At 37.0% G+C, this 144,179-nt stretch overlaps 4 protein-coding genes and 1 long non-coding RNA gene across 7 annotated transcripts; 4 read left to right on the forward strand and 1 right to left on the reverse strand.

Annotated features, from left to right (window-relative positions):
• Positions 1-1,567: 1,567 nt before the first annotated feature.
• Positions 1,568-5,575, reverse strand: LOC133876642 (uncharacterized). The gene is made up of 3 exons (XR_009901606.1): positions 5,163-5,575; positions 3,391-3,484; positions 1,568-1,832 (listed from the first exon to the last, which is right to left on the reverse strand). It is a non-coding gene; the product is annotated as an uncharacterized LOC133876642 (long non-coding RNA).
• Positions 5,576-15,051: 9,476 nt separating this feature from the next.
• On the forward strand, positions 15,052-35,728 carry LOC133877217 (protein ENHANCED DISEASE RESISTANCE 2). Its single transcript, XM_062315470.1, has 21 exons — positions 15,052-15,544; positions 17,155-17,229; positions 17,311-17,364; positions 17,456-17,521; positions 17,599-17,660; positions 21,656-21,786; positions 21,860-21,906; positions 21,982-22,079; positions 24,089-24,184; positions 24,327-24,391; positions 24,487-24,558; positions 24,987-25,133; positions 25,230-25,540; positions 25,662-25,725; positions 26,243-26,418; positions 26,924-27,025; positions 27,142-27,192; positions 27,279-27,422; positions 33,164-33,259; positions 34,360-34,461; positions 35,349-35,728. Exons 1-21 carry the CDS (start codon positions 15,392-15,394, stop codon positions 35,439-35,441), a joined length of 2,205 nt encoding a protein of 734 aa, XP_062171454.1. The 5' UTR covers positions 15,052-15,391; the 3' UTR covers positions 35,442-35,728.
• A 15,499-nt stretch (positions 35,729-51,227) lies between these two features.
• LOC133876805 (zinc finger BED domain-containing protein RICESLEEPER 2-like) lies at positions 51,228-53,275 on the forward strand. Its single transcript, XM_062315052.1, has 3 exons — positions 51,228-52,188; positions 52,314-52,714; positions 52,883-53,275. The coding sequence occupies exons 1-3, from the start codon at positions 51,228-51,230 to the stop codon at positions 53,273-53,275; spliced, it is 1,755 nt and encodes a 584-aa protein (XP_062171036.1).
• A 21,847-nt stretch (positions 53,276-75,122) lies between these two features.
• Positions 75,123-104,200, forward strand: LOC133878528 (protein-tyrosine sulfotransferase). Of its 2 annotated transcripts, none has more exons than XM_062317088.1 (13): positions 75,123-75,502; positions 76,043-76,113; positions 76,564-76,741; positions 76,841-76,912; positions 77,579-77,867; positions 80,171-80,311; positions 80,662-80,766; positions 80,878-81,025; positions 98,001-98,050; positions 98,147-98,215; positions 98,298-98,417; positions 102,849-102,979; positions 103,814-104,200. In XM_062317088.1, exons 2-13 carry the CDS (start codon positions 76,056-76,058, stop codon positions 103,875-103,877), a joined length of 1,425 nt encoding a protein of 474 aa, XP_062173072.1. In that variant the 5' UTR covers positions 75,123-75,502; positions 76,043-76,055; the 3' UTR covers positions 103,878-104,200. The 2 variants fall into 2 exon arrangements, with proteins under 2 accessions (XP_062173072.1, XP_062173071.1); XM_062317087.1 differs by having other exon boundaries at positions 75,124-75,502; positions 102,849-102,983.
• A 3,521-nt stretch (positions 104,201-107,721) lies between these two features.
• LOC133878201 (GATA transcription factor 11) lies at positions 107,722-112,004 on the forward strand. 2 transcript variants are annotated; one of them, XM_062316723.1, is made up of 3 exons: positions 107,722-108,050; positions 108,928-109,189; positions 111,020-112,004. In XM_062316723.1, exons 2-3 carry the CDS (start codon positions 108,944-108,946, stop codon positions 111,704-111,706), a joined length of 933 nt encoding a protein of 310 aa, XP_062172707.1. In that variant the 5' UTR covers positions 107,722-108,050; positions 108,928-108,943; the 3' UTR covers positions 111,707-112,004. The 2 variants fall into 2 exon arrangements, with proteins under 2 accessions (XP_062172707.1, XP_062172706.1); XM_062316722.1 differs by having other exon boundaries at positions 108,932-109,189.
• The last annotated feature ends 32,175 nt before the right edge of the window (positions 112,005-144,179 follow it).

A 144,179-nucleotide genomic window follows, 5' to 3' on the forward strand; every position in this document is an offset into this window, starting at 1 on the left:
ATGCCTAAGAAAGACGGGTTGTACCGCATCTTAGTGGTTAGGTGGACGGTCCGTGCCAACTGAAGATGGATTATATTTATTCTTTAGAGGTAATTTCTTGACTACTCAAGTGAGACGAGCCCCATATCATGCATAGTATGAATTTTCCTTGTTAATTTATGATTGACCATTGTTATGCGATGAGTGATAAAATCAATCCCATATTCTTTATCTCATCCCTACTCTTCTCTTTACATTTATGTCTTTTTACTTTTATATTTATTTTTAGAAAAATCAAATCAAACATCTTTTAATTAAATTATATTTAATCTTGAAAAGGTTGATAGCAATACCCTTGCAGTCCTTGAGGTTCGACACCCTCTCTATAACTTTATCCTACAATGATTTGTTCTATTGCGAGTGGTTAATTTTATTATTGATAAATTTTGGTAAACAAAAGACCACATCAATTTTTGGAATATATCAATAATAAAAGTAATCACTCGCAATAAAACGAATTATTGTAGGATAAGGCTATAGAGAGGGTGTCGAACCTCAAAGACAGAAAGGGCATTGCTATCAACACTTTCAAGATTAAATATAACTTAATTAAAAAATGTTTGATTTGATTTTTCTAAAAATAAATATAAAAGTAAAAAGACATAAATGTAAAGAGAAGAGTAGGGATGAGATAAAGAATAGGGGATTGATTTCACCACTCATCGCATAACAATGGTCAATCATAAATTAATAAGGAAAATTCATACTATGCATGATATAGGGCTCGTCTCACTTGAGTAGTCAAGAAATTACCTCTAAAGAATAAGTATAATCCATCTTCGGTTGGCACGGACCGTCCACCTAACCACTAAGATGTGGTACGACCCGTCTTCCCTAGACATGGATTAGCTACGTCTTTAATAGGATACATACAATTAATGAAAAAGTATAACACATTTTCGGTTAGTACGAATTGTCTACCTAAATTACACTAAACTAGGGTGTAGTACAATCCGTCTTCCCTAGGCATGGCCTATCTAACCATCTTGATCATATGTCAATTAAAACCGTTGTATAACAATCATTCACATAATCACAGAAAATATGAATGAATGAGTTCAATAAATATAAAAGACTTTCTAAGACAAGATAAGAAATTCATAATGATTGAATATAAACATTAAGATCAATTCTCATAGTTATACAACCATCATGCATATAGAAAATACCAAATTAAAATACAATTAAACCATTGTTACTTGGAAAGGGCTACATCAACACTCTAGTATGAATTTAGCCGCTCATCGTGGTGCTGAGATGACATCTTGCCATGTTCTTCTCTTCTTCAACTTGTTAAGCCTCCAAGAAGAATTTACTGTCTAAAACTAAGCACAAGCACAAGCACCATTTCTCTTGAAGTTTATGTGTGACGACCCATTTTTTTTTTTTTATTGAAAACATATAATGAGTCATCACAGTGGCACGACTACATGTCGCTCAGCCAACATACGGTACACATTCCATAATATGTACCTGATAATCAGAGTTACATCTACGCAGCGGGTAACACGTAATAATATTATCAACATAGCGGAAGGTACATCTATAGACAACAGTTAATCACAACAAAAGAGTTATTAATATGTCTATCTGTTTAAGGCTTTTACATAGCTATTAAATACATACTAAAAAAACTGGCTCATGAATACAAGTGTCACAGGCGACACGAGCCATAAACAAAGTCTATCAAAAGGCGTACAACACATGGTCCAACCATTATAACTGTCGCGTCGAGCGTTGGTCATAACGTCCCAAGTACTATGCTATGATGTCATTCATTAGATCCACTGAACCTGCAGTCAAAGCATCAGAGTTTGTACGGTTGCAGGTTTAACCACATCCATACAGGTGAAAGTATGAGTTCACCACCTCAGTAGTATAAGACTCACTAATTATACAATATACACAAACATATTTGCATGCAGGGTTCAACAACGTTATTCACAAATCATTTAATTCACACAACAACATATTATCAAGTACAAGTCACGCTGTTCATCACACATTATATTATCACAGTTTCAACTAACAATATTTCACGCATACCATAAACATTATTCCACACATCTCGCCAGTGCTAGCACTTCAATGCTAGGCTTACCGTCAATACCGCCCGTAAAGCTACAACCCGCAGGGCACACATCTCACGTGAATTAGCACTTCAATGCTAGGCTTACCACATATCTCACTAGTGCTAGCACTTCAATGCTAGGCTTACCATCAACACCGCCCGAAATGCTACGATCCGTAGGGCACACATCTCACGTGAACTAGCACTTCAATGCTAGACTTACCACATATCTCACTAGTGCTAGCACTTCAATGCTAGGCTTACCACACATCTCAGCCAAGAGCTGCTACCCTCTGGCCTACCACTCATCTCAGCCAAAAGCTGCTACACTATGGCCTACCACTGTGCCAGATACTACAACACTGGACTTACCATCTATCAACTACCGAGTTCTCATAATACCAAAGCATCTATACTATATACATATCATCACATTTGTATTCCCAAACCTTTTTCTTTCATCACATACCACATTCATTTTTATCAACAATTCCATAACCATCAATACATTCCAATTTCAACGACATCTATTTATCATCACAATTCTTAATCCAAATATATCACAACTCATTCACATATATTTTTACTAACACTTCCATAACTATAAATACATTCCAATTTCAACTACATCTATCTATCATCACAATTCTCAATCCAAATATATCATAACCCATTCACATATATTTCTACCAACACTTCCATAACTATAAATACATTACAATTTCAACATCCATTTATCCATACAATTACAAACCAATATATCCCATCTCAATCGTAAACAATTTTCTCAATAAATTCCATAATCATAAACAATCAAGATTCCTCAACATCCATTTATCCATACAATTTACAATCCAATATATCCCAACTCAATCACAAACAATTTTATCAACAATTTCCATAATCATAAACATCCAAGATTCATCAACATCCATTTATCAATACAATTTACAATTCATTATATCCCAACTCAATCACAAACAATTTTATCAACAATTTCCATAATCATAAACATCCAAGATTCATCAACATCCATTTATCAATACAATTTACAATTCATTATATCCCAACTCAATCACAAACAATTTTACAAACAAATTCCATAGTCATAAATACAACCAAACACTATCAATATCAACTTATCATCACAATTCCCACTTCAATAACTCACAATTCAATTCATATATTTTCACCAACAAATTCTATAATCATAAATGCAACCAAACACAACAATATGTAAGTCTAAGTTCCTAGGGTTCCTCAGTGAGTAGAATACTCACCTTGGCTGCATTGAACCCATGACTTGAATATCCCCACGTTCTAGTTACCTTGAATTCACCGTCGGAGGACAATTGAAGTCTCCACCCTACGTGCCTACAAACACTTATGATATTAGACTAAGCTATTAAACTTTATACTTTATGACACATAAACTACCCGCGTGCTCACACGTCGCATTATACGCTTCTAACTCTAACCAGGTACCTTAAGCAATTATGAGGTATACCATTGGTTCTAGGTTTATACTCTACCTTGTTTATTAATTATATGGCGTATTTACTATTTTTATTAACTTACTTCATTATTAGCTATTAAACTTTATAATTTGTTTATTCACTAATGCTAAGTGTATTCGATCCATATGCATATATATATATAAGGCTTGTTGAGCTAAACATAGCCTCCTAACGCACTTAAGTATTTCATATTACCTAGGTAAACACATTAATCATCTAATTACATTTACCAAATGACTCCGGACCCAATTACTTATTTCCTTCACTCATACATGTGTAATATATTTATTGGATTAAGATTATTTGGATGATTTACAATTCTTGTTCTTCTAATCTTAGCCACTACATTCAACACTTTTACTCTTATTAGTCTCTAACCCTCCAAGTAGTTTAGATTTAAGACTTTAATCTCATCTAACATACTAATTTTATGACTCTTATGTTAAACTAGATTATAAACACATATTGAATATATATTCACTTACTAAAGCTTATACATAGACTTCAAAGCTAGACGTTATGCTTAGACTCTAGGTTTAATTCATGCTTTGCTATTTCACTTAACACTCCTAAACAACATATAAATTGTACATCTACCATTCAATAATTTAGTTAAACCTAGGCATCCACGAGGAAGTCATAAAGTCTCCAAACCCTTCCAACAATCACGGCTCATGGACATAACCAAGTGATCCTACTAATACTCTAAACCACATAACCATGTTCACAAGTCAATACAAACCTATAAACAAGTCCCTACTAAAATTAAAGCCTCCAAAACATACTAAAAACATTCAAATAACTTCATTCCACTTAAATCTTTCTCCAATCAACAATTACCAACCTATCTATAAATATCATAAATCAATTTCTCTATTAGTCATGAAATCACTATCAAACCAACATTAACCACTATCCTAAACAAACAATCATTAACCATATATTATTAAAATACCAATCCAAATCATACTTGCAATCCATTGAAATACTTATCATAATTTCAACAATCATCAAAACAGAAAATTCATATCAAAGCCCCCATTCACAACCAAATTCCACTTACAAGATTCAAGGAAACCTCATCAAATCGGCCGTCAACAAAATCCAGAATTTCATCCAAAAATCACTAACCAAATCTTATTCCCAACACTAAATCCAATTCTGGAAATCAGCAACCAGAACATGAAAATAAATTCAAGCTTCAACAACCCACTGATTTGGCCAAGACCCAATTCCAAATCAATAGATCTACAACAACCAGAAAATACACCATTTAACATACCCAAAAAACCAAGGGGAAGACCCATTCGGCCATGCCCTAATAATCACCATAAACCCTAGATTTTTCTTTTAAACAAAACCTAAATCAATCTCCATTTCGTTTAGCATTAACCCTAAAATATAAACACAAACAATAATCCACGATAACCCAAGAATTTCAACTTAGGTCAACCCCAAAGAAACCCACTCAATTTCAACAGAAACTTGAGAAAATATAAATGAAAATCGACGTCAAGAGAGAAGAGAAATCTTACCTTGGAATTTCTGCAATTCGGCCTCTCCAAGTTTTCTACAAAAAAAATCTCTCACTCTCAGTAGTACTCTCACTCGGGCTCCATCTCTGCGTGATGAACAGCAAAGAAGAGAAGGAGGGAAAAGGAAGAGAAGAAAGGAAATGGAGAGGAAGGGGGTCGGGTTGTTGCTGTTTGGGCGACCAAAGGAGAGAAAAGGAGAAGAAGAGAAAGAAAAGGAGAAGCGCTGCTGTGGTGCAGCGACAGAGAAGGGAGGAGGAGGAAAAAGAAGGAAAAGGAAAAGAGAAGGGAGAGGCAGCATGAGACTACTGCGGGCGTGAAGAAGAAATGGAGAGAGGTAGGGTGCTGTGCGGGGAAGGAGAAGAGAGGAAGGAAGGAGAAAGAAGAGAAGAAGAGAAGGGGAAGGGGCTGTCGACCGAAACTGAGGGAGAAAGAGGGGAAAGAAGAGAAAAGAGGAAGGAGGAGAGAAGGCTGGGACACGTGTCCCATTTTGGGTGATTGAGTGGGGATAATGTTATCTCCTCTAAGCTAACTGAGTGTTGACACATGGCAAGGGGAGTCTCTCTTATATTTTAAAACCCCAACTTTTATTAAATTACTGGAAGACCCCATTTTATTAACAATCCTATCATTTAATAATTAACAGTTGACCCCATATTTAATTTAATTACTCTCCACCCACACACTTAATTAATTGCTCATGAAAACCCGTTATCATTATTTTATCTTAAACTTACTGTATTACATAATATAAATACTATCACTCAAAATATAATTATTATTCTCATCTATTTATAAATATAATTTATTAATTGCTAAATGGCCTATTTATTTTCTTGGTCTTTACATTATGGGTCTATTTAGAGAGACTAGGAAAGGCCTAGAAGCTCTTGGAATTTCATAAAAATCGTCTCTTGAGTCTTCTTATCCAAGTAGGAGATTGAAACTTCAATCCAAGTAGGAAAATGATTCCAAATTCGTCCAGAATTGCGGTCTTTTATTATGGTGCGATTTTGGCATAGTAAACTTCAAAATTATGGAAAAGCTATTTCTGACATATTTATTTGATTTTTTATTAGTTTTCCAATGCCAACATTTCATTATAATCCGATATCTGAGTCAAAAGTTATGATCAAAACACTGGGACATGTGCAGAATCCAAATTTGAATCCAATCCGATTTTGACTCTTAGTAGAGAAATTTCAATTTCATCCTTCACTTGATTTGATTAAACTTAACCACATCATATAGGTCTTCTATTATAATTGGTTAAGCTTACCAATATCTTCTACATCTTCTCAAAGTGTACTTTAAGCCCCAAAATCAATGGAATTAATTAATTGCATCTTTATTTAAAACCTGAAAACAATAAAATAACACAAAATTAAACAAATAACAATGTTAAGGAATTAACATATGCAAGTTAAGGGACTTGAATGTGCAACATTCGACGCTTATCAGGTTTTAATTTCTTTTTCAACTTGTAACTCCTTTTTTTTTTTTTTTTTTTTTGAAGAAAAGTTTCAATAGTTAGAATATAAATTTAAATGATTAAATTTATTTACTTATTATTAATTTAAAATTTTCAAATAAGTAATAATTTAACATCAATAGTCATGATATAAAAATAAACAAAAAGGCACTTTTTTTATAAAAAAAAAAAAAAAAAAAAAAAAAAAAAAAAAAAAACTTCTATTTTGATTTTCTTCTTTCATCTTGGGATGGGAAAACTACGTGAAGTGCAATGTTTTTTTTTTTTTCACAAGTTTTTTTATTTGAAAACTATACAATTTCCATTTCGCATGCATGTACAATCAAAGTACATGCATGCATGATGCATCAATCATTACCATCCTCTACCACTATTGGTTTTTCTAGAAGTATTCAAATGGCCCAAGGTGACAAAAGGGTCTTATTAATATTTTTAAAATAAAATAAAATAATAAAAGGAGAAAGAAAGCCCAACTAAGCATAATCAATTATTAAAGCAACTCGTCAGAGTAGTTTGCTATAAAATAAGATAAAATGAACTTAGAAATTTGAGCGGTGAGGGCCAGTAGGCCACTGCCATTTTTGTTGCTTTACAAAAAGACTTTGGTTTGTTTCATATTGCTCTTTAATTGGGTTTGCTTTTTTTACTTTTTAACCAAAAAAGAAATAAATTTTTTTTTTTTTAAAAAAAAAAAAAAACAATTGTAAACATAAAATATTGGCAAAACATCTAAATCTATTTTCATTATATCAAAACACTTTTTATTTGAAACAGTAAATTAAAAACTACATGCAAAGTGGCAACCACAAACATAATAAAGGAAAATATTAATAACATAGGGCCTGGCAATAAAGACGCATGTAGACCAATCAAGACGCTTGTTAAATATGCATGTAGACCAATCAAGACGCTTGCTAGGGGGGAATTGCCGAAAATAGAACACAAACAGGAAAGAAAGAAAGGGCAACAAGGGGGGGACTTGCCGACTTGGTTCTTCTTTTAAGAATTTGATATGTTTTCAGAGAAAAAAAATTACTACACATCTTTTTGTACAAAAATGAATGATAAAAATAAATTCGAGTACATAATTTGAACTCTCTTGTAATTTTTAGAGACATGCTATATACATTTTCCTATGGTTCTTTTTCTATCTTGATCCTACCATTTTTTAAATCACTATTGAATTATGCACGTGTGCAACACATGAATTCCACAAATCTAATAGTAATTTTAAAAATGTATGAGAATGTGAAAAACATCGTAAAAGGAAAAAAAAAAAAAAAAAAAAAAAAAAAAAAAAAAAAGCATTTCTCTAATTTTTAAAAGTCACTTCAATTAAGGGTTTCTCATTGAGCTTTGCTATATGCATTGGCTAATGGAAGAAAAATGTCCTTTTTTCCTTCTTTCTTTGTTATGGTTGTACGTTTTTTATGACTCTAAAAACACAAGTTGAATAGAAAGTAGGGGGTATTGAATCATTGATGGCATGCTCCACTACACCAATACCCATTAATTAATGCACATTTTCAAGTTTTTGTGTTATCATATATATATATATATATGAATCGAATTAAGATTGGCAATTTTTGACACGACCCGCGAACCCGGCACGAACACAACACAAAAATATAGGATTTGGGTTTGGGCTAATCGGATTCGGGTCATAATCTGGTCAACCCGATTGCGACCCAATTAAATTTTTTTTTCAACCCACCAACCCGTTTATGACACGTTTACGACCCGTTTATGACCCAATAACCCATTTATGGCATTTTTTATTTTTTATTTATTTAAAAAAAAAAATCGGGTTGACCCGTTCCAACCCGATTATTAATCGGGTTGTATTCGGGTTGCTAATCGGGTTGTACGTCAACCCGCCAACCTGACGGGTCGACACGAACCCAAATTGCCAAGCCTAAATCGAACCCCTATCTTCCAACTTAAGTTCATATTTTGTAATTCCAGATAAAAATTCAATGCTTAATGTATAATGAGTGCTTCAAATATCCAAAATACCTCATCATCTCACCTATATTAATGTCCAACATGCACGGTTTATTGCAAAACTACTTGGATTAAATCTGCAATTTAAGAAGATAATTAACATATATATGTTACAAGGTCAACAACACCCTTTTCCATAGTTTAGAGATATATATTAATTTCCTAGTTAAGAATGGGATATCTTATAGCCTCCTTCATCTTAGGTTTGTAATAATACTAATGAGATTTGACTGACCAATGATCATTAGAATCCCTTAACTGAGGGCAACTCTCTCTCTCTCTCTCTCTCTCTCTCTCTCTCTCTCTCTCTCTCTCTCTCTCTCTATATATATATATATATATATATATATATATATATAGCACGTGAATTTAATTCTCATTTGCACGTTTACCATTGGTCCATTTGGTATCTACACACGTAATAATAATAAGTCTCCACATCATTTTATACAAAAATTTCCTTAAAAACTTGTTTATTAGAATTGCATTGCCCATATAGATTGTATTGTAATATAGTAGCATAATTCTATAAGTTAAAAAAGGAAGGAGATTAATTGGAGCGAAAATTATTCAAAACTGACTTTTAATTGACCAAATCATTGGGTTTTTTAATGCACACAACAACGATGAACAATGATAAGTTATCATTACCTATGATTATATATATGTAAACCATGTGTGATTCCAATTCTTAAGTTATTTTTCAACATAGAGTATATTACATATATCATTTTTTATTCTTCCCTTAAAAAAAAATAAAAATGTGTCACTTACATTTTACCCATTGTGATTCGGATAGAGTTTGAAATTCTAATCCATGGTTTAAAAACATAATTTACCCACGTACATGATAAGTTCACGTTCCTTAGAGCATTCCTAGTAGCCTCATCAAAATAGCTTTTTAGCTATTTTAGTGAGTCAATTTAATAAAAACACTAAAAAATTACTCCCAACAACCTCACCACTTTAACCAAAAAGTTTTTGTGAGTGAAAATACTCACCAATTTTGATGTGTAATATTCATTCACCAATTTTGTTTCTCATTTCTTTCTCACATGATCTGCACACTTTTTTTCCGTTTTTCTCTCATTTTCTTCTCCCATCTTTCTCACACGATGATGTCCTTATTTTATGGACATGAAGGTTTCTTTGTCCCTGACATAAACTTTGTGGTTCTTTCATTTATCTTTTCTTTCTCTCTTTCTTGAATTTGGTTAAGAAGCAAATGAAAACTTTTATGAATTTCTTATTAATGATCTAATCTCAGATGAAGGTGTATGGTAGTTTGTTGTATTAAAAAAATTAAATAGAAAAAAAATAAAGAAATCTGAATATATATATATATATATATAATTTAAATGGAATAATATTATTTAATGAATTTCTTTCTTTCTTTATTTCTTTATTGAATTTGGTTGAAAAGTAAATGAAAACTTCTGTGAATTTCTCAGCAATAATCTAATCTCAAGATGAAGGTGTATGGTTGCTTGTTGTATAAAAAAATTAAATAGAGAAAGAATAAAGAAATATATATAGAGAAAGAATATATATATGGAATGGTGATAGCGAATAGTTAAAATGGTGAGGCTGCTGGAAGAATTTTAAAAAAGTGACTCATCAGGATAGAGAAAAATAATAACGAAATTTTTTTTTCCAAAAGCTAGGCTTATAGGAAGAGATAAATTTAATAATTTAATCAATGCTTTAACACCATTCTTCACGTGTGGTCTCAAACTCTCTTTGAATAAGTGAGGTTCAACACATGTAATATTTAGTTGAAATTACACATGTAATATTTAGTTGAAATTTGAGGTAAATGAAAGAGATAGGATTCGAACTCAGGATCTCTGTTCTAATATCATGTTAAATTACCACTTATATATCCCAAAATCTAAAGCTGATAGGAAGTGATGAATTTAATCATTTAATCAATACTTTAACAAAATTCAACGGAAGATACAAGTACTTAAGAGGACTAGTAGTAACTTTCCTAAATTTCATTCCCTTCCCTAGATGTAGGAAAAACTCCTAAAAATTTCTTGAATCTGATTCTATTGTTGTTCTCTAAACTAAGAAAACACCAAGGGAACCAAAAGTTGTTTCCTTAACATTATTTTAATATAATTTTTTTTTCCTCTTTCATTCTTCTAGCATTAATTTGAAACAATATTTAAATGATTTATCCTTCCTCTCTCTTTCTCATATCATTTAATTTAACAAATATTTAAATGGTATAAGAAAAGAATAAGGAAAACTATTGTGAAATGCATTTAAATATAAAAGCAAAAAGTGGTTTAGTTCTTCAAATTAAAGAATAGTTTAAGAGAAGCTGTTGTTAGTGCTCTTAGTATCTGTCTCTCACAAACATATATAATTCACCCCTGACCCTTCAGTCTTATGTCATATTCCTCATTCCTAGGGTTCGGCCTACGCCACTGCAATAAAGGGTCGCTTTAATCCCATAGAAGGAATCCGCTATAGCAATAAAAGTGTCACTATGAATAAATTTATGAGATGTGATATACATATATTTTTTTACAACTCTTTTTTAAATTAATTATTTGATCTGTACTACTCTTTTTATATATATATATATATGAAAAAAGAAGTAAAAGAACCGTTTCTCTAAATTTATTGTTAACCAATTCTGTACTGTTTCAGATGAAGGTATCTCCTTAGATATCATTTGAAAATTTAGACAACAACCGCACCGGTCAAAAGAGATGTCATGGATGTTTTATGTAAATTCTTACTTTACCATAATGCTCTCCCGTATGCGCTAATCAAAACTTGAAAAGTTTATTACATAATTTTAGAAAATTATTGGCCCAAGGTAAAAGTATGTTTGCACTCAACAGAGAAAAGGTCCCATGAGTAGTCTCATATCAATTTGTTTAGTATTTTTCCTTCTTATTAGTTTCACAAAAGTTACCAAAATAAAATTACACTGCAGAAATTTAGATTGAGCTAGCAATACTAAAATTCAAATATACCATTAGAGATTTGAAAATATTCGATTTTTTTGTTTTTTTTGTTTTTTAATTTGAGATGTTAGGATTTGGATCAAATTAAAGAGGAAAAGAATATCATATACGACACTGATGGCTCCCACTCCTTCTCCTTCTACCGGACTTCTGCTGTTCTTGTTGTTTGTGTGTTTATTTATTTGTTTTATTGAGCTTATTTGTTGTATCCCTCTCCCCCCATTTACCCATATTTTTGTGTTTTGGTCTTTGTGACTCAATACACTTGTGATATCATATTTATTGGTGACCCTGACTTGTGGCATCAGTGCCTCGAGCCAATGGGTCCGCATCTTCGGAAGCATCATCCCACGTACTTTCATTCATAGTTTTAAATTTGGGTTGTCCAAACCCTTCTGTTTTTGTTCTTTTTAAATTTTCATTGTAATAGTTTCTGATGTACTTATATAAAAAGAAAAAAAAAATTGTAAAAAACATTGATATGATTGATGCTTTCCATTAAATGTACAAGTTATTCAACCTGGGCGACATAAATTTATGGATTTGTGCCGACAATCTTAGAAATATTGTTTAAAACATTGACAAAAGTGATGTGATTGTTGGGATCATATATAGGAGTACTGGACTCTTTAGGAGTTTAATGGTCCGTTTGGATATGGAATATTTCAAATATGAATAATATTTTGAATCTGATTACGAATTTTAAGGCAATGAAAGTGTTTGAATGTTGAATATAATTTAGATTCTTTTTGAATATGTGTTTGGGTGTTGAATTTTTGAGATTTGAAACAAATGTTTTATAATGGTAGAAAGTGATTGAATTGTATGAAAAGTTGTGTATAATAATTAATATGGTAAAAAATAATAAAACTAATAATAATAAAAATAACAAAAAAAATTAAAAACTAAAATTTTAGTTTTATTTTTTAAAAAAATAATAAAAAAAAAAAATATAGTGTTTTGTGGCAGCCACCCCTTGGGGAGGGGGGTGGCTTGCGAGCTACCCCCAGAGGTGGCCAGCGCCACCTCTAGGGTGGCTCGTAGGCCACCCCGGCCCCTGGGGGTGGCCGAGCGCCACCCCCCCACCCCCTAGGGGTGGCTTTTAGGCCACCTCGAAATCCATTAGGGGTGGCCTTCAGGCTACTAAGGTTAGCCGCGCGGCCACCCTCGGCCCCAAGGGTGGCCCAAAAGCCACCCCTAGTGCTCAAGGGGTGGCGTGCGGCCAACCCTAGCCACTGGGGGTAGCCGTGCAGCTACCCCCAGCTCCAGCTTAGGGGTGGCTTTCAGGCCACCCTTGGATCCATTTGGGGTGCCTCGAAAGCCACCCCTAGGGCTTAGGGGGTGGTGTGCGGCCACCTGTAAGGCTTAGGGGTGGCTTTCAGGCCACCCTGAAATCTACACGAGGTGACTCAAAAGTCAAAAGCCACTCCCGGGGGTCGCAAGGTGGCGCGCGGCCACCCCATTTTTCTTGACAAAAAAATATTTTTTTTTTAGTTTTATTTATTTGCTTTTGATTTCTGCCAGCTCGAAATTCACGCGTCAATTTCAACACCTCGAAATTCAAACTACATTTAAACTATATTCAAGATGACAACCAGGTTTTATTTAGTTTGGTTTGGGTTTTCGGATTTTTGAATAAAAACCCGGTTCGAATATTGAATAATATTTGAACCAAACGCATCATAATAGTAGCTAGCGTTGGGGCATTTGAAATTCGGTAGTGGCCAGGTTGCACGACAAAGGTGCGAGGAAGAGAAATAAAAGAAACAGTATATGAAAAATAAATAAATAAATAAATGGAAGAATAGGAGGCATTTGAAAATGAGATTAAGATCTAATAAAATTGTCTGTTCATATTGTTTCCAATTTGGGTTGATAATTGGCGAAGGGCCTTGTGGGCCTACCTACCCCAAGCAGGTATTAGGTAGCTCGAGACCTATTCAGGAAGGTAAGCCCCATAAGAATTGCATGCTCGGAAAGGTGGGAGAACGACATAAAATGGTTTACACAAAAAAGAAGCATAAACTATTTTAAGCCTAATGAAGGTTATTTTTTTATGTCAACTGAAAACATTTTCAGGTTGATTAATATTTTACATCACGCCAAACACTTAAAAATAAAAAGAATATTTTCCGAAAAATATTTTAAGCCTAAACATACTACCTTAATTTTTTAGGTTTTATTTTTTAAATTTTTTCCAAGATCAATTCAAGTTATTTGCTTGTATTCCTAGCATGCAGTATATTTTCATTTTGAGACTATTGTTAAGGAGCCCACCACTATTTCGGTTTTATGATCGTCCATTTTCTCTTCCTTCTGAGTCAGGAGTGTAAATTATCATCATTTGTAACATTTTTCTTATTCAATTGGATAAAAAAAAATAAAAGAAAAGAAGAAGAAGAGTAATTAGGATAAGACTTCGATAATTTAAGCTAGGAATTTTTCTTATTTAAGAAGCACATCATCATTAGATGTTTATAAAAACATCAAAAATAATAATAATATTGAAGGAAAATTTCACTTTTCTTTCTGGGGTCTTTACATTTGCAATGTTGACATCAAATTATCAAAAATTGTAGTATGGGTGTTTAATGTTTCAGCCCATTTCAATCCTCCCTTCCATTAGGAATTTTTGTTTACCGCTAATGGAATGAACAAAAATAACAAAACTATCTTGTTTATTAAAAAAAAAACAGCCAAAGAAAAAACAAATGCCCTGCACTGACCCATGGCCACACTGTGGGTCAATGGGTCTAGTCGCTAGAGGACCACGACATGGCTGTGGATCTGGCCGCCCTTTTCTTTATATTTTTTTTTTATACTTTTTTGAATTTTTTTAAATTTTTAATTTTTAAATTAAGGGTAAATTTATATTTTTATAAAATATAAGCCACATTTTACTTTATTTACTTATAAGTAAGTCACATCTTACTTGTTAATGAGTTAACTAAAAATCCTACCAGCAGAGGTGGAATGGAAAGGAGTTAAAACATTAATCACCGACATTACAATTTTGATAATTTAGTATTAAACATTATAAAAGGTATAACAATTTGAGGGGTAAATAAAGTTTTTTTAAAATTAAATGGACTAATTAACATCATAATCCTTCTACATTGAATATAGTCTATGGCTCTATGCCGACTATTGCTGTTTATAGGCCATCTTCAACACCACAGATTCCATATTTTTCTTTCTTTAATAAGAGTTTGTATTTATGCTAGATGCTTATCAAATTGGAAGCTAACCATCAACTTTATTTTCTTTACATTCAGATTCCCATATCTGGAAAAGAAAAGAAAAGAAATAAATAAGCTCCTAACCCTTTTTTTTTTTTTTTTTTTTCACAACAAGGACAATAAAGTCATTTGACCTTGTATTGTGGACTGGCAATCTTTGTCTCATCTATACACCAATTCAGTTGCTTCACCAGAGAGAAACAGGAAGGGAATGACAGAGAGGGAGAGAGAGTTTTACCTGCAATTCCAAAGAGGTGCCATTCCCTATGAAACTGTAACAGTTCCCTAAACTGTTACGGAATTTAACAAGAAATATGAAAATGGAACCCAATGATTCTCTGAATCCCATAGCTGGATTCAGAGAGTCACCGTCTCATGCCCTTCTCCATTTCTTGAATTTAATTTCATTGGAAATCGTTTTGCATGGATTTGGACTTCTAAGAACAAAAAGGAATTTAAAGAAAAATCTGGAAATTGAAGAAGCGGGTTTCTTTAGAATTGGGATTCTCTGAGATGGGTACGTCCCAAAGTGAGGGAAGAATGGAGGGGTGGCTTTATCTCATACGCTCCAATAGGATTGGGCTTCTGTACTCCCGCAAGCGATACTTCTTTCTCGAATTTCACCATCTCAAAAGCTTCAAATCAGCTCCTATTTCGAACAACAAGGTCCATGCACATGCTTTTCTCCTTCTTTTTTCTTCTCCTTTCGTTTCCAGTTCTTTTGCTTCTGGGTTTGATGTTAATGTTGCTGAACGTGTACAATTGCTGTATTATGTGTTTTATTTGGTGGGGTTTAGGCGTGTGATTGTTATGATTACCGGTTGGTTGATGATGAATAACATTGATTGAATGGTAGGATATGAAATGAATAAGAGTTTTTTATGGTTGGGTATTTTGATCGAATATTGTTCATGGCTCTATCTGTATTTGAGATGTTGATTTTGCTCTTCAGCCTCATTCTAGCTTTCCACGGATTTCAACTCTATTACGTCTGACCTTAAATGGTTACATGGAAATATATTGATACATCCACTTCTTGTTTCTAATTCACTTGATTTGCAGTAAGCTACTTCCTACTTCCAGTTGAAATTTTAGTGACAATTATCTTAGCATGAATGTGATTTGAATATATTTTTTATGCCGAAAACTTCATTGTTGCATTATGTGGAATCAGTGGACTTAATTCAGCTTGTTTGCGATTAAAACACTGGTTTCACCTTTGTTTTTCTTGGGTTTTTTTCCCTTTAAATCTGCACCTGCACAATTGAATATTATTCCCTGTTGTTTGATGATATGATAGACGAGTGTTTGGAATTTGGAGCTGTTTTTATTACTCCCTCCTTCTTACTAGATGATGTGTTTTTTCTTTTTGGGCTTCCTAAAATAAGCATTTATCCATTTAAGTTCCCATATTACCCTCAAATTCAAGCCCACATTTTTCAAATCTAAGCTAACTAAAAAAAAAAAAAAAAAACCCAGCTTTCTTGGCCCATCTAAGGGTATTTCAGGACTACAATCATTAAAATGCATGCCATTTGAAAGTTTTCACTATTGTAGCATGGAGAGAGTATTGTTTATTTTCTATTGGGAAAGAACCTAAAAAGTTTCTCATTAAATAAAAAATAAAATATAAAAGTGGAGGAAGAAACCTTGCCTTCAACAAATGATCACTGTTACCCAAACCAAGCTCTATAGAAGCTACTTATGTCACTGGATTTGCCTCTTCTTCTTTTTTCTTTTCTTTTTATTTTTATTTTTTATTTTTTATTTTTTTTAAAACTTTTAACTTTCCATTAACATCCTTATAAAACAAAGGGCTTAATGATTTTAAAGAAGCTTTTATTAATATTTAGCTGTTTGAGTTCTACTTTTACAAATCCATGCATATTATCGGTTTTTTAAACATCTTATTCGAGGTCCCCCCCTATGTGTTGTTATTTGGTGCGTATCTTGCTGTTGGGAAATATGATCAAAAGTGTATTTGCTTATTTAGTCCATAAATATGTACCAATCAACTATGGACGCAAACTGAAAAGGGGTTGTTATTTTGGTTTCTCTACATTTTTGGCCCCAAGGGGAGGGGGAATGGGAGTTTCGAACTAGTGACCTCCGCTTCATGAGGCGTGGTCTCCAACCGTTTGAGCTACAGTCTACATTTTGAAATGGGAATGTCATCTTATATCTCTCCTTTCTTTTTGTTTGACCTACTTTATAATGTTATCTAGCAGAAGAACTAAAAGAAAAAAGTCTTGATTTCATTTATTTATTTTTCTCAGGATCCTGTTATAAGTGCTATTATAGATTCCTGCATTCGGGTCATGGACAATGGGAGGGAGAGCATTCATAGAAAAGTACGAATGTTATGCAGTGTTTTTGCTTTGGTGGTGATTTATCTTTTAGCTTATATTCTCTGATTAGCATGTGGCTTGCAGGTATTCTTCATATTCACACTTTATAATACTTCAAATCACAATGATCAACTAAAGGTCTGGTAATTATTTATCATAAAAAATGTCGTAACTTTTTTGTTAAAACTGTGGTTTTTATCTGTAATTTCCAAGATTCTAAATATCATAGTTGGGAGCAAGAAGTCCTGAAGAAGCAGCAAGATGGATTCATTCCTTTCAGGAAGTAGCTTTAAAGGTTATGAGCTGCTCAGTTTTTCAAATCTACTGTAGAACTGATACCCTTAAGAGACTCATGCTAATGCACATTTGGAGGGGGGTCCTGGCATGAGAGATGATCTTGTGGGTTGTTTCAAGAGCAAATGGCAGTCCTTTAGGTATAAAGCATAATTTATTACTTTTGTGTTGTCTTGTCCATCTAATCTTGTAATTTTGCATGCCTAATCATAATGGAGATAAACTTTGAAACTTCTTGGAAAAGTTAGTGCCTATAAGTTATGGCTTGGTGTTAAAGACGTCAACAATTGCACCATTTTGCTGGATTTATCTTTATGTCCTTTGTCTGATATCTTTATATTTATTTCTCCTAGCTTCATCTTTGCTCAAAAGCTTAATGCCTCAAAGGCTGATCTTAAGAGGTGGAACGAGCAAGAGTTTGGTAAAGTGGAGGTTCTTAAACAAGCTTGGATGGAAGAGTTGAGTGATCTTGACAGATTAGATAAAAAAACATGGTTTAGCTCCAGAAGAGAAGGTGAGGAAATGTTTGGTTATTAGATATCTGGAAAATACTATTCTTCAGGTTCTTTGGCTTAAAGAGGGTGATAAATGCACTAAATTTTTTTCATCAGGTAGCCAACTCGAATAGGACGTTCAATGCCATCGAGTCTCTCTGTCAACGGCTTTGTTTCTTCTGATCAGCCGGTTATTAGGGATTATGCTGCTCAATTCTACGAGACCTTATTTGTTGAACCGTATAGTTGACGGCCGAGGTTGGATGCCCTTGCTTTCGACTCTCTAGATGCGGTGGAGGCCTCTTCGTTAGAGCTTCCTTTTGAGGCGAGGGAGGTTTTAGAGGTGGTTTAAGGCATGAACAGAGATAAGGCTCCAGGTCCTGATGAGTTCTCTATTGCATTCTTCGAAGACTGTTGGGATGTGATCAAGGTTGATATCATGGGGGTTTTCCAAGACTTTCATGCTCATAGCAAGTTTGTCAAAAGCCTTAATGCCACTTTTATTGCTCTAATTCCGAAGAAGTCTGGGGCTTTGGATCTTAAAGATTTTCGGCCTACTAGTCTTGTAAGTGGAGTTTACAAGATCATTGCTAAAGTTCTCGCGAATAGATTGAGAAGGGTTGTGGTGAAGATTGTATTTAAACCTTAGAATGCTGTTGTAAAAGGTAGGCAAATCCTTGATTCAGTTCTTATAGCAAATGAGTGTTTGGATAGTCATCTCAATTCCGATAAACCAGGGTTACTCTGCAAGTTGGATATTGAGAATGCTTATGATCATGTTAACTGGGATTTCTTATTATATATGTTGAGAAGATGTGGTTTTGGGGAGAAATTGTGTTCTTGGAAAGCGCATTGCATTTCATCGGTGCGCTTATTTGTTTTGGTGAATGGCCCTCTGTCTGGTTTCTTTAATAGCTCTCGCAAGCTAAGACAAGGTGATCCTCTGTCTCCTCTTCTATTTGTCATTGTTATGGAGGCTCTTAAGTAAGTTGTTCACTGCTACTGTCCATAGAGGTCTTCTTTTAGGCTTCTCAGTGGGTCTAGATGCTCTGAGGTGGTTAACATTTCTCATCTGTTGTTTGCAGACAATATTTTGGTTTTTTGTGGGCTAATCTTAACCATCTTCGCTATCTTCGTGTGTTGTTCTTGTGCTTTGAAGCTGTCTCAGGTTTGAAAATTAACTTGGCTAAGTCTGTTTTGGTTCCTATAGGTTGTGTGGATAATGTGGATGGTTTGGCTGGCATCTTGGGCTATGGGGTTTCCTCGTTACCTTTAAAGTACCTTGGTTATCCGTTGGGGCCCTCTTTTAAGGCCAAGTCTATTTGGGATGGTGTTGTTGGAAAGATTGAGAGGCTGTTGGCTAGTTGGAAGCGGATGTATCTGTCCAAGGGTGGTAGGGTTGCCCTTATAAAGAGCATTCTTTCCAATCTTCCTTCGTACTTCTTGTCTCTCTTCCCTATTCCTGCTACTGTGGCAAATCGTATTGAGAAGTTCCATCAAGATTTCTTATAGGGAGGTTTAGGTGAAGAGTGCAAATATCACTTGGTTAGTTGGTCCAAGGTTTGCTCCCCTATTTCTGAAGGAGGCTTGGGCATTTGGAACTTGAGGATCTTCAACATGGCTCTATTAGGGAAGTGGTTGTAGTGTTATGTGCATGAGAGAGAAGCTTGGTGGAAAGTTATTGTGGATGCTAAGTACGGTGGTGCGTGGACGGGTGGTGCTCCTTAGATCCTCCTGGGGCTTTGGAAGTATATAAGTAAGGGGTGGAGTTTGTTTTGTAGTCATACCAGCTTTATTTTTGGTCATGGGTCCAGGATTAGATTTTGGCATGATGTGTGGTGTGGAGAGATGACCCTCAAGAAAGCTTTCTCGGTTTTATATGACATTGCTCGTAATAAGGATGCACTTGTTGCAGCTCACATGGTTTCAGAGAGTGGCTCCCTTCAGGGGGACGTCAGCTTTATTCAAACGGCCCACGACTGGGAGGTAGACGTCTTGGCTTCCTTCTTCACCTTGTTGTATTCCATTAGAGTGAGAAGTGAAGGGGACGACAAGCTTTGGTGGACTCTTTCTAACAAAGGGAAGTTTGTGGTTAGTTCTTTCTTTAAGGTCCTTGCATGCAAAGAGGAAGATCCTTTCCCTTAGAGAAGTATTTGGCGGACTAAGGTTCTGATGAGAATCAACAAGCACCATTAAAGGATCCATTACATGTTTTAGTTGGGCCTATTACTAGAGCAAGATCCAAGAAGATCAAATAAACACTTAATGGGCTGATTCAAGAGATTTGGGGTGATTATAAAACGGAGCATTCCAAACTTGGCCCAAAGGAAGATGAAGACGTAATAAATTTAATCCAAGCTATTGATGGACATAATTTCCATAGCAATGGCGTGGATTAATGACTGATTATGGCTTGAGTGGGCGTGGAATTAGAAGGAGAAAGTGGCTGATTACTTTCTGTTTCAGACCAATTAATTGGCTGATTGACTTTCCAATTCCATACTATTATTTGACTGATTGACATGCTAATTCCATATCGATTAATTGGCTGATTGACTTGCCTATTTCATACCAATTAATTGGCTGATTGACTTACCTATTATTAGTGCTAAATTCTAGGCTCTTATGTTTTTAGTTCCTTTTTTTTTTTTTTTTTTTTTTTTTTTTTTTTATCTATTTTCTTATTTTCGAAATACGTTAGTTTCCTTTTTCTTATAGTGGGCATGTAGGGCTAAAAATGTTATAAATAGCCTGAACTCATTGTAATAAAGTATCTTTGAATGGAAATAAAAGAAAATGTGAGGTTTGTTTCCTATATTGGTTCTTCAAAGAACTTGTGAACTTATCAAGGATTCTTCCTTGTGGCGTTCAAATTTTATACATTCGGTTTGTGATTCAATTATAAACGTTGGGTTGGGTTTTTCTATCAAAAATTTGAATTTTAGCTTTCTTGGGGCAAACATTACAACATTGTTTGTTAGGTCTCAAACCGTGTCGGTTCAGGTTTGCATCAGGTTCCCTTGAAAGTGACTTTTTGTGCTTGGTTGGTGGCGCTAGGGAAGATTCTTACCTTGGATAATCTTAGAAAAAGGCATGTCATTGTGATTGATAGGTGTTGTATGTGCAAAATAAATGGGGAGACTATGGACCACCTTCTTCTCCATTGTGAGGTTGCTCGTGTCTTATGAAATGCCATCTTTAGCCACTTCAGTTTGTCCTGGGTTATGCCTCTTCGGGTGGTAGATTTATTCGCTTGTTGGTGGACGGGTGGTCACTCTCGAAGTGCTGTTTTGTGGAAGACGGTTCCTTCTTGCCTTTTGTGGTGCTTGTTGAGAGAACGAAATGATAGAAACTTCGAGGACAAAAAAAGGACGTTTGAGGAGCTCATAAATTTTTATTTTTATTTTTTGTTCACTTGGACTGTTGATCTGCTGCGTCCCTAGCTCCCTTAGTGATTAGCTTTTATGATTTTCTTGTTCTTTTCTTCTCCGTCTTAGACACTCCTCTTGTATACTCTTTGTGTACTTGACTGTACTTTGCATTTTTTTGATGATATTTCGCTTATCAAAAAAAAAATATATATATATATATTTCCCTTAATTAATTGTTTTTGGTACCTAGAAAGTTTTTCATGCACACAGATTCAGTGGTTCTAGCAGGATAAATCATTCTAATTCTATTGACTGGACTCTTTGTTCTTCCACACAAATGGATCCTGTAACTTCTGATGTTATTGCTCCTTCATCTTGGACGATATTTGGTTGTCAAAATGGTAAGAATAGAATTTACAATATGCTGTTGTAGTCAGCTGAAGTTGCATGTTTAATTCATAGGTATTTATGCAGGTCTGCGGCTATTTAAAGAAGCTAAAGATAGGGATTACCATGTGAAGGTTGGTGGATTTTCCATTCAGCGCTTATTAGATACAAAATACATTTCGTTGTTAACATTTTTCTTTCTGCAGCAGTGGGATGATCATCCTACTATAATGGCTGTGGGTGTGGTGGATGGAACTTCAGAAGCCATTTTTCAGGCGCTTATGTCTCTTGGTCCCTCAAGATCTAAGTAAGTAAACATCCCGTGTCTTCTTATATTGCAGCCTCATATCTGTTTACAATTCGTGTTTGCTCAAAGCTTATAAAGCCCACAACCTAAGCATATCTTGGCAATGTGGGACTCTTAACAATATGCACTGTCCTATTCAATTGCATATACATAATGATACATCTAGTGAAAATCCATATTAAAACATGTTATACATCATTATCATGAAATTCATGCTCATATGCTGGGAACCTTTGCCCAGAGTTGTTCGTTCATTGTGCAACATACCTGGGAAACCTTTGCTTAATTGGTTTTCGTAACATACCTGGGAAACCTTTGCCCAAATGGTTTTCGTAACATTCCTAGGAAACCTTTGCCCAATGGGTTTTCATATCGTTTCATTTTCATGTGTAACATACTCATGAGGAATTTGCTCGTACAATCGTGAGAGTAACCTTTATCACAATTGCGGAACTATCAATCTTACTATGATAGTGTTCGTAGTATGTTTCATTTCATGTTTATGCATCATGCTTTGTGCCATAAAATCTGTGTTCATATTTTCGTGTTCATACATTGTTCAACATCATATTCCTTTTAACGCTATTTGCAAACATATCATAAACTCATAGAAATCATCAAAAGTATCATATAAACACATATTTTCACAACATATCATCGGCTCGACTTAAAGAACCATAGTCTGTTCTTTGAAAACATTTAGAATTTTTAAAGCATTAGAACATTGTATCGTCCACAATAAGCAATATACTTGCAATAATCTGCTTAACCCAAGCTTGTGAAGGATTCCCTCATGCAAGCCTTGCAATGTACCACTGCATTTCACATTACCATTACACATTAGGACCTAACCCAATACACTTTCTCACTCTAAACACCCCCATAGGTGCATAAGTATCACAAGTGCCCGCACCCATGGCAACCCATAAAATTCTAGGGTTCCATTTGACATAATATTAACTAATAACAGCAACCCAAAGAGAAATTCTAGTTTTAGACACCAAAAACTCAAATCTCAATACTTAGAGAAAATCTCGGTTTTAGTTCATACCTTGAACAATCGAAGTTTGGCTCAAGAAACTTCAACATAGCTTAAAACCTCCAAATAGACAATGATCCCTAAAGAAATACAAGGATTAAGCATTACATTTAGCAATGTAGCTCAGATTGAGGAAAAACTAGGATTTATGACTTTACCTTGAAACGATCGGTCAAAACGGAGTAGGATAAAGCGGAACAGACGCTTCTTGCAAGCGTTTGGATTTTGGAAGACTTTCTACTATTCATCACAACTGATAGTTCAAACGGAAGACTTCTCGTTCGGACGCCAGTCTAAAAATCAGACTTTCCTTAAAACTTTTTAAGTGTTTTGCTTGGTTATTAATTCCACTACCATACTTACTTAATTCAGTGCTTTAATTACTTCTTGGGTGTTACAATGCCTACTAGCAAAGACCATCAGAGAGAGCTCATCAGCTCACACTATATTGGCAGATTATATAAATTAGACATTATAATGTCAATCCTTGGACTTAATTGAGTAATGCTACGTACTACATTCTCATACCACCCTCATTCCACTAGACTGGTGTGGCAATGCTCATCAATCATTGGATCAGCTCTTGTTAAAAATAAATAAAAATATAAAAATCCAAGGGCTGGTGGACGCTACCACATCAACCCAGTGGGATAAGAGTATAGTATTTAGAATTACTCGACTTAAATTGGGTCCATTAAATCCCAAAATCTGGAACATTGTTTTGTCCCTGATAATTCTTAATGCATTAACTTTGTGTGGTTCATTTATTTTGGCAAACCAGCATACTTAATTGAAGGTAAATATGTCTAAACTTTGGCTGTCAGGTGCCTTTGCAGACATCATTTGGGATGGTTTTCCACTATTATGCAGTTAATTAATATTATTTAGTTCTGCAGATATTCTTTTATTCAACATATCATATGTCAGGCTTGTTCTTTACTAAACTTTAACTTTGCAAATTTACTTGCAGATGGGACTTCTGCTTCTACAAGGGCAGTTTGGTTGAGCACCTTGATGGTCATACTGATATTATCCAGAAGCAGTTATATAGCGATTGGTTACCATGGTTAGATCATGATCTTTGATGTTAATGAGATATGTTTCATGGAAAGTTTAATTTATCAAAAAATGTTTCATGGAAAGTTTAAGAGTCTGGTATCTTTTCTTTTTGGTGGTAGTTTCTGTTATTGACATATCATACGATGCAGGGGAATGAAACGAAGAGATCTATTATTACGACGTTATTGGAGAAGGGAGGATGACGGAACATATGGTAGTGATGTTTTGGAGGACATATGTAAATACGATGATATCAACTGATCTAGTTGAATCAGAAGAATAATCTTCCTTTGGTTTTTCCTGTAACAGTTATTCTCTACCATTCCATGTTTCACAAGAAGTGTCCACCTCAGAAAGGCTACATCCGCGCCTGCCTTAAAAGTAATGTATGCTTAAAAATTAGTCATAACAAAATTCCTAGACCACAGGATATTATTGTGATTTAGTTATCATCATCATCATCATCGTACAATTCCTATAATTTTGGTGTACTTTTTCACCCCTTTTCTCCTTCTAATAAGATTGAATTACTTATTAAAAAAAAAACTCGTATAATTTTGCGGCATGTATTATGAGTTTTAGATTGTACCTTTACCATTGCTTTACTCATGTCTTCACCCTTGGCCCAATTATGCAACTCATGAGTAACTATAGCGGGTTCAGAAAAAAATAAAAAAATAAAAAATAAAAATTTGCACTTTTGGATCTGGTAGTCATTATGAGGTCCTAATCTTCACTGCTGTGATTGCATTGTTCAAAAGTTACCAATGGAAAGAATTGGGGGGATGACAGTTTGCATCCTCTTACAGGTGGAGGATATGTTATATTGCCTGTGAACCGAGGGAAACAGTCAGTTGTCAAGCACATGCTTGCTATTGATTGGAAATTTTGGAAATCTTATCTACAACCTTCTTCGGCTCGATCTATAACCATCCATATGCTTGGGAGAGTTGCTGGTAGCTTTCAGCTAGATGGAACTTCTTATGTGTGTTTTATATCTATGATTATTTCATATAATATGATATTCTTGATACTTTTCCTTTTATATGCAGCATTACGAGAGATGTTTAGAGCAAAACTAGGAAATTATACTTCTCCTGATTTCTCATCTGGAGAGTTGATAAGAAACATTAGGTTGAATCAGACAGAAGGTGCTAGCACAGTTGATTTTCGAATATTGACAGGGGATGGGAGGACCAAGGAAAATATCACTAAGGAAATGGAGAAAACACCTTCAGAACATGGAAGCCTTGTTAGCTTGACTGATGCTGCTGATGAATTTTTTGATGTTCCAGAACCATCATATTATGATCAATCTGAAAATAGCCTGAATCCCGATTTTGGTTCGGATATGTACTCTCAGGTACAATATGATATTTGGTATTCATTTTTAACTAAATTTCTGCTTTAAGACATGATGTTAAAATTTGTATGCATTGGTGTTTTGGCTTTCTCACTTTGCTCCTATGAAATTTGGATCACAGGATATATGTCAACCGAAATTATCAACTGCTACTGGTTTTGTGAAGAGATTGCATGATCTTGCAGGTGATTCAATGTGAAGAGATTGCATGATCAATGACGTCATCCTTAGCCGGTTCGGTCTGTATTGGGTGATGCCTTCTCGGGTGATAGACTTATTTGCATGTTGGTGGTCGGGGGGATGGTCCCGTAGTGCGGTCGTGTGGAAGATGGCTCCTTGTTGTCTTATGTGGTGCTTGTGGACGGAACGCAACGATAGACAGTTTGAGGACAAAGAAAGAACCATAGAGGAGCTCATTTCCTTTTTTCTTCATTCTTTGTACTCCTGGACGGCTGCGTATTTAGCACCTCTAGAGATTAGTTATAACGATTTCCTTGTATTGCTTTCTTCTTCTTCTTCTTAATTGTCTCTCTTGTTACCCCCTGTATACTTGATTGCGCTTTGCGTTTTTTCTAATAAAATTCTCTTCTTACTTATCAAAAAAACATATGAGTTGTTTGCATATTATTTCTTCTTCCCTCAAGTAGTTCTGTGTTTTTTTCCTTGTATGATTTGATGATGGCTGGAGATGACTTACTGCAGTTCAGAAGAAGGGCTATATGGACTTGCAAGAGATGGTAAGAGAAGACTGTATAACATGCTGCGATGGAACAACTCTTCCCAAAGATCCAACTTGTCCATTAGCTTGCAGTTGGACAGCAGCAGATCCTAGCACTTTCCTAATTCGTGGAGAGAATTATCTGGAAGACCATAAGAAGGTAACCATAACAAAATTTAGTAACGATGAACCTAAACTAAATCTCTAGGAAACTTTTGATTATATGTTTGCTAAGATGTTCATCATGCTTACCGATTAAAGAGGCGGCGAATTGGCTTGCAATCATGCAGGAATTGCATCATTCTGGAATGCTAATTTGCATGTCTTTGGTGATGAAAACTAATTTATGTTTATGGATTGTTAGAATTTCTTCCATTTGCTTTTTGTGTAGCATGTTTTAAGTACCAACCATTCGTATGATTTCTTCTCTGCTTGTCCCATCAAAGATATGTTAAGTTAATAGTTCTCAGAATCATTAATAGTGACAGCTAGACCATGAATTTTAGTTGCTACACTGCTAGAGTTCTTAATCCTTTGTACTCCACTAAAATAGTTTTGATTTTGTTGCCCTTGAACATCTCCAAAGCTTCAATTCAGGATAGAATTAATGACTCCGTTGGTGATTCTTATTTAATTTTTCTAATGTTTCGTTGTTTACTTTCTAGGTTAAGGCAAACAGCACCCTCATGCAAATGGTTGCTGCAGATTGGCTAAAATCTGACAAGCGAGAAGATGATCTTGGAGGCCGTCCTGGGAGCATTGTTCAGGTTCATACTATTTCTTCTTAGTTTAGATTTGATGCCCATCTATCACATGTTAAATTAAATGCATTTGCACGATTATCTTTGTGATAATAATATTTTATAAAGGCTTTGTTGTGCAGAAATATGCAGCACAGGGTGGGCCAGAGTTCTTCTTCATTGTAAACATACAGGTCGATTCAGTCTTTTGTTTGTGCTTATATTATTCTTTTTTCTGTTCTTGTGGATCAACAATAATCAAATTATTTACTGTGACCAGGTCCCAGGCTCAACAAAATATAGCCTAGCTCTATATTATATAATGAATACTCCTGTGGCAGATGCACCCTTGCTAGAGAGTTTCATCAAGGGGGATGATGCATATAGAAATTCGAGGTTTAAGCTCGTACCATATATATCTAAGGTTAGTATAGTCCCATGGGATTAGAAACTACAGAATCAGTGTATAAGAGGATTAATCTTTTTCCCCATTTTGTTTTGTTGAAGAATTCAGAAAAGCAAGTTTTATGTTTAAGACCACTTAGGCAGCGTGCATTTCTCACTGGTGTTTTTACTCATAATAGTGTATGATATGAAATTAATTTTTATTTTTGATCAATCTCTCCCCCAACCTACCCCCATTTTTCTGGAAAAATATTCCTGCTAAATTGTAATATCTTCTCTTTTTACTTCTAGGCTTTTACGTTTGCGTGATTGCTACATAAATTAGGAACCAAGAGCTATAGGTTAAACTATGTTCTTTTCCTTCTGTGTGCATACAGTTTTATATCTTTGAAGTTTAAATTATTGCTTTATTTGTTGAATCACATAGATCCTCTTAGTTCCCAGATATATCTCCTGGGATCTGGGTTATCAGTACTGTATGTTGCCCATAGCAATTTGGGAACTGAGATTCTACCATTCTGCTCTCATGCATAAAGTTGTTGTACATGTTCAATGTTCTCAATTTATTTTTTAGTATTTACTTGTCTAAAACTGAATAGCCTCTCGGACCTGCTGTGAAAATTATTATTTTTATATGCCCCAGTATTCTTCTGTTTGTTAGCGTGAAGTGACCTCATTAGCTACTCTATGTTAAGGATACAACCCTAGCCGCCGAACCCTCTACAGAAACCCTAGCCGCTACTACAGCTCACAAACAAACCCTAGAGCCGTTAGGAAGATTTCCTAAATTAGACAACCAATTATCTCCTCCATATCTCTCATTAACTCCACCTTAGCCAACGGCTATATTGCCTATGAGGACATGATATTCATTCCTTATTTAAACTCTTGTAATTATAGAATAGAATTACTACTGTATAATATGCCATATATACATGGCAGCCTGTAACTCTATATATACTGCATCAATATCAATAAACAACCATTCAGCGCCTAAAGCTTTTATCCTAATCTCATATTTAGTTTACATGGTATCAGAGCCTACCAATAGCCAACGCTTTCCCATGGCCAACACAAACACTGCTGAAACCAATTTCTTGCCCAATATTACTCAACTCGGCAGCATCAAACTGGAAGGTCCTAACTACCTAGGCTGGGTTGCTCAGTTTCAACCTACCCTATGTGGTTATGATCTCCAAGGCCTACTCGATGGAACCGATCCCTGTCCGCCCAGAACCGTTGCCAATACCACTGGTGATGCTCAGATTCCGAACCCAGCCTATGTTACATGGCTGAGACGAGACCAACAGCTCCTGAGTCTCATCATATGCTCTTTAGCACCTTCTCTTGTGCCCTCGATGTACGGTTTGAACACATCGAGGCTTGCATGGACCTCTCTGTCCACACGGTTTGCTGGTCAATCTAAATCACGCATCTCCCATCTCAAGCGTCAGTTGCAAAGCTTGCAGCAGGGGACTAAGTCATGCACCAAATATCTCAATCAAGCCAAGTCATGGGCTGATGAACTTTCCGCTGTCGGTAAACCCGTCGACGATGATGACCTTATTTCCTACATTATTAACGGTATCAACCCTACTTTTAACCCTTTTGTTACTGCTTTCTCCCTACGTGATCGAGAAACCACATTCCATGATTTTCAATCCGAGTTGCTAAGCCATGAAATACTACTCCAGAATCAACAACAAGCCTTAACCCTTGAAACTGGATCCTTTGCACTCCATGCACACCGCTCCAAACCATCCTACAGCAACAATCCGAGCCTCAGAAAACCTCAATTTCCCAAACCATCTGGTCAATATCGTCACCCTTCACCCCATAATCGTTTCTCCCATCCTCCATTCTCTCCTCGACACAATCCTCCTTTTTCCCCCAGATATCAACCCCCTTCTCCTTCACCTCGTCCTACTACTGAGAATCCTATTCCCACATCCTCTTCCTCTCCACGCCAATACTCACCCTGCCAGATATGCGGAAAAACAAGCCACCGTGCGTTGGACTGCTACCATCGCATGGATTATGCATACCAAGGGCGCCATCCCCCGATGCAGCTCGCTGCCATGACAGCACAAGCCAATGAAGAATTTGTCACTCAAGACTGGCTAGCCGACTCTGGAGCCAACACGCACGTCACTGCAGAATCCTCCAATCTCACCAATGCTCAACCCTTTGATGGATCCAATACTGTTGGTGTAGGAAATGGCGCAGGTTTGCATATTCAAAACATTGGTTCTTCCTTAGTTAATTCCCCTACATCTACTTCCCACAATTTTCTCCTTAAAAATATCTTGCACTGCCCTACTGCTTCAGCCAACTTACTATCTATTAATAAATTTTGCAAAGATAATAAATGTTGGTTTGCTCTTACTGATGTTGACTTTACTGTGAAGGACAACTTGACAGGAACAATTCTACTCCACGGTCCCAATGAAAATGGGCTCTACCCCATTCCTTTGAATCATCACTCCTCCAATAAATGCAGTGGGTTCACTGCCTTCCTTGGTGTCAAAACCAATGACATGGTTTGGCACCAACGGTTGGGCCATCCCTCTACTTCAGTTTTTCAGTATCTCCTTCGTCATCATCACCTTCCTCTCCTTGGTCCAGTCAGTCCTCCCTCAGTGTGCGAGTCATGCCAACTTGGCAAGTCCAAGCAGTTACCTTATTCAGCAGCCACCAGGGGGTCTACTCAGCCTTTAGAAGTCATTCACTCGGATGTTTGGACCTCCCCAGTTCCTTCTTTAAGTGGATGCAAGTTTTACGTCATTTTTGTTGATGAATTCAGTCGTTTTTCTTGGTTGTACCCCTTACTTAATAAAAGTGATGTTCTTACTTGTTTTATCAAATTCAAATTGCTTGTTGAAAATTTATTTGACACCAAAATTAAGTATTTTCAATCCGATAATGGTGGAGAATACACCTCCACTGCCTTCAAACAATTTCTAAGTAACAATGGCATTTTTCATCGCCTCACATGCCCCCACACATCCCAACAGAATGGCGTTGCCGAGAGAAAGCACCGCCACATCGTCGAAACTGGTTTAACTCTCCTTGCACAGTCCGGTCTCCCTGCCAAGTACTGGGTCGACTCTTTCCTCACTTCAGTCTTCCTTATTAACAGACTACCCACCACAGTCCTTCAAAACTAGTCTCCCTTCTCTACTCTTTTCAAGAAGGAACCCGATTACACTCTTCTCCGAAGCTTTGGATGCCTATGTTATCCACTTCTTCGCCCGTATGCCTCCCACAAACTCACTTATCGAAGCAAACCTTGCATCTTCCTTGGCTATGGAGCCAACCAACGCGGCTACCGCTGCCTTGAACCCCAATCCCAAAAAGTATATCTCTCCCGCAACGTTGTGTTCGATGAGTCAAAATTCCCCTCTAAGAGTTCTGCTCTCCCATCCGGTTCCTGCACAATCACTACACCTCCAGCGACTCCGATCCTCTTTCAACCTGCCCAGCTATCCACTCACCTGCCCTCAACTCCTTCCTCACAACCTCCCATTTCCCCCTCCACTCTTTCCCAAACCCTTGCCTCCACTCCATCATCCCCCATCGCTCCCCCTATCCCTCCTTCCCTACCCGCCTCTTCCAACTCTCTTTCCCCTCTTCAATCCAGCCCTGCCTCCATTCCCTCCCCTAACCCTGCTCCCCTACTCGTTCCCAGTAACCGCCCCGTCACTCGTTCCCTTACTGGCTCCTCCAAACCCAGATCATTCCCTGGCTTCACCTCCTTCCTCAGCAGACACCCCTTCGTTACACTCACATCTGTTATTCTTCCACCCGCACCATCTTCATATAAGCAGGCAGCCTCTAAACCCGAATGGGTTACTGCTATGACTACTGAATTTCAAGCTCTCTTATACAATGACACTTGGTCCTTATGTCCTCGTCCTTTGCACCAAAATGTTGTTCGCAACAAATGGGTGTTTAAAATTAAACAGAATCCGGATGGCACTGTCGAACGCTACAAAGCTCGCCTCGTCGCCAAAGGCTTTGACCAACTTTGCGGTATTGATTACCATGACACCTTCAGTCCCGTCATTAAACCCGCCACCATTCGCCTACTATTAGTCTTAGCCATTACATTCAACTGGACACTCAAACAGCTCGATGTCTCCAACGCCTTCCTCCACGGATTACTTGATGAAGATGTGTACATGGAGCAACCACAAGGTTTTGTGGACCCTGCCTTCCCCCATCATGTGTGCAAATTGCGCAAGGCTTTATATGGCCTTAAACAGGCTCCTCGGGCCTGGTTCACCCGTCTCTCTCAAACTTTACTCGATCTTGGCTTCTCTAGCTCACAAGTGGATCCCTCCCTATTTTTATATCACTCTAACAGTTCTCACATTTTCCTTTTAGTGTATGTGGATGATATTATTGTTACAGGTAACAATCCGATCACCATTCAGTCCATCATCACCAAACTCAAAGCTACCTTTGCTATCAAAGATCTCGGCTCACTCTCCTACTTCCTTGGAATCCAGACTACCCGCGACTCCACTGGGTTACACCTACGGCAAACCAAATACATCCAGGACGTTCTCCTCCGTGCCAGCATGCTTGACTCCAAGCCTTATCGCACCCCCTGCACATCCGGCTCCAAAATGTCCAAGTTTGATGGAGACGCCCTTCCCAATCCTTCTGAATATCGCCAAATCGTTGGAGCTCTCCAATATGCCACTCTCACTCGTCCAGACATCGCCTACTCTGTCAACCAGCTGTGCCAGCATATGCACAGCCCCACATCCACTCACTGGACTGCTGCTAAAAGGGTGCTTCGGTACCTCAAAGGCACAATTGATTTCGGCCTTCACTACACCCCAGGCTCCCTTCAACTCACCGGATTTTGTGACTCTGACTGGGCTGGCAACCCTGACGACCGCCGCTCCACCACTGGCTTTGGCATCTTCCTCGGCTCCAATCTCATCTCATGGTCCGCTAAAAAGCAACACATCGTCTCACGATCCAGCACAGAGGCCGAATACCGTGCAATGGCCCTTGCCACCTCAGACCTTTACTGGCTCTGTATGCTATTCCGAGAACTGCAGGTCTCACTTCCGTCTCCACCAACACTTTGGTGTGACAATTCCGGAGCACTATCCTTAGCCTCCAACCCGGTTTCCCACGCCCGCACCAAACATATTGAAGTTGACATCCATTTCATCCGGGAAAAAGTAACCAACCGAGACATCCAACTTCGGTACATCTCCACCCTTAACCAAGTAGCTGACATCTTCACCAAAGGCCTCAATGCTGATCGGTTCTGCTGCTTGCGTGCCAAACTTCCGGTCGTTCCTCCCATCAGTTTGCGGGGGGGTGTTAAGGATACAACCCTAGCCGCCGAACCCTCTACAAAAACCCTAGCCGCTACTACAGCTCACAAACAAACCCTAGAGCCGTTAGGAAGATTTCCTAAATTAGACAACCAATTATCTCCTCCATATCTCTCATTAACTCCACCTTAGCCAACGGCTATATTGCCTATGAGGACATGATATTCATTCCTTATTTAAACTCTTGTAATTATAGAATAGAATTACTACTGTATAATATGCCATATATACATGGCAGCCTGTAACTCTATATATACTGCATCAATATCAATAAACAACCATTCAGCGCCTAAAGCTTTTACCCTAATCTCATATTTAGTTTACACTCTATGCCATATGAACCTCATTTATCATCAATGTATAGTGCATGGGTTTTGGGAGTTAACATTGCTTTTCACAGGGTTCATGGATAGTTAAGCAGTGTGTAGGAAAGAAAGCATGCCTGATTGGTCAAGCCCTTGAAATTAATTATTTCCACGGGGAGAACTATTTGGAGGTAAGTTTTTTAGAATTGTTGTTCCTGTAATTTCTGTGCTTTGTCCTCCTGTAAGAGAGAGAGAGAGAGATAGCTATGAACTATCCTTGTATTCCTGCAAGTAGCCCAAACTTTGATCACTTTTGCACTCTTTGGATGGGAGCATCTGTGTCTGTTGTAGATGGACATAGAAAGGGGTTTGGCTTGCGATTTTGTAAGTGCCTCAAAGCATTCCTAGTAGCCTCACCAAATTTTACTCACCAAAGTAGTTAAAAACCACTTTTCTCTATTTTGGTGAGCGACTTTTTTAAAATTCTCCCAACAGCCTCATCATTTTAACTATTCACTATCATTATTCCATTTAAATAATTCTTTTTCAGATTTCTTTATTCTATCTCTATTTAATCTTTTTATACAACAAGCTACCATACATCTTCATCTTGAGATTAGATCATTGCTAAGAAATTCACAAAAGTTTTCATTTGCTTCTCAATCAAATTCAAGAAAGAACGAAAGAAAAGATAAATGAAAGAACCACAAAGTTTATGTCAGCGACAAAGAAACTTTCATGTCCATGAAATAAGGACATCATCGTGTGAGAGAGATGGGAGATGAGAGAAGAAAATGAGAGAGAAAAAAAAGAAAAAAGTGTGTTGTGATCATGTGAGAGAGAAAGGAGAAACAAAATTGGTGAGAGAGTTGATGAGTGAATATTACTCATCAAAATTAGTGAGTATTTTCACTCACCAAAACTTTTTGGTTAAAGTGGTGAGGCTGCTAAGAGTGGTTTTTTAGTGTTTTCATCAAATTGGCTCACCAAAATAGCTATTTTGATAAAGCTAATAGGAATGCTCTCACTGCCAATCCACATCTGTTGAGTGTCAATTTTCTTAAAAGCATAAGATATGTGAACAAGATTGTTCCTGCTATTAATTGAAAGTTCATATTAACTCCTCTGTGCCTTGGTGTGATTAACTGAGATCTGGTGATAGAACAGAGTAGAGAGGACCATGCCAAAGACAGAGATATCCATTCAACATTTGAACAATAACATTAAACTTGTGCGATGTGGGTTGTCATCTTATAGCATATGCTAATTCTGGAAATGACAATCATTTCAGCTTGGGATCGATATTGGGTCATCAACAGTTGCAAGGGGTGTGGTCAGTCTTGTTCTTGGGTATCTTAACAATCTGGTTATTGAGATGGCATTTTTGGTACAGGTAAAACTAAACCAACTTTTTTCTCATAGGCTCAACTATAATTCAGTCCCTTCAAGTCTTTTTTACATTGAATGTGATATTTCTGTTACATCTGTTAATGCGGCTCCATTAAATGTCACGTGGGACTCTGTACGATGACTGAAATGGTGTCCTATTGAAGGTCATTATCTTGTTCATCAATAGGGTAAAGTGTCCATGGCTATGAGATGGACATGGGCACCCAAAAGACAGTTTTTTGAGATTAAATTCATTTTTAGCAATCTGATACCCTTGGTTGATGAGGGTGGTGGTAACTGCAGAATGAATGGCTGATTTTAAAATTCTTTAATTCAACCACTGGATCGATACCCCCAAAAAAAATTCTTATAGTTTCAAAATCAAACCTTTGCACAAGAACAATGGCAACAAGCTCACTTTTCCATTTTTGTTTTATTTTCTTCGTGATTGTCCACTACTTTATCCAGTTCTACTTCCTCTCATGCTCCTCGTCTTGCTTTATTTCTTTTTTAATATCTATCTTGTTACTCTTCTTGCATCCTCCTCTCAATATTCTTTTTTACTTGTTTTTATTCTATTCTCGTTTTTCTTATGAATCTTCATCTATTTTCTTCCTGCTTCTGCACTGCCAATATGGTGCCTTTTTATTGTCTGTTTGGTGGTCATGTCAAGCCTCTGTGGCCTTTACCAATGGATGCAACAGAAGGACTACATTGAATATAGTATGGAACTATAGTGTTGAAATTGTTCAAATAGAGGAACTAAATTGTAGTTCAGCCTTTTCATTTGTATATACTGCAAGCTCCCTGATTAGGTCTTAGGTTCAGAGCAGTCAACTTGATGATCATATTCTTCATTCTAATGCCTAAATGTCATTTTGTCCTGCACAGGCCAACACATCAGAGGAGCTTCCTGAGTATCTTCTTGGAACCTGCCGTCTAAACCATCTTGATGCCTCCAAAGCAGTATTACTGAAACCATGATTATCTCCCAATACGTCCTAAAAACCCACCAAGATGTTGAGGTTAGAGGGTTGAACATGAAACTTAGATATTGGAAATTCAGGATGTTTGTGCTCTGCAAAGTTACCTCCAGCAATCATTCTTTGACTCAAACCAAATTGAAATTAGCAGCAGGTTCTTTTGCTGTAAATATCATTAAAATTGATAAGCAAAGTTTGTAGCTAAGATGGCATTTCTTGTTAGTGCCGATTCTTTGATTAGATTTATGATTGGTGTACGTAAAAGCATATCGTCTTTTGTTTTGTTCACTTTGGTCTCTTTGCCACTAGCATTAAACTCATTGAAATAAAAAGTGCTGTTCTTTCACAATGCACTTGCAAACTGTTTAGGGAATTATATTCATTGTAATACGGAAGTATCTAAAAAAAAAAAAAAAATTATATACATATATTTGAAATTAAGAATATGAGCCATGTGAAAAAAGGATGGTAATTTCAGTTGAGATGTGTCTCACATGCATGGTCCTATGCCAAATGAACGAAAAAAAAAGTATGGGATGTAGACATCAAATTTATTGAAAAAAAAAAAAGAAAAAAAAGAAAGAAAAGAGATATCAATTATATTGCTCACAGTTGATTTGATATGGTGATTTATCAAACACCTCCTAAAAGATAAGAGTGTAGTAAGATTGATGAGAGAGAGCCCCGTCACCCTCAGACCTCTCCATAAAAAAATTAGGTTGAGTAGCATTTCTGATTTAGGTGATACGACGTGGGAAGGCTCCACTTTGCTTTTTCTTTTTTCTTTTTGTTGTGAAGATTAATGAAACAATAAATACTGGAATTTAATTAACAAGAAGCCCGACATTGGACAATGTGCATAAGTGAAAGGGACACTGGTGCCGCACTAGAAGAATAAAAAACAGTCCTCGACACCCACTGTCTGGAAAACACATTCTTCAATGCACCATTTACCATTGCCAAGGAAGCACATCACATGCCCACAAAATGGAAACATTAAGAAATTGTCTAAATGGATTCTTGTGCTGAGCTGACCCAAGTTACAAGTTCCACAATCTTTAGCAAATTGTCAAATCAACTGCCACAATGTCTAAATGGATAAGAATAGCAAAATAAATTATGCTCCAAATTCTCTTCGCCATGGATATCTTTAAAATACTACACCTTGATAAATTGAGAGCAGAGGATAGCTATAATCTTTGTTTGAGCTAATAAATTTCTGTACTTGTATACTCATATGTCCCTCCATCTTATCAGGGGAAAGTGGGAAATAAATTCCTACATCTTTGTCTCACGGGCGCCTCAATGAGGTAGACAATTAAGGTTGGACATAAAAAAAAAAAATTCAAATTGAGTTTGAACAACTTTTTTCAATTTATTCTATAAGACTGTTATATGATTTTTGAGCATGTGATTCTTACATACTAATTAAAAAATCATATGTTTCTCATATGATAAAAGACACGTGATTGTTTTCTAGGCTGAGTTAGAGGAAATTTCTCCGACATATTTACTCAAACCCAGTTTAGAGGAAATTTTTGTATCCTAAAAAAGTAATATTAAAAGCTCTTTAAAAAGTAAATTTTCTTTTAAAAAAATTGAATTAAAATGTCGAGTAATGCTACATATTAATTGATGTGGCTCTTAAAATCACCATTGAATTTATGATAGATCATTATTGAATTTTGATCCAACAGTAATTTTAAGAGCCACATCAATTTTGCGGGGACAAAAGGAGGATAAAGGGATGATACGTAGCATTACTCTAAAATGTCTATCTTCTCCGTTTCAAGTAAAATAGAAATCATCCATTTCATGGGAATAGGATACTCTCTATTTTAAGTGTGTTCACGCAGTTAAACGTACATCCATACTCCGATCGAGAATACCTGTAAAAGAGAAGATGAAAGTAAGTTCGAAGACTTGTTGAGTGTATCGACAAGGAATGTCTTTCGATGCTTAAGTCAATGAAAGTTTCTTGGAGAGAAAGAAAGGAAAGAACACACGAATTTCAGTATAGTGTGTATGAGAGTATACTTATAATGGCTCCCCTTCTTTCTTTCTTTTTTTAAATTTTATGTTGAGCAACCTCTCTCGCATAACTACCTCACTAGGTGTGATTCCTCATTTGGTGTTTCTAGCTATGTGTGGCGTCCCGGCTTTGCCATGTAGTAAGATTTCCTACAACACGTTGTCTGCCAGATGAATACACCTTTCACCCTAGCATGATGCAACTGTCACTCAGACTCCTGCCAAGAATGTAGGGGACAGTTATGGTGATGTGGTAAGGCAGTGATTCCCTGCTAGTGATAAACTAAATAACCACAATAGGCCCACCCAATCAGCCTTTACATGGAAAATAATCATGACATAGCTCATCGTCAGATCACACAATCATCCTCACAAGGAATCTGACTCAAAATCTTCTCTGCATGGGAACCATACGCCTTCATCAAATCACCAAATGGCTATTAAAGTGACCAAGGAATATCATACACCATTGACACAAATGTTTTCATGTTGGACAAGAAGCATCCCCCATAAAAAGGGGCACACCTCTTAGGTACACCACTCTCTCCATTCAGTTTTCTCTCAAATAACCTTTTATTGACTTAAGCTTTGGAGGTTACGCGTCGGCTCCCCTCGACCCGGCATCACCCCAGTAACTTTTCATTTGTTTTGCAAGAGCCCCATCATTGGTCGACTGTCCACAAATTTGCTCATGAATGTGCACAACGACCAATGCAATGGGAGAATACAAAAAAAAAAAAAAAAAAATTGAATGATGAGAGTAACTTTGTTGTTTACGGATTGGACCCCCAAAACCAAAGAGCTCTCTTGTAAAGACTTGTCACAGGTCAATATCAGTCGCTTAACAAAGAGGAAGAAGTTTACTTCTTGTATAGGAGAAGATAGCACGTTGGCCACTCAAACCTGGTACGCACTGTTTAGTCCTGACTCCCTTTGGTGCGATGACTTCATAAAGTAAAGAGACATTTTTAAAGCCCAACTTTCAAGAGCTTAGAAGATGGAGAACACCTATTGAACACCCCGATAAGCGCCCAGCGGAGGAGCTCTCTCAACTAAGAGTACTCATAGTAGTTTCTCTTTGATTTTTCCTAAATTTAGGAAATAAAACTACTTTTTGCTTCTCTATCCAAATGCACTTTGTAACACCCAAGAAGATAATTAGAAGGTTTATATTGTTGATATGACTTAAACAGCAATTAGAAGTATTAACATAGAAATTTTACTTAAAACGTTTGTCGAAAAACCCAATTTTTCAGCTGAGGAGCTCTCTCAACTAAGAGCACTCACAACGGCTTCTCTTTGACTTTTTCTAAATTTAGGGAAGATAACTACTTTTTATTTCTTTATCCAAATACACATTGTAACGCCTAAGAAAATAATTAGAAGGTTTATTATAGTTGATATGAAATAAACAGCCTGCAATTATAAGCAATAACATAGGAATTTTACTTAAATGTTTTTTTAGAAAAATCCAATTTTTCAATGTTTTGTTCGAATTGGGAGGATTCTCCTTCGAACGGGACTCTAAAGGAATAGAAAAAGTGCTCCAACAAGTCTCATTGCAAGTTTGTCCCATTTCCGTTTAAACCACCACAAACAATATGTCTTGTTCCATTCCCGTTTCATTTACGTTCGGACGGGCATCAAACAGGATATCTCGTTCCATTCCCATTCATTTCCGTTCAATTGGGCATCAAACAGAAGGTCTTGGTCCATTCTTGTCCGAATGGGCGACAGACCGATGTCACGATTCATCTTGTTTTGAGGCCGTTCAAGCAGGTAACTAATCTGTTCAAATGGGGATCGCTAGAAATGATTATGGCCCCGTTTGAAAATTCCTCACCCCTTCCCTCCCCTTAGGAATTTTTTTTGAATGATTGGAAAATAGGATTGATGTGATATAAAGTTGAAATAATTTATATGGAAAAGTGAAAAAAATTTGTATTGTAGTGAGTTTTTTATTTAAAAAGTGTTGATGTGATATAAAAAGTGAAAAAAAAAATTAAAAATGTTTTGAAGTTGATGTTTTTTGGGAGAAGTGAAAATAGGAGAAGGGGAGGGGAAAGTGAATTTCAAACAGGGCCTATATATCAGCTTAATCATGAATTTTCAACCGTTTCCCCTCATTTTTCTCAAGACCTCTCTCTCTTTCTTCACATTTTCTCTCATCTCTCTCTAAGGCTTGAACCCAAATGCTTGTGAATTGAATCATAGGTTGTTCTTGAGCTAAATCCAACCTTGGGAATGCAATCCTTGGTTTTAAAACTCCATTTTCACCTATCAAATTAAGGTAAAATCATAAACCCTAGTTTTTCCTCAAGTTGAGCTACATTGCTAAATGTGATGCTTAGTTCTTCAATTTCTTTAGGGTTATTGTCTATTGGGAAGTTCTAAGCTACAGGCAGGAGTTTCGTGAGTCAAAACTTCAATTATTCAAGGTAAGAACTAAACCCTAATTTTTCTAAGTTATGCAAAGTTGGTGTTCTTTTTTTTAGTGTTAACTTTAAAGCTTTGCTACGAGTTAAATTTTGTTAGCTAAAATGTGTCAAATGGAACCCCATATTTCTATGGGTTGCTATGAGAAGTTGACACTTGAGATAATTAAGTACATATGGGGTGTTTAGAGTTAGAAAGTGTTATGGGTTGAGTCTTAATATGTAATTGCAATGTGAAATACAGTGATGCATTGCAAAGCTTGTGTAGGAAAATCCTTCACAATCTCAAGTTAAGCGGATTATTGTAAATATATTGCTTACTGAGAATGATACTACATTTTTTTAAGATTTTAATTTTTTAAATGTTTTGAAAGTATATTACTTATTGAGCAAAGATACTATATTTTAACGTTTTAATGTTTTAAATGTTTTGTAAATATTTTACTTACTGAGGAAAAATAACAGTTTTTAAATGTTTTCAAAGAACATGCTATGTATTCTTTTAATCAAGCCGATGTTATGTTGTAATGATATGTGTTTTATGAGATACTTTCGATATTTTCAATGAGTTTATGATATGTTTACAAACAATGTTAAAAGAATATGTTGTTGAATGATTCATGAACATGAAAATATGAACACAAAGATTCTATTGCACGAAGCATCAAGGACGGAGGGAGGGGAGGGGTTGGCAAGGGCCATGCCTCCCCTCCCCCCCCCCCCCACCCCCCCAATTTCTTAAAAAAAAATTATAAGGTTTGAAAAAAAAAACAAATTTAAAAAATATATATATATAAGGTAAAAAAATAAATTTAGCCTACTAGCCCCTACCAAAAACAATTTTTGGCCACTAGCCCCTGCCCATAAGAGCTTCTGGCTCTGTCGTCACAAAGCATGATGTATAAGCATAAAATGAAACAAAATATGAACACTATCATGGCAAAGTTGATGTTTCCATAGTTGTGATGGATGTTACTCTAATGATTGTATGAGCAAGCCCCTCATGAGTATGTTACGAATGAAACGACAACTCAGGCAAAGGTTTCTCAATGCATGATAATGAAAAGTAGACTAGGGCAAAGGTTTCGAAGGTATGATGACGCAAATGAACGAACAACTTTGGGCAAAGGTTCCCAGCATATGTTACGCACGATGATGTAAACGAACAAACAACGAAGCATGTATTGCATGATGTTGTTGTATGTAATATTTCATTATGGATTTCCTGCTAGATGTATCAATATGTATATGCGACTGAATGGAACAATTCATATGTATGCGGTTACAGCTGGATTGCATATGATGTTTTGATGATGTTCTTGCTTAGATAGGCCCAATGCATATGTATGTGTTCTCCAAAGATTGTAGAATACATGTATATGCATGTAGCTAAGTCATGATATTTGATGATATTTCTTGCTTATATACACCTATATTGTAATTTTGTTATTATATATGTATATGAGTATAGCTGGGTTATATGTTGTACACATGGATATGTATTAGATGAGTTTGTATGTGTATGTTCCCAAGCGGGAGATTATGTTGTATATATACACTTACAACTGAATAATATGTGATTGTGGATTTAAGTGTACGAGTATATATTAATAACAAAATTACCACTCGCAATAGTACAAATCTTTGTAGGATAGGCCTATGTGAGGGTGTCAAACCTCAAGGACTGTAGGTTTTGGTTGTTAAGTTATCAAGATTAATTCTACTCTAATTCATAAAAGACGATTGATTTTCTTTTGCAAGTGAAACTAAATAAAATTGTAAAAGTAAGATAAGATGGATAAGATATGGGGGATTGACTTCACTACTAACCCCATAATGATGGTAAACCGTAGTTAACATGAGAATTTCACTTACATGAACGATATGACTCGTGTGTGTTTGTCAAACACCTAACAATGTCATTAAGAAAACACTTTTAATAAGAAATAAGAATAACTCATCTTCGGTAGGCACGGATTGTCTACTTAACTACTAAGATGCGGTACGATCCGTCTTCCTTAGGTATAAAGTATAAAATCCCTTAATTAGCATACACGCAATCAATGGATAAATATAACTCCTATTTCGGCATGAATTGTCTACCTAAATTAAACTAAACTACGATGTAGAATAATTCATCTTTCCTAGGCATGACCTATCAAACCCTATTGATTTGTGTCCATTAAAATCGTTGTAAAACCATCATCTGTATAATCACAGAAAATACGAATGTTAAGTTCAATAAAGATGAACAACTTTCTAAGACAAGATAATTTGTGTCCATTAAAATCGTTGTAAAACCATCATCTGTATAATCACAGAAAATACGAATGTTAAGTTCAATAAAGATGAACAACTTTCTAAGACAAGATAATAGGTTTATCAAAATTGAATATAAACATTAAAACATAATCTCAAGGTTAAATAACCATCATTTATATGCATAAAATTTCCAAAGTAAAACATGACTACACCATCATTACTTGGAAAGAATTATATCAATACCCTATGAATGAGTTAGTCCCTATGGAATTGCTGGAAATAGTCTTTTGTCAGAGAGAAATCCATCCCAAGAAGCTATTAGAACTTTTCTGCACTCGTTTCTAAAATCTAGCACTAATTTGCTATTTAATTCTACTAGGCAATGTCATCCCTTTGATTTGGACGAGTATGTGGTGTATTTATAGTGTATAAATGAAACTTTGCACAATTTCTTGTCGTCTAGAACATCTAATCCAAGTAGGAGTCGTAAAACTTTTTCCTTTTCTGGTTTTCGTCTTACTATCTGTTCTGCCGCCACGAATGCGCTTGAACCCTCTTTTGGTACGCTTGAGCCCTTTGCCTTGCAGAATGCTAGTACTTAACCACAAATAAAATCCTCTACTTTTCATATTACACCTAATAAAAGTTAGAGCCTAAAACAAATTTCTTAATAATAAAATCAAAGCCTCTAACTAGTTTTTATCAACCATAATATCTGTGTGCCTCCTTAAATTTCTCCAAAATTATTACTTAATCAATTAAATATTATAATTTAGTCTAAATCTCAAAATTAGAACTGTTTTACTCATGAATTAAAATTCGGGGTGCTACATCATCCCCTCCTTATTGGAATTTGTCATCGAAATTTAAGTCTAAGTAAATATGTATGACTATAACTTAAAATATTCAATCGCAAATTAAAGCATTCTTACCTATCATTTTCTGACATCTTGGCTTCTCAAACCATCAAAATAGATATGGATACCTATTTTTCATTTCTTCCTCAAGCTCTCATGACACTTTATTTGTGTCATGATTCTCCTATAATATCTTGACTAACAAAATAGTTCTTGTCCTCAGTCGCTGCTCCTTGTGATCAAAGACTTGTATTTCTTCTTACAATAGGTTCGAATGAATTTGTAAAGGTTTGGAGGAATTGTTAGGCCTCCTCCATGGTCTACTCAACATACAGAAACTGTTAGGCAAGTTAAAAAACATGTCAAAGTCCTTCCATGACTAGACCTTCCTTCTCTCAATACTTTCAAAATTGTCAAAACAAATGCCTCAGAAATAGGATATGGAGGTATCCTTAAACAAAGAATTTCTAATTCAAAAGAACAATTAGTCCACTATCATTCTGGCATATGGAATACTGCACAACAAAATTATAGTACTATCAAAAAAGAAATTTTAACTATTGTATTATGCATTCATAAATTTCAAGATGATCTTTTAAATCAAGAATTTCTTGTCCGTGTTGATTGCAAAAGTGCAAAAGATGTTTTACAAAAAGATGTTAAAAATATTGCTTCTAAGCAAATATTTGCCAGATAGCAAGCAATTTAAAGCTCTTTCGATTTCAAAATTGAATATATAAAAGGAGAATCAAATAGTATCCCTGATTTCTTAATCTTGTGAATTTCTACAGGGAAAATGAGTAAGCCAGACAGATCAAAAATTCAGAATCCTAATGATTATGCTATGAATAAGCAATTATCTCCGACTAATCCTTCTTTCACTTCTCCTTCCATGAATATTGTCCCAACCCATAATAAATTCACTGTCTTAGGAAATTTTCTTCCCTTACCATCTAAATTAGCCATTTTTGCTCAAACAACATCATCTTCTTCAAAAGGTCATTCCTCTTCAAAATCAGATAGCATAAGTTCTCCTTCTCCTGCACCAACAATACCTACTTTTGCCCAACCATCCCAAGTATTGCATAAATACAAATTAGTCCAACCAAAGTTGTTTCCTATAGAACTTGAGTATCAGCATATGAAAAATGCCAGAGAATTAGTAACAAAAGTGTTCCCACCAGAATGAGATTTTATGCCAGAAGAGCAAAATAAATCTCAAAAATTTTATGAATTTATCCTAGTTGACTCTGGATCAGTTATTTTATCTCATACTCCTTGAAAATTTGACCCAGAGCATAAAAGAATTGTTTTTTTTTCTAAATGTACAATTAAAAATATTCTTTCTCCAGCCTAGTGGAATTATAGCCCTTGACAAGGCAAAAAATTTTCACAACCCTTTGATCCCCAAACTTATAATTATTTTGATTATCAAAAAGCTTGGTATAATACCTTCTACCTCCAGAATAATCGTTAACAACATTCCTGGTTTTTTACCTTTGACAAAATTCATCCAATCCAATCATTACCATTATGATTTGAACAGTGGTGGAAGCTCTTCGGAGCTGAAACTGGTATTTTACCACCTCCTCTTTGCAACAAATTTCTAGATTATTCAAAGACTCATCCTTCTCCTTCTCCTTTCAATAAATTTCCCCATGAACTTTATTTTTTCCTTCATTTTAGTATTCCTTGGATAATATCTTGGGATTATAATTTCTTTTCCCCATAAGATAGTGTGTATACTCCCCAGTCTCCTGATGATAATATTAGATATATTGTTCGCACTATCGTAGTCAAATGGTGGGATAGATATACCTATGATGATATCATTACAAAAGTTAGTAAATTATGTACAAATCAATTCCTAGCCTCAAATCAGTTTCTTTTAAAGAAAAGCATCAATCAGGCTAAATTAGCCTCCTCCAGTTCAAAGCAAGAATTCAGAAAACATTTGTTAGAAATCCCGTCTCAATTATCGGATGATGAAGAAGAAGATGAATCAATACTACCAAGGTATTCTCAGGATCCTTATGTAGATATAGAATTGTGAAGCATGCATGAAAGAGTATGATAAGATGAAAGTGGAGAATAAAAGGAATCATGAAGAATCATGATATTGAACAAATGGAGAATCCCACTACCACAAAAAGACGAGAGAACCTGATGAATTATTCATGCCGACACAGAAGACAAAAATAATGGCCTGACAATATTATCAGTATTCAAGAATTATTGCTGCAACTACTATTCAAGTCTTAGAATCAGTCAAAAAATCATGCCAACTTGAACTGTTCAAAAGACATGCGGAATCTTTTCTATTGTTCATGAACTATTGATATTTGTATTTTATCTCTTTCTTTAGCCTATATAAGGCTAGCTTGATGTATGAGGAAGGCAGAGTCAATTCCACAGAGCAATCTTAGATCAAACTTGAGAGTAAAAAGCTTCTAACCTTTCTACTAGCCGTGTAAAATCCATGAAATTTCATTTCCTTGTAATATTCAGTTTTCTTGCATCCAATTCTTGAATCTTGTAACTATTTCCGCTTTACTTCAATAAATTCAAGTAAGAATGTTTATCTGTTCATCTCGATTTTCACTATATGATTCTCCTTTATTATATGTTGAATTAGAAGTATATTTATGTGTTTATCCTTCAAGAATTTTTACTCATGTTTTCGAATTATTTTATTATTAATTTAATTTCAGATTTGTTATTTTATTTTTGCACTACATTCCCGCAAGGCGGATTACCGCCTGATTACCTTACCACCTCATTCCATTATTATTTTGCACTGCATTTGTAACGACCCAAGGAAAAACGCTAGTCACATCTGCACTATCACCCTAAAAGGACTAGTCAATTTGGAGCTTTTCTTAGAATCCCTTTTAAAGTCTAGTTTCACCTAGTAACTAGGCAATGTGGGACTTAGCACCCATAAGTATCTTTATAAATCACTCACTCTATATGAGCTATTCATCTCATCCCAATATGGGATTGGAGTGTTACAGCATTAATTCTCTTTATTATTTTCCTGTCATTCTCTTTATTATCGCCTGGGTTGGTTTTTTGTATCAAAGCCTCGCGTCTTATAGAGAGGGTTCAGTGTCTGCAATAATACTCCAAGTTCTAGGTAGTCAGTCCGAATTGCTAGCGTTGGTGAGCGTGAGTCCGTTGGTCAGCCGGTTGTTGCCAAAGAGAGTGTTAGGGTGGTTCCGGTAGTGGTCCAGTTAGAGTTTGAACCTGATTATTGAAAACTTAGAGTCTTAAAGCAAACAATGAGTTCAATCTTTGGGAACTCTTCCTCTAGATCTCATATGCCTTCTTTTTCTGATAATAGTGACAATGTCATAAATAATGAAGAAATTAGTATTATGAATCAAGAACTAAATCTTCAAGAATGGAATTTACATTTGGTCCCTACAAGAAATATTTATAAACAATCAACTTTTTCAAATTTATATTTTCTTTCAGATTATACCATTAAAACAGTTGAAAGAACATTTTCTTTAAATAAAGAATATGAAACTATTAAATTATTTTCAAAAGATAATATTAAAAAGCATAAGCAAAAATATTCTTTTATACATATAGGACTTGTCCAAGTAGCCGTTAAACCTTTAACAAGACAAGGACTAAATAATAGCGTCTTATTATGTTTAAGAGATGGTAGACATTTAAATTTTAGAGATTCATTGTTAGGATCAATAGAATTATCTTTATATGAAAGCCCTATATATTTTAATTGTCATCCAAATTTTTCATTATCTTTATTTGACCCTACTCTTCTACATGCCTTAGAATTAAATATTAAAACTCATAGTTATAATATGATGAAAGGATCACAACTTTTAAATATTGTTTATAAAATTTATTATAAACTTATGAAAACAACATTAGAACCTCAGACATCATTAGAAAGCCCAAAAGGACAAACTTTATTATTACAATGTAACACACAAAATTCTACAATATGTACACCAAAACAAATTTGTTAGGATGATTTAGTCTTATCGAATATGTGGACTTTAGAAAATTTAGTTCCCTTACCAAAAGTAGAGAATAATGTAATAGATTTGGATTATGTTACCCAAACAAAAGATGGTACTATAGGATTAAATTTCCAATCTTATAGAAAATCATGCTCAAGAGCTTCTACTTCATATAATGAAATAATAAATAAGCATGTTTCCCTTCCTAGATATACAATGAAATAATAAATAAGCCTGTTTTTCTTCCTAGATATAGTTTAAGTCAATTAGAAACTAATCTACAAGGAATTAATAAGGGAAAATTTATAGATACTCATTTTTATTCTGTAGCCTCAGTAACCAGCATTAGTGAAATGAATAATCCTCTTAATAATTATAATGAGATAAATAATCCAAATTCTCCAACTCAATCCCAGTTGGAAGATCCACAAATCATGATGATAACTCGAGAATATAAAATAAATAAAGAAAAATTATGAGAAGATTTTGTCTCCTAAATATGAGCATAAGAGAACATAGTTTTTTAATACATTTTCACAAATAGAACAAAATCATATAAGAACTAAATGGTATAATCAAATGAATGAAATGAGAACAGATATATATTTCTTCCCTTAGTTTGAACATAATTATAAACAAATTAACACTAGAGAGATTAATACTATCAGTAGAGCTAAAAATTGCTGGATAAAATTACAAACTAATGAAATTATTCATGAAGAATACCTTCCTTATGAATCTATAACCCTTACACACAGGGGATCACAATCAGTTGCTTCTCCTCTTATAAAACCAATTCTTAGTGATGATAATAAAAATGTGGATAATATTATACAATAGAATAATTTTACAAATACATATATTAAAGTTCTTGGTGAAAAATTAGAAAGAATTGAAAACCAGATAAATCCATTAACGATTAAAAATCAAGAAAAATAAATTGAAAGACCTTTGTTTATATGGTATAAATAAAGGTACGAAAAGAACAGATCATCAAGTAGCAAGTAGTTTAGTAACAGGTTTTACAGGACAATTAAAAGGATGGTGGGATAATACTTTAACAGAAGAACAAATATCATATTTAAAAACAGTTTATAAAACTGATATTGCTGGAAATGTTATAGCAAATGAGCATAATCAACCTGTAGAAGATGCAGTTAATACTTTAATATTTGCAATTACAAAACATTTCGTAGAAGATTCCACAATATATAGAGAAAATATTTATGATGGTTTAGAACATTTAAAATGCCCTACTTTAACAGATTTTAAGTGGTATAAGGATGTCTTTCTTTCAAGAGTATTATTAGTTAGAATGGATAATAGAGCCCCTTATTGGAAAGAAAAATTTATAGGCGGATTACCCAAATATTTTGTCCATAAAGTTAGAGAAAAATTAAATAATGATGGACATAATGATTATACAAGTCTTACATATGGAGAAATTATTAATGCAATAAAACATATAGGATTAAATCTGTGTAATGATTTAAAACTAACACACCAACGAAAAAAATGATATGAAATATGCCAAACAAGAATTAGGATCTTTTTGTGAACAATATGATTTTCCCCCTTTAATAGCATCATCCACTAAGCATAAACATAAAAAATATCGTAACAAGAAAATAAAATCATATAAACCATATAAGAAATATTATAGATCAAAAAACTCTAAAAATTTTCTACCTTGCCAAGGGCTATAATTCCACTGGACTGGTGAAAGAACATTTTTAATGTTAGTGATACTAGCCTAGCTATCACACGTATCACCAAGGTAATTCCCAAAGATCATGCAAAAAAGCATGCAGCCTCTCAACATGACACCTATGCTGCAAATCATGCACACTCAGCCAAAGACACCTATGCAATCACCGCAAATCATGTTGTAGAATCCAATGCCACTAATGCTGGGATCATCACAGATCATGCCACATATCCTGCATACTCAGAAAAAGGAATATATATAGCCATTCAATGTGATCTTCCAACGACAACAAGAAAGGCCAATTACCATCACTCTTCAATACTGAAAAAGGCAAGACCTGCAGCACCTCTCAAGGAAAGATCTCTGCTTAATTTGTCAAGTATCCCCTAAGGAAACTATGCCTGTTGTATTAGTAATTACACCCCATAATCCGATCTCCTATAATCACGTGTAATTGAGAATCCTACATTCTGTGGAATTGCCTTGAAGTCTAGCATATTCTATATATATATGTCATGCCTGTAACGTTGTAAATCATCGAGAAATAAAACTCTTTTAGCACTTCTCTCAATTCTTGCATGGTATCAAAGCCTCTATAGGCCCTCGCCTCATTTTTGATCTCCAGCCTTCCACTACCTCAAATGGCCTCATCATCCAGTACCCTCTCTATCACTCTCCAACTACCCAATTTCCCTCAAGGTTCTCTCAAACTTGAGGATACCACCACCTATCTTTTATGGCTTTCTACATTTGTGCTAGGGGTGTGCAGATTAACCGATTACCGCCTACCGACCGCCTACCGAACCGAAATTGACCGCCTACCGACTTAACCGACAAAATTTGGTTCGGTAGTCGGAAGAGAATTTTTTTACCGAAAACTGGTCGGTTCGGTAGGCTGTCGGTTAAGCGGTTAACCGACTTTCCGACCCGACCCGAACCGATTTTTGACCGAATTTTGACCGACCGGTTAACCGACCACCTAAGCCGAAACGACGTCGTTTTAATGATAAAGAAACGACGTCGTACTTGTTTCAATTCATTTTTTAAAAAAAAATATTCAAAATGGCATCGTTTTGTTACAAATGAAACGACGCCGTTTTGGGCTGACTATATAGTCATCGCATTCTTTCTTCATCAGACCTCTTCACTCTTCAGTTTCGTGAACCACTGAACCTTGAGGCCTTGACGGCTTGACCTAAGTCACCTAACCTAGTAACCTTCACGGCGTCGACGCCTGAGTCCTGACGGCTTTCGGGCTTTGGCTTGAGTCTTGACCTATCCCAATTCGACAATTCCTGGTCCCGGATCCCCTGATTCCCCTCTCCACTCTCCAGTCAGTCTAGTGACTCCAGTGAATGAGAATTCAATGATTCAAGCATTCAGCGGTTCAGCCATTCCATCTCCATTTGGTGACTTTGGTCATTTGGATTTGGGCCATTTGGCATTTTCTTTGCTACCGCCTGCCGAGTGCCGGCTGCTGCGGGCCTGCGGTGCCTCCCCGAGTCCCCACGACCCCACCTGGCCACCTATGAGTCGGTGACCTGCCCAGTTCCGAGTCGCCGACTGCTCAGTGCAGCAATGCTCAGTGTCGTCGTGCCAGTCTGCTGACTGCCCTCTTCTCCCCAACGGGCCCAGCTCTCTCTCCGGTAGCTCTCTCTCTCTTCTCTTAGTCTTAAATCTTAATTTTTTTTGATGTATCATAATCATACTATCATTTTTAATTGTTTTTGATGTATCATTTTTAATTTTTTTTTAAACAGCCAGTCGGCCATTGCAGAGCAAGTTGCCAAGTTAGGAACTGAAGTACTGAACATTGAACAAGATTACAAGAATAATTTTTTAGGTATAGTATTTCTTAAAACTTTTAGGATCTATGTCCAACTCGTTTTAGGCTTTTAGCAAATTAAAATTCACAATCAATGATTCAATGTATGAATCAATGAATGTAAACTCAAAAATATTCTAACCCTGGGATATATCAAAATGTATGAATGTACTACACATTTTATTTTAACAGTATCTGTATGTTCTATTTAGTTCAAAACTAATGAATTTTGCTTATTTTGTTATTAACTGGGTTATTTATTTTCAATTTTTGGAACCTTTTACTTTATATTAAATTTGACAAAAAATAAAAAATAAAACCAAAAGGCATCAGCCGCATCACTATGAAGTATGAACACCGGACACCAATTAGGCAATTATCTAAGAAATGACATTTATGATTTATTTTAGCTATAAATAGTTCCTTGTATTAATCACATTTTCAAATTCAACTATCTTCACAGTTCACATAGATAGCCTCTAAGAAATTTTAGATGTGATCCTTTCAATAAAAAATTGTATACATATGTAATTTGTTGATGTGATCCTTTCAATAAGAAATTTTGATAAGCCTCTAAGTTCTCTTAACAATCTTTGGAATGCTTTTGAGATTTTCATGGTAGTATGAAAAGTTTGATCATTATTTTTTTTTTTTTTCATAATTCAGATGGTCAGATGGATGCACCTACACCTACACCTACACCTATGGTTATTGGTACCTCTACACCTACACCTACACCTGCACCTGCATCATCAGTAGCTGCAGCTTGTTATCCGTCTCCTCCTATTGATAGTTCAATAGGTATTGAAGAAAGCATTGATGTTGAAAGTGATTCTGAAGAGTTGGAGGCGGATACACAAGGGATTAGATGTGCTGGTCGTGGTGGACGACCACCACTCCCTAAGAACAAAAGAAAAAGAAATGTTAGGAAAACATCCATAGCGTGGCAACATTTTACTAAGGATCTAGAAAGTCCTGCAGATAAACCTGTGGCACGTTGTAATTATTGTAGGGCTAAGTATAAATGTCACGGAAAGAGCAATGGCACCTCTAACATGTTGTACCATGTCAAAGCATGCCAACAGTACAAAGCATTATTAGCTAATCAAGATGTATCTCAATCTAAGTTCACTTTTGAGTCTGTGCCAAGTGAGGGTGATGGTGGTACTAGTAGTTATAAGAACCTAATGATTGCGAAGTACTCTGAAAAAATCATTAGGGAGACGCTTTGTGAGATGATTATTGTGGATGAAATGCCTTTTTCAACTGTGGATAAGATGGGGTTTAAGAAATTGTTCAAGGTTCTTGAGCCGCGATTTAGGCTTCCTTCTCGCTATACATTGATGAGGGATTGTATCAAGTTGTATATGCGGACTAAGGAAACAATGAAGACCAAGTTTTTGAAAACTAGTCAAAGGGTTTGTTTGACCACTGACACATGGACTTCGATTCAAAATATGAATTACATGTGCATCACTGGACATTTCATTGATCCTAGTTGGAAATATCAAAAAAGAATATTGGCATTTCGCCAAGTGTCGGATCACAAGGGGTTAACGATTGCGAAAGAATTGGAGCAGTGTTTGGAGGAATGGGGGATTCCAGGGTTATTGACAATATCACTTGACAATGCAAGTGCAATGATACTGCGGTTGATTGTTTTAAAAAGCGAATTATGGCCAATAATGAAGTTATTTGTCGCAATGAGTTTATTCATGTAAGGTGTTGTGCACATATTATCAATTTAATTGTGCATGAAGGATTGAAAGATGTAGATGATTCAATCATAAACATCCGAAATATGGTGAAATATGTAAAGGGATCCCCTCAAAGATTGGCCATCTTCAAATCTTTTGCAGAAAGGAAGACAGTTGGGTATCATGCTTCATTGGTTCTTGATGTTCCAACTCGATGGAACTCCACTTATATGATGTTGGATGTGGCAGAAAAGTATGAAAGTGCATTTGAACTAATGTTAGATGAAGAGGTTAGTTTTGGGAACTACTTGTGTGAGGATGGTGGAGGGAGAAGGGGGTTGGGGGTTCCAGTTGATGAAGATTGGAAAAATGTTAGAAACTTTGCTAAATTTTTGCAAGTGTTTTATGAGGTGACAATTGAGATATCGGGTTCCTCATACTCGACTTCTAACAATTATTTCAATGTACTCCAAAATGTTTATAATGCTTTGATTGAGTATTGTGAGAGTGATGATGATTTGTTGAGTTTTATGGCGATTAGGATGAAAATAAAATACAACAAGTATTGAGAAGACTTTGAGAAAATTAACCCCTTGTTGTTTGTTGCTGATGTGCTTGATCCGCGTTACAAGATAATTATTTTAGAATGTTGGTTCAGAAGTAATGTAGGTGAAGAAAAAGCAAAGAGGATTATCACCAAATTGAAGAATACATTGGAGCAGTTGTATAATCACTATGCTAAGAATGTAACGAACGTTGGAGGAAGTGGGGACAAGTCAAATGAAGAGCAGAGTTGCGGAAATTCAGCCTCAGTGGGTGCGGGTACTTCTACTACTTCTAGAAGTAAAAAAAATGCTTTAACAGACTTCCATTCATTTCAGGCATCCAAAAATTTGGCATTGTGTCGGACAGAGATAGAAAGATATTTTGCGGAAGATGTTGAGCCACCAAGTAAAAGTTTTGATGCTTTGACGTGGTGGAAGATAAATTCATCAAAGTTTCCGGTTCTAGCTGATGTTGGATGAGATGTCTTGGCAATTTCGATCACCACTGTTGCTTCCGAGTCTGCATTTAGCACTGGGGGTCGCGTCATAGATCCTTTTCGGAGTTCTTTAACTCCGAAAACAGTGGAGGCTCTTATATGTACTCAGAATTGGTTGAGATCTTCTTGTGTCAGTGAGAATGATGAGTTACATCTTCCTTCTTTTGAAGATGAAGATAGCTATAAGCTTGACTCGGGTAATATTTGTTAATCATATTTGTTCATTGTTCCAATTATTCGATTGAATTGATTTTTACTAATTCTTTTAAAATTTTCTTGTGGTAGAAATTATGTCTGACTCCATTACATTTGACAATGAGGCTTGAAGGATGATGTACTTTGTCACGTTGAAAGTAAGTGGTATGTTTTTTCATCTTATTATTTTCTTGACATTTACTTGTTTGTGATCTAATGGTCTCTTACTCTTTTTTATTGATCACTATATAGTCTATATTTATAACTTGTGTTTTTTGATTTGTTTGATCATTGAAGGATCAAGGAAGCAAATTGAAAGTCATCACATGTTTGTTGGATGAAGTTTTTATTTCTCTTCTCTTTTGGAGTTTTTGTTGGAGACTCAGAGTTGTAATTTCTAGCTTGTTACTATTAAATTATGGTTTTGTAACTTTTGTTTGAAATTCTAGAGCTTTTGGAACTGATAATGTTTAGGAAACTTGATAACTGATAAGTTTATACTTATTATTGTGAGTTAGTATTGAGATAGAGATAGAAGATATTCTTTTTGTTTGATGTGTGCTATGATGAATCCTGAATTTGATATTCTGATTTACCAGAATATGCAAAGGATTTCTGAGCAAATGGATGCAGATTGTCTTTCATCAGTTTCAATGTTACATGCATTTTTAATTTTTTTTCTTGCATTTTTTAGGATGATACAATCATACAGATATTACTATTTTTTTCCTGCTGCTTTTTTTTCCTTGCTTTTTTAGTCTTTAGAACATATGTTTTCCTACTTTTTTTTTTTCTTGCTTTTTCAATTTTTTTCCCTGCAGGGTGCAGACATGCAACTATTATTCAACTAATTCAAGTATTATTGTATTAATGTATTATTGAAGAAAAGTGGAGTAATTTTGTAATTTATTATGAATGTTAGAATCTATGATTGTGGATTTGTGGACTGTTGTTTGCACTCAGCAGTCAGCACTGACTCACTGAGTGAGTCAGAGTGTCTGAGTGCATAAGTGAATGAGAATCAACTAAATCAGGTGATAAGTGCTGAGTCAGAGTGCATAATGTGCGTACAGTGCATTTGAGTCATTTGAGTATAGTGCATTTAACATTTTGCAATTTGGACTTTGGAGTTTTGCACAAAGCAGTGAGACTATGAAAGCACAATTGCAATTTGCACATAATGCACATTTCAGTCATTCAGTGTTTCACATTTGACATTTGCAGTCACTGTGGACCCGTGGTCCATGAATTGAGAAATGAGAATTCACTGAATTGGATTTTTCATTTTTAATTTTTTATGTAATTATGTTATGTTTTCCAATTTTCACTGCCACTGGAGCAGGAGTACAGTGAGTACTGGACCACTTTTCCAGTATTTTCTGTTTTTATGTATTATCGTTTTTTTTTTTAAAAAAAAAAAAAAAATTATGTAAAAAACTAAAAAGGACTCAAGGTTGACAAGGTAGTAGATACAAGAAATGAAGAAAATAATAGCCCAGACCCCAGTGGCCCTGCTGAGTGCTGGCTATCGGCTGGGCAGGCAGGGGCCGCAGGGCAGCCTGGGCCAGTGGGCCTGCTGCCAATTTGCCAAATGGCCCAAATCCTAAAAAATAAACAAATAAAGCAATAAAGCATAAACTATAAAGGCCTTAAAATTATTTTGAATCTTTTTGACCCATTAAAAAATGAGGCCCAAAAGGCCCATTTTAATTTTTTAAGGATTAATTTTAACTAAAACCGATTAACCGACCGCCTTAACCGATAGTTAACCGACTCCTTAACCGACGGCCTACCGACCGCGTTAATCGCTTTAACTGCTTTAACCGATAACTTCGAAATAAATCCTTGTCTGTTAAATTTCAGCGAATTAACCGACTTAACCGACCATGTCGGTTAACCGAACCGACTTAACCGACTTAACCGCCTTCCGAACCGCTGCACAGCCCTAATTTGTGCCTATACTGAAAGCCCATGAAGTCCCGGGTATTGTAGATGGTTCTAAGACATGCCCAGAGCAATGCCTCACCAATGAGAATGGTGAAAAGCTACCTAATCTCAAGTTCTCCATTTGGAACAAAAAGGACCAGTATCTACTCAGTTGGATCAACATGTCCCTCATGTCCCTCTCTCCATCTGTGCTTTCCACTGTTTATGGATTGCACACCTCAAGGCAGGTATGGTCTGCCTTGTCAACTAGATTTGCTTCACAATCCAGGTCTCGTGTCTCCCATTTGAAGAGACAACTTCAAGTTCTCCAACAAGGATCCAAATCCTGCACTGAATATCTCAACCTTGCCAAGTCCATTGCTGATCAACTGGCTGCAGTTGGTAAACCTGCAGATGATGAGGATCTAATATCCTTCATAATGAGTGGCCTCAACCCCTCATTCAACTCCTTTATCACCTCCTATTCTGTCACTACCCGAGACCACTCACCTACCTTTGCAAACTTTCAAGATGATGTCTTGAACCATGAAATGCTGTTAAAACAGCAATCTACTGTCTCTGCTGATACTACCAGCAACTTTACCTTCCATGCGCAACGCCAAGTATCCAATCCATCCAATTTCAACCGCAGGCCCTACCAGAAAAATCGATCTGGGTCTCCATTCCAAAAGCACACTGGCAGTCCTTCTTATGGCTCCAAACCTGTTGGTCCCCGGTCTCCCTCATCTGGACCTCAGCCCAACCTCAGCAACAGAACCCCTTGCCAAATCTGTGGCAAGACAAGTCATCAGGCCCTAGACTACTGAGTTTTATTTCTCGATGATTTACAACATTACATGCATGACATATATATACAGAATATGCTAGACTTCAAGGCAATTCCACAGAATGTGGGATTGTCAATTACACGTGATTATAGGAGATCGGATTATGAGGTGTAATTACTAATACAGCAGGCATAGTTTCCTTAAGGGATACTTGACAAATTAAGCAGAGATCTTTCCTTGAGAGGTGATGCAGGCCTTGCCTTTTTCAGTATTAAAGAGTGATGGTAATTGGCCTTTCTTGTTGTCGTTGGAAGATCACATTGAATGGTTGTATATTTTTCTTTTTCTGAGTATGCAGGATATGTGGCATGATCTGTGATGATCCCAACATTAGTGGCATTGGATTCTACAACATGATTTGCGGTGATTGCATAGGTGTCTTTGGCTAAGTGTGCATGATTTGCAGCATAGGTGTCATGTTGAGAGGCTGCATGCTTTTCTGCATGATCTTTGGGAATTACCTTGGTTATACGTGTGATAGCTAGGCTAGTATCACTAACATCCCCCCGCAAGCTAATGGGAGGAGGCTCAATCATTACCTTGGATTTTAGGAAATGAAACCGAGCAGTGGATAGACCTTTAGTAAAAATGTTAGCAATCGACTCAAGAGTTCTCAACTCTCATGTCCAATGGAACTTGGACTCTCTGTCCCCGACCTACTCACCATCACACCATCCGCAATAAGTGGGTGTACAAAATTAAAAGGAAGGTTGATAGGACACTTGATAGATTCAAGGCTTGGTTAGTAGCTAATGGCTTTGAGCAGCAAAGTGGTGTTGACTATACTGATACCTTCAACCCAGTTATCAAACCCTCCACCATTCGGATTGTGTTGGCTTTAGCAGTCCAATTTCGGTAGCCCCTCAAACAGCTAGATGTCTCCAATGCATTCCTCCATGGTTCTCTACAAGATGAAGTTTATATGGAACAACCCCAAGGGTTTAAGGATGCTACTTATCTAGATTATGTTCTCAAACATCACAAGGTTATTTATGGCCTAAAGCAAGCTGCAAGGGCCTAGTTTCAATGCCTCTCCACATCTCTCTTCGAGCTTGGTTTCACTGCATCCTTGGTTGACACCTCTTTGTTTACTTATCATCATAATTCTGGCCAGATTTTTCTTCTTATCTATGTAGATGATATTCTCATCACAGGTTCCAACATCTCAGTTATCAACTCCCTCATTCACCAACTCCAGCGACAGTTTCCACTCAAGGACCTGGGCAGCCTTACATTTTTCTTGGGCATTCAAGCTACCCGCACCTAGGGGTGTAAACGAGCCGATCCTGAACGGGTATTTCCTGTCCGGGATCGGCTCGTTTAAGTTATAGTCGAGCTCGAGCTCGAGCTCGACACGAGTTGGAAAATTCTGTGCGAGACCGGCTCGTGTAGAAAAAATGTTGTCCGAGCTCGAGCTCAAGCTCGACCATTTTGGTTGATCTCGTCCTCGAGTACTCGGCTCGAGCTCGGCCCATTTCATAATTCGAAATTATTGACTTTAGCATAAAAAAATAAAAAATTAAATCACGAATTTCACATAGTGTGCAAATTACACTATCAGGAATCCAGGATTTTGCATTAAGCAATTCACATAGTGTGCAAATTGCACTATCACTAATCCAGGATTTTGCATTAAGCAATTGCCAATGAATATAAAATCGAATTACACAATTACATAACTAAAGAAATAAAATAAAATTACTTTTAAACAAATACAATTAGAAATATAAGAAATTACAATTCTGAATTACAAATTTTCGACTACAAAAATAAAATAATATTACATTTAAACAAATACAAACAGAAATATAAGAAATTATAATTACAAGTGTAATTTGATAGGTATAATAATAATAATGTTTAATTCCTTTGTATGCTCTCCAATAAAACCTGTTGCAACACACTTAAAAAAAAATTAAGTTAATTTTAACTCCCTTGCATTACACAACTTCTATATACTTGGTAAAAATGTCAAGGGAGGTTAAATAATAACACAAATTAATGTGCATAAATCATTAACTAAAAAATTATACTTACCTTAAATCTGCTCCCAAATAAAATATGTAAACTGCAACACACTAAAAAAAAAAGTTAGATTAAATTTAACTCCCTTACATTACTTACACAACTTCTATGTGCTTAGTAAAAATGTCAAGGGAGGTTAAATAATAACACAAATTAATGTGCATAAATCATTAAATAATAAATTATACATTACCTTAAATCTGCTCCCAAATAAAATATGTAAACTGCAACACACTAAAAAAAGTTAGATTAAATTTAACTCCCTTGCATTACTTACACAAGTCCTATATACTTGTTAAAATGCCAAGAGAGGTTAAATATATCACAAGTTAATGTGCATAAATCATTAAATAGTAAATCACACATTACCTTCGGTCTTCATGTTTTGATGAAAATAATATTATACAAGATCTTCAACAAAATAACATAGTCCAACTATCCCACATAGTCCTCAAACCAAAAATATAGTTATATAACTTATATCACAACACTTCCAAAAAAATAAAAAGAGGCGAAGAACACTAACAATCAAATTGTCTCTGGCAAAGTTATCTCCACTTCCCTTTCATTTTCCCCATCATTTTGATCCTCCTAAGATAAAAAATAAAAAAATAAAAAAAATAAAAAAAAAAAATTTAAAAATTTAAAAATATAAGTAATTAGTATTTAGTGCAATATAAAAGTAAAATTAAATTAACAAACACTATTAAAATATATAAAAATAAAATAAAAACATACCCCACACTTCTTTTTAAGCCCATATACTGATCTGACCCAATCAGCCCCACATAACAACTTCTGAACTGTCTCAGTTGATAATGATGCTCGATGTGGATCAATAACCCTTCCTCCGGCACTAAATGTAGACTCTGAAGTTACAGTTGTGATCGGTGTTGACAAAATATCTTTGGCCACTTTAGACAAAACATTATACTTAAGAGCATTCGCTTTCCACCAATCCAAGGCATTAAATTCAATGTTCTTGTTAGGTATGTATATACACCCTCCTCAAGATACATTTCTAATTCTGATTTCATAGGTTGAAGCACCGTTTCAGCACTTTTGAGAAAAGACTCCAACATTTCCACACCACCCTCCTCATCATCAACTGCATAGATTGAACGATTACTTGAAGAGCTTTCTTGAACTTTGCTTGCAAGATCCTGTTCCTTGAGATTTAAATTATGTTCATGAAGATACACATCATATATCTCTTTCAAAAAAATTTTGAACATATTCAATATTCTTCGTAGCTTCAGCCTCTTGATAAATCTTTGGAAAACAGAAACGTATGAACACCAACTTAAACCTTGGATCCAAAATTGCTGCAATTGCCATCAATAAATTGCACTCGCTCCAATATTTATCAAACTTGGCTTTCATTCGACGTGCCATAGATCTAATGTAGTCATTTTCATCATCACATTTCTTAATTAGAACCTCTTTCATTCGCCAAATTTCAGAAAGGAATAAATTTGATGTTGGATAATCACTACCAGATATAATCTTGGTTACTCGATTAAAGACTCCCAAAAGTTCATAGACAGATTTAACTTTATCCCAATCTTCATGTGATGGCACCCAAGTAAATTGACGATCGTTGAATCCATACATAGAAAATACATCCTTAAACTCATATGTAGCTGACAACATCAAATATGTACTGTTCCAACGAGTAGGTACGTCCAAAAATAACTTCTTGGATGACAAATGCAAGTTCTTTGCAGTTTCAGTAAATTGCTTTAATCTTCCCTTTGATGCTACCAAGAATTTTATTCCACCCCTCACACAATCAACAATATCTCCAATCTCGCCAAGACCATCCTAAACCATCAAATTAGTTATGTGTGCACAACAACGCACATGAAACAACTTGCCCCCAACTACAAGCGATTTTCTCATATTAAAAACATCTCTCAAGTGCCTCAATGCTACATCATTTGCCTTGGCATTGTCTACAATTATTGAACAAGCTTTACTCTCAATACCCCAGTCTCTAAAACATTTATGAAGTGCATCAGCAATAAGAAGTCCAGAGTGTGGAGGCGGAATATTACAAAAGTTCAACACACGCCTATTTAACCGTCAGTCAGAATCTATAAAATGACATGTCACAACCATATAAGAAACCTTTTGACAAGAAGTCCATATGTTAGTTGTGATGTTAACTTTGGGGACCCGATTCAATAAAGCTTTCAACTTCTTCTTCTCAAAATCATAAGTGGCAAAACAAAGACTCTTAGCAATAGCTCGAGAAATTTTTTTCCAGTGCGGGGTACAAGCTTTCATAAACTTATTAAACAACACATGCTCCACCATTCTAAAAGGATATTCATGATACAAGATCATATGAGCTAATAGTTCTCTCACCTTACTTTCATCAAACTGAAAATTTGAAATGATGCCCACATCACCAGACTCATTACTCTGAACTGACAAAACCTTTTGCTTCTTCTTTGAACCTACGTACTTCAAACACGACTCCAAGTGTCTACCTAAGGTAGATGTACAACTTAATTTTGATATGGTGAATTTACCCTTACACCATTTACATTGATTTTTTTTTACACCACCAAACTCAACTTGCTCAAAATGATTCCATACAATAGAAGTCTTCCTCCTAGGCTTTCTCTTATATACATTCTTTTCATTTGGATCCTCATTAATAGGAGTATCTTGAACCAACTCAATGGTTGCATCAACAGTAGCCTTATCACTAATTTCAAGTGAATCCTCATTCTCATACTCTTCAATTGGCTCAAGTTCATGCGAATCACTCTCCATGCCTTTTAATTTTTAAATTCTATATTAAATATTGTTGTGAAAAAAGAAAAAACAAGTGTTCAAAACTTAAGAGTAGAATTCATTGTTTTTTGTTAATTGCTAAAATAAAGAAATTCAAATCTATACAATTTTTCATATTTAAGTTTCATTAATAGTTTTTAAGGATATTTTTGCCTAATTATTTTATTTTGTTAATTTTTTTTTTTAATTTTTCATTTTCTTTTTTAATTTCCAAGGAATTTCAATTTTTTCATATTCAAGTTTTGTTATTAAAGGACTGTATAACTTCTAGAATTATAGTTTTATATCCCTATTTTTAAAAAAAACAGATTGTTCATTTTTTACAAATTGCCAAGGAATTTCAAATTTTTTCATATTCAAGTTTTGTAATTAAAAAACTATCTTAACTTTTAGGATTATAGTTTCTGCCCTATTCTTTTTTTTAAAAAAAAAAAAAAACAGATTGTTCATTTTCTTTTTTAATTGCCAAGGAATTTCAATTTTTTTCATATTCAAGTTTGATTATTAAAAAATTGTGAATTATAGTTTTTTGCCCCTATTTTTTTAAAAAACATATTGTTCATTTTTTACAAATTGATAGGAATTTCAAATTTTTTCATATTCAAGTTTTGTAATTAAAAAACTGTCTTAACTTTTAGGATTATAGTTTCTGCCCTATTCTTTTTTTTAAAAAAAAAAAAAAAAAACAGATTGTTCATTTTCTTTTTTAATTGCCAAGGAATTTCAATTTTTTTCATATTCAAGTTTAGTTATTAAAAACCTGTGAATTATAGTTTTCTGCCCCTATTTTTTAAAAAAACAGATTGTTCATTTTTTACAAATTGCTAGGAATTTCAAATTTTTTTCATATTCAAGTTTTGTAATTAAAAAACTGTCTTAACTTTTAGGATTATAGTTTCTGCCCTATTCTGTTAAAAAAAAAAAAAAAAAAAACCAGATTGTTCATTTTCTTTTTTAATTGCCAAGGAATTTCAATTTTTTTCATATTCAAATTTGGTTATTAAAAAACTGTAAATTATAGTTTCCTGCCCCTATTTTTTTAAAAAATAGATTGTTCATTTTTTACAAATTGCCAAGGAATTTCAAATTTTTTTCATATTCAAGTTTTGTAATTAAAAAACTGTCTTAACTTTTAGGATTATAGTTTCTGCCCTATTCTTTTTTTTTCTTTTTTTTTTTAAAAAAAAAAAAGAAAAAAAAAAAGAAGATTGTTCATTTTCTTTTTTAATTGCCAAGGAATTTCAATTTTTTTCATATTCAAGTTTGGTTATTAAAAACCTGTGAATTATAGTTTTCTGCCCCTATTTTTTAAAAAAACAGATTGATCATTTTTTACAAATTGCTAAGGAATTTCAAATTTTTTCATATTCAAGTTGTAATTAAAAAACTATCCTAACTTTTAGGATTATAGTTTCTGCCCTATTCTTTTAAAAAAAAAAAAAAAAAAAAAAATAGATTGTTCATTTTCTTTTTTAATTGCCAAGGAATTTCAATTTTTTTCATATTCAAGTTTGGTTATTAAAAAACTGTGAATTATAGTTTTCTGCCCCTATTTTTTTAAAAAACAGATTGTTCATTTTTTACAAATTGCTAAGGAATTTCAAATTTTTTTCATATTCAAGTTTTGTAATTCAAAAACTGTCTTAACTTTTAGGATTATAGTTTTTGCCCTATTCTTTTTTTTAAAAAAAAAAAAAAAAAAAAAAAAAAAAAAAAAAACAGATTGTTCATTTTTTATAAAAAAAAAAACTATCTAACATAGAGCATACATTTCTAAATTCAGAAATAAAACAAAACTCAGCATTATATAATCAGAAAATTCAGAACATACATTTCTAAATTCTAAACAATGTGAAAATTTTATAAGCATTATGAATAGTTTCCAAACAGAGCATACATTACATAATCACAACAGAATTTGTAAAACATAACAGATTGTTCATAGAAGAATTTGCTAATTATAAATTTATAATCATTAATCATAACAAAAAAATAATAATAATGTAAAGAAAAAAAAAAAAAAAGTGAAACCTGAGTTGTTATAACTTGCAAAATCAATGAGGACCTGAGACTGAGGTAGTAGTCTAGTAGAGGAGAACGGACGTCACTGACTCTTGAACAACAATATGGAATATCAACATTAACATTAGAAATTTGGAACTTAAAAATATTGCAAGATTAGCTACTAAGTGAAAGAAAAAAAAAATTGAAATTCGGAACATGAAAATGAAATGATGAAAGAGAAGTAGAGAACAGATGTTTGATACTTAACTAATTGAGATTTGATTCTTGATTCTTGAGTTCTGAGGAGTTGAGCGGCTAAGTCTTTTGACTCTCTTGCTCTCAAATTTATAATTGAAATTTTAGAGCAAGAGCATCACAAGATTCACACACAACTCACGTAAAGTCCAGTACTTGACTACTACCACTTCAGTCAGATCAAGAGTATTCTTGGTCGCTGGACTTGCTGCCATCGATACGTGTAAGAAGAATAGAAAAAATTCACAAAAGTTGGGATTTGGCTGCGCAGCGGAAAGATGGAACATAAGAAGATTTAGATAGATCGGTTTCTTTTGTTTCGATTTCGACTACAAATGTAAAGAAACTCTTAACAGATTTCAAAACTAAATCCTGTTGAAAGATCGAAGCCATTCGATCAAAAATTAAAAATAAATCAAAGGCTAAAAAATGAAGAAGAAGAACTGGATAGACGAAGGTAGTTGAGAGAGAAAACTTCGCATTAAAAACAAAGCATTAATTGTGTTCTGAACCATCAACAGCACAATAAATTCTTTGCAAGTTGCCTGCATGACTGACAGAGTGAGAATTTAAAAATACAAACTAAATTTGATGTCAAAGGAATGAAAAGATGAAAGGAATTTTCAAACAAATGAACGGTTTGATTAGAATTTGTCTTCTAATTTTTTGAACAATCAACGGCTTTGAACTTCATTTGGTCAGAGAAACTGAGGAACGAGGAAGACACTGTAGTTCTCAAGGACGAAAAAAATCGGGTGGCCGGGGGGTTTTTTTTTCAAAAAACAAAAATAACGTCCATGTTTCAAAATCAAAATTTTAAATTTCAATTTTTTTATTTTTATTTTTTATCTATAATTAATAATTAAACAAAAAAAATTGTTTGGAAAATTATTCCCTACCCCCGTATACAAATAAAACCGGATCCACTTCTAATCCTAACCGTTGAGTATTATAATCAATTTCAAGATCAAAACTGAAGTCGTTGGATCTCATATAATGAGAGTTAACACGTGATAATCGTAACACCAAATAATTTCTCAGAGTAATAGTTGAGTATAGCTGTAACCCATTGTTTCAAAATGAACGGCTCAGATTCAAAGGATGATTTGGCTTGGACGATCGGACGACCAGGAAAATCTCGAAGATTGAAGTGTTACGCGGGTCACTGCGTGTGTCTCGAGCCCTCGGCAACTGGAGCGTCAACACGTCAGTCGTCAGGCGTCAAGTCCAATTTTTTTTTTTTTTTTTTAAATAAAAAAAAATTGTATGCACATGCTTACAAATAAAATCGGATCTAATTCTAATCCTAACCGTTTATTAATATAATCATTTTCAAGATCAAAATCTAAGTCGTTGGATCTTATCTAATGAGAAGTAACACGTGATATTTGCAATACCATATAATTTCTCGGAGTAAATAGTTGAGTATAGCTGTAACCCATTATCTCAAAATGAACGGCTCAGATTCACGCATGATTTGGTTTGGATGATCGGACGATCTAGAAAAATCACTAAGATTGAAGCAATACACGTGTCGGCGTCTCACGATCTTGGCCTCAGCACTGCAGCTTCGTCACTCCTCCGGCGTCAGGTCAGGCGCGTCAGGTGAGGTGCGTTAGGTGATTATAACCTAGTTCCTAGTGGACTGTAGACTGTAGTGGTCATTAGGGAACTGTTATCATTTGGTGAAAATTGGCTATGCATGGGTAGACCTTCATACTACAGTTTTGTTATTATAAACGGTCACGATGCAGTGTAGGCGTGTAGCTGAGTCAGTGTGTTGAAATCAGTTTTGATGATTAAATTTAAGTTGTTGGATCAGATGAATTACCATGTTATTCGTGTGTGAGAAACACTGTATAAATTGTTATATAATTCGTAATTTGGTGCGATAAAGCCACATAGCTTTAACACACAATGTAAAAACGCTTCGTTTCATGTCTATCAAATATGTACAAAACGAATGTTTCAATTTACCCATTTATTTTTTTGTTTTTTTTTTTAAAAAAAAAAAAAAGCATCCTACTTTCACTGGCACATCACACACTGCCTTTTGGCCGTTTTTTAAAAAAATAAAATTATTTTCTAAATTTTCATTAAGAGTAATTTTTTTTATTTTTTCGCAAATGGAAAACATTGAAACTCCGGTAATAATTTGAGGAGACATTGCACAAATTAAAAATAATGGTTATAATTTAAAAATCGTATATAATATAAAGTACTACTCAAGAATTCCACAATATATTAATTTAATTGTATAGTTTATTCCTCAAGTAAAATAGATGAAATGACAATAAAAGCTTTTCCATATAAAGTTAGAATAAAAAAATAAATTTAAGGAAAAACAACTTTTGTCTGTAATTTAATTTTTATTTATATATTAGTGAATAGTGATTGATAACAATTTTATAAAAATGGCATCGTATGGAGAATAGGAAAACATAAAAATTCATAAAATAAAAATTCTATTATTCTGCAAATATTGACGAATTATAAAATAAGATAATTAATATATATGAAAAATTCAAACTAGACAATACCACTAATGAATTATGAATATATATATATTATCTAATATGTTGTGAAATGATGCATTTGGCACGAATGACAAAAGCTTGTGAAGCAATAAAAATAACAAGCTCAATTAATCTTGACTCTTTAGGGTAACCGGGTAGCCGGGTAGGTGCTACTATGGTATGTTGGTAACGCCTATAATGTCGGAATCGGAAATTCATGCTTGAGGAGGTTGAAATGAAACATGAATTTTTCAAGATCTTTTATAAATTATAATTATAAGATTACAATACTTACATGTGATGTGGATTTACTCAATACTTACATACTTAATAAGTTAATATAGATAGATATAAATCATATACATGATAATGATGTTTTCATATAATCTAAGCACTATCATATGATCTCGAATAAAAAAGCATTATCGTTTTATTTTTGGCATTAAAAAAAAAAAAAAATTAACAGTCAATATAAAAACTAACTAACTTATATTAAGTTAAAACATTAACAATGTCTTACAATGATAATTATTATATTATCATATAGTCCTATATGATAATACTAATTAGATCATATCTAACAACTAACGGTTATATAGCACAATGTTAAATCATATGATCTAAATTATAATGATAATTTATAACTTGTGAATTGTGATTACAAGTTATGAATTATCATTATAATTAATATATAAGTAATTCCAATCCTAATAACTTAATTTGGGATTGTATGAATCACATTATTATTATATATGAATAATATCATTAAGTTTCATAAGTGTCATTATATCATATGAATAATGTGAATTCATAATTACGTACGTATGTAATCTATATACATAGTCATTGACTCGTTGCATCTAAATATTACTAATAATTATTAAATACTTAAAATCATAAATCATACTTATTAAGTGTATGAGTGTATCTAACTAAGTATCTAAATACTAAACCATTATATTAGTATGAATTTGTATACTATAGTCTATATCATATATGACACTATATAGCTATAATTATATATGTTACTAATATAGTAATATGTATATATATTTATGATTATAAATTATGAATCATATCATATCACTTGATTTATGAGATTATCTATGAATCTATAATAAGTAATTAAGTATGATTTTTATAAATTTACGAGTAATAAATCATAATTATCAAATTTATCATAATTCATAATTACCTACTAATAATACTAATATTATATGATCATATGATCTAAGTATTATCATATGATAGTATATTTAACATATTAACATGATCTAACAACCCGTATGTAATGATTATTAAATATTTAATGATAATACTCATAGCATATAGTAAAGTAATTGCATATTTTATATTTACATAAATTAAATGTCATATGGTAGTATGGTACAATGTTATATTATTATATGATCATATAATCCTATAAATTATAATCTTATTATATTACATGAATAATTTGATTAAGTATCTGGATTGTCATTATATCATATGACTAACAATTAATTATTGATATTATTCATTTTTACTATTTTATATAAATATGACCAATTAATATATATTGACCAATAACTATTGTTATTTGTTACTTAATTTATGCTTACATAATACACATAGTATATTATTCATTATATATATATACGACTATACGAGTCGAGCCTTAATAAACGAGTCGATCCTTATACGAGCGGGTTCACAAGCTTTAGTCGGGTCGAGTCGAGTTTAAACAAGTTTGCATCGTTTAATAATTGAGTTTGATTTTCGTGTTCACGAGTAGCTCACTTAATAATCGATTCGAGCACGAGTTGAGTTTATTCGAGCCGATCTCGAGTAAGCTCACGAGTAGTTCAGCTCGTTTACACCCCTACCCGCACCTCTACTGAACTTCACCTCAGTCAGACCAAATGCATCACTGATCTCCTGCACCGTGTCAAGATGCTTGGTGCTAAACCTGCCTCATCCCCGTGTCCTGCTGGTACCAAATTGTCTGCCCATGATGGTGACACCCTCTCTGATCCCACTGAGTACCGAAGTGTTGTGGGGGCATTGATGTATTGTACTCTTACCAGGCCTGAAATCTCCTTCTCAGTCAATCAACTATGCCAACACATGCATAGTCCCACTACCACTCATTAGACTGCTGCCAAAAGGGTCCTCCGCTACCTCAAAGGGACCCTTGATCATGGCCTAACCTACATTGTTGGTTCCAGACAACTTTAAGCCTTTTGTGACTCGGATTGGGTAGGCTGCCCTGATGATAGAAGGTCCACTTCTGGATTTGTTGTTTACCTAGGTAACTGTTTGGTCTCTTGGAGTGCTAAAAAGCAACCGGTGGTCTCCAGATCTTCCACTAAATCAGAATACTAAGCCCTGTCCATTACCACTTGTGAACTATTCTGGTTGCGTATGCTCTTTAAGGAGCTTGGTGTCCCTCTTCCTGTTGTTCCCGTGATCTGGTGTGACAACATTAATGCATTAGCACTTGCATCTAACCCTGTTTTTCACGCCCGAACTAAGCACATTGAGGTCGACTACCATTTTGTGCAAGAAAAGGTTGTCAATGGAGATATCCTCATCAAGTTCATCTCTACCAATGATCAGATTGTTGACATTTTTACTAAAGGTCTATCCACCGCTCGGTTTCATTTCCTAAAATCCAAGCTAATGATTGAGCCTCCTCTGATTAGCTTGCGGGGGGATGTTAGTGATACTAGCCTAGCTATCACACGTATCACCAAGGTAATTCCCAAAGATCATGCAGAAAAGCATGCTGCCTCTCAACATGACACCTATGCTGCAAATCATGCACACTCAGCCAAAGACACCTATGCAATCACCGCAAATCATGCTGTAGAATCCAATGCCACTAATGCTAGGATCATCACAAATCATGCCACATATCCTGCATACTCAGAAAAAGGAAAATATACAGCCATTCAATGTGATCTTCCAACGACAACAAGAAAGGCCAATTACCATCACTCTTCAATACTAAAAAAAGGCAAGACCTACAGCACCTCTCAAGGAAAGATCTCTGCTTAATTTGTCAAGTATCCCCTAAGGAAACTATGCCTGTTGTATTAGTAATTACACCCCATAATCCGATCTCTTATAATCACGTGTAACTGACAATCCCACATTCTGTGGAATTGCCTTGAAGGCTAGCATATTCTGTATATATATGTCATGCCTGTAATGTTGTAAATCATCGAGAAATAAAACTCTTTTAGCACTTCTCTCAATTCTTGCATTTAATTGTATATTTAGAAAAAAGCAATTCTTTTATGCTCTGGGTCAAATTTACAAGGAGTATGAGATAAAATTACTGATCCATAGTCAACTAGGATAAATTCATAAAAATTTTGAGATTTATTTTGCTCTTCTAGCATAAAATCCCATCCTGGAGGGAACACTTTTGTTACTAATTCTCTGACATTTTTCATATCCTGATACTCATGTTCTATAGGAAATAAATTTGGTTGGACTGATTTGTACTTATGCAATACTTGTGATGGTTGGGAAAAAGTAGGTATTGCTAGTCCAGGAGAAGGAGAACTTATGCTGTCTAATTTTGAAGAGGAATGATCCTTTGAGGAAGATGATGTTGTTTGAGCAAAAGTGGCTAATTTAGATGGTAAGGGAAGAAAATTTCCTAAGATAGTGAATTTATTCTGGGTTGGGACAATATTCATGAAATGAGAAGTGAAAGAATGATTAGTCTAAGATGATTGCTTATTCATGGCATAATCACCAGGATTCTGAATTTTTGATTTGTCTGGCTTACTCATTTTCCCTGTAGAAATTAACAGGTTAATAAATCAGGGACATTATTTGATTTCTTTTTATTATTCAATTTTGAAATCAAAAGAGCTTAAAATTGCTTGCCATCAGGCAAAATATTTGCTTAGAAGCAATATTTTTCACATCTTTTGTACTTTTGCAATCAACATGGACAAAAAATTCTTGATTTAAAAGATCATCTTGAAATTTATAAATGCATAATACAATAGCTAAAATTTCTTTTTTGATTGTATTATAATTTTGTTGTGTAGTATTCCATATGCCAGATTGATAGTGGACTAATTGTTCTTTAGAATTAGAAATTATTTGTTTAAAGAAACCTCAATATCCTATTTCTGAGGCATCTGTTTCGACAATTTTGAAAGTATTAGGAGAAGGAAGGCCTAAACATGGAAGGACTTTGACATGTTTTTAACTTGCCCAACAATTTCTGTATGTTGAGTAGACCAATGAGAAGGATTCTTTTGCAATCGCTGATAAAAAGGTTTACAAATGATTCTAAGATTTTCATAATAATCAGACATATAATTTAAGCTTCCTAAAAATCTTTGTAACTGATTTTTGTCTTTTATTTCATCAGGAAACTTATCTGCAAATTGTAAAGACCTATTTATGGGAGTAATGGTATTTTGAACAATATTGTGGTCAAGGAAACGAATATTATTTTGAAATAGAATAATTTTAGTGGGTGAAACTACTAATCCATTATTTTTTATGATTTGGACAAAGGTGTGTAGATGTTTTCAATGTTGTTCGATAGATTTGGAAAAAATTAAAACATCATCTATGTAAACAATAGATAAATCAGTAAAAGGAGTGAAAATATCATTTATAATATTGTGAAATTCACTGGGAGCATTTTTTAATCCAAATGGCATTACATTCCATTCATAATGTCCGAAAGGAACTGTAAAAGCAGTTTTATATCTGTCATTTTCATCTATTTGAATTTGCCAAAATCCACTTTTCATATCAAATTTCAAAAATATAGTAGCATCATATAATCTTGAAAGTAAATTTTTTTTATTAGGAATTGGGTATCTTATCCATTTTAAAGCTTCATATAATAGTTTATAATTTATGACTAATCTAGGGGCTGCTCTTTCTAATTCAGCATTTTTCTGAACATAGAAGGCTGAACAACTCCAATGTGATTTGCTTTTCCTTATTAGTCATTTTTGTAGTAAATCTTGGATTTCTTTTTTGCAATATTCTAATAATTCTTGATTCATTTGAATAGGCCTAGCTTTTGTCGATATTGTTTTTTCATTAAAATTTGATTCATAAGGTAATTGGACAACATGATTTTTTCTATAAGACTGGAAATTTAATCCTATAGTACCATCTTTTGTTTGGGTAACATAATCCAAATCTGTTACATTATTCTCTACTTTTGGTAAGGGAACTAAATTTTCTAAAGTCCATTTATTCAGTAAGACTATATATATATATATATATATATATTAAAAATTAACTTTTAACTTACAATTTTACCTTTTAAATATAATGTTAACCCTCTCTATTTTCTTTTTTAAACTAAGCTACTAACTTTAATTAACTAGCAATTTATTTAATCTCTTCTAAATTTATTTGATCCAAATATTAGACTAAATGCTACTTCAAATTTTATCATTTTTACTTTCATTATTTATCATTTTATTTTATTTTATTACCAACCAAACTATCATTTTATATTGGTACTATTAGCATTATTATTTTTATCACTTGCAACATAAAATAACTCCCTTAGTCACAAATAAAATCCTCTACTTTTTATACTACACTTAACAAAAGTTAGAGCCTAAAACAAATTTCTTTAATAAAATCAAAACCTCTAACTAAATTTTATCAACCATAATTCCTTTTCATAATATCTACGTGCCTCCTTAATTTTTTTCAAAATTATTACTTATCAATAAAATATTATAATTTAGTCTAAATCTCAAAATTAAAGCTTTTTTAGTCATGAATTAAAATTCAAGGCGCTACATTCTGTAGCACTCAAAAAACTTGAAACTCTTAAATTCATTTATAGAAACCAATGAAAATGTTAAGGAAACAATATCATTAAGCTTTTATAATTGTTTGGAAAAACTTCACTTATAACCTTTGATTTTTCATCACTTTTGTTAAAAGCTACACAAACTTTAAAAAGTGTCAATTTAGGATATCTATCTTTCAATTTTTATTTTTTATTTTTCAATTTCAACCATTTGTTAGAATTTTTCATTAAATCTTATCAAAATTCCCTACATACCCCTTTGTTTATATTTTTTGAAAAATTTATAAAAATTTCAAACATTCAGGTATAAGTATTTTTACAAATTCCATTAAATTCTGACCAATACATAAATCCTACCAATTGTTTTTTTTTTTTATTTCCTAAAAAAAAAAAAGGAGGGGTATTTTGAGAATTTTGATAGGATTTAAGTGAAAATTTTAATGGAGGGTTGAAATTGAAAAAATTTGAAAGATAGATACCCTAAATTGACACTTTTTAAAGTTTGGGTACTCTTTTCTAAAAAGTGATAAAAGATCAGGGGTTATAAATGAAGTTCTCTCTAATTGTTTTCAAGATATCCTTAAAATTTAGAAATTTTCTCATAAAATTTTAACCATTTAAAAGTCTAGATTAACTTTTTAAACTTAAAACTTTGATTAAAACAAAACTAAGTCTAATAGAAGATTGAGTCAAACTGAAGCTTATATTTGAATTTTCTACCTTGTGGTATAATTTTGGAAAATGTTCACTTTTTGACTTTTCTAGCATATATATGTGACTAGGAATGTACAAGTATGGCGGTTATTAACCACAAATAATCGCCAATAACCGCTAAAAGGATAACCAAAAAAGGGAAAAGAATCGCAACCGGATAATTAGGTAACCCGATTTCGGTTATCGATTATAGTGTTTTAGGAAACAGGTTAATAATTGGATAACTGGTTTATATATATATATATATATATTGGCTGGACTACCATCGGACTGTGATTCTCTATTCACGTCAGTTACTACCAAGTTGGACTCCATCTCCATAGATGATCTATATGGTATCTCTTAACCAATGAATTATGCTTAGTACAACAAGCTGCATCTTTGAACCTCGCTCTTCCCATGGAAAATTTTGATCCAACACTCAATAGCGCTCAAAACCTCAACCAAATAATTTTTCTAGAGGCACGGGGCATGGTTGTGGAGCACTGCTCCTAATTATTTTAGCAATAATGTATGAAAACAGTTACCTAGTTAATAATCGGATAATTGGTAATTGGTATAACAACAACCGGTCTATTGGTTGCGGTTATTTAAATGGAAATAACAGAATATTCCAGTTGAGGTTATGAGTAAATAACTGCAATTGCAACTAGTTGTACATCCTTATATGTGACTATTTATCCACTAAAATGACACTTTTTTACTGTCCAATTATTTTTAAATTTGGGGTTGACAAATACGAACTCAATTTAGTAAATAAATAGTTGTCACTAAAAAGCGGTGTCTTAGATATTCTAACTTTCAATCTTATGGATGATTTAAAACATTCTTGTAAAAAAAAAAACCTTAAAGACTTGCTCTCCATTTTTTTTTTTTGGAAAAAAAAAACCTTTTCTCAACTTGCTCTCCACGCTAGTCGGCTGTTCTTGAGGAGGAGGGACAATTCTTTGGTTTTGCACTCTTCCTACTCCCCTCCGCCCCCTTCCACATGAAGCTCTCACCAATGAGTTTTTCTCTTCTTAGAAAAAGAAGCTCCACTTTCCTTCTAGAGCTTTCTGCCTATTTGAAGGAATTCTTCCATTCCTCCTAAAATCGTAGTCTCATCATCTTGACCATTGCTTTGTCACCTTCTTTGATCTGTTGCACCACTCACCTTTTCCACCGCACCGCCCCTCTGCTTCTTTGGCTCCTATGCCCCTTGTTGTCGCCCTCTACGCCTATCCCTAGCCCTCACGTCCTCACCGGTGCTGCTTTTCTTAGGGTTTTTTTTAATGTTTTTTTATTTTTATTTTTTTCCTGTTGTTTTCTTATAGTTTTAGGGCTTATGTTGCCCGAATAATTTTACATGTACATTAAGGCCTCGTTTGGTTTGCGGAATAGATCCCTGGAATGTAATGACTATTCCTATGGAATAGTCATTCTTTTGTTTAGTATGGGTTTATTCCTTGGAATAGGTATTCTCATTGGAATACCTATTCCTTTACGAAGAGGAATACCTATTCCTCTAAAAAATGAGAGGAATAATCATTCCTTAGGGTAAATGCAATATTTTTCAGAAAAAACATTTATTTTATATTTTATTATTTTTTTTAAAAAAAAAACCAAAAAACCAAACCTTTCATATGGAGCCGGGGGTGGTCGCACCACCCCTGGAACACCTCGCGGTGGACCCCGGAGGCGTTCCGGGGGTGGTGTGACCACCCCCATCGCTTTTGGGTGTGACCTGTGCCATCCCCGATTCTCATTGGAGGTGGCCGGGTTGGCTTCGGGGGTGGCCTACCACTCCGAGGGTGGTTGCGGCCACCTCCGACTCTTGGTGGGCGGCCGACCACCCCAATGGGTGGTCGGCCACCCATGGGTTTTCTTCTATTTTTTTTTTTGTTTTTTGTTTTTTTTTTAATAATTTGATTTTCTTTTTAATTTTTTTTTTTAAAAAATATGGGTTTTTTTTAGTAATTGTGATTGAATTCTAATTAAAATATGTGTTCTTACCAAACTAAGGATTATGAATAGCCTTCCATTTTGCTACCTTTTGTTCTTAGGAATAACTATTCATTTTTTTAATGGAATGGCCATTTCGCAAACTAAACGAGGCCTAAGTGTCTATCAAGTGTCCATAAAAAAAATGAGGTGACTTTTAAAATTACCATTGAGCGTGTAATTTTGATCAAATGATGATTTTAAAAACCACCTCATTTTTTGATGGACACTTAATATACGCTTAAAATTACTTATGTCGTCCATGCCACCACCTATGTTGCTCTCCAAATCTGGTTGCGGCTCATTATACAGTTTCTTCGGACCCCGTGTTAGTGTCTTTATTGGTGGCTTCGATCTGACCTCCACTAGTGTCTTCCTTTTTGCTGTGATTCTCTTTGTACTTTGTTGTTGCGGTCTTTATTTTTTTTTCTTTATTTTTTAATTTTTTTAATTTTTTTTTTTGTTTTAAAAAAAAATTTGTGGGGGGTTTGTGAAGGGTTAACCGGTTAAGAGACCTTTGGAGGAAGACTCTCATGGGCCTATTGGTTGTGCCGTTTTTGGTATGTCCTATCAAACCACTTTTTCTAGTGCCCCATTTTCATTTTTATTTTTTACTATTAATTTAATTTAATTTATTTGTTATTTTATTTTTATTGGTAACAAGAATTTTTAGCCCGCTTCCTTATGCAATTTTTTTTTTTTTGACGATCCGTTCTGATTTGGTTGTTTTGGAATTTATTGTTCGCCCAACCATTTATTGTTATTTGTAAATAGCTTTCGATGTACTCGTGAAAAAAAAAAAAAAACAACATTCTCGTAGCATCACCACTGCGCCTTCTCCAGCGTACTTTTGCGTTCTTGAAATCTCCTCTGATTACGTGCAGTTAATGCCATATCTTCACAGAAAGTGGAAACTCCCGGCCCTATAAAACCCAATGTTCCCGAGACAGAAGGGCCAGAAAATCAAGGCAAGTGTCGTTTGGCTGGCGAGAAAATGAAGCTTGGCAAACTTTTGTAAGAGGATCTCCGGAAGGTTCGACAAGGTCGGGGGTGGGGCGGTGCAGGTTGGGCCCCATTGATTGCGAGGGCTGTCCGGTGGAGCCCCAACAGAGTTCGGCACGAGGTCCCGAAAATCGGTGCAGGTTGGCCCAATCGAATTCTGTTCCCTTTTTCGTTGTTGGTGATTAATGCTTGTCGATGTTCCTCCGGTCGAGATGTTTGGATTTCGGCTCTGTTCTTGTCGTTTGGTTCTGTTAGGGTTTTGTTTGTGGACTTCTTTAGTAATCGGAGCTTCGCTTTTCCTATTTCCGGTTCATTAATTCGAAAATTTCTGGTCAGTGTTGTTCAAAGAGTTTTCTAGAGGGAAAATGAAATTTTTTGGGTGTAATTAGCTAACTGGAGCTTCTTTGAACGATAAAATTGGAAGATTTCTTTCTGCATTAGCCGTAGAATCGTAACCGTAATTTGATAATATGATTATGATGTGCTTGTGTATAAAAATGGAATAAGCCCGAATAAGGACTGGATTATAGGCATTTTTTTTGTTGCTTTTAAGCTTTAATTCCTACGTTACTGTTTTTAAGGTTTCTCTTCATGCAAACTTTATTTATAAGTGCAAGCGTTTTATTCTTTTAATATTTGTTCTAATTATGCAATTGTGGCTTTACTTTTTTGGCTGGCAGTGATTAGAATTGGATGAGGTGGATGGATCCTACTCTAAAATTCTCGATGTTACTGATGCTTCTGGGCTTGAGTACGTATCCCCAGAATTCTGTTCCCATGGTCCTCCTCTTTTATCTTTTGCTTCTTATTTCATTCTTTGGTTGGAACTGGTTAATTCTTCTTATTCTATTTAGAAGTGCTGTTGTTTTTCTTTTCTTTTATCTTTTTTGGGTTTCTTTCCTTACCAATTTTTTGCATCCCAGGCTCATCAAGTTGTGATTTCTTTTGTAATACGTTTAGAGTTTTAGTGTTTATATCAGTAATTTAGGTGGGTCTAGTTTGAAGATGAAGTTTATGCACAAGTGAGCCCAATTTGGTTGTAAAATATGGGATCGTTGCTATCTATAGATTTTTGTTTTTAGCTTTCTGTATATATGTTACTCTTTAATAGATTACTAGAGCCGTTTTTTTTCTTCCTAGTTTTACTTTCCACATGGCTATCACTGCTCTGCTGGTTTTTAACTGGTTTTTCTTGGTCCAGTTTCAATACTAGTGAATGCCTCTCATTTGAAGAGTGATTTTGGGTATTGTGAAAGAGTTGTAAAAAAGTGGGCGTTTTCTTCCCTTGATCAAGAAGTCAAAGAAGACAGACACACACTGCAGGATTTAATGTTTTTCCTCCATGTCCCCAGAACAGGAGGCCGGACATATTTCCATTGGTAATTCCATAAAGGCATAGTACAGTCACCTAAAGGTTGATCACTAGCTTTTTGACAAGCACATTAATTTCTGCTTCTGGATATATTTTATACCTGCAGCTTCTTGAAAAAGTTGTACTCTAGATCTCTGGAATGCCCGCGTTCTTACGATAAGCTGCGGTTTGATCCGAGGTACCATCTTTCTTTCTTTTTTATTCTAATCAAACCTGGGCTGTTATTGTGTATCAACCTTCTCTTAATCTGAGCATTTACCTTTTCCAATCATTTTGTACTTTTTATAGCAATAGTTGCTATTAATTCTTTGCTGTGGTTGAGGATTAACAGGCTAGAATGGTTTGTAGAATTATAGAGTTTTAGTAGTGGAGGAAGCTTCTTTCTATTTACAACAACTTATACAAAGGTGGTGGGGGCTCCATGTTGGGAGAAATGGAAGGTTTTATGACTTTAGTATTATCCCTCGACTATTTGACCACCAAGTTATTTTTTCTAGTATAATCATCTATATTCATTGGGAACGAACTATTTTGAAGAAGAGGAGTATTTGCAGGCATGAAAGTGTCTTCAGGCATTAACCGTAAACATAAATATTTTCTGATTATAATTTCCAACATATGTTGATTTGAACAGGGTTTTTTGTAAGCTACCCGGTGGAGTCTTTAAATATATTGCTCAAGTGCTTCCACTAGGTCAACATGTTATCTTCATGTTAATTATTGGTGCATGAAAACAAATAAGCTTGACAGAAGCAACTTAAATAGTTATTCTGTATAACTATAATCTTCTGTTATCACCTAACTATTTTGCTTACAAATTGGTTTTACTTTGTATCTTGTGAAGCAAGCCAAAATGCAAGTTGTTGGTTACTCATGATGACTATAGCATGATGTCCAAACTTCCCAGTCAAAGGACTTCTGTGGTGACAATACTTAGGAATCCAGTTGACCGTGTTTTCAGTACTTACGAATTTTCAGTTGAGGTGGCAGCAAGATTTTTGGTGCATCCTAATTTAACCTCTGCAACGAAAATGGCTGGGCGCTTGCGGGCTAAGATTCGTGGAGTTAGTACACTAGATATTTGGCCATGGAAGTATTTGGTTCCGTGGATGAGAGAAGACCTCTTTGCTCGGGTGCGTTCTTATTTCTTTTTAATATATATATTTCCTTGTTAAACTACTGCAGGATTTTCTCTTAATTTCATTTTACTTTTCAAGATAACATTCTTTATTGCCATTTGTTATCCTCTTTATTTCTTAAACTTAAGTGACAAGAATGCAAAGATCAAACTTCATTGAATCTTATGGTTTTATAAGGAGGAGTTGTCATAAAAAATATGTATTCATTTCCTTTTTACTTCTCTAAATCTATTTCACAATAGTCTAGCATAATTGGGGCTAAATCGCCATATGCATTATAGCATTTTCAGCTAGTAAATAGTCTAGCTCTACTTCTAGAGATATTTTGGCCTAGCTGTGAATGGGAGGTAGTCTGATTGAATACCTTTTTATGGAGTATATAGTCTACATAAGTTCTTGGTGCCTTAGAGCCCATGTCTCATTGAAGGCTTTTTAAATTTGTTTGTCCTTTTGTAATAGATAGTGGAAGCCAATGTTGTTGCTTCAAAAGAATATTGTTAACACTTTCCTTGGAAGAAGCACACATTAATTTACTTGCGGCAATAATGATTTAGTGCATGGGCTTGGTGTTGTGGGTTTTTGCGGGTTAGCTTTGGTTGTTTCTGTGTATTTAGGGGTGCCTTACGCTTTCTTTAATAAAGTTTTCTTACTTATTAAAATTAAAAAATTTGGTGCATATGAGTTTGTGTTGTGAGTAATAGGTTTTAAAGGGCAAGCTCTTTTGATGGGGGAGTTGAGCAGTTGGAATGCTGTTTACCATGCTATGTGAGCCAAAGTGATATATTTAATTAGGGGTCTGGGAAAAACTTGACCTGATCCTACTCCAATGAACCAAAAGAGTACCCAAACCAAATGGACCAGTTGTGTCGGCCCAACTTGACCTTCCGACCTGCCTTCTAGCCCTTGAGTTGGGGGTTAAGGGGGTTGGTTTGGCTCGGAATTGAAATACTTGTTACCGACCCCTGTCGGGTGGGAGGCCCTAAATTTTAGGGGTGGGCGTCGGTTCGGTAGGTGATTAAGTCGGTTAAGTCAACTTTGTCGGTAGAGTCGGTAGGCGGTAGTCTGATAATTTGCCCACAAAACGTTCGGTAGGCAGTTAAGTCGGTTAAGTCGATAAAGTCGGTTCGGTTAAGTCGATAAAGTCAGTTTGGTTAAGTCGGTTAAGTCAACTTTGTCGGTAGAGTCGGTAGGCAGTCGATGTTGGTTCAGTTGTAGTTCGGTAAGCGGTCGGTAGGTGGTAGTCGGATAATTTGCCCACCCCTACTAAATTTTCAACCTGTACCCTACCCTCATTTAATGGCCTCTTATGTAGATAACCATATAAATTTCTAGAAGTGTTATCAAAGTAAGACAATGTTTGTCTCCAAATATGTGAATGTATTATCCCAAAACAATAGTAAATCCATAAGAGTAATGTTAGATTCTACATTTTTATCCCACAACATTAGTAATTATGATGCCAGAGGTTTTGGTCTAGCTGGGACAAGGCAAAGCAGCCTAATGTGATGTATTAGTCTCTGGGTTTTGTGGGCTGGTTTTGTAGGGGGTTCTTGGTTTCCTTTTGTTTGGGTTTTTCGGGTGTTTTTCCCCTTCCCCTCTCTTTCCTGTTTTGGTGTCTTTTTGTATACTTCCTGTATACTTAGGGGCGCCTTTATGCTTTTTATAAAATTCTCTACTTATTAAAAAAAAAGTATTTCACAATGCTGGCGTGGCAGTACCAACTAACTTTTGATATATATATATATATATAATGATCGGTTCAATGGTTGGTTGGTACTGCCACATCGACATTATGAGATACTTCTGGGATAAAAATGTAGAATCTAGCATTAGCATTACTCAATCCATAATACCTTGCTTATGTATGAATATTCATGAAAAATTGAAATTGCAAAGGGAAAAACTTTGTCTAGTAGTCTCCCTTGTATGCTGATTTTTAATTTGACATTAAACTGTGGTAAGTTACTTTGCCATTGAAATCAGAAAGTACTCCACGTTGATCCTCTCTCTCCCTATCTATTTATCTATCCCCGCAATGACTCTCTCTTGCTAAATCTGTTGATTGGACCTGTGAACATTGTGTGCTGTGATCCAAGATGGTCAGAAGTGTTTTGTTTTCCTCTTTGAACAGCATAGTTATCAATTTGTTTATTATCGTACAATGCTCGAATGGCTGTAGTCTTTTTGTTTTCTTTTTTGATAAAGTAAAAAAAAAAAAAAAATACTACAGGCATTTGAGTATTGTAATGGTTCTTCTGGTTACATATGTATCATGTGTTTTTACTCTTTTTGTATAGAGAGATGCTAGAAGACAAAGGCACTCAGATGATGTTAAGAGCAATGATTCCTATGACATGGAGGATATGGTTATGCCATTACATGAATACATTAACAACCCTATTGCTCATGATATCCTTCACAATGGGGCCACATTCCAGGTAGTCTTTGCACTTATAAGCAACATGGAGCTCCTCTTTGTGTGTGTGTGTGTCTATATATATATATATGTATAAAAATTAGGTTTGAACTTATTAAAAAAAAAGAAGAAAGAGGTTTGAAGATGAAAGGGAGGGATAGTGCGTTTTCTTGTGTGGCTCGATTGTGTGTGAAAAAGAAATATATATATATATATATATTTGAAGTGATTCCAACCAATAGATGTGGACTTCCTGGAATTAGTCAAGTACACAGTAGGTCCCTTGTGTCTATAAATCACCAAATTTTTGAAATTTGTTTGCTCTATATATCTCTAACTTTAATATATCTGGCTGACTGTTTTAATTCACAGGTTGCAGGATTGACAAACAACTCTTATCTAGCGGAATCACATGAGGTCCGCCATTGTGTACAACAGTATAAGATTCTTGGTGAACATGTGCTTCAAGTTGCGAAGGTGAGATGAGTAGCTTTGCAAAGTTGTGAATAATATAGTCATAATATTGTTTCTCTGATAGTTTTCTTCCTTATGGTTGCATATCATGGTAGATGCTTGTAAATCTTGCAGAAGAGGTTGGGCGATATGTTATATGTTGGTCTCACTGAGGAACACAAAGAATCTGCAACAATGTTTGCAAATGTGGTTGGTGCGCAGGTGATTTCCCAGCGGAGAGCATCAAACATGAGTATGGGTAGTGTAACTCACGACAAACCAGGTTAGTTTGGTGGCAAATCTTTTTTTTCTTTTTCCTTTTCTCTTAGTAGTAAATTCAAATAGTCAAATTGGAGCAAATAAAGTTTTTTAGTGGAGTATGATAAAGGTCTAATTTGCGTCTCGCTGAAGATGTTGGTATTATGAAAGTTTGTAGCTTCTTTGATCATAAGAACCTCTTTGTCCTGTGCTGCTTCCCGAGGAAATGATCCATTCTTCTGTGCATATTCATTAATCGAAGTTACAATAGGAAGCTGGTATTAAAATTTTGAAAAGTTCGATTTCTTAGTTGTCTTGGATGCATTTCTTTTAGTGGTTTTGCTTTCCTTTGCTTTCCTTGTCTTATTTAATATGAGAAATGCAAGATACTACAATTATATCTAACATTCATCCAACAAGGCTAACGTGGAACTCCCAACTAATCATTAGATTAATCACTGTTAAATAAAAAAAAGTTCCAAATGGTTGATTTGGAGTGCCACGTCAACATTTTCGGACAATTGTAGGATAACATATAGTATCTAGCATTACTCATTTAATGTAGTTACTTATTCTAATAATTGGAGTATATGCATCAAGGATATGAAGGGGTGTTTTTTTTTTTTTTTTTTTTATTTTTTTATTTTTTACATAAAATAAAGAAGTATTCATTAAGTATTGATCAAGTGTACAAGAGGATGGACAAGCTAAAAGTGTAGTAGGATAGAAGATAAAAATTGAGGCTTCTAAAGTTTAAGAAAACTCTCTTAGTTATAGCGCTCACATACATCTTTGAAATTCTTGTTTTGCATCCCATAAGAAATCGCACTGAAGCCTCTCCATGCGGTTTGCAATACCCGCAGGGAGAGGGAATAGGGATAGGAAATAAGTAGGTAAGTTGGAAAGTGTGCTCTTTTTAAGGGTAACCCTTTTCTTTTTTTGATAAGTAAGGAAATTTTATTAAAAAAGCGTAAGGCACCCCCGAGTACACAGGTAGTATATACAGGAACAACATAGCTAACCCACAAAAGAACTCAAGAAAACCCATAAGGACCCACAACACCCGAAGCCCATGAAAACCCAAATACAATAGAAGCCCCCATCAAATGCCTAAACCTGCTCTGAAAGCACCCCAACCCAATAAACCCCCAAAACCCACACGAAAACCCGAACAACCCTCCCAAAAAAACCCACAAACCCAAGTGAAACACCCAAAAACCTGAGCCGACTGAAGCTGAAATACAAGCAAACCCAAAATACAGAGGAAAAACCAGAGCTATATGAATAAATAAATAAAAACTGCAGAGGTGGTGGCGCCACGAGTGTAGGAGTGCTGTTGAAAACGCTGGAGAAGATGCGGAAACAGTTGGAGAAGCCACCAGTGAGGTGCGCACGTGAAAAGGCCCCAAACACCGTAGATCTAACCCCCAAACTTCAGACACGCCCTCAGCCACTCACGCCGGAAAGGTGCGTGGTGTCCACCCGCAGCTGTGTCGACGACGGAGAAGAGGAGAGGCCCCCTGTGAGGCATGTGCACGGAGAGGACTCAAATGCCGTAGATCTACAACCCAAGATGCAAAAGAACCAAAACAGCCACGCAACACTGGTGCGGCGGCCACCCACTGAAGTGACGTTGACGGTTAAGCAAGCCGGTGAGGGACCCAGAAGTGGATCTACTCCCAACCACCGTAGCTCTACACCCAAGAAGAAGAAAAAGACCCAAAACAGAAAGTCCAAAAAGGAGGAGAAAGAACACTAGAGGATTCAAAGAGGAAGGGAATTGGAAGTGGAGGGAGGGAGGAGAGCCTCACCTCCTTCCTCACTAGGCGTTCTCAGAAAAGAGACCCAAGGGTTTTTTTTTCTTTTTCTTTTTTGAGAGGGAGACGAGAGTTAGAAGAGGGGTGGGTATCTTTATAAGGGTAACCCTACCACCCTTAGACACATAATGCTGGTCCAAGGTATGCTCTCTAATCTCTAAGGAAGGCTAGGTGTTCGAAAATGGCTTTGACACTATGTGCATGAGAGAGAGGCATGGTGAAAAGTTGTGGTGGACTCTAAATTTGGCAACTCGTGGGGTGGGTGGTGTTCTAATGAGCCTCCGGGATTGTATGGGGTGGGGATATGGAAGAACATTAGGAGGGGTTGGGGGATGTTTTCAAGTCATTATAGGTTTGAGGTGGGAGATGGCAACAATGTTAGATTTTGGCATGAACTGTGTGGTGTGGGTACAAGGCCTTAAAGGAAGCCTTTCCAGATTTATATGGTATTACTTGTGTAAAGGATGCATCAGTAGCAGTTGATTGATGCTCCTTATGTGGCTTCATCTGGATTGAGAGATGGGATACTTCAGATTTTTCTATGTGGAAGCTAAATCATTTGAGATTCATTCCAAGATTGGTCTTGGTGGTGTACGGCTAGCAGAGGAACTTTTAGAGCGGTGGTCTTGGGAAGGCTAAGCGTAGGTTGGTTGAGGACTTCGATGGAGGCGTTGCTAAAAGGAGGAGATTTGAGCGAGTTTTGTTGGACCTATCGAGTGGGCAATACGGTGTCTATTTTGCAGTGAGAAGGCAATAATCATGGAAGAATTTTGGAGTTATTGAAATATGGAGGTGGAGGGCGGCATAGTTTCATGATTGTATCGGAGGGGAGAGAAGGAAGTGGATGGGCTAATTGCCTAACTCAGATGAGGCATTTAGAGAAGTATTATGAGAAGAAAGATGCTAGGGGGAACAAAAATGGGGAGAAGCAAGGAGTTCTTACGGTGGTGCTGCAGACGGTTGACTAGGGAGGGAGGTCGTATGCGGCGGTGCTGGTAGGGAAGGGGCAACCTTAGGATAGAGCATCGTCAAACAAGGGTAATATGGGCTTTTCCAAAAATCAATCAGAGCTGAATAGAGAAATTCTTGGAAGGAGGGATACAAGTTTACCGCTGGGGATCACACAGGTAAAGGTGGAGAGGATATTTTGATGAAGCCTGTTTTGGAAGGAGATTTAAAGTTGCAACCGTTGAAGAATATGTTGATTTTGGCTAAAAAGGAATCTAAGAGGTGGCTAGGTTTGTTGGAAATGGGCTGTGTGCAAAATGGGGCCGCAGAGATAGAAGGCCTAGTAGAAAACAATTTAAAGGAGAAGAAAGGCAAAGAAGTGGTTTTGTCTAAAGAGGAAGAAGACTTAGTGATGGGCTGATAGGAGTGTGGGTTTCTAAAGAATAAGAAAGTGGGCTTGAAGGGGGAAATAGGAAAGAAGCATTTTAAAGCCCAACCATCAAATGAAAGAAGCGTTGATCTGGTGACTAATATTGTCTCGGTGTGCAGTCGTTGGGTTCAGCCTAATCTGACAGGCTAGAGGGGTGCAATGGAGGGGATGCTGGGCTCAACAGTGGGGACTTACTGGAATACAGAGACGACAACAGCGTATGTCGTTTCTAACCTAGAGGGTGCCGATGTAGACTCTGAGTGCAAGAGTGGTTTTGTCGACGACATGGCATCAACTGTCCCTTCTTTGGCCTCGAGCTTGAAGCTCGATATGAGGGAAGGAAATAATGGGTCTATGGCAGATAACGCCGAAGAGCACAAAACAGGTGGAGGGGGGAATAGTATAGTTGGGGAGTCATCTTTGGCTTTGAGTTCACTTTTGAAGGGGGTGACGGAGATGATGTAGAGGGGGTTGAGGGTGGCTGGGTGTATTTTTGGTGCGACTGTGTAATGCTGAGAATGGGTCGGTGGAAATGGGGACGTGTTTGGCCTCTTGCCAGAGGGTTGTGTCTAAGTTGGGGAACCATATTTTTTATCAAGGGGTAGAAGGAGGTCAGTTTTCTGGGTCTTCACTAGCACTTGTGGAGAATGAGGGAGTAGGGGGCTTAAGTGATAGTAAGGACAATTTATGTGGTGGGGCTGTGGTTGATTCTACATTGGCCATGGTGACTTGTATAGGAAAGGAAAGTAGGGGAAGTGAGATTTTTTTTTGATAAGTAAAGTAGGGGAAGTGAGATGTTAGACATTCATCCACTGGTTGTTATTGGGGAAAAAGGAGGGTATTATTTGGTGTCCTCAAATTGGGTGGTGGATAGGGTAAATTTTTTTCGTCATGTAGTTGGATTGGCTTGTGAAGGTTTCGAGGATCAACTTATGGCTTTGTTCACTACGATTGAAGCTAGTCGACCTCAAAGTGGGGTGGGTAGTGTTACAGACTTGAGTGGGAAATTTGGGAATAGATTAAATCATGAATTAAAGAGATTGGTATGTTCAGTGAATTATGATGTTAAGGGAGTTAAATCTCATAGAGTGACAGGCGAGGGGAGGGGTGGTAAATGTTATTTATGAAACCTAAGATCATATCATGAAATGTGAGAGGCTTGAATGACAACGGGAAATGAATGGGGGTTAGAGGGCTTCTAAGGGAGTTGAAAGCTGATATGCGTTAGCTACAACATTGCACAGGTCGATACGCATAATGCCTAGTATCCATTGTTTATGGCTAGGACTACTGGGGTATCTAATCCCATTCGCTTCTCTAGGTTTATTCTCTCAGTGTCAGTGTCAGCCCAGCAAAGTGCTTTCGCCGTTGGTGTTCTTTCCGATCTCTATGCATTTCACCACTCCACCGGAAGTTTCCTCTGCCCCTACCGTACTCTAGCTTGGTAGTTTCCATCGCCTGTCTAGGGTTGAGCCATGGGATTTGATTGTGTTTACAAGAGACAAAAATAGAGGTTATTACTAGGGAGGTGGTTCATAGTGTATGGGGTTTATTCATGTGGATTGGTTGTATTTGGGGTTGAGAGGGGATTAGGAGGTATTCTATTAATGTAGGATAGGTGAGTGGTGGAGAAGATTGATGAATGTATGGGTAGGTTTGTGGTAGCATTTTCTTTCAGATGTGTTACGAAGAATTTCAAATGGGCCTTTGCGGGTATTTAGGGGCCAAATGATGATGTGGATAGAAGATGTCTTTGGGATGAGTTTGTTGGTTTAATGAGTTTTTGGGAGATGCCATGGTGTATTGGGAGGGATTTTAATGTAGTTTGGTACCCTTGTGAAAGATTAGGTGACTCAAGGCAAACACAAACGATGGTGGAATTCTCCGAATTCATTTTTGAGCAGAGACTCATGGATATTCCATTGGTAAGAGGGAGTTTCATGTGGTCTAATAATCAAGATGTTGAGGCATGGTCTAGAATTGATAAATTCTTGCTGTCTATGGAGTGGGAGGAATATTATTTCTCAGAGTGATGCGCTCAAATAAATTAAAGACACAAAATAAAGATAGGGGCTACTTCGAGAGAGCCTTGATCTCCAAACAACCAAAAGGTTTAGGGTTCATAATATTCAGCATGCCTCTTTATTCCTTAGGGTTACATATATATAAAAGACGGCTAGGTCATAAGACGTAACCATTAGGTCTAGCCGTCATACATTGTGTAGAAAATAACTAAGAATGGAAATACATTCCTTATTTAACTAAGACACTTTAGGGAAAGAAAATATGGAGAGATATCCTACTCCTTATTCAACTAGAGGCTGCTAGGGTTGAATATGGCTAGGGATAGGTTCTGCTGTAGTGTGGCGGCTAGGGCTGCAACATGCCACGTCAGCCCTAGTAGGCTGTCCACATCATCCCTCCCCCCTAACAATTTCCTTGTCCCCAAGGAAAAACTCCGGAAATTGAGCTCTGATCATGTCTTCCTCTTCCCATGTCGCTTCCGCCGGAGAAAGGCCCTGCCAATGAATGAGCAACTCGGGTTTCTTGTGCCTGATCCGAGTTTCCAATACAGCTTGTGGTGTGGGAGTAAGTCGGCCGTCTTCTAGTGCTTCCGGAAGGTGCTGGCAAGCAACCTGCTTGCTGCCAAGGTATCTTTTTAGCAAGCTTATGTGGAAGACCGGGTGAATCCGGGACCCCGGTGACAAGCTCAGCTTGTAGGCCACTTTGCTAATTTTCTTGATAACCTGAAATGGTCCATAGAACCGAGCAGCCAGCTTAGTGTTCTTGCGCATATAAACCGAAATCTGCCGATAGGGCTGCAGCTTCAAGTAGACCCAATCACCTTCCTCCAATTCTTCTTCTCGGTGTTTGCTATCATAGAGCCTCTTCATGCGTTCTTGGGCAGCCTGTATGTTATTCTTCAAGTCCTTCATCATCTGATCTCGCTCCATCAACTCCCTTCCTACCGCTTCGACTCTAGCTGTGCCAGGAAGATAGGTGAGTAGCTTGGGAGGATCCCGACCATAAACCACAGTAAAAGGTGTGTTTTTAATGGTGGAGTGCCAGCTGGTGTTGTAGCTATATTCTGCCCAAGCCAGCCACTTGCCCCATTCCTTTGGTTGGTTGCTTGTAAAACACCGCAAATACATCTCCAAAGTCCGGTTGACCACTTCTGTTTGCCCATCGGTTTGAGGGTGATAGGCTGAACTGAAGTTGAAGGAAGTTCCCTGTAGTTTAAATAATTCCTTCCAGAAATTGCTGGTGAAGGCTGGGTCTCGGTCACATACGATTGACTTCGGCATACCATGGAGTTTGAACACATTCTCAAAGAAAACCTGTGCTATGCTCACATCAGTGTAGGGGTGACCGATAGCTAGGAAATGGGCATATTTGGACAGCCGGTCTACTACCACGAAAATGGTTGTTTTTCCTCTTGAGTTTGGCAAACCATCTATGAAGTCCATAGAGATATCTTCCCATATTCGCTCCGGAATCGGAAGTGGCTGCAACAAACCCCGTGGCGTGAGATTCTCTGTCTTGTGGCGTTGGCATACATCACAACCTCGGATGAATTCTTTAATCCAACTCCTCATTCCCTTCCAATAGAAACTAGCCCGGATTCTTTGATAGGTTTTGTGGTACCCCTAGTGGAAATGACCATGTATTTGCTCCAAAATGGTGGTGAGCAACGCGGAATTTTCTGCGAGGTAGATGCGGTCCTTATAGTACAAGAGACCGTCCCTGAATTCCCAAGGACCGAGTGTCTCACCCTCCTGAATTTTCTTGATAACTTCTTGAAGAGTCGAATCTTTCTCTACTTCTTCCCGGACCATGTCGAGCCACCTTGGAACCGGTCCGGATACGGCCAAGAGCTCAGCCTGCTGTGAACTCTGCTCCCTTCACTGCCCAGTATTTTCATCTCTGCGAGAAAGTGCATCCGCCACGATATTCTCCTTCCCGCACTTGTACTCCACCGAAAAATCGAAACCCATCAACTTATATAACCACCTCTGCTGTGCAGTAGTAGAGATTTTTTGAGACCATAAATATTTGAGACTATGTTGGTCGGATCTTACCACAAAGTGCCGCCCAAGGAGGTAGGGCCGCCAACGCTGAACTGCCATTACTAGAGCCAACATCTCCTTTTCATAGGTAGACAACAAAAGTTGTGTTCCTTGCAGGGCTTGACTCAAGAAAGCTATGGGCCGACCCTGGTGTAAAACAGCCCCTATACCCACTCCGCAGGCATCACATTCCACTACAAACTCCTTAGAAAAATCTGGTAAAGCGAGTACCGGAGCCTCTGTCATGGCTAGCTTGAGTTTCTCAAAAGCGACCTCTGCTGGAATGGACCAAGCAAAACTGTTTTTCTTCAACATCCGGTTCAGCGGGGCTGCTATCTTCCCATAGTCTTGTATGAAGCGCCGGTAATAACCTGTGAGACCTAAAAATCCACGCATAGCCTTGGGGGTTGTCGGTTTGGGCCATTCCTTCATGGCCTCTATCTTTTCGGGATCAACCGCCACGCCCTCGGGGGAAATTACATGCCCCAAATATTGAACCTCCTGCTGCCCAAAACTACACTTGGCTCTCTTGAGATAGAGTTGCTGTTCTTCTAGCAAGGTCATCACCAACTTCACATGTCCCATGTGTTGCGCCCACCCTCGGCTATAAATTAGGATATCATCAAAGAAAACCAACACAAATTGACGAAGTTGAGCGTGGAATACCTTGTTCATGAGAGATTGAAAGGTGGAAGGGGCATTGGTCAACCCGAAGGGCATGACAAGGAACTCGTAGTGCCCGTGATGAGTACGGAAGGCCGTCTTCTCAATGTCTTCCTCGGCTACTCGAACTTGGTGGTACCCCGAGCTTAAGTCCAGCTTGGTGAAGTATTGCGCCCCATGGAGTTCATCCAAGAGTTCATCGATGACGGGTATTGGAAATCTATCCTTTACCGTGATCTTATTTAACTCTCGGTAATCGACACACATCCGCCATGTTCCATCTCCTTTCTTGACTAAGAGCACGGGAGAGGAGTAGGGACTGTTAGAGGGTCGGATGATTCCCCTGCCCAGCATGTCCCTGACCTGCTCTTCTATTTCTGTTTTCTGGAAGAAAGGGTACCTGTATGGCTTCACATTGACCGGACCAGCATTCTCCTGCAGAATAATGCGGTGATCGTGGCTGCGGGGCGGAGGCAGCCTACTAGGCTTTGCAAAAACTGCTTCATATTTCTCTAGTAACTGGGTCATCTCGCTTTCTTTTCCGTTCCTGGTCAGTACCTCCCTCTTTCTGCTGTGTTCGGCACTTCCCTGGTTGATGGACAGCAGCTCTTTTGATCGACCCGACTGATATTTGATGCCCTGCAATATTACCGGTACACTATTCCAGACAAACTGCATCTCTAGGGTCTCAAAATCCCAACAAATGGGCCCCAAAATACGCAACCACTGAGTGCCTAACACTACTCCATAACCCTCCAATGGCAGGATATAAAAATCAACTACAAAAATTCGGCCCTGCAATTCTACTGAAATCTGCATGCACTTACCCGGGCTGCTTATCCTTTCACCGGAGGCAATCACTACTTCCATTCCTTCTCCCTTGGTTGGTTGCAACCCTAGCTTGCTTGCCAAGGCGAGACTCATAAAGTTATGAGTGCTACCCGAGTCAATCAAAGCTAGAAAAATTGTTTTGCCAATCCGCCCATAAATCTTCATAGTCTCGGGGTTATCCTTGCCGGTCATGGCGTGCAAAGAGATCTCCGGAATTACCTCCTCTTCAACTTGTGTTATTTCCTCCCCATCTTCTTCTTCTCGCAAATATGCTTCAATCATGAATAATCTCTTGCAACGATGCCCGGGACCATACTTTTCGTTGCACTTGAAACAAAGGCCTTTCTCTTGCCTTTCCTTGAGTTCTTCCGGGGTTAACCGCTTGATGGGAAGCGGTTGTTGGCTCGTGGGGGGCCTGGTACTCACAGGAGGCCTCCGCGTCTCCAAAAGGGGGTGCTTTTTCATGGCCATGTTGCGGGCTTCATAGACTCGGGCTAGGCCTATAGCTGAGGTGAGAGTGAGGGGTTTTCCAGCAGTAACGTCCGCCTTGATGACCTCATTTAGGCCGCTCACAAAACAACTAACCTGCTGGTTTTGTGGTAAAGGGCCTACCTTTGAGAGTAGGGACTCAAATTTGGCTTGGTACTCCCTTACACTTCCTTCTTGCTGTAATTTAGTGAGCTCTCCAAAGGGATCGTAGAATTGGGTTGGCCCAAAATGAGCGAATACCCCTTCCTTGAATTCCGTCCAGCCTATCTCCCTTCCTTCACGTAACAAGATTTGGAACCATAGCTGGGCTTCTCCCTCGAGATGGAAGGAAGCCAAAGCCGCCTTATCCTCCTCTTGGGTTCCTTGAAACCTGAAAAACTGCTCCGCTCTACAGACCCAGCTGGTTGGGTCTTCTTCTCCATTGAATCTAGGGAAATCCAGTTTAACATGGGGACGTCCGAATGCCCGCAGCCGTTCTCCATCCTGGAATTCTTCTCCTTCTCCTGCCCGTAACCTCCTACGCCCGTTCTCCTCTGCGTCACGTCGGTCCCTGGCGGACAGCATCTCAAATGCCTCGGTCATTCGGGCTGTCAAGGCCTGCACCGCTTGCTCCAAGCTGCCCATGCGTCCTTCCATAACTTGCTGTTCGTGTTGCTGGGTGAATGAACGCGTGGCTGGTCTTGCTTCCACCGAAAAATCCAAGTAGGCCTTGTTCTTGTTGCGGGAACGACCTATGGTGATTAACTGGAATTTTTCTCAAAAAAAAAAAAAATTTCTGGTTTCTAGTGAGGGAAACCGGGCCTCAAGGTTTATCAATGGGGTTAACGAGAGGAACCCCGGCTTTGATACCACTTGATGCGCTCAAATAAATTAAAGACACAAAATAAAGATAGGGGCTACTTCGAGAGAGCCTTGATCTCCAAACAACCAAAAGGTTTAGGGTTCATAATATTCAGCATGCCTCTTTATTCCTTAGGGTTACATATATATAAAAGACGGCTAGGTCATAAGACGTAACCATTAGGTCTAGCCGTCATATATTGTGTAGAAAATAACTAAGAATGGAAATACATTCCTTATTTAACTAAGACACTTTAGGGAAAGAAAATATGGAGAGATGTCCTACTCCTTATTCAACTAGAGGCTGCTAGGGTTGAATATGGCTAGGGATAGGTTCTGCTGTAGTGTGGCGGCTAGGGCTGCAACATGCCACGTCAGCCCTAGTAGGCTGTCCACATCACAGAGACTTCTTCCTAGGTTATTGTTTGATCATTTTTCATTGATGTTGGATTGTGGCGTGGGGAGTTGGAGTAGTAGGCATTTTAAGTTTGAAAATATGTGGCTGCAATCAGAGGGTTTTGTAGAGCAGGTCAAAACGTGGTGGGGGTCATATAATTATCAGGGTGTTCCTAGTTATGTGTTGGCACAAAAATTGAAAGCACTGAAATATGATTTGAAGAAATGGAATAAGGTCTTTGGTAGTGTAGGGAAGTGAAAGAAGGAGATGGTGGAGGTCTTTGTGAGTTGGATTTGATTGCAAAAGAAAGATCAATAATTAACTGAAGATGACAAAATTAAATGAAAAATAAAGACTCCTAATTAACGTGTGTGTGATCAATTGTGCAATAAAATATTAAATGCGGAATTTAAAAGAGACAAATATTTTGTTGACGAAGTGGAAACTCTTATCAAGAGAAAAGCCACTTTTTGGCAGCCAAACCCAGGAAATCCACTATTCAGAAGACAAAGCTAGTTACAGGGTAGTAGTACTCGCATAACCCGATGTAGTAGTTGTACTTCTAAATCTGACATGTACTTACACGTGAACGCTTCCCAACTAGACCTCCTGTCTGAAGGGGTCTTTAATGGACTCCTTTAGCTTAGGGAGGAGCCCTAAGCTAGACTTCAATGGTTGATTAAATCACACACAAATTCAAAGAGAGCTAGCACATCTAACAATATTTGCTTAAACACCCTCTTTTAGCACAATAGAATTCAGTACCGAATTCACTAAAGAATACATGCTTAGAGACCTCTATATATAGGCTGTAGAAGACTTAATACAATTCTAATTCGGAGTTCTTTGGGCGGCGTCTGGACCATGTAGGTGGGTGTCCGGACGGCAAGCATCAACCGATTTCAAATCACGCGGTCTCACGCGTTTCTTCATTAATTTTCAGTCATCGCATCCGAACGTTCTTGCCCTAGCGTCTGGACAGTTGCATGCTATCTTCACTGTTCCTAGCCTTCAGTTTGCTGTTCGGACACATGTACGAACAGGTGCTCTCGGGAGTTGAAGTCTGCTGGGTTGTCTGAACATCTGTGCGAATATGCGTTCTTCGTGTTGGTGTCTGCTAAGGTGTTCTGACACTTCTTCGAACACTGGTGGGAGTCCGGACACTTCTTCTGGTCGTCCGGATGGTCACAATAGAAATCACATTTGCTGAGCTGTAAGCGCGTCAGAATCTTCCTTGACTTCCGAAAATTGCCTTTCTTGATATTTGTGACATTGAACTTGTCATATTAGGCCCTTTCCATATTGGAGAAAATATTATGAATATCTTTGAAAAATTCTCTGAATTATGGTGTTCCTGTTTCAGCAGTCTTCTAATATGGTAGTGATTTTGTCAACAAAATGTAGCTAATAAACTAACATTAAAAAATAAGATTATTCCAGAGAATTGGAGAGGAGTGTCTTTCTTGAAGAAGCGAGTTGGAGATAGAAGTCAAGGGCCCTTTGGTTGAGAAAGGGAGACAATAATACTAAGTTTTTCCATCGATTGGCAAATTCGCACAAAAGACATAATTCGGTGGAGTCTTTAGTGGTTAATGGGAATATGATGACTGATTTAGTAGTGATACAGGAACATATTGTGAACTTTTATAAACAATTGTATTTTGAACAATATATGTGGCGATCTAAGGTGGATGGCCTCTCATTCCTTCCAATGATGAGGAGGAGAGAATTTGAGGAGTGAAGTGTTGGAGGTGGTGAGAACAGTTAATGGAGATAAGGCGCCAGGACTTGAAGGATTTTCTATGGCTTTTTTTTCTCAAAAATTCTGGGAGGTCGAGAAGAGTTTTAATGTTACTTTTGCATCTCTTGTTCCGAAGAAAGTTGGGGCGGTGGAGATTAAGGATTTTCTTCCAATCAACTTAGTGGGTGGTGTGTACAAAATTATTTATGAAGTTCTAGCAAATAGGTTGAAGTTGGTATTGGGGAAGATTGTCTCAAGTTTTCAGAATGCGTTAATCAGGGGTAGACAAATTTTGGATTCTATCTTGGTGGCAATTGAATGTTTGGATAGTCGGATTCACTCTGGGGACCCGAGCATATTATCCAAATTGGATTTGGAGAAGGTCACGTCAATTGGGAGTTTCGTTTCATTTGTTGAAGAGATGTGGCTTTGGGGAGAGATGGCGAGGTTGGATATCTAGATCTTTACATATCTACGATGCGGTTTTCCATCCTCATTAATGGGTCGCTTTTGGGATTTTCTAGTAGTTCGAGTGGATTAAGATGAGGAGATCCATTGTCTCCATTATTGTTTGTGGTTATTATGGAAGCATTAAGCAGGATGATGTCTACTACTGGGGACATTGGGCTTTTATTTGGATTTTCAGTGGGATCGAGAATCATGAGGAGATGGTAATGCCCCATTTGTTAATTGCGGATGATATGTTAATCTTTTGTTAGCGTAGTGGTGAACAACTTCGTAATTTTCTTGTTCTTGTAGGCGATGTGGTGGATGTGGAGGGTTTAGCTAGGATTCTTGGGTGTAGAGTGGCTTCGTTGCCTATGAAGTATTTGGGTCTACTCTTGGGTGCTCACTATAAGGCTTCTACCATTTGGAGTGGCATTATTGAGAAGATTGAGCATAGGTTGGCGGTTTGAAAGATGCTTTGTTTATCAAAGGGAGGTGGGATAACTTTGATAAAAAGTACTCTTTCTAATTTACTGACGTATTATTTGTCCCTTTTCCTTATTCCGGTGGAAGTGGCTAATTGACTGGAAAAGCTATGGAGAGGGAGGCGTTGTGGAGAAAGGTGGTGGACATTAAATATGATAGTATGAGGCGAGGTTGGTGTTTTAAAAAGGTTGGGGGTGTATGGTGTGGGAGTGTGGAAATGTATGAGGAAGTGGGAATGTTTTTCTAAACATGTGAGTTATGAGATGTAGGAGATAGATCTAAAGTGCTGTTTTGGTATGATGTTTGGTGTGGGGAGTAGCCTTTGAAGTTCTCATTTTCAGAATTATTCACTATTGCTTGTGGCAAGGATGGGTGGGTGGCGAATCATATGCAGTTTTAGAATGGAAACATTCATTGGAATATTATTTTTACTAAACCTGTGCACAAGTGGGAGGTGGAAGTGGTTTCTGGGTTCTTTGAGTTGTATTCTTAAAGAGTAAGGCATGCTGGTGAGGATACAATTTGCTAGATTCCTTCTAAAAGGAAATTATTTGAAGTTAAGTTTTACTATCAGGTGTTATCTAATTCGGTAGGGTTCCCTTTTCCTTGGAAGAGTATTTGGAAAGTTAGGGCTCCCTTGAGAGTGATGTTCTTTGTGTGGACAACGGCTTTAGGAAAAATCTTAACTTTGGATAATTTATAAAAGAAGAATGTTATTGTGATGGAGTGGTGCTATATGTGTAAGAAATGTGGGGAGTCTGTTGATCATCTACTCCATTGTGAGGTTGCAACAAAATTGTGAAATGCACTTTTTCAATGTTTGGTGTTGCTTGAGTTATGCTTCGAAGGGTAAGCGAGTTGGGAAGTTGGAAGGGACAATTGGAAAACCGTAATGCTTTAAAAACATGGAGGTTGATTGCTTTGTGTTTAATTTGTGTCATTGGAGAGAGCAGAACGCAATGAGCTTTAAAGATCGTGAGAATGGATTGTTAGAGATGAAGAAGATGATGTTACAATCACTTTATATATGGAGAGGCATGAAATAGTTTGCTTGTTTCTAATTTTTCCAAGTTTTTGGAATTTTGTTTGTCTTTTCTATACTTTAGGGGTTCTTTTATATACTTTATTTGTACTAGGGTTGCACCCCTTTGCGCTTTGAATGAATTTACATTATATATATATAAAGGACGCCTCAGTAGTGGCTCACTTGGCGTCTTCTGGTGACTCCAATCAGTGGAACGTAAGTTTTGTTAGAATGGCTCATGATTGGGTGGTGGAGGTCTTTGCCTCGTTTTTCAATTTGTTGTGCTCAGTTAGAGTGAGATGGGATGGTGAATTCAAGCTTTGGTGGTCCCCCTCCAGAAGGGTTGTTCGGTGTTAGCTCATTCTACAGTGTCCTTGCTTGTAACGATGGCAATCCTTTCTCTTGAAAGAGTATTTGGTGGACTAAGGTTCCTTTGAGAACGGTCATTTTTGCTTGGTCGGTGGCTTTAGGGAAGATCCTTACTATGAACAATCTAAGGAAGCGACTTCTCATTGTGGTCGATAGATGTTGTATGTGCAAGAGGAATGGGGAGTCTGTGGACCATCTTCTCCTTCACTGCAAGGTCCATTGCGCCTTACGGAATGCCTTTTTAAGTCATTTTGGGTTGTCTTGGGTGATACCTAGTAGAGTAACTTACTTCTTGGCTTGTTGGTGGATTAATGGTAGAACTCATAGTACGATTGTGTGGAAGATGATTCCTTCTTGCCTCTTGTGATGTCTTTGGAGGGAAAGAAATGATAGAAGTTGAGGACCACGAGAGGACATTGGCGGGGCTTGAGTCCTTTTTCTTTTTTACTCTTTATACTTGGACAATTGCATTTGTAGCTCCCTGGGTGCTTAGTTTTCAGGATTTTTTTGTTCCTTCTAGCTAGATGTTTCTTTTGTATACTCCTTGTGTACCTAAGTAGCCCTTTTCGCTTTTTAATGGTATTTCGATTACTTATAAATATCCAACTTGCCATTTTCTTCTTGGTTTTGTAGGCATTATCATGTTGTCATTCTATGTATGTGCTATATTATTACTTATATACTGTTATTGTAAAATTTGAGTGGACTAATGAAGTCGATAATCCTCGCTGATCATTATCACCTGAGCACTCATTTTGTGTGCCTCTATGCTATTTAGTTTGATTTGGAAACTCCTATCCTTCTATGATAATCTCAGCTGATCATTATCTATATTAAGTGTTCATTTTGTTTGGCTTTTTGCTATATAAATTTGATTTGGAAACTCCTACGCCTTTTAAGGTTGCTAATTATCTTTGGGTTGTCTTGCATAAAATTCTTTTACATCTCATTTCTAGTACCCAGGTAATTCTTAATCATATTGCCATGTATGAAAACATTAGGAGTAGTTGAGTGTATACTAAAGCTCCGTTTGTTTCGATGTAAAATGTTTTCTGAAAAACATTTTTCCTATTTTCTGGTGTTTGGTCTGACCGGAAATCATGGTCAAACCAAAGACATTTTCGGTTGACTAGGAAAACCTTTAATTTTCGTAAAATGGTTTCCCTTTTTTAAAACTGTAAGCCATTTTTCGAGTTTGAGCTTCTTCTTGCACGCACTTTTCCTCGCAGTTCATTCTCTACTGTTATTGGAATCCTCTGAGATCTGCCATAGGTCGTCAGAATTCATCGCCGACCGCCGAAATCCATTGATGGCCGTCAGTTGCCACCACTGAAGGTTGTTGGAATCCATCGCGGTGTTCGCCGGAAGTTGCCGGCCGTTTTCTGCCTTTTCTGATTTTTCGTATTAGCCTAACGCCGAAAATTATTTTCAGGGAAATCATTTTTTCTGAAAAATAATTTCGTTAAAAAAATTTTCCGCAAAACCTTTTACGTCAAAACAAACGGAGCCTAATTTGTCGCTAGTTGGTTTGTAAAATTTAGTTAAACTTTCCTTAAGATTTTATTCATTTTGGTCAAGCCTTCACCTAGGTTGAGTTGCTTTCTTGTTTGCTAATGATTAAATTTTTGGATCTCATTTTCATTTGGAGTGTTTGACTTTGAGATTTTTTTGATCTGGTTGAGGGTTTTACTCATGGAGATTGTTAGAGAGTCCCGCATAATTGGGTTTGGACCATGATTTGGGTTTATATTGTGTAGTTGGATCTCTCTATCTAACAACTGAAGCTTTGGGATGGGGGTGTTATCTCTCCATTTAATAGCTTAAAATTTGGGTTGGATGCTCTAACATAGAATATAGTATATTTTCTATATGTTCTTGGACTTAACATGCTAGAGCCGTACCCTGAATTTGGAGAGTATTTTTGTTTGTTTATGGAATTCTGGATACTTGGTGATAATTGCTTTTAGTATTCTTTTGTTTGAATGTAAAGAATTTCTATGGGGTTCCAACAGTTTTGGATTAGCACAAAGCGGGAGATTCAATCTTGTATTAACTTTTGAAAGGTATAGTTATGGTAGTTTTTGTTCTCCTTAACACATCAGGTTTCTTTTGGGAGTTCACCCTTGCTGAACCCAAGGAAAAAAGTAGAGAAGATAAAAAGTTGGCAACATTTGTGTTTTGAAAATCCAGTGCAACCTTGACTGCATTGTGTTTTATGTTACATTTTGGTGTGCAGTCTGAATTAGAAAACTTTTGGTCTTTTTCAATGACTGGCTATTATATCTCCTATTAGAGTTGAAAAGTTTCAAATTAATGTCTAAATTTAATGAATTTTGTTATATAAAACTTTGGATCATATCTATACTTTCATTTCTAATTTGAATTATTAGATAACTCGATTTCGATGATGATGTATATAGCTTTAATCAAATTTGTCTTCCTGTGGTACAGAACAGAGCTCTTCGTTCACGGATTCCGAGCCTGAAGATAATGACCATCAGGTTAGCAGCAGAATACCCTTGCTTGTTCTTAAATGAAGTGCTTAGTAGTCAGATTTCATTTACAGTACGTCTTACTGTATTTTTGCTTGCATACAGAATAGCACCTTTCACCAAAATGCAGGCCAGCTTGCTTCAACTGATGATGGTGAAGTAACGAAAGGAAATGTAAGTCACTTTGCATGGTATCCACTTATCAAGATGTGATCATTTACTCTTTTCACTGAGATTCTTTCTTCCACCATATTAGATGACTGTGGAAGAACTTATGGGAGCTTATGAAGTCTGCATCTCTAGTCTGAGGAAGGAACAAGCACGCCGACGCACTGCCTCTCTGAAGAGAATAGCCCCTGCAAACTTCTCAAAGGAGGTATAATTGTCTGTTTGATGATTAACCAGTGTTGTATATCATGACTATACGTAGCATCAACACAGTATGTTCAAGTTTCTTTACTTATATGCTACTATGCTAGATTAGTTTTTGTTTCTAAATAATCAAAAGGGATTTTGTTTTTCCTTACCAGCCAAAAAAAAAAAAACATAAGATTTAAATTTGTGGTTTGTGTCATTAACTGCTCCAGTTATTGAACTCTTAACTTCTAATCTTTCAATCTTTGTGATTCTGTTTGAATTGCGTGCTTCTCAGATTCATTGCTTCCTACACATACATAAACACAATGAAGTAATTTATACTCATAATTTGATAGATTGGTCCTGTATTTTTCTACTGCTACTTACAGGATTATCCTTTTCCTTTATGTTGAATTTTGCTCTAATATCTATGGCTTTATGTACTCAATGGTTTAACTTAGGGGTGACAATTCGTGTTTACTTATTAAAAACAATTTGGGTTTGCGTGTCGGATTCGGATTGTGTAAGTCAACCCTAACCTAACCCAACCCATTTAATTAAACAGGTCAAATCTCTCAATCCTAACCTACTAATTTCGTGTTGGGTTTTGCAGGTCATATAAAAAATTGTCATGTTATGTGTTAGGTTCAAGTTGTGTCAAATGATGGGTATAAGACCATATAGATTAACCCTAACTCGACCTTTATAATTAAAACAGGTCAGACTTCTCAACCTTAATTCGCTAATTTTGTGTTTGGTTCGCGGGTCGTGTAAAAAATTGCCAGCCCTAGTTTAACTTGCCTCTTGTACATGGTGAAGGTTTCAAAATGCATTTTATTTTCCTAAAATGATTTAGATCTTAAGAGAACAACATTGCCTTATGGTGTTTACCTTGTGAAAATGAGATGCCATTTTCTGTTATTGAATGTTTGTGTTAAAATTATTTGTTCATATTTTTTATGCTCAAGAGGTGCAAAAAAGGCTATCTGTTCTTTTAAATCACCATGGTCCCCCCCCCCCCCCCCCCCCCCCCTCCTCTTTTTTGGGTAAGTAATAAATTTTGTAAAAAGGCGCCCTATAGGTGGTAGTATATAAGGGATCAACCAAACTAGCCCAAAGAGAAAGAGACCCAACAAACCCGCAGGACCCTTAGACCCACGAGAGGCACTCAACCCTACATCATGTGAGCCTTGCTTTTCAGATGCCGGGAGGTTGCATAATCATCACCATAATTAATGGAGCTTTTCAAATTCAATACATCCCTCCTACCTTTAGTCTTTTGGCGTGCAACTATTGATTCCCGATGAAACTCCTCTTCGCTTACGCTGGTATCCAGGATAGCCAAAAGCGGAGCCTCATCCTCTTCACCATCCCCCGCCCAATCCAAATGCATATCGGGCGGATAAACACCTAAAGGGAAAAGGGATACTCCATCCTCCCCATCCCAGACCTCATCGCCATGATCCTACACAACAACCTACCTAGACGGACCAAAACCTACCGGCCACTTTTGAGACTCAATCAGACCGTTCACCCTAAGGTCCTCACCCTTTTCAACTGGTGGAGAGACGCAACGACCCAAATGAGAGGGAGCCCCTTCCACCTCTTCTTCCTTAAAAACTAGGGTCGACAGCTACGCGACCGACACTTTAGCCTAAATTTGCCCTGCCAGACTCGAGTTGAGAAAACCCCTCCGTAAGAAACCCCTCGCCGGAGGAATTTGCTTAATAACAACCTTCACAGAAGCTGCCTCGTCAACAAGGGGTGGCACCCGAGCGCCTTGCACTAGCTTAGACTCCAAAGGGAACAAGGGTACCCCTGGCTCTGACTCAGGAGTGGCACCCGAGAGAGGAATAGGTATCCAACCGGCAAAATCTAACCTCATCGCCGCCATAGAATCGAAAAATAATTGCTCATACATTTTCACGGCTTGACCTTCCCTAGCCTTCCTATAATAATTTTGGAACGGCTTTGAGATCGACGCCATTGGACGAGAAAGACGTAGCCTCTCTCCCACCTCAGCAGCCCCTGAGAACCACCGGAGAAGAGGTGAATCGGGGCGGGAGAAGACCCCTCAGGCTTGAGAGAAGCTTCCAAAGACGCTGTAGCTGATTCTTGTGCAAGCAGAGATGCCGAAAGAGTAGGACCAAAGCTCATAGGGACAAGCCCATCTCGAGCAGTGGAAACCAAAACCACGTTACCCAACCGGTGATCCTTCGAGAACATTTCAGACCCAACCTCCGACAAACCCAGCATTGAGCCTGGCACCGAGTTAGACCCAAAACTTTCCTCCGTCAAGATCTCCGGCGAAGAGATCTCATCGGAAGCTCCGCGAGTTCCTGCCAGAACCTAAGGTCCATGACCTATGTCTTTGGGCTGAAGAGAAGACCTGAAAAAAGCTTAAAACCCTGACCCGAAGACTTGTATACCGGTTTGACGTGGATAATGACCTTCTTGCTGACAGACTTAGGCCTGAAACCATTGGGCTTAAAACCCAACCCAACTAATCGACTCAGATATTCTTTGACCCGAACCATCACTAATCGAGAAAACCCTAGAAACATCTTCAACCAGTAAATGACAAAACTGCCCTTCGTCTCTTTCGTCTTCTTCGTTGCAACATTGGATAGAACCGCCGACGACCCAGAGACCCTTAAATCAAACTCGTAGCAGTTCACCGCCGTTCGCACCTCCTCACCGCCATTCTCCAACACCGAAGGCAGCAGATCGAGAGGAGTCACGGACACCGGCTTCCAACCCCACATCTTCTCATCATCTCTGTCCACCGAGCGTAGCACTGCCTTATAGGAGTGACCGGACAAAATACCCCCTTTTTTTCCCCTCCAAGAAAGGCACCTCAAAAACTAGTGGTCACTTCTTTGTTTCGAGGAAAGCCAGCATTTGCCGCAACTCACCCACAACCCAAGACCAACCCCAACCTTCACGGCCTTTAGGGAGCCAAATAGCTCCTTTTCAACCACCCTCGGTGTAGGCTATCACCTCTAGGTAGTGGCCCGCCTTGTTACCACCCCCTCGGATCATCAAGGCTTTCACATCCTCCCAGAAATACTTGAAGTCCTTCATTGGAGCCTTCAATACCTCGTCAACAGTGGCTATCAACCACGTTGAACCTTGGAGACCCAAAAAATTGAACCCACAAAACCTCTTCCTCCTCTCCTCCAAGCGAAGTTTAGACGCTTCTGCCTTCGCCAAAAAGGAGAAACCTTTTAGCTTCCATAGAGAAGAAACGTTTCATTTCTGCTTAGTCTGAAGAGTTACAAGAAGAAACACCATGGAGACATACCCACGAAACAGCCCCTCAGCACCACCAGCCAAAATCCAGCACCAAGCGAGCTCGAGAAAGGAGAAATCAGAAAAACCAGTTTGTCGCACCCAGCAAAAATGAACCAAAACCAAGCTCTAGCGGGTCGCGCCTACACGTGCCACTGCTAGCAGGGGGAGGAAAAAGAGAGTGGGGGAGTTAAGGAGAGAGAATGGAGAAAAAAATGCTTCCTTTTTTAATTTTTTATTTTTATGACAAGGAACTCCTCCAAAGTAGGGCCATTTCGTGTACCCCTTCTTGTCAGGTAAACTTCGGATTCGTGTAAATGGATCAGGTAATACTCTGGTTTCGTTGGTGAGCTGACCCTAAGAAATTGTTATACCTAAGAGGATTTGAATCTTAGACTTCATGGGACTACCATAAAGACTATGCCGTTACGACTTGAGCCAACCCCTTGGGGTTAAAATCACCATGGTCTCGTACAGGTAAAGGTTCAGTTACCCTGCAAAAATCCAGTCAACTCTTATCAGATTGTTCCATATGAAGAAAAGCAAATTAGGAGTTCCAAACTTCCATCTTTGTTCAAACGAGTCAAATTGCTTTCACTGTATTACTGTATGATTTTCAACCAATTCTGCTTGAAAAGCAGGACTATGTTGACCTTCTCTTTGATGTTTGTTAGTTTTCAGCTCAGAAGTAACGGTGTTTCTCTTAGCCCTCTTTATTGGTCCGAATTTTAGAATTGTTGTAAACTAATTTTCCCAGTACACATTCAACTTTAATTGGTTAGATTTAGGCCAGCTATATATGTGAAGTTAAACGTTTCTAGGTTTTTGCTGTAATGCGCATATGCTTTCTTGCTACATGCTAGTATTCTAAAATCAGTAGCATGTTCCTAGCTCTCTAATTTGTTTTTTTTATATATATATATATATATATATATATATATATATATATATATATATATATATATATATATATATATATATACACACACACACGCACTCTCCTTGTCTCAAGGCTTACACCTAGCATTGCCTCTGCCTTATCGAACACTAATTTTACTTTGTGCATCACTGTTTGGAGTTGTTGTGGCTAACAGTTACAGGGTTTTAAATTTTTTTTGTATTTGCTATCAGTAACTTTTTGACCATTCAAATTTTACAGGCACGTCTTCAGGTTCCTGAAGTTGTTCTCCAGCAGATAAGATCACTTAACAACCTTGATTTGGAGCTTTACAAGTATGCTCAAGACATTTTTGCAAAGCAACACAAACGTACCATGGAGAAGCTTGTAACGTTAGTAAGTCACTGTTCAGGTCTTCTTCACTTATGACCCATGATGTTTTGCTTGTTGGGTTGGGTTATACCATATTATGGCATCTGCATCTATTTCAACTGGTAAATTACTAACAATTGCAATTTGATTCTGTTAAATTATGCATGGAAAGTGAAAGAATAATTGTTGGGATAAATATATTTTATGATTTAAATTTCGAGTCTTGTTGGCATTCACGTTTGGAAGTGTACAGGCTTCAATGAGGTCAAATAAATGGTAATTGTCTCTATCTATCAAGCATATTGTCATCATCTGATTCTTGGTCAAGTAAATACTGTTCTAGATTTGGGGAGTAATAAGGATCATAGTAGATTGGACTATTTTATGGATCTTGTAATGTTCTAGAAGACATTATTACTTCAGATAGGCACATACCCTCTATCATTGTCTTCATACTCTTTATATGCAAATGACAGAGCTCTTAGTTATCATTTTGAGGTAATATCGTTAGATGCATTATTAATGCAAAATTGCGATACGGTTCATTCACATGTTGCTTTATTTGTTAACATGTTGATAATGCTAATTGATTGTATTTTCTTCTTATAGCAACTGTCTTTATAAATTTCTCTACCTAGTTTGAATCGTGTAGCAACTAGCAACTAGCCACTTTGTATATATTTATTGCCTATGCATCATCCGCTGCAGATAAATATAATCTTTTTGGTTGATGTCTCTGGGGTAATGTTTAGATTAGTTGAAGGTGCGAGAAGAAATTTACCCATTTCTGCCCACCACCTTGCTTAAGCGGCAGTGTATTTTGTGAACTAATTTAATAATATTGTGAATTGCAGGAGAGGCGGGAGAGCATGTTTAACGACTCACATGGCGCTGTGCTTTGTAAAGTCTTTTTGTTAGCTATGAGCATTATCTTACTCCTCTTTCTTTTCTTTCTTTTTGTAAATGCAAGGAGAACATCAAAAGTTAAGATATAAAAATCTTATTTAATCACGAATTGTAGGGTTCCCGGGCTTCAGAAATTGAGGGATCCGATAGAATAGTAGTGTGATCATATTCGTTGGTGGAAATTTTGACTTGTTTTTCACTACTATTCAATTGATGTATTACACAGACCAGTTGACCAACCCACTTGCGCAGTTGGACGTTACTCTTAATTATCAATGCTGTAGATGGATGGGAGTGGTTTATATTTTTTATCAATCGTGCTGTAATGTTGTGTTTGTTGCCACCATTTATATTTCCTTTCAAGTGAAATGGAGACAGTTATTTTATGGTTTTATTTTATTTTTATTTGCATTTTTAAAAAAAATTTGAATGACGTGCAATCAGTCATGTGTATCGTTAGATACAATAATTTTTTTTGATTTTTTAATTGATGATGCCACATGTATTTTACTCGATGCAACAAAATAAAATTATAAACATAAATAGCTCTTCACCATTTCAAGTAAAATGGAGGATCTTTAAACCTTTAATCTTGGACATAAAAAAAAAATAAAAATAAAAATAAAAAAATAAAATAAAATAAAATAAAATTCTAGGTTTTTGCTTTTTTTTTTTTTTTCCTTAATATTGGGCTATTCATTTGAAATCAAATGGATAGTCTCTATTTTATGATAAAAATTTAAAGTTAATGCATTTAATGGTAAATACGATTTTTATTATTTAAATTTTTTAAAAGCGTAGATCTTTAGGTAAGATAGCAGAAAGAGAATGTGTTTTTGTTCCAACCATTACGTAAGCCTCTCCACCTGGTCGTATGAAAATGGCATGCATCCTAATATTTATTTTGATTAGATGTATCAACTTCTGGATAGATCTTTTCCATTTCCGTTTATTATGGGTTTGAAATGTTGTAATAGGATGAAATTAATCAATGCTAATGCTGTTGGATCTAACAAAGTTTGAACTCTTGCAAAATAGGATGAAATTAATCAATTCTAATGCTATTGGATCTAACTAAGTCTGACTGCCCGCAAATAACTGCTTATAGTGAGTCAAAGATGTGGCTCATTCTAACTGTTTGACCAGTAATGAAGAGTTTTTCCCGGAGAGGCATTTTGTTAACATTCAAACCTCCCCCACTCTCTCCCACTAGGATAGTCAACAACAGTTATTTGTGCAGCTTAATTCTTAATTGGTCGGATGAGTTTCATAAGTAGTTTTTCATAATCACGTTTTCAAATTCTCTTAAATCCGGGCAAATAATTGTAGTCGATCCTGATCCCCCCACCTTTTTTTTATTTCTTTCTTTTTCTGGGTAAAGTAATATTATTTAATGCTGTTATATAACGTGATAATGTGGCAGTGAAAATTAGTTCTTGAATTAACACAAAAGTTAAAAGACTGATTTTCACAATTACGTCATCCCAAATGTATAGTAGTCTACTAAATAATATTACTCTTCTTGGTAATATATTCTCTTAAAGTTATGACATACATATGAAATGTTAAGTGAGTTTGCAAGGAAATTGTAATAAAAATTGTACTAGTTGGAGCATTTTGGTTTGACTTTTGATGAATCTCGAGAAATAATTATTGTACATCACTTGTACATTATTTTTTTAAATTAATTATAGGATATGTAAGACCCATAATGACTCACATATATAAATTCAATGGTTAATTTAAAAAGGTGATGTATATGTAACATGTCTCTTATAATTTCATAGCTAAAAATCAAACTTGTATTGAGATTCCGTATCTTCCATTTTGCGGGAGAGACGGGTTCCATGGAATAAATAGAGGAAATAGAAGGCAAATAAAAAGTCCTTTGCGTTCTTACCATGTGGGATGTTCTCTGTATATATTTGTTGGATAGTGAAGTGTGGGTAAATCTGGATCCAATCCAGTTGTCGTATATATTTATAATTTAAGAAAAAGGAAAAAAGAAAAAGAGAGAGAGAGAGAGAGAGAGAGAGAGGACCAAAATGGGGGGCAAACAAATGCATGTGAATGTCCCAACTAAATCGTTATAGACAATGATTTCACTTCAGCCCTCTCCCAATTGTCGGTGATCTCTCAAATCACGCCGCATTAAGGATCATTAAAAACAGATTAGACCCACTTGCATGCTTTCTTTCACTCCTCCACTTAAATTTATAACTTCTCTATGAATCAAGCTCTTAAGTTCATCCCCTGACCCACTTTTGGCATTATTATCTATCCATCTATCACCTCTACCTTAGAAAATAAAAATAAAATAAAATTTGAAAATTTGACTAATATTATCTTTGAAAATACTTATGTTAAAATCTATCTTCACAAATATCTATAAATTTATTCTTAAAAATCCATCGCAAGGAATATAATAAAACGATCCATTTATCTTTGCAATTCAAGGTTAAAATATGATCAACTAAATTTAATGTATGTTCCCATGGAGTAATGCTTAAGACCATTACGTTTTTTTGGTATTCACAAAAAAAAAAAAAAAAGTGATGCAGAATGGTAAAAGGTAATTTTGTATTTAATATTTACCTTTTTATATTATAAATGTAACATCAGTCCTTATGGTTGGCCTCAATTACAAATCTTTTAATAGTACAAAAAATAAATTAATCATTGCAATCAAATTCTGTCAAAACACTTGACCGATTCCATTAGTGTGTCATGTCATCACCAATAAAATAATGACATGTGTTATTATTTTTCAAAAATATAAATATATAAAATTTAAAAAATTATTTTTTTTAAAAAAAAAAAAAGAAAAAAGGAAAAAAGGAAAAAAAAAAAAGAAGATAAAACATGTTGGATAGAATTTTCCCACAAACTGGTTTGTAGGAAATTTCATACAACCTACGTATAAGAGTGACATGTATTTTTTAAACATGTGAAAATCACATATGTTTTTATTAATGCTATTAAAAAAGCATGTGAGAAGCACATGCTATTAAAACAACATGTGATTCTCACATACCAAAGGACACATGTCAATCTTATATGTGGGTTGTATGAAATTTTCTACAAATCGGTTTGTAGGAAATTTCTGTCCAAACACATTTGGTTAAAATTAATCTTTTAAGTTTTATATATTTATATGTTTTTTTTAAGAGTGACACATATTATTATTTTATTGGTGCTGACGTGACATATCAATAGAATTTGTCAAGTGTTTTGACGGAATTTAATTGCAGGGACTAAATCGTTATTTTGATCCATTGTGAAAACCTCTGAATTATTTTTTATATCGCAAGAAACGATTTGTAATTTAGACCGACCAAACAAATTTTAAATTTATTGTCCCACAATTTTTTTTCAAAAAAAATCCGAAAAAAAGTGACTATCTACGACGACATTACTAGTATTAACGTTAACGAAGCCAAATCGTATATGCACTATTTATATGATCTCAATATACTCGTAATATATTTGGAAAAACAAAATTGTATTAGTATTATTACCTTATTTTTGGAAAGAAAATTCTCACAATCCCATTATTATTGGCCCGTTTGGTAACCCTTATCTTCAAGTATGAGTGAATTTTTTTTTTTTTTTTTTAAGTAGTTGTAAAAAGTGATTAATGTGGTATAAAGTAGAAAAAATTTATATGAAAAAGTGGAAAAGAATTATATTGTAGTATGTTATTTTATTTAAATAGTAATAAAAAATTGTTGATGTCTTATAAAAATGGAAAAAAAGTTGAAAATGATTTGAAGGGAGGGTTTGTGAAACGGGGATAATAATTTTCATGTTTTTTCTCTTTTTTCACACGATGTGCGCTGATTAAAGAGAGACCTCACATCAACCCTAATGCGGCCGCCTCCATGTAAACCCTACTCTTCTACAAAAACCTAATATTCCAATCTCAGACACACTCACACAGATTCAGCGGAATCGAATTCCATCCCTTCACTCTTTCTCTCTCTTTCTGCAACTTCATACACAGCAATGTCGGCGTTCTCAGCTCGCCAGAGAACTATCTCTCCTTCTTCCTAGCGTTAACCCACATTTTCAGTGAAGTAAAAGCAAGCAATGCCAAAGCTCCAACCTCTGCGCTCTCTCTCTAGGGTTCTCCTCCGAAGGTCTCCTCGTTTCATGGACTCGCTTGAGATTTAGGGCTTTTTCGAGGTTTGGTTTGGTCTTCACACATATTTGCTCTCACTTTGTCTGAACTTTGGGGTTATTTTTATTTTTATTTTTTTATTTTTTTTATTTATTTTTTATTTTTTTTCAGTGGAAAGTAGAGGTAAATGTGAAAATTTTCTTTTTGGATATTATGCTAATTTTTGTGCAAAAAAAAGTTAAGACTTAGGAGGGTTCATTTTGCATCCTTTTCCTGCATTTTCTCACTAACCAAACAGCCGCTTAGGTTATTTTTAAATGTTACTCTTATTATTATTATTATTATTATTATTATTATTATATTTTACTGCCCGTTAATTTGAATTATGTTAGAATGGAATAATAAAAGTTGTCGGCAAAAAAAATAAAAAGTTAGTCAACAATGGAGACGACGACGTAGCTGATTTTCCAGAAGATCACATGAAAATGTGCCGTCATTTTGACCTTGTTGCCAGTTTTGGTTTTAGTAGCAAATTAAAAAATATGGGAATAACCGTACAAAAAAAAAGAAAAGAAAAAGAAATATGGGAATATTCTCATATTTTCTTTTTCCAGAGTCCTTCTCAGGGTGACTTTCCAATTATGAGAGTTTTAGACCCAGAAAAAGATTTACCAGATTTTGTTACCATAAAGCGTCCTATATATATGATTTTACTTGGATACGGTAACTCCATAGTAATCCAATCCACGAGATAAGCTCTTTTTACTTGAGTTGGGTCATTTCCTTATCGTCAGAGGTCAATTATTTTAGCCTTTAGTTAGTGCATTTTTGGTGTCTTCAGTATAAAACCGTATAAGTGTTTCATGTGGAAGAGTATGCGAACGAAATTGAATAACGTTGCTCTTTGTTTGTTGTTCTTTTGCACTATAATATTACAAAAAGGCAGATTACTTATAAAATGAGTGGTTCTTCACTATTGATCGAGAATTTCAATGGCGTCTCCGATGAATGCTTTGATGATATCATCCAATTTTTTGATTTCCCGTTGGAAGATGTGGAAGGGAATGTGGGAGGTGAAGATTGGAATGCTAAATTACAATTGCTTGAACCGCCATCGTTGGATGTTTTGACGGGTTTATCATCTGGGTTTTCTGGTAATATTTGCAATGACGCCACAAAAGTTCCTGAAAATCCCCCAGCTCAGGTGATTTTTTATTTTATTTTAAATAAATTTAAGGGTGTATCTTATACCCCAATAGTAGCTTTTATATGATATACAATACTTGTTTACAGCTTATGCAAGTGTCGGGTTTTTTGCTCGGTATTTTGTTTATTTTATTTAATTAGTGGTAAATATTTTCACTAGCTTTTGGTTTGGTGTACGAGTACAAAAGTTACCCAAGAATTCCTTGCACTAACTTTATTAGAGAATTTCAAGTTGCACTCACAGTATTGTTACATATGCAATGTACCTTTTTTAACATTTAAGCTTATATTAAACTCAGTCAAGCATTGAGGACCTGAGAGAATATGGGAGCTTTGAATCATATATTGAGATGCAAGAACACACGCTATAGTTCACATTAAGTCCTTGTTTGTTGGGCCTCGGTATTTGTACAAGTGTGGTCCAGGTAGTATTTACACCAAAGACATATGGCGCAGGACCTTATGCTGTACACCTTGTTTGTTTTATTGTTGCTTTAAATCCTTGGGAGTGACTTATCAAAAAAAAAAAAAAAAATCCTTGGGAGTTGTTTATTGTTGAGGGGCATTAGCAGTTGCTCTCTTCAACACTTAACGCACTTTTACATACAAAAGGCTTAGTGTATATTGTTGGATTTGCCTGGCTGCCCCACGCTTGTATTTCTGGCAAACTGGTTGCAACTTGGGCCCCATTTGTTTTGGCATAAAATATTTTCTGGAAAATGTTCTCTATTTTTGAGTGTTTGGCACTCACCGTTGACCAAGGAAAATACCTTCATGAGGTGTAAAATGGTTTACACTTCTCATTTGTGAAAATCATTTTTTGCCGTGCTCCACACCTCTGAGCGGGCTATTGTGAGCGGGCAGGTAGGCCCCGCAGGAGCCTTTTTACAATTGTCTGCCCAAATTGCAAGCTTGGGCAAGCAATTGCACTAGATTTCAATAACACCCTTGAAGGCCTTCTGTCCTCACACTCTCTTCCTTTGCAGCTCATCTTTGTCCTCTCTCTCTCTCTCTCAGCTCCTCGAATTATATGAAAATATAAGAAATATTCTCTGATTCTGTCCGAGCCAAACGCTAGTTAATGTTTTCAGAAAACATTTTCCAACAGAAAACATTTTATGCTGAAACAAATGGAACGAAGGCTTCTTTCCTGAAAATTGGAGATATGCTTGGCAAAGGAAGCTTATATTGTTTCTGGAAGAGTCGAGGGCCTTCTAAGCATGTTATCTTTGTTTATATGGTTATCTCTAGGTCATGGTTGCTTTTAATACCAAGAGACCTGTTGGCTATGGGAAGGAAGTTTCCTTGAGAAGAGAATATATGATACAAAAGACAAATCATGAATATATCATGAATTACTTTAGTGTAGCATACAGGTAGCATAATCATGAATTACTTTAGTGTAGCATACACGTAGCGTAGTGGTCGAATGAAGCTTTGTACATTTGGCACACAGAAGTAATTGGAAGCGAATGAATTTAAAGGATTGCATGATGAACCAATTAAATATTTGGCACGCTCTGCTTCATATGTTTGATAGAACATTTGATTATGAATAAGTATTTATTTCAATTTAGTTGTGATATTGCTTCATACAGTTGATAAAACTGCTAATTATGAATCTGTTGTATATATTGGCACCATATTCAATCCCCATGCATGTTTTTGATGGAATAAGATAGAAGATCACTTCTCTTCTTGTATTGTTTTTCCTTTTAAATTAATGTGATAGGATTTTAAATATTTTATCAAGTGTTGTTCCCTTTGACAAATGCAACAAACTTCTCTTTCCTATCATCTGATATTTGTTTCATGATGTGGCCTTAAGTACGGCGAAACTTCTCTTATAAAAGAACTGTCAATCACTGCTGAAGCCACCTCCAGTAGAAGGGTTCCCCTTCACAAAGCTTCTGATGGCAAAGGTTTGCGTCTCTTCCAAACCTCCAGTCCAGTTTCTGTTCTTGAAAGCAGCAGCTCTTGCTCGGTTGAAAATCCCACAACCTTTGATCCCAAAATCATTATCCCTGTGAAGCGTGCTAGAAGCAAGCGCCGGCGCCGGCGCACGGAATTCATCATTCCTTTCATTTCCTCTGCTCCAAAAAGATCCCATCCTTGCGCTGCTTTTGAATCAGGTTCAGAAACTGATCTCAGCGAGAGAGCGTCAAATCCTTTGAAAAGAAAATTGAGGAAGAAAAAGAACCTGTCAGTGCTCTCAGGTGCCACAGAGATGAACAACTATTCCTGTCCAGAACCAAGTGCAGCTAGAAAATGCAAGCACTGCCAGGTGACAGAGACCCCCCAATGGAGGGAGGGGCCAATGGGGCCAAAGACCCTTTGCAATGCATGTGGGGTTCGTTACAGGTCTGGCCGCCTCTTTCCCGAGTACCGTCCTGCAGCAAGTCCTACCTTTGTTGCATCCTTACACTCTAATTGTCACAAGAAGGTTATTGAGATGAGAAACAAGGCCAGTCCCGGGGAAAGAATGACATCGCCCCCAGGATTATCAAATGGATAGCTATCTTTCAAGTCAAGGTTATATTTGAAATGAGAACAGTAGTGTACTAGTTTGAAGCTCGCGTGTTCTCCGTTCCTCCTGGCTATTTTATATTTGATTAATTTGTTTTCTGTACATTAACGGAATAAGACGTAGGAGTTGTTGATTGCCGTATGTTTTCCAGTGGGGGAAAAGGTAAGGCAACGGAGTTTTGAAACAGGTGGACAACTTGAGGGTTAAATAGCTGTTGCCTGTCGATCAGAGCCTAAAATAGGACTAGCAAGCAAGTGCACTCATGCTATAAAATTATATTCTCCCATACCAGGGTTAATAGCTCAAAACGGCATAGGATTTTAATTTATTTTCTTTTTCCTGGAATTATATACTCGAAAGCTAACGCCTTGTTTGGATTTCCAAAATCTTAGACAGTTCTTTAACCATTGCTTTGGGGTTTTGTTCTATCCAAGCCATAAATGATCGGTGCAATTAGGTCTTCATTTTGAAGAAATATACTGGGTAACGTGTCCGCGTTGGTAGTGGTTATGGCAAATGAGAGAGATTTGTTTTCATCACTACGTTTCTGAGTTCTGATGATTTCTGTTTCTTTGGTTGTGTTAGGCAATGGTGAAAATGATTAAGACAAAAATTTAGACATTGTTTGCCCACCAAAAATGGGAAAATGTTAAAACAAAACCGTAAAATGATTAGGACAGCCTTTCATGCTTAAGAAATCAGTCAAATAGAAAATTTATAGGGGAAAATAGATTTAGCATCTCCAAATTAATATAGAGCACTAGCAGCATATATTTATTGATTTTCTCTACATTTAGAAAACCAAATTACCTTTTGCTTCCTTATCTAAATACATCACACTATAGTTTTTCTTAATTTTTTCTTATATCATTAAAATAATATATTTTTATTTCCATAAACATGTTTATTTTCTCTCAATCTCTCTCTTCTCCGTCTTCTTTCTCTCTCATTTCTTTCTCACACGCGTCTTCCCCTCTCTCAATCTCTCTCTCTTCTCCATTCGAGAGTAGCTTGAGTCTATGTCTTCTCGGCAAGCAAAGGGAAATCAAGGAAGTCCACCATAGGAGGCAAAAAATCCCTTGGACCATGCTATTGCTAAAGATGCGTCTACCTCGTCTTTGTCTCTGAATCTCTCTCTTCTAGCTTCTGTCGTTTTGTTGATTTTGAGTGGAATTTTGGGAGATTTAGAGTTGTGGAATTTGGGGGTGTATTTTTTTTATCACCGGTGGAAGAGGAGAGAAGGTGAGAAAGAGAGAGGCGTGAGGAAGAAGAGGAAAACGAGATTGGGAGACTTCAGGGGAGAGAGAACCTTCGATTTTAATATTAAATTCATGGAAAACTCCAAAAAAATTCATTGAATTAGATTCTCAAGTTATTCCCTAAATGAGCATCTCTAGTAGGAGTGCTACTTTAACCAAGAAGTTAAATTTGGCTATTTTTGTCTCTTTTTCTTCCTCCAGCAGAGTAGCTATTCTAACTTTTTTCCTAACTTCATGAACAGCCACTAGTGACTATTCACTGTTCACATATCTACTATTTTTTTATTTGTTTTGTTTTGTTTTTTTTTTTTTTTCCTCTTTCTCTCACTCCTCTCTCTCGCCCACCGAAGAATCTCTCGTCCATCGGAGAAGACGAGGTCCGACGCTGATGCCGACGCCTCTCCTATGAATAGGCACTTGTCTCCTCTCTTTGCGCCGATGCCGAGATCCAACCGATCCTCCCAAAGCTCCGGCGCCGAACGAGGCCGTCCTTGACGATCCAGATGCCGACGACCTCCACGTACGCTGGGCCATTCTCGTCGCCCAGAAGAAGCAACGCCTGTTGCTCGAGAAGCCACCATCGATCGCACCGGTTCTGGGTATTGGGTGTGGGTGGGCAAGTGGAGGTAGAAATTGAGGGATTTAAGGAAGGCCTGGTAGGTGCAGACGTGGAGGCCATCGATCCTCGGTGTTGGGCAGCCTGGGCCTTGGTGGTGGCGGGTTGGAGTTGCTCTCCCAACCTCCAGTGGTGTAGGCGTACTCCTTCCAGGGAGTAGCAGCGTTGCTGGTGGTCCGGTGGATGCAGAAGGGAATAGAAGAGAGAGACAAAGAAAATAAAACAATAAAAAAGATTGAAAAATAATATTTAAATAAAATGAAGAGTAGGATAAAGAGTATTGTTGGAGGGTTTTTAAGAAAGTGAGTAGCTAAAATAGATACTGGTACTTTTTCAATAGCTATTTTAACCAAAACTGCTGGAGATTCTTTAAGGAAATACTAAGGGAACCAAAAGTTGTACCCAAGATTTAGAGAAATAAAAATGGTTCACTTAACCTTATTTTAATATTAAAAACTTTCTCTTTCTTCTCTCATTTCCTACCATTTATTTGAAACAATATTTAAATAATTTATCTTTCTTCTATTTCCCCTAACATTTAATTTATAGAATATTTAAATGATAAGGGAAACTATTGTGGAGTGCATTAAATAGCAAATCAGAAAGTGTTTTGTTCCCTTAATTGAGAAAAAATTTAAGGGAAGCTACTGTTAGTTCTCTTAAATTACTAAACTTTAAAACTTAACGCTTGACCCCTCCATCTATAACCCTATTATAAATTACACCCTCGGTTAACATTTGGAATTAAAAGAACCGAGAAATGTTTCGTAATTTTTTTTTTATTAATTATCCTTTAACTTCCCAAACTCCCCCTAAAAAACTTAAGAAGATAAAAGCAATAGAAAAATAAAAAATTGGGGCCACCCTCGAACTGCTAAGGGGGTGATGCTGGTGTTGCATTTGAAGGTGGCGATTATTATAGTATGGGAGGGATGGAGTATCCGTGGCAAGCATCAAGGAGTAGGGATGTGCAAGTCAAGGCTTAAAAGTGCACTATGAATGGTATTAGATTCTCAAACATAGCAACAGATTTGTGATTGTTTCAATTGTTTTTATTTTTCATGATTTGTGGGTTTTTTTTTCTTTATTTTATAGATACTTGAAAACAAAATTACAAACTAAAGCCTTGACATACCAAAGCTTAATCGAAAGTAAAGACAAGACATATAATAAATAAGGTATCCAAACTAATAGAAATGTGGATCCTTCCCACTAATTACTCGGATTGAAGGTATAGGGGGTGGATAGGTGGGAATGCTGCCAGTTGTGACCCTAGTTGCAGCCCAATGTGCTACATAATGAGCACAGAAGTTGTACTTCTATTAACCTTTCTCGCTGACCAAAAGTTATCAGCTGTGTAGAGTCAATGGTATTATGGATAGTTGAAGAGATTCGCCAATCTTGTGAAATATCTGGATGTTGAAGAGCTAGAATAACAATCTGTGAATCTCCTTCCAGAATAAACCTTTGGATATTTAGAGAAATAGCTAAAGAAACAACAAGATTTACTGCTAGAGTTTCTCCCTCATTTGGTTGACACGGTGAACTAATCTGGGTGCTTATTTTGATTATGTGTCCCAAATGATTTTGACACATTGGAGCTTATGCCGAAAAAGTATCTCTAATGGCTGTATGAAAATTAATTTTGAACCATTGAGGTGGAGGAGTGATCCACTTTTCTTCAATTGGGTTGGAAATATTTTTCCAAGCCACCATATGTTCTAGAGAAACCTTGATAATTTTTCTGGACAAATGGAGAGCATCAAAGGAAAGATCCTCATGATAAGCCTTGTTGCGAGAAGACCATAGAAAATTGCATGCCATTGACGCAAAAATTTAGAAACGATGATGGTCTTCTTTCAGGATATTAAGAGTCAATCCAGGTGAGAGAATTACTTTAATCCAATCCAACATATAGATGAAGTTGAAAGCCGTTGAGTCAATTGGCTAGAAAGAATGACGCCATATTACTTTGGCAAAGATACATTTAAAGAATAGATGTTGGATAGAATCTTCCCCAGATTTGCAAAGCAGACATACAACTATATTTGTCGATGAAAAAACTGAATTTAATCTCTTCTTAGTGGGAAGTATATTCCATGCTATTTTCCAGATAAATAGCCTCAATCTATCATTGATTCAACTTCCAAATATTCTTTCAAAAGGTAGAAGAAGTTCCAGGCAATAGGGGATAGACTTGCTGATAGCTATGGATCACTTGATAAGCAAAATTTGTAGTAAAACAACATGAGGTAGAAAAAGTCCACAAATATTTAGTTTGCATTGGTGAAGAAATGTGGAATTTAACAATCTCTTGAATCGAAGTGCTATCAAAAATCAAATCAAGGGCTCGATGATTCCACCGATTAGCTCCTGGAATAATAAAACCTGATATAGATGCAGTCCGCAAGTTCCGATTGTAAGGGAATTTTGGCAGTGGCTTGAAATGAGATAATGTAGGAACCCATGGTGTTGTCCAGATTTGAAAATCAGAATTGACAGCAACTTGAAGACAAGAACCTGATTGTATAAGGGATTTACACTTCTGTAAACCCTTCCAGAAATAAGATGCCAAAGTAGTAGGTGGGGAAGTGAGAAAATTCCCATATCTGATATATTTCTTTTGAAGAAGTTGCACCCAATTATTGTCAGAATTATTAAGAATTTTCCAACCCAGTTTGGGTATGTGAGCTAAATTGGTTGATTTCATGTCTTGAATTCCCAAACCTCCTTGGTTGTGAGGCATACAAATAGAACTCGAGGATTTAAGAGAAAGATTTCTCGATTTATTTTTAGGAAATCCCCACCAGAGATTTTTAAAGCTTCTATCCAAAGTTTTGCAAATGGAAACAGTAAGCATAAAAGTGCTCATTGTATTAGATGGAATTGCAACTGCAGTAGCTTTAATAAGCACAGTCCTACCAGCTTGAGAAAGAGTCTTTGCTCGCCATCCTTCAATTTTATTCACCACCCTATCCAAAATAGGTTGGAAAGCTATTTTATTTTATTTTATTTTTTTATTTTTTATTTTTATAAAGGACGATACCTTTGATACTACAAATTGTTGAGTTCAGGGTATTTTTGTTGAAAAGGAGTGAAGACTTCCCAGTATTCACCTTCTGTCTTGACCAAGAGCAAAATAAATCAAGACTGGATTTAATGGCCTGTAGAAGTTGCCTTGGCAAAAACAATTAAATCATCTGCAAAAAGAAGATGAGTAATTGGAGCATAAATTTTTGCAATTTTAATTCCTTTGAGAATTCCCAGAGTTTCTTGTTGTTGAAGAATTCTTGACAAAGCCTCAGTATCAAGAATGAACAAAAACGGGGATAGCTAATCTCCTTGCCTCAGACCTCGAGAGGGAGTAAAAAGCCCATAAGGTGATCCATTAATTAGAATGGAAAAAGATGTAGATGAGATACATATACGAATACAATTTATCCAGATAGAGTTGAACCCTAGTTTGGTTAGGATAGATATTAAGAACCCTCATTCCATTCTATCAAAAGCTTTTTCCATATCAATTTTAATAGCCATAAGCCCTCCTTTTCCCTTTTTAGATTTGATAGAATGAAGCAACTCATGTGCTAAAATAGAATTATCTTGTATAGTTCTGGAGGGAACAAAGGCAGACTGATTTGGAGAAATAAAATGATGGAGAAGAATTTTGAATCTGTTTGGCAGGATCTTGGAAATGATCTTATAAATAATATTGCAAAGATGAATTGGTCGAAAATGATTAACCGAGAAGGGACCCAACCTTTTTGGTATAAGAGCAATGAAAGAGTGATTCTTCTATTTCAATAATGATTCTTCTTAAAAAATCCCAAACACAATTTAAGACCACTTCTTTGATGATGCTCCAGTATTCTTGATAAAACAAGGCAGTGAATCCATTTGGTCCAGGAGCTTTGGTGGCACCAATACTGATGAGAGCTTCAAAAATTTCATTTTCCAAAGGAATAGAACACATCACTAAGTTTTCTTCATCCGAGATAACATTATAAAAAAGATTAAGCATATCATCAGCGGGAACAAGCAAAGATAAGGGAAATAACTGTTTAAAAAAATCTGTGAAACAATTGCCAATGTTCCTTCTATCAGAAATCCAAGCACCAGACGACAACTTAAGAAGTCAATGGCATTACATCTTCTTTTGATTAAAGTAGGCATATGAAAATATTTTGTGTTCAAATCTTTGCAAGTAAGCCATGTGTCTCTGGATTTGCTTTTCCATAATATTTCTTCTTGAATATAAAGAGAATCCAGTTCCTATTTAAGGAAAATTTCTTCTTGGTGCAAATGAGGAGAGAAGTTGGATCGTTGAATATCATCAATTTGTTGAGAAATAGAATTGATCTTTTTTTGAATATTCCCAAAGAACAAATTATTCCAAATCTTCAAGGCATGCTTTGTTGATTTAAGTTTCTTTGCTAAGATAAAAGCATAAGAACCACTGATAAAGGAGTCCCAAGCTGCTAGAATAACTAATCGAGATTCAGGATGCTTAGTCCAAAATTCCTCAAACCTAAAAGGTTTAGGCAGAGAGAATGGAGGAGAAACAATATTTAGAAGTAGAGGATTGTGATCAGAAGTAATAGCAGTCAAATGATAGATTGAGTGAGACGGAAATAACTCAAACCATTGACTAGAAACTACACCCCTATCTAGTCTCTGTTTTATAAGATGTCTACCTTCCCTATGATTTGACCATGTAAAGGGGTTCCCAGAGAAGCTAAGATCAATCATACCACAAGAATTCATATAGGATCTAAAAAAATCTCTTGAAGAAGTGGCATAAGGCAGCCCACTAGTTTTATCAGATTGATCCAAAATCATATTAAAATCTCCAATGCAAATCCAAGGACCAGAAAATCTATCTCCAATTTTCATGATATTATCTCAGAATTGTTGTCTATTATGGTGATTAGGTGATCCATAAACACAAGTAAGTGTTAGTATTATTGGCCTCATTCTGTTTGGACAAAATCACTTGTATGTAAAAGATGTTGTTTTACAAGGGATTCTGCTATTCAGAAGAGTTTCAGAAGATTCTGCCTACAAATTAGAAAATCTCCGATTCCCTATCAGCCGTCCGGACGCCCGCCAGACCAAGCATCATCCGTCTGGACGACGTATATTTCCATCCGGACCTTCATTGTTTCGAGAAGCTACTGTTCTAGCTTGCATCTGTCCAGACATCTCAGCAGCCAGCCCGGACGCCTCTCAGTGATCGATCAGCTTCAGATTCTTTCCAAGTTCAATTTAAGGGAAGATTGCTTCAACTGTCTGGATGACGTGGATTTCCGTCCGGACGCGCTCATACATAAGGCAAGAATTGCAATTCAAATATCACCGTCCGGACGACTGTCAGCCTAGGTCCGGACGCGCGTTCAACAGTTAAGGAAATTGCCGATTTGACTTCAATCGTCCGGACGACTGCCTATCATGGTCCGGATGCGCGTATAGCAGATATGGAAATTGCGTGTTGAAGTTCAGCTGTCTGGACGCTCATCCCCCATGGTCCGGCCGCGTGAAGCCTTATATGGAAATTACTTGCAGTGGCCGTGCGACCGTTCGGACGACAGTGTCTCTCCGTCCGGACGCGGCTCTTAAACAGATAAGATTTCTCAGCGAAATCTTCGGAAAAATCTGTCGCACAGTTGTCCGTCCGGACGTCCCTTGTCCTCCATCTGAACGGCACCCGCATATATCACTGCAGTCGCCCATTCTGTTCCTCAGCCTATAAATAGAGGCCCCTGGGCATTGAGAACTGTAAGAATTCAGTATTGAATTCCATAAGTGCTCAGAGAAGTTATTTTTCCTTTGAAGCCATTGCAAGTGTGTTGTTGTTGCGCTACATTTAAAGTCTATCTTAGGGGTCGGCCCTAAGATAAAGGATTCCATTGAAGACCCCTTCAGGTAGGAGACCTGGTTGGGAAGTGTTCGTGTTGTGGTACACGTTAGAGAGCAAGGTATGACCACTGCATCGGGTATATGTGAGTGTTACTATCTTGTATCTAGCTTTGTCTTCTGAATAGTGGATATCCTGGGTTTGGCTGCCCTGGAGTGGTTTTTCTCTTAATTGAGTTTCCACTTCGTCAACAAAAATCTCTGTGTCATTTAATTTCCGCATTATTATTTTTGTTGACACTTTGTGCACACACTTGCTGTTTATTTTAGAAGTCAATTTCAATTTTCAATTGGTATCAGAGCTTGGTACACTCTGTTGAGATTTATTTCTTGAGTGTTATTACTTTTGACTTCTATTTTGATATGTCTCAAACTCTTAATTCTGTTCCTGCCTTTGATGGTACGAACTATGGCTATTGGAAGGCACGTATGCGTTTCTTTCTGAAATCTATTGACTGTTGGAGTATTGTTGAAACTGGTTGGACCAAACCAGAGGATGCAGCACTTGAACTAGTCCCTCAGAAAAACGCACGTCTTTCAAATGACAAAGCCCTCCATGCTCTGTGCCAAGCACTTTCTCCATATGAATCCGCCAAAATTTCAAACTGCGAATCAGCCAAAGAAGCATGGCAAATTTTGGAAACAACATATGAAGGCACTAAGCTTGTTAAATTTGTCAAACTTCAAATGTTGATTTCAAAATTTGAAGAAATTAAGATGTTGGAAGAAGAGACATTCGGGGAGTTTTACTCCAAGATGAGTGACCTGAGAAACTCCATGGTGAGTCTTGGGAAACCTATCTCGGATGTAAAACTCATCCAAAAGATTCTAAGATCTTTGCTTGAGTGTTTCAGGATCAAAGTAACAACCATTGAGGAAAGCAAAGATCTTAAAGAGATGAAGATTGATGTAACGCCCAGTAAATTCAAGCTCTTAAGAAATCATTGATATTGTTGAGGAGACAATATCCACATGTTTTTATAAGCAAACCTAAAGTTGTTTCGAAAAATTAAAAGATCAAAACCTAAAAACCCTTAAAAACTTAAAAGTTACATTTAAGCTTTAAACTTTGATTGAACCGAAAATAGGTCAAACGAACTCAGATTTAGATAATTCAAAGACCGTTGTACTTACAAAAGAAAGATCTATCATATGGAAAAAGTTAGTAAAAAAGTCCACCAGTTGACTTTTTGACCCGAGCCTAAATAACCCAACTGTCGATATTAAACGAAAAACTGTCAAGAAAAATATCTCCATGCTTCTAGAAACATTTATGTATAAAAAACAAGAGTAATGATGAAAGGATAGGATATCTCAAAAGTAATCATGAAAAGGAGGAAAAATCAATAAAGCCAGTGTGAACGCTGAAAGTGGATAAAAGATATTTTGGCTTTATAGACAGAAACTTTGACTTGACCAAAACTACGTCAAAACGAACTCAAAATGAGACGAACCAAAAAGAGAAAATGTTTGTCATGAAGTCCTCTATCTACCCTAAAAATTTCACGTTAATCGGAGTAGGTTTGACCATCAAAATAATTCTCGGAGTAGGCTGCCCTCTAGTTGGACGAAAATTCTAAATTCCAAATTTACAAGACATTATCCAATAAGCTAATTATTTTATTACATTTTGGACCTAAATACCCCTACCTTCCTCCTATAAATAAGCATGCAAGGCTCCTTGTTTTCCACACAAATCCTAGACAACTTCCTTGAAAGCTTTGTGCTTTGGTTTTCTCTCCCTTTTTCTCTCCTTCTACCACACAACCACTTCGGTGTTCTTGAAGTTATTTTTCTCTCCAAATCAAATTGGTAAGTAAATCTTGACACTTCTTCCTTACTATTTGATTTCATTACTTTTTTATGAATTGTTTAAAAGACCCAATAAGCTTAAGAGATAAAAGAATTAAAGTAAAGGGTAATATAAACTGCTTTTACATTTAATTGTCCTCATGACTGATCTTATGACTTTCATGAGTTGATTGTATTTATATTTCGTATTTAAATTTCATTGTCTTCATGACTGATCTTATGACTTTCATGAGTTGATCGTATTTATATTTCGTATTTAAATTTCATTGTCCTCATGACTGATCTTATGACTTTCATGAGTTGATCGTATTTATATTGCGTATTTAAATTTCATTGTCCTCATGACTGATCTTATGACTTTCATGAGTTGATCGTATTTATATTTCGTACTTATATTTCATTGTCCTCATGACTGATCTTACGACCTTCATGAGTTGATCGTATTTACTCTTATTGTCCTTATGATATATTTTAATCCTTCAAGTTCATATTTGGTGGTATTGGTCATATAGCCTCATCATCAAATTATGAACCAAGGTTTTACGATTATCGTAAGTGATCATCTCAAATATAATGAAGTGATGGATAATAATAAATATAAAGAGATGAGGGTCTATAAACAATGATTTGTTTGATAGATAATTGATTTGTATATTATTGTATGGATGGATTTTTATACAGAAAAGAAGTCTAAGGACTACACGGGGAAGAGTGTAAGTATGGATGTACTTACTGAGGAATGATTCTATGTTTCATTAGGACTGTGTGGTGTGTGTTTATTGCATGTGGTTGTTCATGCATTGCATGTTGTGTCCAATTAATATAACAGCTGATGAGATAGCCATCAACAAGCTAATGTAGTAGCAAGGGGAAGGAAGGCTAGTCAGTGGATCCAGGGGGTTCAGAGTGACCCAGGGGTGTCCGAAGGCCTAATATATAACTAATGCTGGGACCGGTAGGATTCCAGTGCAAACAGGTAAGACTTTAAGTGTGAGGCAAAGGACGTGAACGGGTTCAGATTACCTAGAATGAGAGGTCTGAAGTAAGATGATCCTAAAACGCAAACTAAATAGTTACTACGATGCATATTCATACAACCCTTACATTTGCATTCTATATGAACTGTTATTAGATAGATGGTAACGTAGATATGAAAATAGATGACTCACTTGTTTGTCTATGCAAATATGATAACGCCATATTTGTATAGTTACTGATGCAGATCTGGAGAATGAAGGCATGGACCCATATGCCAGTTTTGATGGTTTTTAAAACCATTCAACGAACGATTATGTGCTAGTTTAGAAATTACTAGTTATGCTTATGTTTTGTTTTATGGCATGTAAATATGTATAACGGTGTCATGTTTAGCGTGTTTTATGTTATAAGCTTATGTGCTGTTTGTGGCACTAATTTTGATGCACCTAGTGTGCATATAGGATGTAAAGATAAACATAAGTAACTTTTAATAAATGTACCGAGGTATTTCAGTCAGCTCTAAATGTGTTATGCTATCAATTCCTAAGGCTTTAGAAGAAAAAAATATATTCCGCTGCGAGAGTTTATCTCTGATGTAGTAATGTCACGTGGAAACCGGAGGTTTCTGCTTACGGATTTGCAGGCTCAAATTCGGGGCGTTACAATTGAAGAGCTTGTGGGATCTCTTCAAACGTATGAGCTGTCTCTGCCCCCGGTCGAGAAGTTGAAGACCATTGCCCTAAAGGCTTCCAAGAAGAAGGTAGAAGCCTCATCTGAAGATGACTCTGAGGATGAAGAAAAGCTGTGGCTATGTTAGCCAAAAATTTTAGAAGACTAATGAAAGATGATCGATTCAAGAAGAAGTTTTATGAAAAAGTAAAGAAACCTCTCAAAGAAGCTGAACCTGAGGAAGAAGAGAAGAAAGATCCCAGAGGACCCCGATGTTTTGAATGCTCAGGCTTTGGGCATATCTGGGCCGATTGCGGGAATCTTAAGAAGGGTAAAGGGAAGGCATACAATGTGACTCTCAGTGATGAGTCAGAAGAAGACGCTCCAGAGTCTGAAAAATTTCTGGCCTTTGTTGCTCCACATGCTGAAGAAGAAGATTCTTACTATTCGGAGCACAGTGATAATGGGGAAGAACTCAAGGAGGCCTACAAGACACTCTATATAGAGTATGAGAAGCTGAGGGAAGGTCGCAAGCAGCACCTCTATGATTTGAACAGTTTACAGATTGAGAAGAGTTCATTGCTGCTCAAAATACAAGAGCTCGAGGAGAAGCTACTAGAGACTCAGCTCCAGTTAGAACAAGTCACTGATGAGAAACTGACTCGTATGCTGACTATCCAGAAGAGTCCAACTGACAAGACTGGTCTCGGGTATGTAGCTCCCTCTTCTGATGCTCCCTCTAGTTCAAAGACTGTATTTGTAAAACCTCTAGTCCCAGAGCCTCCTCCCACTGTTGAAGATAAAAGGAAGGACAAGGTCAATGATGATGTTACAGGCACTCAGAAGCCTTATTCCATTAGAAGACCTCCCATATGCCATCATTGCGGTCTAAATGGGCATGTACGTCCTCAGTGCTCCCTTCTTAAGGCTCAGAAAGCCAAGGAGAAGAAAGAAATGCCCCGACAGGCAAATTATGGCACTAGACCTGCGGCCCAGTTTCAGACTCCATGGTATCCGGCTCCCTATTATCAAGCACCAAGATATCAAGCTCCTTGGTCTCATGCACCACGATACCAGGCATCTCAGCACCAGCGGCCTCAGTAGCGGTTTGTACCAGCCAATCACAATGGGAACTCCACGAACAAACTCAAGCATTTTAGAAGTCCCCAGAAGGTGGAAGTAGATCAATATCACAGTGAGCCACCTACCTAGATGCAGAGCATGATGGAGTGGATGATGTCCTGCCAGCAATCATCCTCAGAAAGGTAGGCTTGGGTCAAGAAGGACCGTCACTCCATAAGGGGGAATAGACGCACCTAGAAGGTTTGGGTGTTCATGCCTAGGATTTGGTTCCTAATCCTACGGCATCAGGTTTGATTGCTTATTTTGCTGTTATATTTTATATGCAATCTAGGAACCAGTGATACTTTGTTTTGCCCCCTATATTTTGTTTGGAGACCTTTGCAGGTCGAGCGACTGTTTTTTTGTAATGGCATCAGGTTTGATTTTGCCTTGCATATGATGTCATTTCCATATTGCATTTTTTTTTAAATTAAAAAAATTAAAAAAAAATATTGGGGAGAAATTGCAGGATATTTTTTTCTCTTGGCATGTCAGATATTACATGTATTTTCTCCTGATATCTCAATTCCTTGGGTATTAATTTACTTTGCTTAGATATATTTGATAGTTTTTGACTATAATTTGCTAAGTGTTTTCCTGTGTATGCAAAAGTAGGATAGTTTCTTTTCTCATGCAATGAAAAATGTGCACTATCCACGACTCCCCTAAAAGGTGCATCTCTCCTTCTCTGACTTTGTGTCTAGAAATTTTGGATAAAGAGAAGAGGTCTTTGATAAAATGGCCAAATTGACCACATGCTAGTTGAACCTAGAACCTAAAAACTCTGGCATTCCCTCTAGATTGCAGCATCATAAGAATCAAGCAGTAAATCATATGAATTCTGTGCTTTAATTAAGCACTACTTATGTGCTGAATTTGATTTATGCCTTGCCCTTTACGTGCAAGTAAGACATTTACTTTGTCCTTCATGGTACAAGTAAAACAATTAGGTGCTGCATCTCAGGGGGAGTGTATTAGATGAGGATGGCTAGGCCCTAGTAAATCATAAGCTTTGACTTTTGACTAATCTTGCATTGATTTTCTCTTTTGTTTGGAAAATCTAGTTGCTCTTTGTCATATCTATGATAGTCATACCTTGCGGGTTAAGTCTTCACACACACACACGCATTGCATGAGTTGAGTTGACTATTTGAATTTTTTTATGTCCAGGAAAATATTTGTGCTAATTAAAATCTCAACTCTCTTTTATATCTTTGCTTAGTTCAGAGATGCTCTCTGATTGTGTTATCAGTGGTTTATACATGCGTATTCTGAAACTGACTTTGGAAAAATTTGATTTCTGTAAATTTCCCTCAGTTTTATGATGTTTTAGTGTCGAGCGTCCGGACGGGGATGGAGCTTAGACATCTGGACGGGAGTTGTTTAACGTCCGGACGCCCGTGGCCAGTATCGGGCGGACGGTTAAGATTAATCGTCTGGACGCGCGCGACCAGTCTGCTCATTTCTGAGGCAGCGCACGTCCGGACGGCATTACTATACCGTCCAGACGGAGGACCCACAGAGGCTATATATATACCCCAGATTGCCGTTCACTCCATCCTACCCCACAAAATCCTTCTTTTTGGCAGTTTGTGAGTAAAGTGAGCTTTTGGATTTTTTTTCTTGTTCCTTTTTGTTCTTTTACAACTCTTTCACATTCCAGGTATTCTTCTAGAAATCTCGTCAGTTTATTTATTTTGAAACTGTTAGAATTTTTTTTGGAATGTTTTTGAGATTATGAGATGCATGTATCTGCCATGTTGGGATTATTTGTGATGATGTTTTTAGGACTAAATTGTGATATTTTCTGCCCTTATTTTTGCAAAAGTTTTTTTACTACCGTTATTATGCCCAATTTTTATGACCTAACAAGAATGTTTTGGACTATACTTGGCAAAATCTTGTTGGTTTCTTTGTGCAGAATCATGTCTGCAATCAGTTCCCAGCGAAGGGTCCGCCAAAGGACTGAGGAGGAGAGAAGCGCCCTACAGACCAAAATCATGGATTGCACAGTCATTGCGGAGTGCAATGTGGTTCGATATGACATTATGGTGCCTTCGCTGGATAGTATTTATGAGACTATTTGGACTTACCACTGGGGATACCTCTACACTTGTGCCAGCATTGTTCTCACCAGGCTGGCCAACATGGAGGTGGCTCGGGATGATGATCGTGGGGTGGTACTGCAGTCCACTGTTGATGGGCACATCATCACTGTTGTTCCCTAGATCATCAGTCACTTCATAGGCATTCCAGTCCTTGATCTGCCCGGCAGTCCCTATAATGAGGTGGTGCTTCCTCCCTCTATGGACGATCTTCGAGAGTTCTTCCATGCAGTCCCACAGGGAGAAGAGCGTGCTACCACCTTACGGATTAGTGCCCTGTCTTCCTCTCATCACTTGCTGTCCAAGATAGTGCAGCACAACCTATGGCCAGTTGTCAGGCGCAGTGACTTGACTCTGAAGAAGGCCCAGTTCGTGTATGCCATCCACCTTCGCTTGCATTTCTGCCTGTGCAAGCATATTATGAGCGTGATGTTGGAGGCCCGTGATGAGGGTAATACCGGTCTCCCTATTGGATGCCTGTTCACTCAGATCATTCTTCAGTCTAGCATCATCGTTACTGGAGAATCGAAGATGAAGATTTATTAGCCCATCAGTAAGCAGACTTTGATGAAGTCTAATGCACAGCTGCTGAGAGATGACTCCAATGATGAGGTGCCCATTCCTGCTGCCATGCCAGTCGGCTTTCTAGACATGGCCTTATCCTCTCAGACAGTCCCGCCTTCAGAGCTAGAGATAAATTTTTCACAGATCATGGAGGCCTTAGCTGCTATTCAGGGAGGCATGAGCACTATGCAGCAGTCCATCACCTCTATGCAGCAAGAGGAGCGCTCCATCAACAAGCGGACTGAGCAGACCCAGTTGGATCTCAGGGAGTGCCTCAAGTATCATCACCCTGACAGTAGTGATGATGAGGAGGTTGCCCCTAGGACTGCACCTATGGCAGAGGATGATTGAGTTTCTTTTTGTTATGTGTTGTTTGAGACATTTTGCTTTATTTTTTGCTATGTCCTTTTTGTTTATGAAAACTTGTGGACTTTATTACTCTGTTTACCCTGGTCCTTTTGAGACTGTTAGGGGGAGTAATTTTTGACTTGGACCGGGAATGTATTTCCAAACTGGTTAAGTGATTTTTTGTCCCAAAATGGACAAATGGGGAGTTTGTTAGTATTATTGGCCTCATTCTGTTTGGACAAAATCACTTGTATGTAAAAGATGCTATTTTACAAGGGATTCCGCTATTCAGAAGAGTTTCAAAAGATTCTGCCTATAAGCCAGAAAATCTCCGGTTCCCTGTCAGCCGTCCAGACGATCGTGCCATCCCGTCCGGACACCTAGATGTCCATTGTTCCATCCGTCCGGACGACGTGCCATACCGTCCGGACGCCCGACAGACCAAGCATCATCCGTCCGGACGACGTATATTTCCGTCCGGACCTTCACTGTTTCGAGAAGCTGCTGTTCCAGCTTGCATCCGTCCGGACATCTCAGCAGCCTGTCCGGATGCCTCTCAGTGATTGATCAGCTTCAGATTCTTTCCAAGTTCCATTTAAGGGAAGATTGCTTCAACTGTCTGGGCGACGTGGATTTCCGTCCGGACGGGCTCATACGTAAGGAAAGAATCGCAATTCAAATATCCGTCTGGACGACTGTCAGCCTAGGTCCGGATGCTCGTTCAACAGTTAAGGAAATTGCCGATTCGACTTCAACCATCCGGACGACTGCCAATCATGGTCCGGATGCGCGCATAGCAGATATGGAAATTGCTTGTTGAAGTTCAACCGTCTGGACGCTCATCCCCCATGGTCCGTACGCGCGAAGCCTTTTATGGAAATTACTTGCAGCGGACGTGCGACCGTCCGGATGACAGTGTCTTACCGTCCGGACGCGGCTCTTAAACAGGAAAGATTTCTCAGCGAAATTTTCAGAACAATCTGTCGCACAGTTGTCCGTGCGGACGTCCCTTGTCCTCCGTCTGGACGGCACCCGCATATATCACTGCAGTCTCCCATTCTATTCCTCAGCCTATAAATAGAGGCCCATGGGCATTGAGAACTGCAAGAATTCGGTATTGAATTCCACAAGTGCTCAGAGAAGTTATTTTTCCTCTGAAGCCATTGCAAGTGTGCTGTTGCTACACTACATCTGAAGTCTATCTTATGGGTCGGCCCTAAGATAAAGGATTCCATTGAAGATTCCTTCAGGTAGGAGACCTGGTTAGGAAGCGTTCGTGTTGGGTTACACGTTAGAGAGCATGGTACGACCACTGCATCCGGTATATGTGAGTGTTACTATCTTGTATATAGCTTTGTCTTCTGAATAGTAGATATCCTGGGTTTGGCTGCCCCGGAGTGGTTTTTCTCTTAATTGAGTTTCCACTTCTTCAACAAAAATCTCTATGTCATTTAATTTCCGCATTATTATTTTTGTTAACACTTTGTGCACACACTTGCTGTTTATTTTAGAAGTCAATTTCCATTTTCAGTAAGCATCCAAGGATTATTTACAGGATCAAAGTAACACCAAGCAGATATAGTATTCACATTAGTAATACAACACTTGAGTTCTACACCAAGACGCGATGCTAACAAAAGTCCTCATTTAGTACCAACAGGAGGAACATGGGCCATAAAAAAGAAACCAAGATTATTCATAATTATACATGCAGCAGTAGGGGAAGCTTTAGTTTTTGATAAATATATAACATCAGGTGAATACTTCTTATCCTTAACTCTTAGGCTTCGGATTGTAGAGGCACGAGTCAACCCTCTGCAATTCCAAGCCAAGAGTTTCATGGATGGGGAGGAAGATTTGCTTAGTCCTCCCCCTTTTCTTCAGCTTGAATGAAAACTTGCTCATCCAATTCAACATCAGCATTCTTATCATAGACAGTGGAATTAAAATTACGAATTCCACGGATAGCTCTGAAAAACCTTTGGGTGGGTAGTGTAATAGCATTTAAATCAACTCTAATGGAAGAGTCTTTATATGGAGAGTGGATAGTACTAACTGTTGGAAGAGTTGTTGCATAATGAGGCACAATAACAGACGGAGGAATATAACCATCAGAAAATCCAGGAACCAATTCCTGTCCTAATGAAATTGGCACCGAAGTATCAGTAGGAACTGCATATTTGAAGGAAGTAAGAGATAAAGCTGCTGCTGTTAGTTCCATTCCAGAATTTCCAGATAAGTTGGTATTGGAATATTTAATGACTTTTTGTTTTTTCATGGCAGCAATAGGCAAATCCTCAATCTGTGGCAAAGCACACTTCAAAGAGTTGACATGATAAGGTGTATCCGGTGAAGTGGGGGGGAGAAGGTGTAGGTGGGAGAGGAGATGTGAAAGTCGGGGAAGGTGGTGAGGTCAGATTGACACTCTGAGTGTAGTAAGGATGAAATGGGTCAACTTAGCAGGTGATTTGAGTGAAGATGTTTTAATGGAAGTAGTCATTATTTGAAACTGATTAGAGGTTTCAGTCGAGTTGATGTAAATTTTAAATGTACTCGCAAGTGCACGAATTGTTTGCAATAAAGGGTTTTGCAAGTGCGAGGTCGATCCCACAGGGAATTCTGTTTTTGAAGAACAATTTTGTTTCTAAACTAATTGAATCTTAACCTATTTCCAAAAAAGGTTTGATTTTTGATAAAAAGAAAACAAACTAAATAAAGTAAAATAAAACAAAAGAAAAGGTACTAAGGTTTTGGAATCCACACCCACCAAATCATAGCAACATATTCTCATGTTCATCAATACACATCCGAAGTTCTCACCATACAAATCTTATGTATGTTTTACTATGCTTCATAAAATTCATTAAATCATTCAATGAATCCGTTCTTTGCACAAATCACAAAAGATATCCGGTTTAAACCAAATCATCAAATGTATCCGTAGAACGAAACACAATGAATATCCAACGTTTTGATAAATAAAAACCCAAGCAATCAATTCAATGAAATTATCTCAAATCATCACATGTATCCGTAAATCACAATAGATATCCAAGAATCATTCCACAAATTGAAAAGAAGTAAAACATTGGAAAAATTAAACCAAATAAAATCGGATAGTATAAACTTACATGAAAATATTGTTGCTCTTCAATGGTGAGGCTTCATCCTCAATCTTAGTTGAAAAATTATCTACACGTGACTATGAAAAATAAATTCTAAACTAAAGAAAAACTAAACTAAAAAGAGAAGAATATATGTGGTCTCTAGCTTCCCCTCTTTTTCTTGAGCCTTAGAGGTCTATTTATAGGGAGGAAACAAATCTTAGAAGCCCTAGAATTCCTAGAAAAATCAGAGGTTAATCTCCTAGTTTGAGTAGGAGACTCAAAACACAATCCAAGAAGGAAAAGGACTCCAAATCCGTCCAGATTTGCGGCCTTTTATTGAGGGGAACTTTTGGCATAGCAGACGTCCGAATTAGGAAAATACTATTTCATAAGGATTTGTATAAAATTGAGTTAGCTTTCCAACGCCACTTGATTCACCTTAATCAGATACTTGAGCTGAAAGTTATGGCTAAAATAATGTGACATGTGCAGAATCTGAATTCTAATCCGATTTTGACTCCAATTAGAGAAATTCCGATTTAGTCCTCTCCTTGATTTGGTTGAACATAACCACATTATCTAGGTCTTCTCAAAGTATGCTTTCTTTCACCATAAAGCTATTGTTTTCTCTCAATGACCTGCAAAATACTAAAATACCAAAACTAACCAAAAATATTAGAAAATAACAAAACTAAAGGTTTAGTAAATGCAAATTAAGGGGTCCACATATGCAATATTTGGCACTCATCACGAGTGAAGGATAGGATGAAAAGGTTGGACATTTATGTGGATTGGGTTGGGCTCAGTGATAGGAAGGTGTGAATTGAAAACGGTGTTAGTATTTTGGCCTTATTCTGTGTTTGGACAAAATCACTTATGTGTAAAGATGCTGTAAACAGGGATTCCACTTTTAGAGTGATGTCAAGATTAGAAGAAAATTCAAGTTCCCTGTCAGCCGTCCGGACGATGTGTCATCCCGTCCGGACGCCAGACAGTCTAGCATCATCCATCCGGACGACGTGCTTCTTCCGTACGGACACTTCACTGTATCGAGAAGTTTCTGTTCCAGCTTGATCCGTTTGGACGTCTCAGCAGCACGTTCGGACGCCTATCAGTTCTCGAATGGTTCACTGATTCTTTTGAAATTCAAGAAAGGGAAGATCAATCAACCGTCCGGACGATGTGGTATCCCGTCCGGACGCATGTGTCCATAAGGCAAGAATCGCAGTTTGAATTTGACCGACCGAATGCCTGACAGCTGTGGTCCGGACGTTGGTGCATCATATATGGTAACTGACGATTCGACTTCAACCGTTCGGACGTCTCCCCCTCATGGTCCGAACGCACACGCATCAGATATGGAAATTGCGTGTTGAAGTTTAGCCGTCCGGACGCTCCTGCCTCATGGTCCGGACGTGCGAAGCCTGATATGGAAATAACTTGTGGCGGATGTGCGACCGTCCGGACGATTGAGCCATCCCGTCCGGACGATGTTCTTATACAGGAAAGATTTCTCCGCGGAATTTTCAGAAAAATCCTGTCGCACAGTTGTCCGTCCGGACGTCCATGGTCCACCGTTCGGACGGCTCCAAGGCAAATTTTGCTTGACACTCATTCTGACCCCCAGACTATAAATAGGGGTCCTTGGGCACTTAGAGCTGCAAGAATTCGGTGTGAATTCCATTAGAGCTTAGAGACGTGATATTTCCTCTAGAGCCGTTTTTTAAAGTGTGCTGCGCTATAAATCGAAGTCTATCTTAGAGGTCGACTCTAAGGTAAGGAGTTCCATTGAAGACCCCTTCAGGTAGGTGAACTTGGTTGGGAAGCGTTCGTGTTGGGTTACACGTCAGAGATCAAGGTACGACCACTGCATCGGTACATGTGAGTGTTACTATCTTGTATCTAACTTTGTCTTCTGAATAGTGGAATTCCTGGGTTTGGCTGCCCCGGAGTGGTTTTTCTTTTAACCGAGTTTCCACTTCGTCAACAAAAATCTTTGTGTCATTTACTTTCCGCTGTGCTTTAATTTTTGTTGACACTTATGCACACACTTTACTTTTAGAAGTCATTTCAATTTTTCAAAAGGTATGGGCTGGATTATCAGGTGGTAACTTAATGGGCTGCAAGGAGGATAAAGTTGAAATGGCTGAGGTGTTGAAATTTTTTCATTTGATGGGTTGGGTTTAGGATGGGCCCAAGAGGATAGGAAATCAGTGAATTGGGCCGGTTGGGTTAACACTGGGCTTTCTAATATTTCTTGAATCTTTGTAATAGTGGAATCCATAATTGAACAGATAGAACTATAAATATTAGCACAAAACGTATCAGATGCAATTAAAGTCGGTAGATTTTTTGGCTTATGTGTATAAACAATAGGCGTCTTACCCTTGTCTTGAGCCGCCTGGACATTTCTGGAACTAGCATACATGGCAGGCTGTGATATTCGTAGATCCTTATGACGCAATATTGTCTCCTCCACTCGAGTGCACTCGATGCTCGATCAAAGGACAAGTCTGGGGGAGTTGACACATGGCATACCATATCCTTTTGACTGAACTGAGGCACGAGTTGCATGTGGGATGATTCACCACCATGCGAGGAACCAGAGGTCACCTTTGAATGAGAAAGAGCCGGGCCATCAAAAGACATACCAGAATCTGATTCCTCTCGAGCAAAAACATGTCTTGGACCTGGAGAAGCAGCTGCTTGGAGAGGAATATTATAAATGACATGAGGCAAAAACTGTGGAGGTTTGGGATAGTTGAGATGCTTGTGCCGTATCAAACCACAGATTGTACAATAATCCCCAAGCCTCTCATAATGAAAACTAATCCACAAAGGCTCCATGCTTGAACGAGGGAGATTAAAACCAGGGTTTAGTGGCCGAGCAATGTTGATTTCAACCCTAAATTGAAGAAACTGCTTGCAGATTAGACCTAGAGTTTCCAAACTTTTCCACTTCCAGCAACGAGCCCAGGCCTTTCCCAATCATAATTGCATTCCTTATAGTCATATTCTGGTGAGGAAGGCCATGGACTTGCACCCAAAACGGACACTAGTTAATTCAACTTCAGCAAGTGCAAGAGCCGGAGACCTTGTTGAAGCAAGAGTAGAGACCCTCATATATTCCATGGGCCATGACGAAGGATATGATCCAGCTGGTCTTCATGAGAAATACCCAAAAGAAATTTGTTAAGAGCAAGAGTTTCCACAGCTATAGGAGTTGCAAAACTCGAAACAACTGCCAGGGTTGCTCTAACTGTTTGAGTAGTCACAGGCTTCAACGAAAGAAGTCTCCCAATGAGTGCAAAAGCTTCTTGATTTGAAGGGGGTTCTTCAATAGTTTCCAACATTGGATGATCAAATCCAAGAGCCTCTGTACCATCAATTAAAGCTTGTAAAGCTTCTTGAGACGACATAACTACTATAAAAAGAAAAAGAAAAAGAAAAAGAAAAAGAAAACACTTAAGAAGATAAACAGTAAGACTGTCTAGGATATTCTTTCCTGGGAGAGAAAAAAGAGAGCTCAAGAGAGAAAGAACGGTTGTAATTGATTTGTGATTTTGATTTGTTGCTTTTTTCATATGCAGTGGAGTTTGGATTTGGGGTTTTTTTCTTGTTGAATATCTCATGATTTTTGAGCTGAGGATAAGTTTGCATGATGTTTGATGGTTTTGAAGCATGTATTTACGAAGGTCATATTCATTCTTCCATGTTCATGCTTTGGTGAGTGATGGTTTGCACATGAAGTAGTTGTTGGAATGTCACATGAGTTATTTAACTGAATGTATCTTCAAATATTTTCCGATTCACTGTCACATGGGTTGATTATGCATTATGAATGAGTTAGTGCATTGAGTTGAGGATATTTCCAAATCAAAAGTTTCACAAATATTTAATTCTTGTGGATTTTTGTTCAATAAATTATGTGGTTGAAGAAATAAGCATATGTGTTTGCATGACATGGTCATTTGTGTGAAATAAACAAGCATGTTGGTGTGTTGGTTTGTGTTGATTTTTAAAACACATGTAATTCAATAGTTTGTGGCCTTATAGATATATTGCATTAATGTTTTTGTGCTTGATTCACATATTCATGCATCTTACTTCATTTTTTAATTTTTTTGGGGTGTATGTGTGGAGAGTCACTTGGGCATTTAGTACCTAAAGTTGGTGTTGGTTCTCACACACTTGGTCTTTGGAGTGCATTGCCTATGCTTAGCGTATGCAACAAGCCTTTTAAACCCCTAGACATCTTTAGAAGACGAGTGAAATCTTGTGAGGGTTTAATAGAAATGCTACCCACAAACATTTATGTCACAAATATGTTATCAAGAAGAATAAGGAATCACATCAACAATGTTTTTCATTCATTAACAAGCTTAAATTGACAAACTCCATTTTCAAGACGTCTAAAAGAATTCAAAGTCCAATCACTCACAGCTGGCTAGCAAAGACTTTACAAGATGAGCTAGTATAAAGTGAATTATCACATAATCGTGGGGTTTCAACTCAATCCTAATATGCAGATATCATTGTCTCAAAATTCAATGGAATCTCCATCAAATAAATGACCAAGGCAATATCACAGCAGACATGATGACTTCCTTACTTTTATTTATTTATTATTTATTTATTTTTGAAACACAGGCTGTGCAATGCTTAGCTCCCTTAAGCTTTCTAATTGACCCATGTATCGACTATCGAGTGTTAGGCCAAAGACTCCCAACCCAGATGACTTTAGGGCACTAGGTGTAAAGTGTCCTAAGGCTTACTAACTCGAGCCAAAAAGGCTACAAAGCTAAACTAGTCATGTCATTAACCAATCCAAACCGTTTGCCTTTTGACGCAAATGCTCATTGCTTGGTGGCAAGAGGCTCGGTTACTCAGTAAACAACTTAGAAAAGTTATTATTCATCATTGTTCATCATGCCATTATTCATTGCTAATAACTCATGCCAAAGTCATTCATCTAATAAAGTGATCGAACTCAAGATTTTGAAAATAGGCATCATTAGTTTTTCATTTCATACCCCACAGATCATGTGCTAATGTGTTCGTGGTGATATCAAGGTTAAACTTGTGAAGTGTCCAAAGCCAAAAGTAAGTAACCAGACTCATTTTTTCTATTGAATTGATCATGTGTTCAAAAATTTAAGCTCGCCAATGAAATAAAATCATAGTTTTAGTTTAACCAAATTCTTATAGATTACACTATTTGAGTGATCAAATAGGTGCACAATGCTCGCATAAGGACATACAAATATTTTCCTACACCCCCAAACTTAAATCACAAATTGTCCCCAATGTGTATTAAGAGATACAATACCGAGAGGAGAAAGAAATGTGGCAAAGGGTAGAGCTCCCCAGAAAACATCTGTCCTTAAAAATCAAAGCTCAAAAGACCAAGCATCAATGTGTACAAGATGGCAAGGAACAAAAACAAAAATGAAACACAAAAAGTTTTTGTTTTAATTTTAATTTTAATTTTTATTAAGAAGGATGGAGTCTGAAACAAAACAATCAAGAACACGTAAATTGGGTTACCTCCCAAGAAGTGCTAAGTTTATAGTCTTCAGCCAGACCGTGTGAGTCTCATGCCATGTATTGGACAGATTGGAGAATCACATCCTCATCTCTAGGCTCAAAGTTCATCTCAAGATAAGGCTTCACTCTATGTCCATCCACCTTGAATGTCTAATATTTCTCTGTGCTACGAACCTCTAACGCTCCATGAGGGAAAAAGTTGGTGACAACATAAGGACCATACCACCTAGAGTTGAGCTTACCAGGGAAGAGTCTTAATTTCGTATTGTAGATCAACACCTTCTACACCAATTTTTTATTTTTTATTTTTTATTTTTATTTTTATTTTTATATGAAAATTAAACACAATTCAGCAAAATCCCTGGCAACAACGCCAAAAACTTGTTATACAAATATCAACCTAAATAATAAGCTTCTAAATGTATTTTTTGACTCGCAAGTGCATAAAATCAAACAAATAGTATAGCCAGCAAATACGAGATCATTCCCATGAGGATTGGATTAATTGTGTTTAAAGATAATTTCCTAAATCTTCTATCTAAATGAAACAAAACAAATAACAGATTTGAATAAACACTCAAGATTGCACTAGTGAAAGAAAATCATAAAATAGATGTGAAACTAGACTTGAAATAATTAGAAAATAAGTTAAGGCTTCGATATTCACCACTAATCATCTTCTTTTAAGCAAACAACTTGCACAATGCTACAAATTAGATTTAGATGCTTAATGTTTGTCAACCTAAGGGCATGGCATCTACTCTTTAAGCTATTGATTTTCCTAAGCAACAAGTTTGGTATGGATGTCTACTAACTCTTTTCATTCTCAAAGTATTTAGCATGGTATCTACTAAGTTGCACTTCAAGAAATCATAAAACAATGGAAACAAACACACGAAACCTTGTACATGGTATCTATTCTGGTTTTTCATGTTGATTAATCCCAATAACTCATAATTGGTTCTTTCGTCACTTAATAAAGGCACAAGACTCAATCATCTAAATTTACCTAAATGACAATCTCCATATAACACATGTATATGATGATCAAGCATAACACATAAGCCATATGAAAAATGAAATAAAACCTAGAAGTAATCAATTAAGCATCACAAAAACAATTTGTAACAAAGCAAATTGAAATCCTTAAGAAAATATGACTAGGGCTTCAATCGAGCCCTAACTAAAATATTTAGTTACACATAATTCTGATGAAAAATATCATCATCACAAAACAAAAGATAAAAGAAAGAAAAGACAACTCCTCTATGATGAAAATCCTCAGAGAACAAGAGCTCCCACGTTTGAAGATGGCCACCTTAGAAGAAAATCTAGTAAAAAAAACATGTGTGTGCTTTAGGTCTCTTAAACATGTATTTATAAAGCCCTCAACAAAATCCTAGAAATTTAACTTGCACCTCTTTTTATTTTCTGATTTTTCCCTAGACTTATTTAGGCCCTCAACTTCCTTTTCCAGCCGTGCAAATCCCCAAAAAATCAAAATTTAATACCTCCTTCAAGTTTGCCACATTGACATCATGCACAACCTCACCTTTGTCTACTAAAACTGCCATAACTTTCTCTAGAAAAATTATTTTTATGAGCCGTAAAATTCTGCAAAAAATAGACATCTGGTTCTTTCCAAACATTTATGGCTCACCTCCTCGTTATTTCTGAATCAATATAATTTAATCCGCAGATATAACTGATTTGTATGGGCAATTTTGAGAATTTAGTGAGGCTCCTTTTCACCCTTTGCTAGTGACAACATGACTTAACAAAATGCTCAATTTATCTTTAATGGCCCAAAAATGATAGGTTTTGTTGTACTTCTCTTGGGAAACTTGAAAGCTTGTAAAACACTATAAAAAATCAAATTGTAACAAGGATAAAGGATTAACGTATGCAAATTAAGGGGCTTGAATGTGTAAAATTCAGAGCTTATCACTGAGTGCGCTCAATCCCTTATGGATGTGTGCTTGAGCGCAATTGTGCTCGAGCCAATCCTGAGGTGCACTCAAGAGTAGGATGTTTTTGCGTAGTGCGCTCGAGCCTAGGTAAGCTGCGCTCGAGCCCTTTGCCTTGCAAAAATGCTGGATTTTGCTTTTGCTGCTTTTGAAGCTTAAAAACTGAAGAAATACTTGTGTTTTTCCTTTAGAATGCTGTTAACATAAAAACAATGCAAATCATCATAACATAAGTAAACTAAGGGTCTAACATATGCGAGTTAAGGGGCTTAAATATGCAATATTCAATGCTCATCAGTGAGGCTCACCGATCCTTGTATATCGTACATCCTAGGAGCACCAAGATGTACAAGGATGTGAAGGAAACTTACTAGTGGAATAATATGAAGAGGGATATCGCCAAGTATGTCGAGCAGTGCCCCACTTGTCAACAAGTTAAGACGAAACATTAGAGACCCGCAGGATTGCTCAAACCTCTACTCGTGCATAAGTTGAAGTGGAATGAAATTGCAATGGATTTCATATTGGGTTTTTCAAGGACAACAACTGGGGAAGACTCCATTTGGTTAGTGGTTGATCGACTAACGAAAAGTACCCATTTCATCCCCGTAAAAGTAAAGGCCCCAATGGATAAGTTGGCAAAGTTGTATATACAAAATATAGTAAGACTCCATGGAGTCCCTTCAGCAATCATTTCAGACCGAGACTCACAGTTTACTTCTGTTAGTTGTAATTGGCTTCATTCTGTTGGACAAAATCACTTCTTGTAATGATGCATTTAAACAAGGATTTTGCTATTCAAAGGTCTTCTAGAAGATTCTGTACAATCTACAAGTCAGACAAATCGGATCCCTTGCAGCCATCCGGACGACGTGATATACCGTTCGTACGCCCAACTATCCAAAGCATCATCCGTCCGGACGATGAGAACTTTCCACCCGGACCTTCCTTTATGTCAAGAAGCTTTGACCTATTTCAGCTTGCATCCGTCTGGACGTTTTAGCAGCATGTCTGGACGACACTTAGTGTTCGACTAGCTACAGGATTTCTTTCCAAAACACAGATATGGGAAGATTGCTGCAAACGTCCGGACGATGTGGATTCCCTCCCGGACGTGCTCATCCATAAGGCAAGTTGTGAATTCAAAATTCAGATGTTCGGACGACAGCATTCAATGTTCTGGATGCGCGAGTTACTTATATGGAAATTGCATGCATCTGTTCAACCGTCCGTACGACCATTCCCTTGGTCCGGAAGAGCGAAGCCTTGATATGGAAATTGCTTGCAATTGAAGTGCGACCGTTCAGAAGACAGGGCAACACCGTCAGGACGTGGCTCAAATCAAGAAAGAATTTCAGAGAAATTTTGGGAAGCCGATCGTACAGTTGTCCGTCCGGACGCCTCTTGTCTACCGTCCATTGTTGTGTGTGCTGTTGCTGCGCTGATCTAAAGTCTATCTTAGGGGTTGACCCTAAGGTAAAGGATTCTATTGAAGACCCCTTCAGGTAGGAGACCTGGTTGGGAGGCGTTTGTGTTGGGTTACACATTAGAGTGCAAGGTACGACCACTGCATCAGGGGTATGTGAGTGCTACTACTTTGTAACTAGTCTCGTCTTCTAAATAGTGGATATCCTAGGTTTGGTTGCCCCGGAGTGGTTTTTCTCTTAACTGAGTTTCCACTTCATTAACGAAATATCTTTCTTCTTTATTTCTGTTTGTTGATATTTTGTTGCACACATCTTTGCACACACTTGTTTATATTAGAAGTCATTTTGATTTTCAATTGGTATCAAAGCTTGGTATGCTCTGTTTAGATTCAATTCTTGAGTGTTACTCTTTTTGACTTCTATTTGATAAAATGTCTCAAAGTCTTAATACTGTTCCTGCCTTTGATGGTAAGAACTATGGCTATTGAAAAACTCGTATGCGGTTCTTTTTAAAATCTATTGACTGTTGGAATATTGTTGAAACTGGTTGGACTAAGACAGCTGATGCAACTCTCGAACTATTCACTGAGAAAAACACGTGACTTTCCAATGATAAAGCCTTCCATGCTCTTTGTCAAGCACTTTCACCATCTGAATTCGCAAGAATCTCAAATAGTGAATCCGCTAAAGAAGCATGGCAAATTTTGGAAACAACATATGAAGGCACCAATCTTGTTAAATTTGCCAAACTTCAAATGTTGATTTCCAAATTTGAAGAAATTAAGATGTTGGAGGATGAGACATTTGGAGAGTTTTACTCCAAGATGAGCGACCTAAGAAACCAAATGGTGAGTCTTGGGAAAATCGTCTCGGATGTAAAACTCATCCGTAAAAATCTAAGATCTTTGCCTGAGTGTTTCAGGATCAAGGTAACTACAATTGAAGAAAGCAAAGATCTGGAAGAAATGAAGATTGAAGAGTTGGTGGGATCTCTTCAAACTTATGAGCTGTCCTTGCCCCCAGTTAAGAAGCTGAAACCCATTGCTCTAAAAGCTTCCAAGAAGAAGGTCGAAGTCTAATCTGGAGAAGACTCTGAGGATGAAGAAAAAGCTGTGGCCTTGCTGGCCAAAAATTTTAGAAGATTAATGAGAAATGAGCAGTTCAAAAAGAAGTTTTCTAAAAAAATGAAGAAGGTTCCCAGAGAAGCTAAACCTAAGGAAGCCAAGAAGAAAGATCCTAGAGGCCCAAGATGTTTTGAATGCTCAGGGTTTAGGCATATCTGGGCGGATTGTGGGAATCTCATGTAAGGTAAAGGGAAGGCTTATAACGCAACTCTCAGTGATGAGTCTGAAGAAGAAGAAGCTTCTGAGCAAGAGCAATTTCTAGCCTTTGTGGCTCTGCATGTAGAAGAAGAAGATTCTTACTTAGAGCACAGTGATGATGGGGAAGAACTCAAGGAGGCTTATAAAACCCTCTATGTGGAGTTCGAAAAGCTGAGGGAAGGGCGCAAGCAGCACATTCATGATCTCAATAGTTTGCAGACTGAAAAGAGTTCATTGCTACGCAAAATACAGGAGCTAGAGGAGAAGCTACTAGAGACACAGCTTCAATTAGAGAGAGTCACTGATGAAAAGCTGACTCACATGCTGTCAATTCAGAAGAGCCCAACAGACAAGACTGGTCTCGGGTAGGTAGCTCCTGCTTTTGATATTCCTTCTACTTCCAAGACTGTCTTTGTTAAGCCTACAGTCCTAGAGCTTCTACCAGTTGTTGAAGAAAAAGGGAAGGACAAAATCTATGGAGATGTTTTAGGTACTTAAAAGCCTCCAATCATAAGAAAATCTCTCATATGCCATCACTGCAGGTTAAGTGGGCATGTCCGACCCCAGTGCTCCCTCCTTAAAGCCCAGAAAGCAAAAGTCAAGAAAGAAGTGCCCATGCAAGCAAATTATGGCACAAGACCTCTGACCCAGTATCAGGCTCCATGGCATCAGATCATTATCAAGCTCCATGGAGGCAAGCGTCCAGGCATCAGGCTCCTCAACATCAAGCCTCATGGTATCATGCTCCACTGTACCAGGCTCCTCAGCAGTGATTTGTACCCCCAATAATGGTGGCAAATCCAAGAACAAATCCAAGCACTTTAAAAGGCCACAAAAAGAGGAAAATGATCTATACTACAGGGAGCCACCTATTTGGATGCAAAGCATGATGGAGTGGTTGGGTCAACAGATAAAGTCCTATCAGCAACCACCCATAGGTAGGCAGGCTTGGGTCAGAAAGAAGGAAGACATTCACCCCATGAGGGGGAATAGACTCACCTAGTTGGTGAAGGTAATCATGCCTAGGATTTGGTTCCTAATCCTAAGGCATCAGGTTTGATTGCTTGATTTTCACTTGCTATATTTTGTGCTTACCATGCAATCTGGGAACCATTTCTTTCCCCCTATTTCTCTTGAGAGAATATTGTAGGTACTATCTAGGGAAGACAAACAAAGCTGGCTGGGCGACTATTTTTATGTATTGGCAACATCGAGCCTACACAGCTTTGATCATGCCTTGCATGCTGTATGATGTTATTTCCATATAGCATTTTTTTTTAAAAAAATTTTTTTGGGAGAAATTGCAAGAAATTTTTTCTTTTCTTGGCATGTTAGATATTGCTTCTGTTTTTAACTGATAACTCAATTCTTTTTGCATTAATTTACTTTGCTTAGATATGATTGAGAGTTTATGACTATATCTGCCAAGTTTTTCCTGCATATGCAAAAATTGGATAGCTTCTTTCCTCATGCGATGAAAATGTACACTATCCAAGACTCCCCTAAAGGTACATCTTTCCTTCTCTGACTTTTTGCTTATGGAAATTCTAAATAAGAGAAGAGGTTTTTGATAAGAAGGTCAAATTGACCAAAATGCTAGTTAAACCTAGAACCTAAAAATTCTGGCACTCTCTCTAGGTTGCAGCATCAAAAGAATCAAGCGGTTATTCTTATGAATTCTGTGCTATGCACGTTTATTCACTGCTTGAGTGCTGAATTAGCAATATACCTTGTCCTTCATGGTGCAAGTAAAATTTTACCTTGTCCTTCATGGTACAAGTAAAACAATTGGGTGCTGCATCTTAGGGGGAATGTATCAGATGAGGGTGGCTAGGCCCTAGTACCTTATAAGATTTGACCTTTGACTGATCTTTCATTGATTTTCTCTCTTGTCTTGAAAATTTGGTTGCTTTTTGTCATATCAGTGAAATTCATACCTTTAGGGAAAAGTCTTCACACACACATGCATTGCATGAGTTGAGTAATCTATTTAAATTTTCTGTCTACAGGAAAACCTTTGTACTAATTGAACTTTGAACTCTCTTTTATATCTTTACATATTTTTGAGATGCTATTTGATTGCTTTATTAGTTGATTATATATGCGTGTTCTGAAGCTGACTTTAGGAAAAATAATTTCTACAAATTTTCCCTCAGTTTTTGTCTTTTCAGTGTGAAGCGTTCGAATGGTCTCTCCTTGCGCCGGACGGATGCGGCTCAGATGGTCGGACGGTAAGGTTACACCTTCAAACGCGCGCGGTCTGTCGTATGCTTATGTGGCAACGCGCGTCCTGATGGCTTAGTGAGCCGTTCAGACTGGGACCCCACAGGTTATAATTCGATGCTCAAACCCTAGCCGCCGCATCTTCTCTTGTTTTCACCTGATTTCTCTGCACTTCTGTCCCTTTTGAGTATGTTTTCTCACAGGTTTTTGCATTATCTCATCCTCCTTTGTCCATTTGTGCTTACATCTCCTCTCCAGGTATTTCTTTTGGCTCTTATTATTCCTTTTAGTGTTTTGTTATCTCTTGGAATATTTTATCTTTGGGTAATGTTTTTGAGATAATAAAGTGCATATTTATGATATCTGCTATCTTGGGATTATATGTTTCGATATTATTATGGACTGTATTGTGATATTTATTGTTTGTAATTTTTGGAGAAGTCCATTTTACTGCCGTTATAATGCCAGATTTTCTTTTGGAACTAACAAGAATCTAATCTTTTTGGATTATTTTTGGCAAATTTGGTTGATTATTTTTGTAGAAACATGTTAACTGGTAGTCCACAACGTAGGGTCCGATAGAGGACAGACGGAGAGATGGCAGCCCTGAGAGCCAAAATCATGAACCGAACGGTCATTGCAGAACAGAATGTGGTCCATGCAGACATCATGGTGGCACCTCTAGACAGCATTCACGATATCATCTAGACCTACCATTGGGGATACCTTCACAACTGCGCCTGTGTTGTACTTACCAAGCTAGTCAGGTTGTTTTATGCAAATCTTGAGGTCGTGCAAGATGATGACCATGGGCTGGTTCTTCAGTCCTCTGTGGATGGTCACGTCATTACGGTTGATCCTCATATCATCAGTCAGATCATTGGGGTTCCTGTGCTCCAGCAGTCTGCCGGCCCGTACAATGAGGTTGTCTTGCCTCCGTGTCTAGATGATCTCAGAGAGTTCTTTTAGGCTGTTCCTCAGGGAGAGGAGCGTGCTACTTCCATTAGGATTGGTTCCCTGACTGCTCCACATCGCATGCTTGCCAAGATTGTCCAGCACAATGTCTGGCCCGTTGTGAGGCGCAGTGATCTAATTTTGAAGAGGGCCCAGTTCGTATATGCCATCTGCGTTCGCTTGCCCTTTTGCCTGTGCAAGCATATTTTGGGAGTCATTTTGGAGGTGATGAGAGCAATTCTGGTCTCCCTTATGGTTGCCTGCTCACTCAGATTATCTTACAGTTAGGCATTGGTGTCACTAGAAAGCCGAAAATGAAGATTCAGGATCCCATCAGCAAGCAGACACTGATGAAGTCTAACTCCCAGCTAAGGCGTGATGATATGGATGATGCTCCACAGCCTCCTCCCATCCATGTAGCAGTTCTTGACATGGCATCCTCTTCACAGACTCTGCTCCTCTAAAGCAGGATGCCAGCTATGCTCAGATTGTGGAGGCTTTAGCTGCACTACAGATTGAGCGGCATGA

The sequence above is a fragment of the Alnus glutinosa genome, chromosome 9 (assembly GCF_958979055.1).
Source record: "Alnus glutinosa chromosome 9, dhAlnGlut1.1, whole genome shotgun sequence".
Taxonomy (NCBI): Eukaryota; Viridiplantae; Streptophyta; class Magnoliopsida; order Fagales; family Betulaceae; genus Alnus; species Alnus glutinosa.

Coding starts and splice junctions, on each gene's coding strand:
- LOC133878201 (XM_062316723.1), top strand. CDS start 108,944: ATGAGTGGTTCTTCACTATTGATCGAGAATTTCAATGGCGTCTCCGAT. Junction 109,190..111,019: donor CTGAAAATCCCCCAGCTCAG/GTGATTTTTTAT, acceptor TGTGGCCTTAAG/TACGGCGAAACTTCTCTTAT.
- LOC133877217 (XM_062315470.1), top strand. CDS start 15,392: ATGGGTACGTCCCAAAGTGAGGGAAGAATGGAGGGGTGGCTTTATCTC. Junction 17,661..21,655: donor AGCAAATGGCAGTCCTTTAG/GTATAAAGCATA, acceptor TCATGCACACAG/ATTCAGTGGTTCTAGCAGGA. Junction 33,260..34,359: donor ACGGGGAGAACTATTTGGAG/GTAAGTTTTTTA, acceptor CAATCATTTCAG/CTTGGGATCGATATTGGGTC.
- LOC133876805 (XM_062315052.1), top strand. CDS start 51,228: ATGGATGCACCTACACCTACACCTACACCTATGGTTATTGGTACCTCT. Junction 52,189..52,313: donor AATATCACTTGACAATGCAA/GTGCAATGATAC, acceptor TTGTGCATGAAG/GATTGAAAGATGTAGATGAT. Junction 52,715..52,882: donor CTTCTAACAATTATTTCAAT/GTACTCCAAAAT, acceptor CCGCGTTACAAG/ATAATTATTTTAGAATGTTG.
- LOC133878528 (XM_062317087.1), top strand. CDS start 76,056: ATGAGGTGGATGGATCCTACTCTAAAATTCTCGATGTTACTGATGCTT. Junction 81,026..98,000: donor TGTAACTCACGACAAACCAG/GTTAGTTTGGTG, acceptor CCTGTGGTACAG/AACAGAGCTCTTCGTTCACG. Junction 98,418..102,848: donor CTGCAAACTTCTCAAAGGAG/GTATAATTGTCT, acceptor CAAATTTTACAG/GCACGTCTTCAGGTTCCTGA.